General features: G+C 36.7%; 1 protein-coding gene, 1 non-coding gene and 4 pseudogenes across 2 annotated transcripts; 2 read left to right on the top strand and 4 right to left on the bottom strand.

The window, feature by feature from the left end:
- Positions 1–13,074: 13,074 nt before the first annotated feature.
- Positions 13,075–15,333, bottom strand: LOC125124524 (olfactory receptor 2T10-like; annotated as a pseudogene).
- Positions 15,334–24,530: 9,197 nt separating this feature from the next.
- On the bottom strand, positions 24,531–24,637 carry LOC125126654 (U6 spliceosomal RNA). Its single transcript, XR_007134748.1, has one exon. It is a non-coding gene; the product is annotated as a U6 spliceosomal RNA (small nuclear RNA).
- An 8,200-nt stretch (positions 24,638–32,837) lies between these two features.
- Positions 32,838–33,773, bottom strand: LOC125124147 (olfactory receptor 2L2-like; annotated as a pseudogene).
- A 29,834-nt stretch (positions 33,774–63,607) lies between these two features.
- Positions 63,608–64,524, bottom strand: LOC125124523 (olfactory receptor 2T11-like; annotated as a pseudogene).
- Positions 64,525–84,906: 20,382 nt separating this feature from the next.
- Positions 84,907–97,393, top strand: LOC125124522 (olfactory receptor 2T27-like; annotated as a pseudogene).
- A 7,962-nt stretch (positions 97,394–105,355) lies between these two features.
- On the top strand, positions 105,356–106,291 carry LOC125124146 (olfactory receptor 2T27-like). Its single transcript, XM_047774301.1, has one exon. The coding sequence runs from the start codon at positions 105,356–105,358 to the stop codon at positions 106,289–106,291; it is 936 nt and encodes a 311-aa protein (XP_047630257.1).
- The last annotated feature ends 37,888 nt before the right edge of the window (positions 106,292–144,179 follow it).

Genomic DNA, 144,179 nt, shown 5'->3' with positions numbered 1-144,179 from the left:
AAATTTTCAAATAACCTTGTAACAGAGAAATGATTTTGTGCATGTTCTTGGAGGTACTTGTGTATGAACAGAAGGGAGGGGCTGATTATTTTTCTACAATTTATGATTTTTAATTTTCTAATATACCTTGGATACATGCCAAATGATGGAAAAGAAACAGTAAATTCTATGATTCTTAAAAAAAAAGTTTACATGTTTGTTTTTCTGGGTCGCAGTGGATGAGATTGTATTAAGGCCAGTTAGTCTCCAAAAGGCAGGGGAAATACCCATATATCTATTTAGACTCCTGGAAGACTTCTGATTGACTACCCCCTTTAGTTACTCAATGTAATCTAATTGGAAGCCTGGCCTTCAGGCACCCTAGAAAAGTCAAGATATATGTACAGGCTAGCCCTTATCAGTAAGAAACTGGGAGCTGGATATTTTTGCCTATTTACTCTATGCTGAGCCAGAGGGAATAGTCCCTGGTAGTACTTGCTTGCACAAATACAAATCACCTCTTTGTTTTTTGTGGTCCTGGGAGACGTGTGAAAAGTGAGCCCTGTAAACTCCCAGATTTGAAAACCAGGTCATTGTTTGACAGCCACAACGTTCGGGATGCTGGATGTGTGAAAAAGCTTTTTTTTTTTCCCAAGGAGGAATTGGAGAATTTGTTTCATTGTTGGAATGAGCCAGAGGGAGAATACAGAGGAAGTACCCAACGTCTCCATTGGGCTCCCAGGAGTATTCTAGTAAGCATCTAGATACAGGCTGATTAAAACCTGTACCCTCAGGCAGAACCTGGGTAAGTATGTAGAGAAACCCCTTCCAGGAAAAAACTGGGAAATTATAACCAAGTGGGGCCCAGTGGGGTTCCTGGGCACAAAAGCCTTTCTGTCTCCCCCATTTCTTTTTTGGAAAGAGGCCTCATTCAACCTCCTTAATCTTCCCGAGTCCAAAGGGCAGGTTCAAACTATTGCTATTCAGGTAAGGGAGGAGGTGCAGAGACCAGAAAGAAGCAGTCAAGAAATAATAGTGCAGCCTTGGGACAGGGTCCTTGTTTTTCCTCAAGGAATATACATAACAACATCTTTGAGTTTTTATGAACAACTAACCCCCCCCAAAAAATGGAAGATGTTAACTTTTTGATGAAGCATTCTTCATTCCATAAAGAAGGAGGAGAGAGGATAAGATGGCGGAGGAGTAGGGGGACACTCTCGCCCTCTCCCGCAAACACAACAAGAAAAGGACATCTACAGAATAAATGACTTGCACAGAACAGCAGCCAATCGCTGGCAGAGGAACCTAAACTCCAATAACGGCAAGAAGTTCGTGACATCACTGGGCAGAATGGGAGAAAAGAGGAGAGTGAGAGGTGAATCCAAGCAGGATGGGCGCTTCCTAAAGGGAACTGCGGAGGAGAAAGGGATCCCGCACCCTGGAAAGTCACCTACACGGGGGAAAGATCAAACGAACTGGAGGAATCTCCAGATGCAGAGAAGAGTGTAGCAGTAAGTTGGAGTACGGAAAAGATGATCAAGAACCAAACGGACCATCTGAACTACGGGCACAGTCACCAAAAATTGAGACGCCTGGGTGGGGGCTGGGCACCAAGACCTCGCCTCTGAAGGTTAGTCCCCGAGAGAGGGCTGGGGGACGCCTGGGTGGGGGCTGGGCACCAAGACCTCGGCTCCAGAGAACGGGCTGGGGGGGCGGGGCAGAGCGGAAACTGCTTGGGAGGTCTAGAAACCATTTGATGGGGCAGAGACTGCCTGGGAGACTAGAAAACAAAGCTGTCACAGAGGAAGGGAGCAATACTCTAGGGGCGGGGAAGTGGAAAGCCACATCAGAGGGAACCTGGGAGAAGAACCTGGTCTGCGCCCATGCTAGGGAGGGGAGAGAAGAAGGGGTGGGTCCCCATAGAATACCCCCCATGCCACAGCAAGCTTACAGTCCCGCTAGCTAGCTGAAAGCTGTGCTTCCCAGTGCATCCCCTCCCCCCACGAACACCCCCACCACCCCCTACGCTCTTGCCGAACCTGGGGCTGCCTGCCATCCAGGAGGGCTGGCCTCAACAATTGCCTGAAGCCTACCACCGCAGGGGCTGTCCCTGCACAGGCCTGCTTGCCCTTTGGAGGGGCTACACTTCCGCAGAGTAGCACCAAACACCACCAGCCCCCGAGAAAAGGCCTGCAGCCCAGAAAAGCTAGAACAAGCCTAGCCAGGCCGTGAATAGGTCTGCCTAATTCTCGGACGGTTTTTCTGAGTCAGGCTTCCCTGGGGAGGAGCCTCTTCGGTTTCCAATGGCCCTGCTACCCGCCCAAGCCCCTAGGGGGTGCCCCACTCCTATGGAATAGCTGCTCAGCACCACCAGCCCCCTGGAGGACCCCCTGCAGCCCAACAAGCTTGGCCAGACTGTGAAAAGATCTGCCTACATTCTCAGACCATCCTTCTGAGTTGGGCTGCCCTAGGGAAGAGCCTCTTAGGTTCTCAGTGACCCAGATAGCTGCTCCAGCCCCCAGGGGGTGCTGCACTCCTGAAGAACAGCTGCCCAACACTGCCAACCCCCTGCAAGAACCCCACAGCCTAAAAACACCAGAGCAAGCTCTGCCTGACCAAGTGAAATCTGCTACCATCATGGTGTGGACCTCCCAGTCCTGTCTGCCCTCAGGAAGCCCTCTTTTGCTTCAAAGAAACACTGTTAGCCCCATCAACACTCCAGAAAAGCCACACTGCCTCAAAAAAGATTGACCAACAACGCCAGCCCTCAGGAAATATTCCACGGCAGTGACAAGGCAAACACTGCCCGATAACGGAGAGTACAACTCCCTCAGGAGAAAGAAAACAACAAGCAAGATGAAGAAGCTGAGAAACCACCCCCAGTCAAACCAACAGGAGAACTCACCTAAAACAGTCAACAATGAAACAGATCTCTGCAGTCTGACAGACCTGGAGTTCAAAAGAGAAATAGTGAAAATACTGAAGGAATTAAGAGAAGATATGAACAGTAATGCAGATACCCTCAGAAAGGAACTAGAAAATAGAAGGAGGAGCCAAGAAAAACTAGTTCATTTGCAGAGATGCAAACTGAACTAAGGGCAGTAAAAACCAGAATGAATAATGCAGAAGAACGAATCAGTGATATGGAAGATAGAATAATGGAAATCACCCAATCAGGTCAGCAGACAGAAAACCGAATCAAAAAACAGGAAAGCAATATAAGAGACCTATTGGATAATATAGAGTGGGCCAATCTACGCATAATAGGAATTCCAGAAGGAGTAGAAAAAGATAAGGGGATGGAAAATATATTTGAAGAAATTATCACTGGAAACTTCCCAAATCTAAAGGATGCTGGGTTCAAGATACAAGAAGCACAGAGGTCCCCAAACAAACTGAACCCAAATAGACCCACACCAAGACACATCATAAGAAAAATGGCAAAAGTTAGTGATAAAGAGAGGATCCTAAAGGCAGCAAGAGAAAAACAGAATGTTACCTACAAGGGAACCCCCATAAGAATATCAGCTGACTTCTCTACAGAAACACTACAGGCCAGGAGGGAATGGCAAGAGATACTTAAAGTGCTCAAAGGAAAAACTATGCAACCTAGAATACTCTATCCAGCAAGAATATCATTTAAAATAGAAGGGGAAATAAAATTTTTTCCAACAAACAAAAACTTAAAGAATACTGCAACACAAAACCCAGGTTAAAGGAAATATTGAAAGGGCTTCTCTAAACCAAAAAGAAAGGAAGGAAAAGGAAGAAAAAAGAAAAGAAAAAAAAAAGAAGAGGAAGAACTAGGACTGAGGAAACCGCAATCAGAGAGCAGTCACTCAAATAAGCCAGCATACAGATTTAATCATGAACAGGCCTCAAACAAAATAAAATTAAAAAGAAAAAAATAAAAAAGAGTCATCAAAACTACAAAATGTGGGCAGGGGATGTTAGGAAGTAAATAACCCTTTTTGTTTACTTGTATGTTTCTCCTCTTAATTTTAATATAGTAATGAAGTGTTTGAACTTACAGGACCATCAGGCTAAAACACACAATTATGTGAAGGGGTTAGCATACTTAAAAAACAGGGCAACCACAAGCCAAAACCAAATATTGCATTTGCAAAAAATGGAAAAACAATACACTCAAGCAGATAAGCAGATAATAACAGGAGACCATCCAACCAAAAAAAAAAAAAAAAGGAAGAATGGAGAACCATAGAATCAACTGGAACACGAGGCTCAAATGGCAATAAATAATCATCTATCAATTATCACCTTAAATGTCAATGGACTGAATGCCCCAATCGAAAGACACAGAGTGGCTGAGTGGATAAAAAGGCAAAAACCTTCAATCTTCTCCCTACAAGAAACTCAACTTAGGACAAAAGATACACATAGATTGAAAGTGAAAGGGTGGGGGAAAATATTTCACGTCAATAGACATGACAGAAAAGCAGGAGTCCCATCGCTCATATCAGACAAAACAGACTTTAAAACAAAAGACATAAAGAAAGACAAAGAAGGACACCACTTAATGATTAAGGGAATCCATCCAAGGAGGGGATGTTACTACCGTCAACATATATGCCCCAAATACAGGAGCACGCAGATACATACAACAAATATTAACAGACATAAAGGGAGATATTGATGAGAATACAATCATAGTAGGAGACCTTAATACCCCCCTCACATCAATGGACAGATCCTCTAGACAGAAAACCAATAAAGCAACAGAGATCCTAAAGGAAACAATAGAAAAGTTAGACTTCATTGATATCTTCAGGACACTACATCCAAAAAAAGCAGAATACACATTCTTCTCAAATGCTCATGGAACATTCTCAAGAATCGACCACATATTGGGACACAAAGCTAATCTCAATAAATTTAGGAGCATAGAAATTATCTCAAGAATCTTCTCTGACCACAACACCATGAACTTAGAAATCAACCATGGGAAAAGGAAAGAGAAAAAACCTACTGCATGGAGACAAAACAACATGCTACTAAAAAACCAATGGGTCAATGAGGAAATCAAGAAGGAAATTAAAAACTACCTTGAAACAAATGATAATGAAGACACAACCACTCAAAATCTATGGGTTTCTGTGAAAGCAGTGCTCAGAGGGAAATTTATAGCAATACAGGTCTTTCTCAAAAAAGAAGAAAGATCCCAAATGGACAACTTAACCCTCCACCTAAATGAATTAGAAAAAGAAGAACAAAAAAGGCCTAAAGTCAGCAGAAGGAAGGAAATTATAAAGATCAAAGAAGAAATCAATACAATAGAGACTCAAAAAACAATAGAGAAAATGAATAAAACCAAGAGCTGTTTCTTTGAAAAGGTAAACAAAATTGACAAACCCCTGGCCAGACTCACTAAAAAGAGGAGAGAAAGAACCCAAATAACCAAAATTATAAATGAAAAAGGAGAAATCACAACGGATACAGCAGAAATACAAAAAAACATAAGAGAATACTATGAACAACTATATGGCAACAAGTTGGACAATCTGGAAGAAATGGACAATTTTCTAGAATCTTACAGCCTGCCAAAACTGAATCAAGTAGAAACAGACCAACTGAACAGACCCATCCCTAGAAATGAAATTGAAGAGGTCATAAAATCACTCCCTACAAATAAAAGTCCAGGACCAGATGGCTTCACAGGTGAATTTTATCAAACATAGAAAGAGGAATTGGTGCCCATCCTCCTTAAACTCTTTCAAAAGGTTGAAGAAGAAGGAATACTCCCAAAGACATTCTATGATGCCACCATCACCCTCATTCCAAAACCAGACAGAGATACCACCAAAAAAGAAAACTATCGCCCAACATCATTGATGAATATAGATGCAAAAGTTCTCAACAAAATCTTAGCCAACCGAATCCAACAACATACCAAAAAAATTATACACCATGACCAGGTTGGGTTCATCCCAGGTTCACAAGGATGGTTCAACATGCGCAAATCAATCAGCATCATACACCACATTAACAAAAGCAAAGTCAAAAATCATATGATCATCTCAATAGACGCAGAAAAAGCATTTGACAAAGTCCAACATCCATTCATGATCAAGACCCTCGCCAAAGTGGGCATAGAGGGAACATTCCTGAACATGATCAAAGCCATTTATGACAAACCCACAGCACATATAATCCTCAATGGGGAAAAACTGAAAGCCTTCTCACTAAAATCTGGAACAAGACAGGGAGGCCCACTCTCACCACTGCTCTTCAACATAGTTTTGGAAGTCCTAGCCACAGCAATTAGACAAACAAAAGAAATAAAAGGCATCCATATAGGAAGACAAGAGATCAAACTGTCACTGTATGCAGATGACATGATACTATACATAGAAAACCCTAAGGACTCAACCCCAAAACTCCTTGAACTGATTCATAAATTCAGCAAAGTAGCAGGATATAAGATTAACATTCAGAAGTCAGTTGCATTTCTGTATACCAGCAATGAAATATTAGAAAAGAAATACAAAAATACGATACCTTTTCAAATTGCACCTCACAAAATCAAATACCTCGGAATACACCTGACCAAGGAGGTAAAGGACCTATATGCCGAGAACTATAAAACTTTAATCAAAGAAATCAAAGAAGATGTAAAGAAATGGAAAGATATTCCATGTTCCTGGATTGGAAAAATCAATATTGTAAAAATGGCCATACTACCCAAAGCAATCTACAGATTCAATGCAATCCCCATCAAATTATCTGGAACATTTTTCACAGAACTAGAACAAACAATCCAAACATTTATATGGAATCACAAAAGACCCAGAATCACCAAAGCAATCCTGAGAAACAAAAACCAAGCAGGAGGCATCACTCTCCCAGACTTCAAGAAATACTACAAAGCCACAGTCATCCAAACAGTGTGGTACTGGTACCAAAACAGACAGACAGACCAATGGAACAGAATAGAGAATCCGGACATAAACCCTGACACCTAAGGTCAATTAATCTTTGACAAGGGAGGCAAGAACATCAAATGGGACAAAGAAAGTCTATTCAGCAAGCATTGCTGGGAAACCTGGGCAGCTGCATGCAAAGCAATGAGACTAGAACACATCCTCACACCATGCACCAAAATAAACTCAAAATGGCTGAAAGACTTAAATATACAGCAGGACACCATCAAACTCCTAGAAGAGAACAAAGGCAAATCAGTCTCTGGCATCTACATCATGAGTATTTTCTCAGGTCAGTCTCCCAAAGCAATAGAAATGAGAGCAAAAATAAACCCATGGGACCTAATCAAACTGAAAAGCTTTTGCACAGCAAAGGAAACCCAAAAGAAAACAAAAAGACAACTTACAGAATGGGAGAAAATAGTTTCAAATGATGCAACGGACAAGGGCTTAATCTCTAGAATATATAAACAACTTATACAACCCAACAGCAAAAAAGCCAATCAATCAATGGAAAAATGGGCAAAAGACCTGAATAGACATTTCTCCAAAGAAGATATACAGATGGCCAACAAACACATGAAAAGATGCTCAACATCACTGATTATAAGAGAAGTGGAAATCAAAACTACCATGAGATATCACCTCACACCAGTCAGAATGGCCATCATTCATAAATCCACAAATAACAAGTGCTGGAGGGGGTGTGGAGAAAAGGGAACCCTCCTACACTGTTGGTGGGAATGTAAACTGGTACAGCCACTATGGAGAACAGTTTGGACATACCTTAGAAATCTATACATAGAACTCAGAAATCTATACATATGACCCCGCAATCCCACTCTTGGGCATCTATCCAGACAAAACTCTACTTAAAAGAGACACATGCACCCGCATGTTCATTGCAGCACTATTCACAATGGCCAGGACATGGAAACAACCCAAATGTCCATCGACAGATGATTGGATTCGGAAGAGGTGGTATATATACACAATGGAATACTCCTCAGCCATAAAAAAGAATGACATAATGCCATTTGCAGCAACATGGATGGAGCTAGAGAATCTCATCCTGAGTGAAATGAGCCAGAAAGACAAAGACAAATACCATATGATATCACTTATAACTGGAATCTAATATCCAGCACAAATGAACATCTCCTCAGAAAAGAAAATCATGGACTTGGAGAAAAGACTTGTGGCTGCCTGATGGGAGGGGGAGGGAGTGGGAGGGATCGGGAGCTTGGGCTTATCAGACACAACTTAGAATAGATTTACAAGGAGATCCTGCTGAATAGCATTGAGAACTTTGTCTAGATACTCATGTTGCAACAGAAGAAAGGCTGGGGGAAAAAATGTAATTGTAATGTATACATGTAAGGATAACCTGACCCCCTTGCTGTACAGTGGGAAAATAAAAAAAATTATAAAAAAAAAGAAATATGCACATCATAACTTCAAAAATAGATGTTTTTAAGCATAATAAAGGTTACTGATTTTTAACAGATAGCTTGCATAGTTATTCTATGTACAAAAGAGTTTTCTTGTACAAATAACTTCAAGAGTTTTCAGTGTACAAATAAATTTCTTAAGGTTTTAGCATTCAGGAAAAATAAAGTATAATTTCATTGAGAAAAAAAAAAAAAAGAAGGAGGACAACCTGAACCAGTCCTGGGGACAATAAACACCAGCTTTGATAAACGATGTAAGCTTGTAAGCTTGCCGCTACCCTGATCCTTATCTATGGCCCTATTTTCTACTCCCAAACTGTAAAACCACTTCTTATTTTCCCCCAAAGGGAGACAGTCTTTAATGTATTAGCCTTCTGTGGCCTTCTTTGCCTGGCAAATCAATAAAAGCTATTTTTTCTCCTTCACTCAAAACCTTGTATCTACATTTCTATTCAGCTCTGCTGGACAGAGAGCAAGTTTCAGTAACAGTATGGTCTGCTCCTTCTCCACTGAGCACAGGGGTATATCTGTGAGGAGTGCATCCATGCCTACTTAATAATGCTTATTTGTTTCCTAGTCCTGTGGGACTTGTGAATGCAAGCCAAATTGACTCTCAGAGCTAGGTTACTAGGGGATCATGCCTCAGATGGAAGCCTTAAAATTTGGAGTGATAAATGTGTAGTTCAAACTGTTTGCTTCTTAGGGAGAATCCTGGAGTTGGGAATTCCCTCCTGATTGTAAGGCACCATTCCTTGGGTGAGGTTTATGGCAAGAGTGTGTTTCAACCTTTCCTACCTATTTTGATTATGGTATTTTCTCAGTATCAGTTGTATGTCACTCAACTAGTTACTGAATTTTTCTCAGAAATAATTGGATCATATGTAGCTGTATGGAGGAAAAGGAGGGGAGGAGGAAAAGTCAGGAGTTATTTTGGTAACATGATTCCTCAATTCTTTTGAATATATTAACAAAAGTGGAATCACTAGCACATATCGATAAGGATGGAGTAGGATAGTTACACAGGTAGTTGTAGAAGTACCAAAAAGGGGCCACAGCTAGGGAAGCCTAGGGGACTTTGGGAGATCACTGTAAGTTAATAACTGCTCAAGAGGTCCATCAGAATAAGACAGGCTTGCTTGACTGGTGGAGGCATGAGATATGCCTCAGGTCATTTTGTGGGGGATGGGGTGAGGCATGCATTCAGGTTCAGACCAAGGGCAGGAATTTAAGGACCACCCTTGTGTTGATTGAATAAGCACAATGACAGTCCTGTTTTGACCTTATAGGGTCAAATAGTCTCTTACTGGATATAAAGGATGAGGAACTACTTGAAAGAGGAGGAGGTGGTCTTTTCCCACTCCCCTTGGATTATAAAATTCTAGCCCACCTGATCCTCAGGGAAGACCCTCCTTGCCTGACCACTTGCATCTCTCACAAGCATCCTATCTTCATAAATCTATTGCTTGCCTATCACTTGGTCTCTAGCTGAATTCCTTCTGTGTGGATGCACAAAGAATCTGAACTTAGTAAGTCCAGACACTGGGAAAGTGATTCTTATTCAAAAGCTGTGGCTTCAAGTCCCAATCTGGGTTTAGGCTGGGTTCAAGTATTGGCACATGGATTCTGGCTAGGTTCAAGTCATTAGTGCTGTCAATTTCAATACAGTAGTTATGTTTTTAATTTTATTTGAGGAACCACAATACTATTTTAAATAGCAGTTATACCTTTTCAGTCTCATCACAGGTCACAAGCGTTCCAATTTCTCCATATCCTCATCAACACTTGTGATTTTCTGGTTTTCATTTTTGATAGTAAAACATCCTAATCCTAATGCATGTGAAGAGATATTGTGGTTTCATTTCTCTAATGATTAGTGATGCTGAATGGTGGGGTGTTAAAATCTCCTACTGTTATTGTGTTCCCATCAAGGGGAATCTTTTTTCTTTTTTTTTCTTTTTAGGACTACACCCAGGACATATGGAAGTTCCCAGTTAGGGGCCGAATCAGAGCAGCAACTGCCAGCCTACACCACAGCCACAGCAATGTGGGAGCTGAACTATGTCTGTGACTTATACCACAGCTCACAGCAATGCCGGATTCTTGACCCACTGAGCAAGCCTGGGGATCAAGCTCGCATTCTCATGATAATAGTTGTTTTCATTACCACTGAGCCACAATGGGAACTCTAAGGGGAATCTTCTAAATCATGCTTCTAATGAAATACTTATCCCGGTTTTTTATCTTTCTTTAGGAGAGTTTGTAATTATTTTGACCTTGGAGCTCATATTATCTTAGGTACACGTTCCATGCTGTCTGGTAGTTGCCCCTCATGTAGGATGCAAATCAAACTCTATCCATGTCATTCCAGAAGAATATACTAGGAGACATAGTGAAACTGTATGCCAGACCCTAAGTCCTTGTGTTTTGAGGGAAAATTCTTTTCCTTTAGCCTCCTAGTCCTCCCTTAAATCTCAAAAAGCTGACTCAACAGTTAATGATTAGGAAATTTTGTTATAGCCAAAAAAATAAAACTAGTTAAAACAGTCTTCACTAGGTGATGCCCTGCCTTGGTGCACTAACTTATCACTAATGGTTATTTTACTTTCTAGTTAGAGTATTATTGTACCTAGTGTTTTCTTTTGTAATTGGAGCACTCCCTAATACTCCTTCCCTATAAACAATCTTCATTCCAGAGAGAAGGTCAAGGAACGATAACCCCAAAGACAATCATAAACTATTGCTGGACTGACTGACACTGGCCTTGATGACTCTGAAATGATCTATGGAGGGAAAATAATGTAGACACCTTAATTGATAACCCTGTCTTTCAAACTAAATCTATAAGACCCCTTACCAGTCCCTCTTAAAGCAGGGCACAGTTTTGAGGCCTTCTGTGGCTTCCTTTGCCTGGCAAAGCAATAAAGCTGTTCTTTCTACTTCACCCAAAAAAATCTGTCACTTAATTGGTGTCTCTGTACAGAGGCTACTTTTTGGCTACAATAGCTGACCATTCCTGTTTTCTGCCATGTTCAGAAATATTAAAAATAACAAGTGAAGGCAACAAAATTAAATCTGTTGCTAAAAATGCTCAGAAGACATTTTCTTCAAGCATGGCAAATCCACAAAAACAAAGCAATCAACACCCAAACAACAAACTTCTTCGCAATCAAAAAAATTTTGTTTAGGAACTAGAGAAGTAAAGATTTGCTAAAGGTTATACTCATTAGAGAGAAAGGAACATGCCAACTTTGTGCTGCTCTAGCTAAAAGTAAGCCCCATATACCCTGTTCTTCACTGACTTCAGCTAAAATTGTGTGTGTGTGTGTGTTTAATACCACAAATTTGCTGTATCGTGATTGCAGGAACAGATAATGCTGAGAAATTATTGTTCTCTATAGTAATTATAATTTCCGCAGGAAAAAAAATCATGGACTTGGAGAATAGACTTGTGGTTGCCAAGGGGGAAGGTGAGAGAGTGGAAGGGACTGGGAGTTTGGGGTAAATAAATGCAGGATGTTGCCTTTGGGATGGATTAGCAATGGGATCCTGCTGTGTAGCACTGGGAAGTCTGTCTAGTCACTTATGGTGGAACACATAATGTGAGAAAAAAGAATGTATACATGTAGGTGTAACTGGATCACCATGCTGTACATTAGAAAAAATATATATAAATAAATGATAAAAAATTTTTCAAAAATTTGAACAAATTTTGTTAATAAACAGCAACATTATTTATATTTTTGAATAAAATTTTAGACTTATTTTACTTTCTAGAAGAATTTTTTTTGTTTTGTTTCAGCCTTTACTAAAGGCTGATTTTAGTGGTCAGTCATTTCACATTCCCCCTAAAGTGAATATATTACATCTTTATTATCTAAAGCCCTATTTTTCATGCCTAGGAGAAAGACCTTAAAGAGTTCTCTTACTTCCCTACTAAGTATAAGTACATTGCCTGACCTTCAGATGCATGGATCTATATAACAGCACTGCTTGTACTATTCTAAGGGATTTACACATTTTAGCTCATTTAATACTCTCAGCAGGGCTAGGTGGTAGGTACCATTATCTTATTCCATTATTTTATTCTAGTAGTCAGAATTATGTAGTCTTATTTTATGCTGTGTTTGCATTAGATATTGGATATGAACTCAGAAGGCAGAGCATGAAGAAAAATGAACATTTTTCAGAGCCAAGAGAAAGAGAGGATATTTACTCTTTGTTCCTCATAAAATAAAGGCTAACATTGGGTTGAAGTTTTGGGAAATTTTTGCAACCTAAAAGCTGCCTTTGGTAATTCAAGGAAGGTCAGACTATTTTAATGCCCTGACAGTTGGATGTCTATATCAGAATTTCTCCTTCTGAGCCCATCCTGAATTTGTGAGTTTTCTCACTGTTCTGAGGAGTAGCTCATGCCTTATTCTTCCTAGATATATCTAGGCATATTAGTGAATTTGTATCTTGAGCATATATGAGCATAAAGGATTCTCTTTATTTAGAAAAGCAGTGTGTTTCCAGGATTTTGTCCAAACAGCTGACTCTTCTGATGATGCTCTGAGACTATGGATAGGTTATTTTGTTTTATTTTTATTTTCTCACAAGGGGACTTAAACATATGACCTCTAACATTTCTATAATTTATAAGAATTTGTTAAATCTGAAATGCTCCCAAGACAAATTCAAGTATAAATGCTAACATAAGATTATAATCAAGTATAGCAACCTATGTGTCTTTTCATCTTTCTCAGGGGACATCTACTGATGACTATACCCTTCAGAGCTTCTGTAATATCCTTGTTTCTCAGACTATAGATGAGGGGGTTAAGCATAAGAGTATGGATGGCATTAAACATAAAGAGAGACTGATTTAATTTGGGGGTCTTAGAGGACCCAGGCCTCATGTAGACAAATATGGCAGGGCCGAAGTTGAGATTGGCCAACAGAGGTGGGAGGAGCAGGTGACTGGAGTCTTGTTCCTGCTCCCAGGGGAGTTCATGTGGAGGACATCAAGGAAAATGAGGGTGCAGGAGGCCAGAATGAGATCTAGATGGATGAGGACCACCAGAAAACTTGAGCCACCACTGAGTTCACATAGGCTGAAATGTCCTTACAAGTGAGCTTCAAGAGAGCCATGACCTCACACAAAAAGTGGAGGATCTCTCAGGGATGACAAATGGGAAAATGCATGGCATAGGCTGTATGAACCAGGGAAGTTATTGCTCCTTCCATCCAGGACCCAATGACCATCTTTTTGCAGGTGGTATGGCTCATAAAACTGAGTAATGCAGTGGGTTACAGATGGAAACATATCTGTCATAGGACATGAGGATGAGTAGGAGGCACTCAGCAATTCCAAAGGTTAAGCTGAAGAAGATTTGGGTTCCAGAGCCTATCTGTGATATGGTTCTTTCCCATGAGAGGAAATTTGTGACAATTCTGGGGATAGGAGTTGAGATCAAGGCCAAGTCAATGAGGGAGAGGTGGCTGAGCAGAAAGTACATGGGAGAGTGGAGTCAGGAATCTAGCCAGATGAGAATGAGAGCAACATTGCCCATAACAGCCATAAAGTAGACAAGAAGAATAAGGCAGATCTGGATGACAAGGTGGCTGAACTCAGGCCAGAGCACCAGGAGAATAAAATCTGTGTTGATAGTGTTATTATTTCTCTCTATGACTGAACATTATTGTCCAGGAAACAACTGTAAGACCACTGGGGCATCTGATACTGTGTTATTGTACTTCTTTTCTTACTCCCAGGACTCCTTTAAATGTATTCATGCTGAGTTTTCCCCTTGTTGTAGTTTCTTCAGTATTATGCATAACTTCTCAGCAGATACAATTTCCATTAATTACCTCTCATGGATTATGTAATAAATTAGCATTTACACACTATACCTACTGTTACAAACTGTAAAAACTGTTAGTAACCAAATAAGAACACAGGTACATTTAATGTTCTATCAACAAAAAACCAGTAAATTTACTATGTGCATTTCTTGAAGAACTAATTTAATCATAACTTTGAAGTCCTTTGCAGACAAGACCTCTACAGAAGAGTTGTGATTTTACATCTTGAAAAGTCAATATTTTCACTCAGTCTTTTGAGGCTTCATGGAAAGTCAGAAGAGTCTCCTAAAGATGGGAAATAGAGGCTTTGATAACCTGAGTAAAGAAAAGCATTTTCAGAATTGGTGTTGTCTGTGTTCATCTTTTCCATCTCACATTAGGAATTTTCCTATTTGTCTGTGAGTCCTTCTTACTTTTTCCCCAACTCAAGACTCCCCAAGTCAGCTGAACTAGAACAGAACGACTAACTATCACACCAGTATTTGGGAAAAGACCTCAAAAATATGATTTTTTTCCAATTTCACAGAATTCACCCTCTTCTGCATGAAGTTTGAATTTATTATCAAAGTAATTCCTAGTACTAGCTGATGCTACGCAAGGAAAAGAAACAGGTCATGATGGAGGAGATTATTAGAATTCAGGTTGCAAGAAGTGAGGTTTTTAAAAAGGAAGAATATCTTCTGTTTAGCAAAGGTTTTGTTGGACTTATAAACTCTAGAAGTGAAACACTTTTGTGGTCCAGTTAAAAGAATAACCTGCAGAGGATCAGTACCAGAGTTTGAAGCTCCTTCTGCCAAATCACCACTTTTACCTGCCCAATGGCCTTTATCTAACTTTATCATCCTTCTGTGCCTCTCTTCTTTCCTTCATAAAGTTGTATAAAAGCATACCTACAACACAGGGGCAATGTGTAGTTTAAAAGAATTAATATTTATAGGTTTGAGAATGTTACCTGGCCAGTAGTGTCTCACACATATATTAGATACAATTAGAAGTTTCCTTTGCACGAGTGGCAAAATCAGTGTCTTCAGGTACCTTATTCCACACAGAGCTGTGCACATTTGCACAATCAGAGTGATTCTTCTGTTTCTTGCAGGTTCATCTCTATCTGTAAGATGCATTGGACCTAGACGGTATTACAGTAAGTGAAATAAGTTATATAAAGGCAAATACTGTATACTGTATAATTTCACTTACATGTGGGAGCTAAAAAAACAAATGAATAAACATAACAGAAACAGTTTTTGTAGATACAGAGAACAAACAGGTGGTTACCAGAGGGAAGAGTGGTGGAGGGAAGAGAGAAATAGGTGAAGGAGATTAAGAGGTACAAACTTTCAGGTACAAAATAAATGTCACAGGTATGAGATTTACAATGTGGGGAATATAGTCTATAATTATATAATAACTTTTTATCATGACAGATGATAATTAGACTTACCCCTTTCATCATTTTGAAATGTATAGAAATATAGAATCACTAGGCTGTGTACCTGGGACTAACTTGATGTTGTAGGTCAATTGCACATCAAAAACAAAGAAACAAAAAACCAAAATCATAGAAAAAGATTACATTTGTTGTTACCAAAGATGGTGTGTGGGAGCAGGCGGGATTTGATGAAGGTAGTCCTTTGACTAAGTTGTACAAATTTCCATTTATGGGATAAATAATACAAGGGATGTAATGTATAACATGATAAATATAATTAACATTGCTGTACATTATATATGAATGCTATGAGAGTAAATCCTAAGAGTTCTCATTACAAGGAAAAAAAATTTCTATTTCTTTAATTTTGTATCTATATGAAATGGTGCATGTTCACTAAACTTAGTGAGGTAATCATTTAATGATGTATGTAAGTCAAATCATTATTCTGTACACCTTAAGCTTATACAGTGCTGTATGTCAGTTATATTTCAATAAAAGTGGAGGGAAAAAATGTTAAGTATAAGAATGAGTGTGAAGCAGGGGGAAGAGTTGTGAATAAGCCATAGGTTTGAGACATGTTTTTTTTAAAAAAACCAAAACAACAGTGGATGGAGGAATAGCAATTCAGTTTTACTTTAATCAATGAATCACATTACCCACTTTTAAAGTCCCATCTCCCTAAATGCTCCCTCCTTTGTGGTGCTCCAAGCATCCACTGCTCATCCTGTCTTCTTTCATATTCATCAATCTACCACAGTGGATGTTGTAGTCTGCCTTAAGCCGCAGTTATTTGTGGACAAATCTTTCTTTTAACCCAGTAGATTGTTAATATTTTCAGGGGAGTTCCCATTGTGGTATAGTGGAAACGAATCTGACTAGTATCCTTGAAGATGTAGGTTCAATCCCTGGCCTCACTCAGTGGGTTAAATATTCAGTGTTGCCTTAAACTGTGATTTGGTTACAGATAGAGTTTGGATCCTGCATTGCTGTGGCTGTGGTAGAGGCCAGAAGTTCCAGCTCCAACTTGACCCCTAGCCTGAGAACTTCCATATGCCTCAGGTGCAGCATGAAAAAGCAAAAAAAAAATTTTCTTTCAGAAGAGGTGTTCTGCCTTTTCTCTTAAATACCCTGAACTACAACCTAGGCCTGTAATTGAAGTGGTAGGTTATCAATAATTAGTTGATTAAATAAGTTTCATTTTCATATTTCATGCCTTACAGCTTCTGAGAAATTAATAATACAATATTTTATTCTTATAGTTCCATCAAGTCAAGTATTCTAGAGTTGCCTAAAGTTGCCTGTTGAAAACACACCTTCTCCAGACCCATTCAATCATATTTTCCAAGTGGTTCTTATAATATGGCCAGAATAAGAAACCCAGACATTGTAAAATAGTTGTAGTATATAAACAAATAAATGAAACTCATTAAGGTTAGGTAACTTGACCAGGTTGACTTATTATTGTACAGTAATTGCTAGTTACATGGCAAGTCAAGTAAAACTTGAAATGCCATTAGATGTATTTTTTTGGCTTTGTTTTAGAGCTGCAGGTGCAGCACATGGAAGCTCCCAGGCTGGGGGTCGAACCGGAGCTGCACTTGCTGGCCTACATCACAGCCACAGCAACTCTGCATTTGAGCCATGTCTGAAACTTATACCATAGCTCATGGCAACACTGAATATTTAACCCACTGAGTAAGGCCAGGGATTGAACCTGTATCCTCATGGGTACTAGTCAAGTTCATTACCACTGAGACACAGTTGGAACTCCCTAGATGAGTCTTTTGGCCACATCCAGTATTGTAAGTTATTCCCAGAAATTTATTGTAAGTTATTTCCATCTTTTTAAAATTTTATTACACATTACACCTAAGCTTATACATTTTCATAAAACCATGTAGTATTCTATGAATATTTATGGTAAAGTAGGTGAATTCCAGATTTATGTATTAACAAATTTGGAAATTAATACCTCATTTTTCCCATGACTCATTTCCTTGACTTGCTCAGTCCTTCTTTCACCCTGTACATGTCTATTGAGTCCATTGTCTGTGCTGGAAAAACTCTAGTGTAGAATATAAAGATTCAGTAAGACCTCATCTCTGGCCTCAATAAGCTTGAGGGAAACAGATGGACCGTTATTGTAATAAAATATGAGATTGTGTGAAATCAAGATAGTTGTTCAGAAGCTACAAAGAAATAAGAGAAGACTTGGTGAGGATGTGATATTTTAACTACATCTTAAGGAATTATGAGTTGGAATGGATTGGCAATGGGGTCCTGCTACACTGCATGGGGAACTGTCTATATGACTAGGTCACACTGGTGTACAACAGAAATTGAAGAAACATTGTAAATCAACTATACTTTAATAAAAAAATAAAAAAGAATTATGAGTAAAATGTTTTCAATTTAAGAGAAGGCATTCCAGATTTCAGGAACATTAGGTATAATGAAGCAGAGTAACAACAGAGAATAGGGTTATAGGTGGTTTTTGGGTTTAGGACTAAAGACTCTCTGGAGAAAAGTGAGAGAAAGTGAGATGTAATATTTAAAGTAATGTGCCTATTTGTGGAAGGGAAGGGGAGCAATGAACATTGACATGAAAATGCTGGGGAGGAAATACAGTGGAAAGAGAAGAAAGCTAATAGTTTTAATAATGATTTTATGAAACCAACCTTTAGCCAACTTCTGGAACACTGCAGATATATTCAATGTATGTTTCCTGAATGTTGGTTGTTTTTGACTCTAAGTGTGAAGCACAATAATCATGTGCTGTGCTGCTGGTGAGGATCCACAGTGCCCTTTGTGAACATGCTATATGGTAGGTAGCCTATGTAGGTTGTCATAGAGTCATATTAATAATGATTCATACAGGATATGTCATTGCAGAATGTGATTAAGATGGCTGAATAGAAGGACTGGAGCTCAATTTCTCTCCTAAAAACAACAAAATTTACAGTCAAATGCTGAGCAATCTTCAACCAAATGGATTGAAAACTTTCAAAAAGATATCTTACTCCAAGGGACAAAAAGGAGACCACATCAAGAGGTAGGAGGGGCAATTATGTGTTATAAACAACCCCATACATCCCAGGTGGGAAGCCCCCCAGATGGGAAAGTAACTGTATCACAGAGACTCACCTACAGGAATGAGAGTTCTGAGCCCCACATCAAACCCCCATGTGTGAGGATCTGGCACTGGAAGAAAGCCCCTGGGGCATCTGGCATTGAAGGCCAGTGGGGCTTGTGCACAGGAGTTCCACAGGACTGGGGAAGCAGAGACCCCATTCTTGGAAGGTGCACACAGACTTTCCTGTGCTCTGGGTCCCAGGGCAAAGCAGGGTCTCCATGGAAATCTGGGTCAGACCTGCCTGTGGTCCTTGGAGGAACTCCTGGGAAAGAAGGGTGAATGTGGCTTGTTGTGGGGGAAGGACATTGGAAGAAAATCTCTTGGGGATATTCATCAGCATGCATTTCTCTGGAGATGGCCATTTTGGGAAAACCTGGCCCCACCCATCAGCACTGAGACGCCCCAGGCCAAATGATAATCCAAGGGGGATCACAGCCCCACCCATCAGTAAACAGACTGCATAAAGATCGAGGCACACAGACAACTCTAATCTCACCCAAAGACAAAGCCCCACCCACAAGAGGGATAAGAATCAACTCCATCTACCAGTGGGCAGGCATCAGTCACTCCCATCAGGAAGCCTACAGCAAGCCCTGTACCAACCTCAGCCACAAGGGGGGCATACATCAGAAGTAGGAGAGGCTATGATTCTATTAATTCACCACAGCAAAAACCTAAAAAAAATGAAAAGACAGAGAACTATAACTCAGATAAGGGAGAGAGAAAAAAAAAACAACGGAAAAATAGCTAAGTGATCAGGAGATCCTCAGCCTCCAGGAACAAGACTATAGACTGTTGATGCTGAAGATGATGCAAGACATTGGAAATAAACTGGAGGCAAAGATGTATAATTTACAAGAAACACTGAGCAAAGAGGTACAAAATATAAAACTTAAAAAAGAAGAGATGCAAAATACAATAACTGAAATAAAAAATTCATTAGAAGCAGCCAACAGCAAAATACAGGAGGCAGAAGAAAGAACAAGCGAGGTGGAGGACAGCTTAGTGGAAATCATGGATGCAGAACAGAAAAGAAAACAAAGCTTGAAAACAAATGAGAGTCTCAGAGAACACTGGGATAACGTTAAATGCACCAACATCCATATTATAGGGGTGCCAGAAGGAGATGAGAGAGAGAAAGGACAGAAAAAATATTGAAAGAGATAATAGCCAAAAACTTCCCTAACATGGGAAAGGAAGCACTCATTCAAATCCAGGAAGTGCAATGAGTAGTGTATAAAATAAACCCAAGGAGGAATACCCCAAGACACATTTTAGTCAAACTGACCAAAATTAAAGACAAAGAAAAAATATTGAAGGCAGCTAGGGAAAAGAAATAACATACAAGGGAACCCTGATAAGGTTATCGTCAGATTTTCAGCAGAAACTCTGCAAGCCAGAAGGGAGTGACATGACATACTTAATGTCTTGAAAGGAAAAAACCTCCAACCAAGATTACTTTACCCAGTAAGGCTCTCATTCAGATTTGAAGGAGAAATCAAAAGCTTCACAGATAAGCTAAAGCTAAGAGAATTCAGACACACTAAACCAGCTTTACAACAAATACTAAAGGAACCTCTTTAGGCAGAAAAGAAAAGCTGCAGCCAGAAACAAAAATACCGCAAATGACAAGGCTCACCAGTAAAGGTATATATATATATATATATATATATATATATATAATTAAGATATGAAATCATTCATGCACAATTATGCCCCCTTAATCACGAAATTGTGAGAAGATGAGGTTACAAGTGCAGGACACTGGAGATACACTAGCAATTAAGAGGTCAACAACTTAAAACAGTCTCATATATGTATAGACTCATATCAAAACTTCAGAATAACTGCAAACCAAAAATCTACAATTGATACACAAACAAGGAATCTCTGAAGAAGAAATATATCTCATAGTAAATAAGTGCATAATCTACCATGAAGGGGGTCATTTGACATCATTCTTGGAATGCTGAAGTCTTCTTAGAACTGATTCTGATTTCCTCTCCATCAAAGAATTTATGATAATTATAATTAAATAGTGCAAATGTGCAATTAAAAAATAAAAAATAAATGAAAAGCTGGCTCTTTGAAAAGATCAACAAAATTGATAAACCCCTAGCCAGACTTATCAAGCAAAAAAGAGAGAGGACTCAAATCAATAAAATTAGAAATGAAAAAGGAGAAGTAACAATGGATGTCACAGAAATACAAAGGATCATAAGAGACTATTATACACCAATAAAATGGAAAACCTAGAAGAAATGGACAAATTCTTAGAAAAGTACAATCTTCCAAGACTAAACCAAGATGAAATAGAAAAGATGAATGGGCCAGTCACAAGAACTGAAACTGAAACTGTGATTAAAACCTCCAACAAACCAAAGTCCAGGTCCAGATGGCTTCACAGGCGAATTCTATCAAATATTTAGAGAGGAGCTAACACCTCTCCTTCTGAAACTATTTCAAAAAATTGCAGAGGAAGGAATACTCCCAAATTCATTCTATGAAGCCACCATCACCCTGATACCAAAACCAGACAAGGATACCACAAAAAAAGAAAACTACAGGCCAATTTCACTGATGAACATTGATGCAAAAAGCCTCAACAAAATACTAGCAAACCAAATCCAACAATACATTAAATCCAGGGATGCAAGAATTCTTCAATATCTGCAAAACAATCTGTGTGATACACCACATTAACAACCTGAAGAATAGAAACTATATGATGCTCTCAATAGATGCAGAAAAAGCCTTTGACAAAATCCAACACCCATTTCTGATAAAAACCCTTCAGAAAGTGGGAATAGAGGGGATCTACCTCAACATAATAAAGGCCATATATGACAAACCCATAGCTAACATCATTCTCAATGATGAAAAGCTGAGAGAATTCCTGCTGAGATCAGGAACAAGACAAGAATATCCACTCCTGACACTACTCTTCAACATAGTTTTGGAAGTCCTAGCCACAGAAATCAGAGGGAAAAAAGGAATCCAATTAAAACTAAAAGGAAGAAATAAAACTATCACTATTTGCAGATGACATGACACTATACCTAGAGAATCCTAAAGACTCTACCAGAAAACTGTTAGAGCTTCAATGAATTTGGCAAAGTTGCAGAATATAAAATTAATAGACAAAAATTGACTGCATTTCTATATACTATCAATGAAAAATCATAAAGATAAATTAGGGAAGCAATCCCATTTACCATAGCATCCAAAGGAGTAAAATATCTAGGAGTAAACCTACCCAAGGAGACAAAAGACCTGTACTCTGAAAACTCTAAGACACTGATGAAAGAAATCAAAGATGACACAAATAGATGGAAAGACATACCATGCTCTTGGATTGGAAGAGCCAATATTATCAAAATGACTATGCTACCCAAGGCAATCTACAGATACAATGCAATCCCTATCAAATTACCAAGGACTGGAGTTCCCGTCATGGCATAGTGGAAACGAATCTGACTAGAAACTATGAGGTTTTGGGTTCAATCCCTCACCTTGCTCAGTGGGTTAAGATCTGTCATTGCCATGAGCTGTAATGTAGGTCGCAGATGCAGCTTCGATCTGCTGTTTCAGTGGCTCTGGTATAGGCCAGTGGCTACAGCTCTGATTAGACCCCTAGCCTCGGAACCTCCATGTGCCACAGGTATGGCCCTAAAAAGACAAAAAGGCTAAACCACCACCACCAACAACAACAAAAACAAATTACCAAGGACATTTTTCACAGAACTCAAAATAAGTATTTTAAAGTTTGTTTGGAAGCACAAAAGATCCAGAATAGCCAAACACATCCTGAAAAAGAAATATGGAGCTAGAGGAATCAGGCTCCCTGACTTCAGACCATACAACAAAGCAATAGTCATCAAAACCATATGGTACTGGCACAAAGACAGAAACATAGATCAGTGGAACAGGATAGAAAGCCCAGGATTAAACCCATGCACCTATAGCCAACTAATCTATGACAAAGAGGCAAGAATATACAATGGAAAAAGGACAGCTTGTCCAATAAGTGGTGCTGGGAAAACTGCACAGCCACACGTCAAAAAATGAAATTACAATACTCCCTAACACCATACACAAAAATAAACTCAAAATGGATTAAAGACCTAGATATAAGACCAGACACCATAAAACTCTTAGAGGAAAACATAGGCCAAACACTCTCCAACATAAATGACAGCAACATCTTCTCAGATCCACCTCAGAGTAATGACAGTAAAAACAAAAATAAACAAATGGGACTTAATTAAACGAGTTTCTGCACAGCAACAGAAACCCTAAACAAAAGGAAAATACAACCCACAGATAGGGAGAAAACATTTGCAAATGAATTGACTGACAAGGGATTAATCTCCAAAATTTACAAACACCTTGTACAGCTCCATGCCAAAAAAACAAACAACCCCATCAAAAAATGGGCAGAAGATCTAAACAGACAATTCTCCAAAGAAGACATACAGATGGCCAATAAACACCTGAAAAGATGTTCAATGTCACTCATCACTAGATAAATGCCAATCAAAACCACTATAAATTACCACTCTACACCAGCCAGAATGGCCATCATCAAAAAGTCTATGAACAATATATGCTGGAGAGGCTGTGGAGAAAAAGGAACCCTATTACACTTTCAGCGGGATTGTAAATTGGTGCAACCACTGTGGAAAACAGAATGGAGATTCCTCAGAAACCTAAAAATATAACTACCATTTGATCCAGTCATCCCACTCCTGGACATCTATCCAGAGTAAACAATGACTCGAAAAAGCACATGTACTCCAGTGTTCATTGCTGCACTATTTGCAGTAGCCAAGACATGGAAACAACCTAAATGTCCATCAACAGAGGAGTGGATAAAAAAGAAGTGGTACAATATACACAATGGAATATTACTCAGCCCACTAAAAGGAATGAAATACCAGCATTTTTAGCAACATGGATGGACCTAGAAGTCATGCCAAGTGAAGTCAGTCAGACAATGAGACACCAACATCACATGCTATCACTGACATGTAGAATCTGAAAAAAGGACGCAATGAACTTCTTTGCAGAACAGATACTGACTCAGACTTGGAAAAACTTATAGTTTCCAAAGGAGACAGGTTGGGGTGTGGGGGGATGCACTGGGGTTGTGGGATAGAAATCCTATAAATTGGATTTTGATGATCATTGTACAACTATAAATGCAATAAATTCATTGAGTAATAAAAAATGATTCATACAGTATTTGGGTGGAAAATATATAGTTGGTGCCTTCTTTTCAGAACTATTACACTCTGTTCATGTAGGAAAGCTGTGACACATTTACCCTGCACAAACTATAGACTGATCCTGCAGAGGAATCACAGATGACAGAGGAAGGACAAGAACAGTGTTCATTGATGATGGTGTACATAACTATGAACCATGAGAACAGTGCACATTCTTCATCATTTTCCTGACTTAGGCCAAATAATTAAGAGAATTATCAAATTCTATATTTGAATTATTCCTTTTAAGATGGCTTCTCTTGGCCATGTCAGGTGCCCAGCGTTCTCAGGATTTCTGTCATTTTCAAGTATGTTCCCAGTACTTGATTGGCCTCATACATTGGTCTAATATTTAATCTGATGTTTGGGGGTAAGAAGGTTAAATTTTTTTAATTTAATTTTATTGGACTATAGTTAATTTATAATGGTGTATTAGATTCAGGTGTACAGCAAAGTGAATCAGTCATACATATAAATATATCCATTAAAAATATGGAACACTTCATGAATTTGTATGTCATCCATGTACAAGGGCTATGCTAATCCCCTCTGAATGGGTCTAATTTTAGTATATGTGCTGCTGAAAGGAGCACAAATTTAAATTTTTAGCAGAAAAAAAAGCCTTAAGAAAAATAAAGTCTCTCTAATGCTTGAATGCCAAGCATCAGAGTCATAGCAATGGAGAAATGTGGGGGTCCTCTTGGGTTACTAAGTAAAAAGACAAGTAACTAGCCACATACTCCTCCTGTCAATAAGAGTGGTAACAATATGGCACCCTTTTCTTTGCACATTCCTGACACTGCTTTCCTATTTCCCACCAATATTCTTTTATCCACATAACTTTCTGCTCACTTTCATTAGTTTCATCCACACTGTGACATATTTTCTTCTCAACCAAAAATTAACTCTTCTGATAGCTTTACTTCTGTCCTGAGGTGAGGTTATTCTCACTTCTCTTATCTATAGGCCTAGTATAGGTTAAGTCAAACAAGGAGCTTATGGGATTTTTCTGAGATGGCATTCAATTAAGCAATCATTATACCCTTAGAAATACATTCTATCCTTCATAAATGCATAATATGGTGTATGAATATTGGGGACAGAGTGTTTCTGCTGATGCATCTATTTTACTCAGTTCATTTCAAGGAAGACTTGATATTTGGATTTGCCTCTTTCTTTAAGTCAGTGTAAATATTTAAATAATTAATTTATAGTGAGACAAAGACATCTTAGGAGCATTTATTAAAGAAACAGAATCTTTTGTATGGCACTTAAAGTATCTTCGTTACAATGGTTAGATTTACTACTTTGAATGCACGTTGACATCATTCAAAAGTATTTGGTACCATTTATCACCTTAACAATGAGAAGAACATAATATTTATTGATTACTCATCAAATGCTAGCATTTTACATTCATTATTATATAATTGAGTTCTCTCAATAATCCATGAGGTAAGAATTGTTATAAATTAATAATTTCAGGAGCTCCTATTTCAGCTAAGTAGGTTAAGAACCCAATTTAGTTTCCATGAGGATGTGGGTTCCATCCCTGATCTTGCTCGGAGGGTTAAGAATCCAGCATTGCTGCAACCTGTGGCATAGGCCATAGCTCTGATTTGACCCATAGCCTAGGAACTTCCACATGCCACAGTTGTAGCCATAAAAAAAATGTATTCTCATTTTACTGATAAGATTACTGGAGCTAAAAGAAATTGTGTACTTTTCTTGAAAAGGAGCAGGAGCCATAAAGTAACCTTGGCAACCTGATTCTACATCCTGCACTCAACCTATTCAACAATATTTCCTAAAGTTACCTGCTCATTAAAATCAAAGACTTCTGTAAAAATACAGATTTCTGCATCTCAACAAAAACCTCTGGGATAGGACCTGGGTTATTAACCAGGGTCTCAGTTGAGTCTTAAGATGAGTAAAAGTTCTGTAGGGGACAAGAATGCTTTAATGCCATATAATATACACATATTCTCAGAGAATATGTTTACCTCTTCAATCACTGCAATCCGTGTATTGATTCTCTCCTTTGTATTTATGCTTTTTTCCTAGACACTTGTCCCTCTTTTTGAGAATGTCAGATCAAAAATCCAGGTGGAAAGAACACATATCTTTCCTACAACCTGAATTGGAATGAAAAACCAACATGAACCAGCACTTTTTAGCTCAATGAAATGCTATTTTTATAGTGTTACATCTTTGTCTACTGTAGCCTCTCCCCCATCAACCCAGTAGAATGGAGAGTGACTGGATACTCCAGCACACTCCACAACCTTCGTTGGTTGGCTGTCCAGTTATTATCTCCTTGAATGTCACTGTGCTCAGCTTCAGAGCAGTGCTAATAACCCTGAGGCAGAGGTATTATCCATGAGCACAACTCTGTTTCTCCCCCTTACATGAGGGGGATATGCCTGCCTGTCAACACTCCTCACTCTGGATGAGCCAGGGGCAGAAAAAAATCAAATCAAATCAGAGGCCCATCCATGATGGCTTTGGATTTAGCATAACCTTCCAAATATTTTCTGTCAGAAAAGAACTGTCAGAAAATACTTCTAAGAGACTAACTGGCATAATGATTCTTATATAACTATGCTTTCGTAAGTCAACTTTTAAAGAACTGTGTTGGATTATGTGATAATCATTTACTTTGATTTATGCCTTATTATTTATTTATTTTTATTGGATAGAATATTTAAGGAATTCCATTTTTAACATTTTCACATTACAAAATCAGCCAAAAAATGCAACTTGGAGAAAAACTAGAAGAAGTTTATGCAGATCCCACTGCATCAATACATACTTCATTGACTAGAGAAAAATAACAATTATAATGCCTTCCTTTATTGAGGACCAGCTCAGCTCTTCACACATGTTGTTGCATTCAGTCTCACTGACAACCCTCAGAGATAGGTGCTTTTAATAAATCCAACTTAAAGATATCAAAGCCAAAGTGTAGAAAGATGTTAACTCTTTGCCCAAGGTTACAGGATACATAAGTGGTGGGGATGAAACTTTAACTCAAAGGGTCTGGAGCCCATGACTTTAAACACCATCATTTATGTATAACTTTATATCCAGAGTACACTTAACCTTCTCTATTATATAACTTATAAGGAAAAATTGTCCTATAGATGGAAAATTAAAATAATTAAATAAAACCATTTAAAGATGAAATAAAAACCATTAAATGGAAATTCATATGGAACATAAAGATGGGCATTATTAATAACTACCTATATAGTCATGGCTTTGTTGCTACATTCTCAGTGTAATTTGACAATTTTACCTGCTTGGCCCACCAGAGTTAGTACACACTGGATAATTAAAATTATATTTAGTAGTCCATGATTATCATCATTAATGCAAACATACTATTAATGTATGTGATTAGTTTTGTTTTAGAAACAGGACAATTTTAGGCAACTTTTTTTTTGCTATTTTATGCCAGAGTAAATATTAAAGTTGGCTACCACATGAATTGTATCACTGCCATGTAGAAACCAGTTGTCTGCAGTGTTGCTCCCTGGGTGAGAAGTGCTATGTTCTCCTTTTCTGTGTTAGAATTAAAACGAAGAACTAGTTGAGGTAGATAGAGGTTCATTTCATCTTCCAAGATGCTGTTACCCCAAATCTTATCATTAATATGAAGAATGCCTATAAGTTAAGCTGCTGGTCAGAGGCCAGACTAACATTTGCTAATTGAGGAACACAGGCGGGAGTGTCCTAGAAGCATCTTGTCCCTAGACTTTAATTAGCATGATTTTGTACCATCAGGTCTGAAACTTTACAATTTTTCTCCAAAGAAAAATAGCCACCATTCATAATATCACCGTCTTTTCCTCAGGCTCTCACAAATCCATCCAACATTTTTATTTAACTCTGCATCTCCTCTACCCCATTCATGTACTCATCATTGTGGAAAAGGATGGAGAAAGGCTAGACTGGCTTCCTGGAATCTGTGTTTACAATGTATTTAACATAGAGAAAAAAATCCATTATATAAACCAATAAATGGAGAAGGGATAATGCAAATTATGGGAAGAATATACAGTTCAGCAAGGTTTTCCTAGGTCATGTAGCCATTTTAACCCATATTATGTGGTCTTATATATATATATATATACACACACACCCACACCCACATATATACACAGTTATAGTTTTATATATATATACACACATAGATATATATATACACACATACAGTTATCTGAATATATACATACACAGTTATATATACATAGTTATCTGAATAGTTATTACCTTAATGATTGAATTGATGACCCAGGATTCCAAGGTTAAATTTTCATTTAAGCACCTTATGGTGCTTATGGTGCTTATGGTGTTCATAAAGTCTTCACAGATTACAGCCTCATTTCATGATATTTATCACATTCTAGTTAAGTTTCAGGGAAATATACCTTCTCATAAACTGTTGGTGGTAGGGAAAATTGTTATAACCTTTTAAGAAAGTAACCAAAAAACATGTTAGAACACACTTAGCCTTAAAACTATTCCATATAAATGAAAGCACCAAAATATAAAATATATGTTCAATAATTTTTAATATAACTATCACTATCTGTGAAAGCAAAAACCTGAAATAAATTGAACATTGTGACATACATTCATATATTCATACTTCATTTTTTCTTTTTCATCCATACTCGCCACATTCCCCAATGGAATCTAAGTGGCTGCTATGACCTATGCCACAGTTGTAGCAACACCAGATCCTTAATCCTCTGTGCTGGCCTGGGAGTTGAACCCACACCACCACAGAGACAATGCTGAATCATTAATCCACTGCCTAAACTGGGAACTCCCTACATTATGTCTACATCCAAATCTGTTTACTGGGAGAGATATCCATGAGGTATGTGAAGAGAACAAGTTGCAGAATGGCATGTAGAGCAACACAAATGTAAAACTCCATACATGTGTATATAAGTTAGTATATTTTTATTTGATCATGGGGAAGCATTTAGAGTAGGGTGTCAACATCACTTCCTGAAAAAAGAGTGAATAAAGGGAATGAAGAAGGTATGTTTGAGATGTTTCCTTTGTTATAATAAATGGTGCTACAATAAATAGCCTTTGAAATTTTGCAAGTGTAGCTTAAGCATAGGTTTTTCAGAAGTGGAATTGTTGGGTTGAAGAGCACCGTGAATGTAATTTTGTAAATACTTGCAAATTCCTTTGTATAAATATTGTATCATTTTGCATTCCCACCAGCAATATATGAAAGTGCCTATTTCCCACAGCCTCACTAATAACACATATTATTAAACTTTAGGAGTTTCATCAATTTTGTAGGTGAGGTATTATGTTTTTAGTATAGTATTATTTTAATTACTATCATGAGCAGCAGAATGTATATCAATTATAACTCAATAAAGCTGTTAAATTAAAAATTTAAAAATCTGATGAGGCCGGTTTTTTTGGTTTGAGTAGTTGCTCAGATGGTGGCATTAGTCTCAAAGATTAAAGCACACATGGAGAAAAAGAAGTAGATTTAAAAGGAGAAGCTATGCATTTATTTTTTTTTCTTTTTGTTTTAAGGGCTGCAACTGTGGCAAATGAAAGTTCCAAGACTAGGGGTCAAGTGGGAGCCGCATCTGCCAGCCTATGGCAACACCGGATCCATGATGCATCTTCACAGATGCCACAGCTTGCACTGATGCAGGATCTTTAACCCACTGAGCAAGGCTAGGGATTGAACCTGCATCTACACAGAGAAAACATTGGGTCCTTAACCCAATGAGCTACAAGGAGAACTCACAAAAATATCTTAATGAACTTGAGGTGAGATAATCTTTTATATCTAATTGTCCTTGGAATCATAAACATTTGAAAATTAGAGGACTTTGTCTTGGATTACTTCTTGTCTCCTGCCTACCCCAATTCAGTGCCCCTATCCCATTTTTAGTATCTCAGTCTCTTGGCTCCTGAAATGGTAGTTACTCTGCATTTTCTTTCAGAAAACCCTATTTTCCCTACATTCTATCCCCACAATGTTCTTATTTCCATCTGAAAACATAACTTACTCAGTTGCAAAATTTTAATATTGTATTTAATATTGGGGTTGTTTTTAGAAAATAATCTATTTATCAAACAGATTTGAGTTATTCTACAACAAAAGATACACACATGGGACTGTTAAAGAAAGAAAATTAAAATTGTGAAAAAGATAATTGAAAGAAATAAAAGAAGGATGTCTTCATTAGGATAGAAATTCAATTTCTATGAATGGCTATGTACTTTTTTCTTTTTTTCTTTTTTTGACTGCTCCTGCTGCATATGGAAGTTCCCAGTCTAGGGGTTCAATCAGAGCTGCAGCTGCCGACCTACACCACAGCCACAGCAATGCCAGATCTGAGCCACTTCCATAACTCACACTACTGCTCACTGGCAATGCTGGAAGCTTAGCCCACTGAGCAAGGCCAGGGATAGAATGTGCATACTCTTAGATAACTAGTCAAGTTCATTAACACTGAACCATGATGGGAATATCTGTACTTAATTATTTTCATTTCTTTCCCCTTAAAGGATTAAGTCATCCTATGAAAATATTCTCCTCCAGCAAAGTAGGTCACAAGCACATGGTCCAAAATGCTGAGTGCCTTCCCTAATGCTCACCTGGAAAACAACTTACTATAAATTTCACATGGTTAAAGTGTTCATTTCCATGACTTCCATATAAAAAATAGAACTCTTTACTAAAATTTTCAAACTTCACTAACATGCTCTATGTTAGCTTTTTTTAGGGCCGCACTTGCGGCATATGCAGATATCCAGGCTAGGGGTCCAATTGGAGCTGTAGCCACCAGCCAAGCCAGAGCCACAGCAACGCGGGATCCAAGCCATGTCTGCGACCTACACCACATCTCATGGCAACGCCGGAGCCTTAATCCATGAGCGAGGCCAGGGATCAAATCTGCAACCTCGTGGTTACTAGTCGGGTTTACTAACCACTGTGCCATGACGGGGACTCCTGGATTCATATTTTATTTTATTTAATTTTTTTAATTTTTTTTTTCGCTATTTCTTTGGGCCGCTCCCGCGGCATATGAAGGTTCCCAGGCTAGGGGTCCAATCGGAGCTGTAGCCACTGGCCTACACCAGAGCCACAGCAACGCAAGATCCTCATGGTTCCTAGTTGGATTCGTTAACCACTGTGCCACGATGGGAACTCCGTGAACTCATATTTTAAAACAGAAACTCTTCAGCCAGAACTGTATTTCCTCATTGATTATTTCTCCCTTTCTTTTTAGAGTAAAATTCTAAAGCCACAATCTTATTTGTGGGACTTCCTTGGAGTACTGGAGTATCATGAAGCCACCAATTGGGTAGTGACAACCTCATGTTAGTATTCATTAAGTGACAACTCTCATTTTTGGAGATTATTAAGAGATATTTTCATTATTCAGGAAAATGATATATTGATACAGCCTCAAGGGAAGTTCCCAGGGTCCTTCCTTGAATCAGATTTCCTAAAACTAAGCCATTCCTCTAAATTTCTGGAGAGATTATGTTTAATATTGTCACCATGATTTAAATTTGACACAAAGATATTTAAGTTTTCCAAAACTCAGCTTTTATATCTCCACAATAAAATGCCATATTAATGGCTTCTGAGAAATTTAAGGGGGGATTAGGATATCAGGGCTGTTTTTTGAGTATTTCTTATTTACTGAAAAGCTAATTTCTTTTTCTGTTATTTCACAGTCATTAATAAATGCATTATTAGTTCCTGATGTTATTTATATCTATGTGTGATATAATCAATTTTTAACATATATAAACATTTTACAAACACCTATAATGCATCTTGCTTAAAGTTTTATTCCAGACATGAACTTTGTCTCTTTTATATTGTTTTTACTACTGATTTACTCAGTTCTATGTGTGCAAAATTTAAAATTATGGAGTATTACAAACACAGAGAAAAACTTTATTCTCTGTCATTTTTGAAAATAAAGGTGTTTGCCAGCTACTTAACACATCCTACAGTTACACTGCAAGGAAATCAAGAAACTTTGAGATGGTAAATTATTTTTCAAGGACAGTCTAGAAAACCTAGCTAGTTCAATAAATAGATCACTGGTCCCCATTCTTTGGTACATGTGAGAACACTTAGAAGTTTTGTCGGTCAGATTCCTGAGCCTGACTTAAACATTCTAATCCAGCTGGGCTGATGGACACACAGATTTAGTTTATGGGTACTATTAATGGAGGGAGCAAGTGATTTTAAAGCAGATATGAGAACTAGTCATTGGAAGTTCTGACATAGACTGGAGACTTAGCATTTAAGAGGATATAGCATTCCTGTTAGGTAGAACAAAATAACACTGGCAAATTTACTTGATCCCTAACAATCTATCTTCATTCTTGTTACTTTAACCAGTGATTGCTTCTGAGGCACCACATGTATACTTGGTAATTTTCTGCATTCTGTGGGTGGTTCTTTCATGGAACCAACATGAAACTTGACAAATATTATGGTTCACATGACTATAAGTAGGAATAATGTAAAGGATTGATGGGCATATTCCCTTGTCCTTCGTTAGCATATTGTCTGTGACAATTGGACAGAAACCTCAAGATGGGGAAAGGAAATGAGCTCAACATTATTTTTCTGCAGATAAAGGGGGATAGAACAACTCAATTAAAATTGATTGATTTTTCCAGGGTCCTGCAGAGATTATTTTTTAAGTGATAAAATGCCCTTTGCTGGTGCATGTCTGGATTATGTGCAGCTGATAGTGAAATTTCTGCCTTCTATCTGGAGGACTGACACTTCCCTACCAACTTTTTCAGGGCACTTAGAACTTCTTTGTTTCTTAGACTGTAGGCAAGAGGATTTAAGAGGGGGGTAAGGACAGTTCCAAACAGAAAGAGACCCTGATTCAATCTTGGAGTTTTGGCAGAGCCAGGTCTCATGTAGATGCACATACCTGGACCAAAATAGAGACTCACTACACAGAGATGGGAGGAGCAAGTGGCCAGAGCTTTGTTCCTGACTTCTGGAGAGTTCATTTGGAGAAGAGCAAGCAAGATGAGAACATAGGAGGACAAGATGAGAGATAAGGGCAGCAACAAAACAAGGATGCTGGTCACCACCACAGCCTTCTCATAGGCTAAGATGTCCTCACAGACAATCCCAAGAACAGCCATGACTTCACAGAAGAAGTGAGGGATCTCTCTGGGGCTGCAGATGTGAAAATGCAAGGTGAAAGCAGTGTGAGCAAAGGAAGTAAATGCACCTCCAGCCTAAGATATGACAATCATCTGCAAGCAAACCCTAGGACTGACGATGACAGGGTACCGCAGGGGATTACAGACAGCCACATAGCGATCAAAGCACATGAGAGTTATAAGGATACATTCTGCAATGGTCACAGTCAGGGAGAAAAATATTTGAGTCCCACAAGCCAGGAATGAGATGCTCCACCATCCAGAGAAGAAGTTGGCCACCATTTTTGGGACAATGCTGGAAGTCAATGTCAAATCCATTAAAGATAGCTGGCTGAGGAAGAAGTACATGGGGGTATGGAGCCGGGAATCCAACCAAATGAGGAGGATCAGAAGAGTGTTGCCAGTGAAGGCAGCCATGTATATCAGGAGAGTAATGTACACTATAGCTGTGATGTATCTAAATTCAGGGAAGAAGCCCAGGAGGATGAAATTTGTGGTTTCTGTGTCATTCTTTTCCATATGGTTCTCTGTGGTGACAACAGAAAGAGAAGAGATTTGCAAAATCATCATAGTAGTGAAGCAGTTTCTTAAAGTTTGTTTAAAAATAATTTATAGCAATAATGACAAAAAATTCATCTATGATCACTTGCACCAATTCTTAACATTTTTATATCCATTTTCCTTGCTGTAATGTGTTTGAGAAACTAGAATGTGCATATTATAATTCATTCCATTAACTTTACTTTTTGAGAGGCATTTTTGTATATTAAAACCAACTTTTTAAAATTATAGTTTTTTAACAATTATAAAATTTAACATTGGGTTGATAATTCACAATCTACATTTGAATGTTGCCCAGTTTTTCACTATTTTGGAAAGCAATGCTATTTCTATTTTTATCTTTTCAGTAATTTCCTTAGCAAAATTTTTGAGGAAAAATTATATTTTTTCCCAGGTCAGATATAATAGATTTCTTTTGGTAATGGAAAACTTTACTAATTTAATTTTGAAGGATTTTTATAAGTTTTAGAATACTTCTGCCTTACCCAAATCTTCTGGTTTGGGGATTATAATTTAATGAGAAATTGATCATTAGGACTGTGCTTTTTGTTATGTACATTTATTCTTACTTAAGTTTTAATCTAGTTGTCCCTATTTTCTTTTCAGGGAAAAAAAACTTTGTATTTACATGGTCTATAGTAAGTTCACATCAAGTATCAAAAAGTGATAGGTTTTTTTTTCTACACGAATTTGGTGTCCTGCTCTTGCAAAATTCATATTATCTTAACCATTTACAGTAGTTATGTGCATAATAGGCACAGGAGAATATTTTAGGGCCCTTTTCCTATAGGCTTATCAACATTTCCTTCTAAAGCATTTTTAGCTGTATGTAATCCTTCTCCCTGATACCTGCATAGTGCTTTAAATATCTGTACAAACTATTGCAGAGTTTACAAGAGGATATGCACCCATCTCCTATGATACTCATAAGAATTCATTACAAAAACCTGACCACAACTGTATCAGGATGTGCAAATGCAAGCAAACTGTACTCAGGAAAATAGTTTTCAAAATTCTAAAAAAGAGCAAATTGACTCTAGAAGTATCCAAAAAACTCAAAGTTATTTAAATAATGTTAAGGCAAGATTAATAATATAATGTTTACAAAGAGATGTTTATAAGCTTTTGAACAGATTAAAGAAAAAATTACATGTATTAGTTACAAACTTGATAAAGTTTATCACTAAAGCATGATTTAAAAACCATCCTAACAAACTTCTTGTAGACTCAAACACTCCAAAACCCTATTCTATTATCCTTTTGACACTCTGTGACATTCTTTTGAATGGTATTGAAAATACTATTTCTAAATTATTTGTCTGTTCCTCTCTTCATATGTGTGTATGTCAACATTAACAGCAAGTTTCCTTTGCTTTTTATATGAATATCTAAAAGTCTTTTGACCCTCTCTACCCAGTAACCCCTCCTCAGAAAGAGTGAGCTCAAATGCTAGATCATTGTTCACTTTCTAAATTGTGAAATTTCAACTTATTGCTTCCATCAAGAACCTTGATTAGATTTGTTTATCAAAAATAGTGATGTTATTAGTGCAAGAATTATGATAACAAAAATATCTAAGTCTGCTCTATTGCTCAGATTACTAAAATCCTTCACTTCTCATGAAGAACCAGCATATTTCTGTGGGTTGGCATGGCCAAAAATAGTCATCTATATTTATACATCTAACTTCTATTTGTTAATTCTCTGTTGATCATCTTCAAACCAAGAGATTGCAAATAGTTAGGGCCTGCCTCATGTTAGTGCTTGATTGACTTGAAGAGTTAGCCTGATTTTAGATGTGGAGATAGTTTAAGATTAAAACACACACACACACACACACACACACACACACAAAATGACAAAATTGGTTAGTGTGTATCTTATTCTCTCCTGCCTTAAACTGAGTCTGGATGAAGGCACAGAGTTTTATGTGTCAAATCTAGAGTTATCAGATGGTGAGCAACCCAGATTTAGAATGGCCAGATATTTGAAAATTCTCTCACTTTGCAAACAAGAAACCAGGGCTCCATGATTTAAGTGCTATGTTACGCAATCTCCCATTTCTAGCTGAATTGTTCCTTCCCAACTTGGCTAGGTTCAATTATTACAAATTCTCACTCCAAATTCTATTCATCACAGCCTGAGTTTAAAAATAAATTTCATCGATTGTGGTTATATGTGTTAACATATATCTCACCCTTTGAAACATGAAATTTATGATGGAACAGGCTGTTTGCTGAGCCCAATTTTTCTCTATAGATCAAACATGTTGTCTTCAGTGAAAATAGGTTAAATTCATAATCAACTCAGGGCTGGAATCCAGGCCTTGGGACTCTGGATTTATTTTGTGAGTAGGGCAAACTAGATGCTTTTAGCACAAAAAACATTTTTCTGCCTAAAGAAATTATTTTGTTTTGCCTTATGATCCTTTTTTTATAATCCTTTTTTGAATTCAAAGCACTTTCCAGCATTTTATCTAGTTGGAATATAAAGGAGGAGGCTTAGCATTGTTATATCCATCTGAGAGATGATATCCAAAAAGTGCATACAACTTTGCTGGGCACATAGTAAATAACACTTTCCTACACCTGGACAAATTGTCTGTTTACCAAGACTGAGCCTTACAAATGCAATTAATAAATTAGAATAAACATTAGGAATGGGCTTTCCAATCTGGAAAATTTGAGTTACTTCTCTATAAAAATGCTTACCTTGAAATTTGTGTTCAGTTAAATTTTCTTAGAAAGTATAAAATAGTCAAAATTCTTTCTGCCCATTGACTCTGATTATCTGTTAAAAAGAGAAAGTAAGCAAATAGACAAATAAAAAGTAAACAAATAGACAGATAAGTGAGTAGATCTTGATAACCTGTCTCTCTTTAGCCCATCAGGTTGTGAGCAGGGCTAGAATCTCCCTAATTCCCCAATGTCCTGAGATTCAGTGTAGAGTACCTAGTCAGCATAAGCATCACTGCTTCTTGACTCAGCCCCACCAGCTTCTCATTAAGGGCTAAGGGGCCCAGGTGTAGTGTCCTAGAGGAATCCTCTCCCAGGATATAATTAGAGTTTTTCAAAACTATATATTAGGTACATACTCTGAATATTTTTGTTTTCTTTGCTGATACCAATTTTGTTTCCCAGGACATCCAACTTATAATTTTCTTTGACTTTTAATTATTTTCTCATGCAACCATTAGCAAGTTATTGATTTTTCCTAACGTTTCTTCTTTCCTCCTTCTCTTCCTTCCTATTCCAAGTACCACCACGCTAGACCTATTTCACCTGTCTAGAATTATCAACTTTGTCCTATTTCCTTGGCTAAATTCTCCCTTTTCTTCAAGGTCAGATTTAATTCTTGCCTTCTCCAATAAAGGAAATATTCCTTTATTTCCACGGTAAACATCAACTTTTTTTTCCTTAAGTATAACAACTCTTTCTCTCAGCTAATCATAGCTACATTATTAATAGTGTAATAGCTACACTATTAATTATTTTTTAATCACTATTTTATTTTTTTATTTTTATTTTTTTATTTTCCCACTGTACAGCAAGGGGATCAAGTTATCCTTACATGTATACATTACAATTACATTCTTTTCCCCACCCTTTTTTATGTTGCAACATGAGTATCTAGACAAAGTTCTCAATGCTATTCAGCAGGATCTCCTTGTAAATCTATTCTAAGTTGTTAACCACTATTTTAAATTAACAATAGAATTTTTTTTAGGGCCACATGTGTGGCATATGGAATTTCCCAGGCTAGAGGTCTAATCAGAGCTGTAGCTGCCAGTCTATGCCACAGCTCCAGTGATGTGGGATCCAAGCCATGTCTTCGACCTACACCATAGCTCATGGCAACACTAGATCTTTAATCCCCTGAGTGGGGCCAGGGATCGAACCCATATCCTCATGGATACTAGTTTGGTTCCCACTGAGCCACAGTGGGAATTCCAACAATAGAATTTTAAGCTATGGGAGCCTAGGGTTTTGCCTCAGTCCTCCCTTTTCCCCCAGTTTTTGGTAGATTGACTTATTTTTAGTAGGCACCAACTTAACACTACTAGTTAAACTAAATTTAATTACAATCAATAAATGCTGTATTATATGCTGGTATTCAAAATGGAAAAAAAATTCACCAAATTCTTGTGAGATGGGGAAAACTGGTTTATGAAAAAAGTGATTGTAGGAAATGAGTACCACAATAAAATTATTCAGGCATTACAATAGCAGCATTTGGAAGGAAGGATTAAATTGCCTAAATGGAAAATTGGTGGATGATCAAAGAATTGTTTCATGGGACTCATATCTGAAACTTAAAGAATGAATAGGAATGAATTAAAAGAGGAATGAGGAAAAATTTTTAAATATTTTTTCTTCTGTATGGCATGGTGACCCAGTTACATATACATGTATACATTCTTTTTCCTCACATTACGTGTTCCATCATAAGTGACTAGACACAGTTCCCAGTGCTACACAGCAGGATCCCATTGCTAATCCATCCCGAAGGCTACATTCTGCATCTATTTACCCCAAGCTCCCATTCCCTCTCAATCCCTCCCCTTCCCCCTTGGCAACCTCAAGTCTATTCTCCAAGTCCATGATTTTCTTTTCTTTGGAACGGTTCTGTTGTGCCGTACATTAGATTCCAGATATAAGTGATAACGTGGTATTTTTCTTCCGTTTTCTGACTAACTTCACTCAGGATGAGAGTCTCTAGTTTCATCTATGTTGCTGCTGTTTTTTTTTATGGCCGAATAGTATTCCATTTTGTATATATACCACATCTTCCTGATCCAATCATCTATCAGTGGACATTTGGGTTGATTCCATGTCTTGGCTATTGTGAATAGTGCTGCAATGAGCATGCGGGGGCATGTGTCTTTCTTAAGGAAAGTTTTTTTCTGGATATATGCCTAAGAGTGGGATTGCTGGATCATATGGTAATTCTATGTATATTTTTCTAAGATACCTCCATACTGATCTCCATAGGGGTTGTACCAGCTTACATTCCCACCAACAGTGCAGGAGGGTTCCCTTTTCTCCACATCCCCTCCAGCATTTGTTATTTGTGGACTTGTTAATGATGGCCATTCTGACTGGTGTGAGGTGGTATTGGAATGAGGAAAATTTAAGCATGGGAAGATGTATCTGAGGTCAAGACAGTTGGCTAACATGTCTTTTATGGAAAAAGTCGTCAATTTTTTTCAGGACATGGAGGCTTTGGGGATGGACTGGGAATGATGTTGGAATGTAGAAGGAGGCTTAAAATGTACACCCAGCTTAGGGGATGTGAATGTGATCTCATCACTAAAGTATTGTATATCCAACACCTCCCAGGGAAGAAGCATCTAAAATTAGCAGGTATTATGAATTAAAGGAAAGGTATTAGAATAAGCAGCATATTTAAGTGGTTTCATTATTGAAGTAAGACTCAGCGAGGGACTTGAAGTATTAAGGTAAATGTGGAAACATATTATGTTTGGAGAGGGTTTATTGTTTTTCCATACCCTATATCCTCTTCCACCAGTCACCATTGTTGCTTCTGATAATGGTTTTGTATGAACTCCAATCAAGTACTTTTGGCCACCAGATCCCATCAAGTGTCTCTTTTGGGATGTTTTCCTCCTAAATATGAATCTAAATATGGATCCCTAATTCAAAAGAAAATTGAACTGGTTCTTTAAAATAGATGTTTTACAAGACTAATGATATTTTAAAATAAGCTTTTAATTTTTGTAAAATTCTGCATTGAAAGGGAAGTTGCAAAGATAGTACAGAAAATTGCCATAAATGCCTCACCTCATTTTCCCCATTGTTAACATCTTATATTGCTATGAAATATAAGATATGGACTATATCTTGTATAGCTACGGAATATAGTGGGTTTTTTTTTAGAATAGCTGTACATTAACTAAATTATCTACTTCATTCAGATTTTGCTCATTTTTTTCCCCTAATGTCCTTTTCCTACTAAGGATCCCTTTCAGGAGATCACATTTTATTTACCTAGCATGTCACCTTAGACTGCTCTAGGCTACGAGAGTTTTTCAGAATGTTTTTAATGGCCTTGACGATTTGGAGGAGTGCCAAATCAGGGACTTTGTAGGATATCCCTTGATTTGTGTTTGTCAGATGTTTTTCCCATGATTAGACTTAGGTTATAGGTTTTGGGAAAGAAGATTGCAGAGATAAAATGCCCTTATTATCATATTATGTTAGGGGTACATGACATCTGCATGACTTATCACTGATGATGGTAATCATGATTTCCCTACTGTAAAGTTACTTTTTGGTCCTTCTCTATTCCCTAGTCTTTGAGAGCAAGTCTATTCAAGGCAGGAGAGAGGTTAGTTAAATTCCACTTAAATTTTTTAGTTAAAATATTTAACTAAATACTTTACATTGTAAATAACATTTATAATGTTCTGTCAATTTCTGCTATACAGCAAAGTGACCCAGTCATTCATGTATACACACACACACACACACACACACACACATATACACACACTCTTTTCTCATATTATCTTCCATCATGTTCTACCAAAAGTGATTGGATATTGAACCCCATTTTTATCTACTCAACCAGTCTATGTCTTTTTAAAAATTGAAATATAGTTGATGCACAATGCTCCGCTAGTTTTAGGGGTACAATAAAGTGATTCATATATATATATACACATCTACACACACACACACACACACACACACTTCAGATTCTTTTCCTTTATAGGTTATTACAAAATATTAAGTTCTCTGTGCTATATAGTAGGTTCTTGTTAATTATCTGTATTTTATGTGGTAATGTGAGTATGTTAATTCTAATCTACTTTATCCCTCTTCCCTTTCCCTTTGGTAACCATAAGTTTGTTTTATATGTCAGTGGCTCTATTTCTGGTTTGTGAATAAGTTAATTTGTATCATTTAAAAAATTCCATGTATCGGAGTGCCTGTAGTGATGCAGTGGAAATGAATCTGACTAGGGATCATGAGCTTGCAGGTTTGATCCTTGGCCTTGCTCAGTGGATTAAGGATCTGGCATTGCCATGAGCTGTGGTGATGTTCACAAACACGGCTTGCATCTGGCATTGCTGTGGCTCTGGCATAGGCTGGCAGCATCAGCTCCAATTAGACCCCTAGCCTGGGAACCTCCATTTGCTACAAGTGCACCTTCAAAAGACAAAAAAGATGAAAAAAAATTCCATGTATAACTGGTATCATATGATATTTGCCTTTCTTTCTTTGACTTAGTTCACCTAGTATAATAATCTCTAGGTGTTACAAATGGCATTATTTCATTTTTTGTGATGAATATTCCATTGTATAACACATCTTCTTTATCCATTCCTCTTCTCATAGACATTTAGATTGCTTTTGTGTCTTGGCTATTGTAAGAGTGCTGAAATGAGCATTGTATTGCATGTGTATCTTGAATTAAGGTTTTCTGCAGATATATGACCAGTAGTGGGATTACAAGATCATATAGCAACTCTATTTTTAGTTTACTGAAGAACCTCTGAGCTGTCCTCCATAGTGGTTTTACCAGTTTACATCCCCACCAACAGTGGAGGAGGGTTCCTATTATCCCACACCCTCTCCAGCATTTTATCTTTCACTAGTTGTGAGGTGATATCTTGTTGCAGTTTTGATTTACATTTCTCTAGTAACTAGCAAGGTTGAACATCTTTTCATGTGCCTTTAGGTCATCTGTATGCCTTCTCTGGATAAATGTCTATTTAGTTACGCCTCCCCCTTTTTGGTTTGGGCTTTTTTAAAATATATATTGAACTGCATGAGCTGTTTGTGTTATTTTGGAAATTAATCTCTTATTGTTCACCTCATTTGCAAATATTTTTTCCTATTTCATAGGTGGTGGTCTTTTTGTTTTGTTTATGGTTTCCTTTGCTATACCAAAAGCTTTTAAGTTTAATTAGTTCCTTTTTTTGCTTTATTTATATTACTCTAGGGGACATATCCAAAAGGCTTTTAGAGTTTGTATGGAAACACAAATGCTCCAAAAAGCCAAAGAAATTGAGAAATAAATGGAGCTGAAGCAACCACGTTCCCTGACTTTAGACTATACTACATGGCTACAGTAATCAAAACAGTGTGGTACTCGCACAAAAAACGGAAATGTAGATCAATGGAGCAGGATAGAATGTTCAGAAATAAACCCGAGTAGCTAAGGTCAATTAATCTATGAAAGGAGTCAAGAATATACAAGGGAAAAAGGACAATATCTTCAATAAGTGGTGTTTGGAAAGCTAGATGGCTACAAGTAAAAAAAAGAACAACATGAAACTAGAACCTTCTCTTATACCACACACAAAAATAAACTCAAAATGGATTGAAGATCTAAAAGTAAGAGTGGATACAATGGAATCCCTCAAGGAAAATATAATCAGAACACTTTTTGACATAAATCGCAACATCTTTTTGGATTCCTTGCTCTATAAATTTTTCTTGGGGCATTTAGTATGTTTACATTTATGATAATTATTGATATGTATGTTCTTGTTGCAATTTTGGTACTTGTTAATTTTTGAGGTTTTTTCCCTCTTTCCTTCTTTTTTCTCTTTTGACTTGATAACCATCTTTATTGTTATGTATGGATTTCTTTTACTTTGTGTGTTTGTGTGTATAACTATTGTATGTTTTTACTGTGTGGGTATCATGAAGATATTTTATAGTAGCTATACAATATTGATGGCCACACAATTGGTTTAAGTTGCTGATATTGTAATTTAAAGTGTATTTTAAAAATTTTTAATATTATTATTATTATTATTTTGCTTTTTAGGGCCACAAGTGTGGCATATGGAAGTTCCAAGGCTAGGGGTAGAACTGAAGTTACAGCTTCCAGCCTATATCACAGCCACAGCAATGCCAGATATGAGCTATGTCTGCAAACTACACCACAGCTCATGGCAATGCCAGATCCTTAACCCACTGAGCAAGGCCAAAGATAGAACCCTCAACCTCATGGCTGCTATTTAGGTTTGTAACTGCTAAGCCACAAAGGGAACTCCCTAAAATATATTTTTAAAACTCTGCATTTGCACTCTCCTCCCCTCACAATTAACTGTTTTTGATATTATATTTTATATCTAATTGTTTTGTGTATCACTTCTTTTTAAAAAATGTTTAATTTTATATAGTTGGTTAACAATGGTATAGTTGGTTAACAATGTTGTATAAGCTCAGGTTTATAGCAAAATGAGTCAATTATACATATACATATATGTATATATATACATATATCTATTCTTTTTTCCCATATAGATTATTACAGGATATTGAGTAGACCTCCCTGTGCTATAGAGTAGGCCCTTGTTACTTATCTATTTATATATATTAATGTGAATGTATTAACCCCATTCTCCCAATTTATCCCTCCCTCCAAAGAAACTTTTGGTAACTCTAAGTTTGATCTTGAAATTTGGGAGTTTTTTCTGTTTTACAAATAAGTTCTTTTGGGGGGGTCCCATCGTGGCACAGCAGAAGCGAGTCTAACTAGGAACCATGAGATTATAGGTTCAATCCCTGGCCTCATTCAGTGGGTTGCTGTGAGTTGTGGTGTAGGTTGCAGATGTGGCTTGGATCTGGTGTTGCTGGCTATGGCATAGGCCAGCAGCTACAGCTCTGACTAGATCCCTAGCCTGGAATATTCCATATGCTAGGGGTACAGCCCTAAAAGGACAAAAGACAAAATAAACAACCAACCAAACAAACAAAAAATAAGTTCTTTTGTATCATTTTTAATTGGATTCCACATATGGTGATGTCATATAATATTTTCTTTCTGTGTCTGACTCCACTTACTGTGATAATCACTAGGTTCATCTACGTCCCTACAGATGGCATTCTTCTTATGGCTGAGTAATAGTCCATTGTACATATTTATCTCATGCTTTTTTATTTTTTCTTATTTTACTGAGAAATAATTGATGTACATTTCTGTATAAATTTAAAACCTATCACTTGATGGTTTGATTTGTATATTATAAAATCATTATTGTAATAGGTTCAGCTAACATCCATCATCTCATATAAATACACTATAAAGGAAGAAGAAAATAAATTTTCTTCTCATGATGAGAACTCTTTAGATTTACTCCCTTAACAATATTCTTATATAGTATACAGAACTTTTAGCTGTATCATGTTTTATATTATATCCCTTGTACTTATAACTGGAAATTTGTACTTTTTTTTTTTGCCTTTTCTTGAGCCACTCCCAGGGCACATGGAGGTTCCCAGGCTAGGGGTCTAATCGGAGCTGTAGCCACCAGCCTACACCAGAGCCACAGCAAAGCAGGATCCGAGCAGCGTCTGCAACCCACACCACAACTCACGGCAACACCGGATCCTTAACCCACTTAGCAAGGCCAGGGAACAAACCCGCAACCTCATGGTTCCTAGTTGGATTCGTTAACCACTGCACCATGACGGGAACCCCAGAAATTTGTACATTTTGATCACCTTCTTCCAGTTCCCCTTCCCCTCCTCCCAATAATGTGTCCAATCTCTTTTTCTATGAGTTTGAGGTTTTGTTTTTATTTTTATTTTTTTAGCTTCTAAATATAAGTGAGATCATATAGTATTTGGCTTTCTGACTTATTTCAATGAAAATAATGTCTTCATGGTCCATCTGTGTTATTTCAAGTGGTAGGATTTCATAATTTTTAGGGATAATATTAAATATTTATACCATGATTTCTATATCCATTCATCCATCAATGGGCACAGATTATTTACTTTCTTTTATTTTTTTGTCTGTTGTCTTTTTAGGGCCACACCTGCAGCATGTGGAGGTTCCCAGGCTAAGGGTCTAATCTGAGCTGTAGCTGCTGGCTTATGCCACAGCCACAGCAATGCCAGATCCTTAACCCACTGAGAAAGGCCAGGGATCAAACCCACAACCTCATGGTTCCTAGTCAGATTTGTTTCTGCTGTGCCATGACAGGAACTCCAACACAGATTATTTCCATGTCTTGGTTTTATAAATGTTGCTAGTATGAACATGAGAGGCAGATATCTTTTCAAGTTAATGTTTTTGTTTCCTTTGGAGGTAGCCCCAGAATTGAAAATGAAGGATCATTTGGCAGTCTCTTTTTCATTTTTTGAGGAACCCCTAAACTGTTTTCCATAGTGGCTGAACCAATTTACATTCCCACCAATAGTGCATAGACTTCCCTTTCCTGCACATTCACTCCAGCATTTCCTATCTCTTGCCTTTCTGGTGATGGTGGTTCTAATAAAAGAAGTGAGACAATATCTCATTGCTGCCATATATTCTTTATCTATTCTTCTGTTGATGGACATTTAGGTTGTTTCCATGTCTTGGCTATTGTATAGTGCTACAATGAACACTGGGGTGCATTTATCTTTTTGAATTATGGTTTTGTCCGGGTGTATGCCAAGGAGTGGGATTTCTGAGTCATATGGTAATTCTATATTTAGTTTTTTAAGGAACCTCTATGCTGTTCTCTGTAGTGGTTGCACCAATTTACATTCCCATCAGTAGTGTAGGATGGTTCCCTTTTCTTCACATCTTCTCCAGCATTTATTGTCTGTAGATTTTTTGATGATGGTCATTCTGATTTGTTCAAGGTGGTACCTCATTGTAGTTATGATTTGCCTTTTTTCTAAAAATTAGTGATGTTGAGAAGCTTTTCATGGGTTTTTTGGCCATCTGTATGTCTTCTTTGGGGAAATATCTGTTTAGGACTTCTGATCATTTTTTTTATTGGTATTTTTTAAAATATATAACTGCATGTGATGTTTGTATATTTTGGAGATTTATCCCTTGTCAGTTTCTTCATTTAAAAAATATTTTCTCAGAGTTTCAATCATGGCTCAGTGGTTAATGAACCTGATTAGCAGCCATGAGGATGTAGATTTGCTCCCTGGCCTTTCTCAGTGGGTTAAGGATCTTGCACTGCCATGAGCTGTGGGGTAGATCACAGATGTGGCTTGTATCCTGTGTTGCTGTGGCTCTGGTGTAGTCTGGTGGCTGCAGCTCTGATTAAACTCCTAGCCTGGGACCCTCCAGGTGCAACACTAAAGACAAAAAAAAAAGATATTTATCTATTTCTGTGTCTTTTCATTTTTGTTCTTGTTTCCTTCGCTATGCAGAAAATTTTAAGTTTAATTAAGAATTAAGTCCTATTTTTAATTTTTATTAACTCTAGAAGGAGGATCAAACAAGATATCGCTGTGATTTAGGTCAGGGTGTTCTGCCTATATTTTTCTCTAGGAGTTTAATATTATCTGGCCTTACATTTAGGTCTTTAATCCATTTTGAGTTTATTTTGTGCACAGTATAATAGAATGTTCCAATTTCATTGTTTTACATGTATCTGCCCAGTTTTGCCAGCATTACTTATTGAAATGACCATCTTTTCCCAGTGTATACAGTGTATATTCTTGCCTCCTTCTTCATAGATTAGTTGACCATAGGTGAATGGGTTTATCTATGGTCTTTCTCTCCTGTTTCACTGATCTATATTTATGTTTCTATGCCAGTACCATAATGCTTTGATGAATGTAGCTTTGTAGTATAATCTGAGGTCAGGAAGGCTAATTCCTCAATCTGTTTTTCTTTTTATATATTGCTTTGGATATTCAGAGTAATTTTTTTTTACATACAAATTTGAAAAAAATTCTGTTCTAGTTCTGTGATTGGTAGCCTGATTGGGATTGCACTGAATATGTAGACTGCCTTGGGTAATATAATCATTATGACAGCATTGATTCATCCAATCCAAGGCATGGTATATCATTCCATTTATTTGTGTCTTTTTTAAATTTCTTTCATCAGCATCTTTTTTTGTTGTTTTTGTCTTCTGTCTTTTTAGGGCCACACCCATGGCATATGGAGGTTCTCAGGCTAGGGGTTAAATCAGAACTGTGGATGCTGGCCACAGCCACAGCCACAGCCACAGCCACACAGGATCTGAGCTGCATCTGTGACCTACACCACAGCTCATGGCAACACCAGATCCTTAACCCAGTGAGCAAGGCCAGGGATGAAACCCATATCTTCATGGATGCTAGCTGGGTTTGTTAACCACTGAACCACAAAGGGCATTTCCCAGCATCTTTTTTTTTTTTTGAGTCTTTTTTTTAGGGCTTCACCCAAGGTATATGGAGGTTCCCATGCTAGGGTCATATTGGAGCTGTGACCACTGGCGTACACCACAGCCACAACAATGCCAGAGCTGAGCCACATCTGTGACCTACACTACAGCTCATGGCAACGCTGGATCCTTAACCTACTGAGTGAGGCCAGGGATCAAATCTGTGTCCTCATGGATACTAGTCAGATTTGTTTCTGCTGAGCCATGATGGGAACTCCTCATCAGCATCTTATAGTTTTCAGAGTACAGGTCTTTTGCTTCTTCATGCAGGTTTATTCTGAACCATTTTATTTATGTTTTTGATGTGGTGGTAATTGGGATTGTTTCCCTAATTTCTCCTTCTCTTTGTTCATTGTTAGTATATACAAATTCAGTTGATTTCTGTGTTTTAATTTTGTATTCTACAACTTTACCAAATTCTTTGATGAGCTTTAACAGTTTTGGTAGCGTCTTTAGGAATTTTTATATATAGTAGTATTATGTCATCGGCAAAGAATGATAGATTTACTTCTTCCTTTCCAATTTGTATTCCTTTTTTTTCTTTTTCTTCTCTAATTTCCCTGTCTAGGACTTCTGAAACTATATTGAATTACAGTGGTGAGAGTGGATAGTCTAGAGCTTAGCCAAAATTCTTTTGGTTTTTCTCCATTGAGAATGATGTTGGCTAATAATGTTTTCTCCATTGTTGGATGATGTAATAAAACCTGTCATATATAGATTTTATTACATTGAGGTAGATTCCCTCTATGCCCACTTTGTGGATTGTTTTTTACCAGAAATGAGTGTTACAGTTTGTCAAAAGCTTTTTCTTTATCTATTGAGATAATCATACGGTTTTTATACTTCACTTTGTTGCTGTGGTGTATCACATTGACTGATTTGCAGATATTGAAGAACCCTGTATCCCTGGGGTAAATCCCACCTGACCATGGTTTATGATCCTTTAAATATATTGTATTTGTTTTGCTAATATTTTGTTGAGGATTTTTGCATCTATGTTCATCATTGATAATGGTCTGTAATTTTCTCTTTTTTTGTGGTATCTTTGGTTTTAGTATCGTGTGATTGTGGCCTGAGAAAACGAGCTTTGGGGTCTTCCATTGCCTGAACTTTTTGGAAGAGTTCCAATAGAATTGGTGTTAATTTCTCTAAATTTTTTATAGAATTCACCTGTGAAGCCATCTGATTTTGGATTTATTGTTGAAATTTTTTAAATCACATTTTCAATTGAAGTACTTTGATTGATCCATTCATATTTTCTGATTTTTTCCTGGTTCAGTCTTGGAATGTTGTACCTTTCTAAGAATTTGTGCATTTCTTCTGGGTTGTCCATTTTATTGTCGTATAGATGCTTGTAGTCATCTCTTGTGGTCTTTTGTATTTCTGTGATACTCGTTGTAACTTATACTTTTTCATTTCTAATCATATTGATTTGAGGGCTTCCCCCCTTTTTTTTAACTTGGTGGATCGGCTAAACATTTATCAATTTTGTTGATCTTTTGGAAGAACCAACTTTTGGTTTCATTGATATTCTCTATTATTTTCTTTGCCTCTAATTTATTTCTGATCCAATATTTATGATTTCTTTCTTCTCCTAACTTTGGGTTTTGTTTGCTGTTATTTCTCTGGTTGCTTAACATGTAAGGCTAGCTGTTTATATGAGATTTTTCTTATTTTCTGAGATAAGTCTGTAATGCTATCAAATTCCCTCTTAGAGTGTTTTTGGCATGTTCCATAGATTTTGAATTGTCATGCTTTCATTGTCACTTGTCTCTAGGTATTTTTGATCCTTTCTTTCATTCTCTCAATTTTCCATTGGTTATTTAATAGGTATTGTTCAGCCTCTAAGTGTTTGTGTTCTTTATGTTTTGTTTTTTATTTCTGTTATTTTCTAGTCTCACAATGTTGTGTTTGGAAAAGATGCTAGATATAATTTCATTTTTCTTAAATTTTCTAAGGCTTGATTTGTGGCCCAAGGTGTGATCTATCCTGGAAAATGTTCCATGTGCACTTGAGAAGAATGTATATTTTGCTGCTTTTAGATGGAATATTCTATAAATTAAATTAAGCCTATCTGGTATTAAATATAAGTTAAGTCTATCTAAGGCCTGTGTTTTCTGTCTGGATGATATTTCCATTGAGGTAGGTGGGGTGTTAAAGTACTCCATCACTTTTGTGTTACAGTTGATTTCTCCTTTTATGGATGTTAGCAGTTGCCTTATATATTGATATGCTCCTATTTTGAGTGGATATATATTTACAATTGTTATATCTTCTTCTTGGATTGATCCTTTGATCACTATGTAGCATCTTTTTTGTCTCTTGTGACCATATTTATTTAATGTATATTTTGGCACATATGAGTATTGTTATTCCATCTTTATTTTGATTTACATTTGTATGTAATACTTTCTTCCATCCCTTTACTTTCAGTCTGTATTTGTCTCTAGACCTGAAGTGGGTTTCTTGTAGGCAAAATATATATGGGTCTTGGTTTTATATTTATCAGCTCTATGTCCTTTGGAAGACTAAATACATTTAAATTGAATGTAATTATAGAGATGTATATACTTATTGTTTTCTTAATTGTTTGGTGTTTGTTATTTTAGGTCTTTTTTCTTCCTTTTTTTTTCCTCTTCTCTTGTGGTGTGATGATTATCTTTTAAATTTTTTTTGTTAAAATATAGTTGATTTATAATGTTCCTCCAATTTCTGCTATACAGAGAAGTGACCCAGCCATATATCCATATATAAACACATCCTTTTTTAAAAAATACTGCCTTCTATCATTTTCTAACCCAGAAGACAGTATAAAGTTCCCTCTGCTGTACAGGACCCCATTACTTATCCAGTCTAAAGGTAATAGTTTAATAGTTTGCATTTACCAACCCAAAACACCTCGTCCATTACCTTTTTCCCCTTCCCCCAGGCAAACACATATCTGCCCTTCATGTCCATGATCTCTTTCTGTTTTGTAAATAGGAAAATTTGTGCCACATTTAGATTACACATATAAGTGATATCATATGGTATTTATCTTTATCTTTTTGACATACTTCACTTACTATGAGAATTTCTAGGTCCATCCATGTTGCTGAAAATGGAATTATTTTTTATGGCTGAGTAGTATTTCATTGTATATATGTATTACATCTTTTTAATCCATTCATCTGTCTATGGACATTTGGGTTATTTCTATGTCTTCACTATTGTGAATAGTGCTGCAATGAACATAGGGGCGCATGTATTTTTTCAATGAAGGTTTTGTCCAGATATATGCCCAAGAGTGGATTTGCTGGATCATATGATAGTTCTATATTTAGTTTTTATATTTCTTTTTTATATTTTTAATGATTTTTATTTTTTCCATTATTGTTGGTTTACAGTGTTCTGTCAATTTTCTACTATACAGCAAAGTGACCCAGTCACACACACGCACACATATATAAAATATATATATATATATACATTTTTTCTCACATTATCTACTGTATTGATCCATCAAAAGTAATTAGATATAGTTATCAGTGCTATACAGCAGAATCTCATTGCTTATCCATTCCAAAAGCAATAGTTGGCACCTACTGGACCCCAGATGCCCAGTCCATCCCACTCTATCCCCTTGGCAACCACAAGTCTGTTCTTCAAGTCCATGAGTTTGTTTTCTGTGGAGAGGTTCATTTGTGTTTTATATTAGATTCCAGATATAAGTGATATCATATGGTATTTGTTTTTCTCATTCTGACTTCACTTAGTATGAGAGTCTCTAGTTCCATCCATGTTGCTACACATGGCATTATTTTGTTCTTTGTTATAGCAGAGTAGTATTCCTTTATGTATATATCTTAATCCATTCATCTGTTGATGGACATTTGGGTTTTTTCCATATCTTGGCTATTGTAAATAGAGTTTCAATGAATATACAGGTGCATGTGTCTATTTCAAGGAAAGTTTTTTCTGGATGTATGCCCAAGAGAGGGATTGCTAAGTCACATGTTAGATCTATATTTTGTTTTCTGAGGTACCTCCATACTGTTTTCTATAGTGGTTATACCAATTCACATTCCCACCAACAATGTACATCCTCACCAGCATTTGTTATTTGTGGACTTATTAATGTGGACTACCGTTCTGATAGGTGTGAGGTGGTACCTCATGGTAGTTTTGATTTTCATTTCTCTAATAATCAGTGATGTTGGGCATTTTTTCATGTGCTTGTTGGCCATCTGTATATCTTCTTAGGAGAAATGTCTATTTAGGTCTTTTGCCCATTTTTCCATTGTGTTGTTGGCTTTTTGCTGTTGGGTTGTATAAGTTGTCTGTATATTTTAGAGATGAAACCCTTGACAGTTGCATCATTAGAAACTATTTTATCCCATTCCATAGTTTGTCTTTTTTTTTCTTAAGGTTTCTTCTGCTGTGCAAAATCTTGTCATTTTGATTAGGTCCCATTGGTTTATTTTTGCTTTTAATTCTGTTGTCTTGGGAGACTGACCTGAGAAAACATGTGTAAGGTTGATGTCAGAGAATGATTTGCCTATGTTCCCTTCCAGGAGTTTGATGGTGTTTTATCTTACATTTAAGTCTTTCAGCCATTTTGAGTTTATTTTTGTGCATGGTGTGAGGGTGTGTTCTAGTTTCATGGATTTACATGCAACTGTCCAGATTTCCCAGCAATTCTTGTTGAAAAGGCTGTCTTTTTCCCATTTTATATTCTTGCCTCCTTTGTCGAAGATCAATTGACCATAGGTGTCTGGGTTTATTTCTGCATTCTCTATTCTGTTCCATTGGTCTATTTGTCCATTTGGTACCAGTACCACACTGTTTTGATGACTGTGGCTTTGTAATATTGCCTGAAGTCTGGAAGAGTTATGCCTCCTGCTGGGTTTTTGTTTCACAGTATTGCTTGAGCAATACTGGATGTTTTGTGGTTTCGTAAAAATTTTTGGATTGTTTGTTGTAGTTCTGTGAAAAATGTCCTGGGTAATTTGGTAGGGATTGCATTGAATCTGTAGATTCCTTAGGGTAGTATGGCCATTTTTGTGATATTATTCTTTTCCAACCCAGAAGGATGGAGTACCTTTCATTTCTTCAAATCCTCTTTAATTTCCTTGATGAATGCTTTATAGTTCTCAGCATGTAAGTCTTTCGCCTCCTTGGTCTGGTGTATTCCCAGGTATTTGATTTTGTGGGGTGTGATTTTAAAAGGTATTGTATTTTTATCTTCCTTTTCTAATATTTCATTGTTAGTATACAGAAATGCGACTGATTTGAATGTTTATCATGTATCCTGGTACTTTGCTGAATTTGTTGTTCAGTTTGGGTAGTTTTTGTGTGGAGTCTTAGGGTTTTCTATATATAGTATCATGTTATCTGCATAATGTGACAATTTTACCTTTTCTCTTCCACTTTGAATACATTTTATTTCATTTATTTTTCTTATTTCTGTGGCTAGGACTTCCAATGTTATTTTGAATAAAAGCAAATGAGAGTGGGCATTCCTGTCTTGTTCCAGATTTTAGCAGTAAGGATTTCAACTTTTCTCCATTGAATATTATATTTGCTGTGTGTTTGTCATAAATGGCTTTTTATTATGTTAAGGTATATTCCCTCTATATCCACTTCAGTAAGAGTTTTTATCTTGAATGGATGTGGATTTGTCAAATGCTTTTTATGCATCTATTGAAATAATCATGTGGTTTTTGACTTTTCTTTTGTTTTTGTAGTATATGACATTGATTGATTTGCATATGTTGAACCATCCTTATGAACCTGGAATGAATCCCACTTGGTCATGGTGAATGATCTTTTCTCTACGTTGTTGGATTTTTTTGGCTAAAATTGTGTTAAGAAGTTTTGTGTCTGTACTCATGAAAGGTCAATTGGCCTATAATTTTCTTTTTTGGTAGTATATGTCTGGTTTTGGTATTAGGGTGATGGTGGCATCATAAAATGTCTTTGGCAGTGTTCCTTCTTCAACCTTTTGGAAAAGTTTAAGGAGGATGGGTATAAGTTCTTCTCTCTGTTTTTGGTAGAGTTTGCCTTTGAAGCCATCTGATCCTGGACTTTTGTTTATAGGGATTGCTTTTATGACATATTCAATTTCATTTCTAGTGATTGGTGTTTTCAGTTGATCTGTTTCTTCTTGACTCTGTTTTGGTGGGCTGTATGTCTCTAGAAATTTGTCCATTTCTTCTGGGTTATCAAATTTTTTGGCATATAGTTGTTCATAGTATTCTCTAGTTTTTTTTCTTTTGTATTTCTGCAGCATCCATTGAGATTTCTCCTTTTTATTTCTTATTTTGTTTATTTGTGTTTTTTCTCTCCTCTTCCTGGTGAGCATGGCCAGAGGTTGGTCCATTATTTTTACCTTTTCAAAGAATAATATCTTGGTTTCCTTGATTTTTTTCCCTATTGTTTTCTTAATCTCTACTTTATTGATTTCCTCTCTGATTTTTATGATTTCCTTTCTTCTGCTGTCTTTAGGTTTTGTTTGTTCTTCTTTTTCTTTTTTTTCAAATATTTGTTCTTCTTTTTCTAATTCATTTAGCTTGTGGGTTAAGCTGTCAATTTGAGATCTTTTTTGAGGAAGGCCTGTATCATGATGAATTTCCCTCTAAGCACTGTTTTTGCCGCATCCCATGGATTTTGTGTGGTTGTGTCTTCATTATCATTAGTCTCAAAGTATTTTTTTTTCTTTTGTCTTTTTGTTGTTGTTGTTGTTGTTGTTGCTATTTCTTGGGCCGCTCCCGCGGCATATGGAGGCTCCCAGGCTAGGGGTTGAATCGGAGCTGTAGCCACCAGCCTACGCCAGAGCCACAGCAACGCGGGATCCAAGCCGTGTCTGCAACCTACACCACAGCTCACGGCAACGCTGGATCATTAACCCACTGAGCAAGGGCAGGGACCGAACCCGCAACCTCATGGTTCCTAGTCGGATTCGTTAACCACTGCGCCACGACGGGAACTCCTCAAAGTATTTTTTTAATTTCCTTCTTGTTTTCCTCATTGATCCATTTGTTTCTTAGTAGAATGTTGTTTAGTTTCCATGGAGCCAGCTTTTTCTTATTTCTTTTCCTGTGGTTGATTTATACTTTCCTGCCATCATGATCAGAGAAGATACTTGAAATAATTTGTATACTCTTAAATTTGAGGTTGGTTTTGTGCCCCAGTATGTGGTCAATCCTTGAGAATGTTCCATGTGCACTCTAGAAGAATGTGTATTCTGATTTTTTTGGATATAATGTCCTGAAAATGTCGATTAAGGCTAAATTTTCTATTGTGCCACTTATGATCTCTGTGGCCTTACTGATTTTCTTTCTAGAGGATCTATCCATTGATGTGAGTGGGGTGTTAATTTCTTCTACTGTTATTGTATTCCCACCAATTTCTCCTTTTATGCCTATTAGTATTTGTCATATGTATCTTGGCAGTCCTATAAGGGGCATATATATTTATGATTGTAATATCCTCTTCTTGAATGAACACTTTCATGATTAAATGGTGTCATTCTTTGTCTGTCTTTATAGTTTTCATTTTAAATTCTATTTTGTCTGATTTGAGTATTAACTCCTGCTTTCCTCTCTTTTCAAAAGGGATATAGTGAAAATACTGTAGGAATTAATGGTGAATATGAAGGAATTAAGAGTGGATATTAACAGTAATGCAGATTACTTTAGAAAGGAACTAGAAAATATAAGGAGGAGCCAAGAAAAATTAGAAATTAGAAAACAAAACAAAACAAAATAAACAAAAAAAATTAAAAAAAGAAATTAGAAATGTTTCTGCCACTCTGTGTCTTTTGATTGGGCATTCAATCTATTGACATTTATGGTAAATGTTTATAAATATCTATTTACTGCATCTTAATTTTTAGATTTTCTTACTTTCCTTGACCACATCCTATGGTTTTGAATTCCTTTTTTAACATCTTCATGTTTACATTTTTGCTGTTACTTATGTTTACTGTCACTTTTACAGTAGGTTTTTTTCCCAACTTTTAGGTCTGTATAACTGCCTTGCTTAAGTGAGTGCTTTCCAATTGTGATTTCTTCCATCCTATTTCATTTTACTTCTTTTTTACCTAAGAAGCTCTTTCACTATTTCTTTTAGAATGGGTTTAGTATTTCTGTGCTCTTTTAGCTTTTGTTTCTTGGACAAATTCTTTATTTCTTATTTTATTTTATTTTATTTTATTTTATTTTAATTTTATTTTTTGCCTTTTCTAAGGCTGCTCCCAAGGCATATGGAGATTCCCAGGCCAGGGATCTAATCGGAGCTGTAGCTGCTGGCCTACACCAGAGCCACAACAACTCAGGATCTGAGCTGTGTCTGTGACCTACACCACAGCTCATGGCAACGCCAGATCCTTAACCCACTGAGCAAGGCCAGGGATTGAACTCTCAACCTTATGGTTCCTAGTTGGATTCGTTAACCACTGAGCCACGACGGGAACTCCTCTTCTTCTATTTTAAAATGATATTCTTGCTGGGTAGAGTATTCAAGGCTTCAAATTTTTCTCTTTTAGAACTTTGAATATATCTTGCCACTCTCTTCTGGCCTGTGGTGTTTCTGTATAGAAATCAGATGATAGCCTTATGGGACTTCCCTTTAATTAACACTTTGATTTTCTCTTGCTGCCTTTAGAATCCTCTCTTAATCTTTAACTTTTGCCACTGTATTATAATATGTCTTGATGTGGACTTGTTTTGATTCAACTTGTTTGGGTCTCTCTGTGCTTCCTATATCTTGATATGTTTCCTTGAGATTTTTAAAGTTTTCATCCACAATTTCTTCAGATATGTTTTTAATCCACTTTTCTTTTTCTTCTTCTTCTGGAATTCGTATTATGTGTAGATTGGCCTGCTTTATTTTATCCCATAGGTCTCTTATATTGCTTTTATGTTTTTTCACTTGGTTTTCTGTCTGCTGTCCTGATTGGGTGATTTCCATTATTCCATCTTCCAAGTCACTAATTCGTTCCTCTGAATTATTCATTATGGTCTTTATTGCCTTTAGCTCAGTTTGTATCTCTTCAAATGAACTTTCTAGTTTTTCTTGGCTCCTCCTTATGTTTTCTAGTTCCTTTTTGAGGGAATCTGCATTACCAGTCATATCTTCTCTTAATTCTTTCTGTATTTTCACTATCTGACTTTTGAACTCAAAGTCTGTCAGACTGCAGAGGTCTGTTTCTTTATTGATTGCTTTAGGTGAATTCTCATGTTTCTTTAACTTGGAGCTTCTTTGTCTTGCTCATGTTTTTATTTTTCTGTGAATTTGTGGAAACCAAACTGTAGTTTGGCACAGTCCAGGGTAGGCTGGAGTTGGTTTCCTGTGGGCAGACAGGGGTGCCCTGAACCCACGGACCAGTAGGTGGCTTCCTGCAGGCAGGCATATGTGCATGGAGTGCAGTGGTCCAGTGAGTGGCTTCCCATTGTCAGGGTGTTGGTCCACAGCAGATGGCAAGTGGCTTTCAGCTGTGATGGGGGGTTGCACTGGGAATGCTCCCCTCCCTTTGAGCCAGCAGGCAAGTGCACATGCTGGGGGCACAAGGAGTTTCTATGGTGGCCTGCCCCTCCTCTTCTGCCCTTCGTAAAAATGGTGCCATGTCTCTCCTGTGGGTTCAGACCTTCTCCAGGGTTCTCTCTGCTGTGGCTTTAAATTCCCCAGCTGTTAACATACCAACCCCCCTGCCAGCAGTGCACTGCTCCCAAGTCCCTTAGGCTGTCTCCACACCACCAATACCACCCCACTCCCAGGGACTGACCTCTGGAGCCTAAGTGTCAGTGCCCAGACCCCACCCGAGTGTCTCAGGCTGTGGTGTCTGTGCCAGTGGTTAAGATGATCTGAATGTCTCTCACTCTGCTTTTAGGTTCTCATACCTGCTGCTGCCTGTTTCTCAGCATCTTGGAGATCCCTCCAACTCTGCTGATCTTTCTATCAGTTAGGTGGCTTCCCAGGGTGTGGATTCCCTTTCTCCTTCACAGCTTCCTCTCGGGAATGCTTGTCCTGTCCTGATTCCTTTTCTCTCTCTCTTTTTTTTTCTGTTGTTCTACCCAGTTATGTCAAGAGTTTCTTGCTCTTTTTGGAGGTTTAAGTTCTTCTGACAGCATTCAGTTGATGTTCTGTGTGAGTCTTTTACATGTAGATGTGGTTTTTTGATGTGTTTGTGGTAGATGGGGTGAGCACGTCCTCTTACTCTTCCTCCATCTTGCTTGCTTCCAGAAATTCCTTTAACAATTATTTTAAATCTGATTTATTAGCACTGAATTCTCTTATCTTTTGGTGCCTGAAAATCTTTTGATTTGTCCATCAAATATGAATGAGATCCTTGTTGGGTTAACATTGAATCAGAACTACACTGTGATCTAAGCTGAAGCTATACCAATGCTAGACCCTTTAACCCACTGCACTGGTCAAGAGATTAAATGCATTTCTTTGCAGTGAACAGAGTCACTGCATTCAGATTATTAACTACTTTGCCAGAGCAGGAGGACTGAGACTTCTCATTCTTGTAGAGAACTTCTTTCTTTTTCGTCTTTTTGCCTTTTCTAGGGCCACTCCTGTGGCATATGGAGGTTCCCAGGCTAGGGGTTTAATTGGAGTTGTAGCTGCTGGCCTCCACCACAGCCACAGCAATGCTGGATCCAAGCCTTGTCTGTGACCTACACTATAGCTCACAGAAATGCCAGATCCCTAACCCACTAAGCAAGACCAGGGATTGAACCCACAACCTCATGGTTCCTAGTCAATTTTGTTAACCACTGAGCCATGACAGGAACTCCTCATTCTTGTATGGAACTTCTACAGTTTACATTATATTCCTCTTTTTGAGTATAGATCCTATAAATATAGATCCTGACTATACTGCATCTCTGTCCCTCCTACTAATATCATTGTGGCTCCTTCTTTATATCCTTAATTGTTGAATATATTTTCTGCTACTCTTTAGGTCATTCACATCAATACCTCCTCTGTAAATAGATTAATTTTTGTATGCTCATATAGCAAAGAAAAACTACCAAATTTCATTTCATTTATAAAAATGGAGGAAAAGATTACTGTTGTATCCATTGTGACTTCTTTTTCATTTCTGATTTTGTTTATTTCAGTTTTTTTCCATCCTCCTCTTGGTGAGTAAGACAGATATTTGTCAATTTTTTTCTACCTTTTCAAAGAATGAGCTCTTGGTTTTATTGATTTTTTCTATTTTTTTTAATCTCTAGTTTATTGATTTCTGCTTTAATCTTTATGGTTTCCTTCCTTCTGCTGATGTTAGGTTTTATTTGTTCTTCTTTTTCTAATTCATTTATGTGGTGGGTTAATTTGTCAATTTGAGATTCAATGGAGAAAAGCTGACAGCCTTCCCAGTAAAATCTGGAACAAGACAAGGATGGTCACTCTCACCACTGTTACTGAACATAGTATTGGAAGTCCTATCCACAGCAATCAGACAAACAAAAGAAATAAAAGGCTTCCAAATAGGAATAGAAGAGATAAAACCCTAAGGACTCAACCCCAAAACGGCGTGAACTGATCAAGTTCATCAAAATAGCAGGATATAAGATTAACCTTCGGACATCAGTCGCATTTCTGTATATTAACAATGAAATATTAGAAAAGGAATACAAAAATACAATACAAAAATACAATACCTTTTAAAACTGCACCCCAAAAAACCAAATACCTGGGAATGTACCTGACCAAGGAGGTGAAATTCTTATATGCTGAGAAATATAAAACATTAATCAAGGAAATTAAAGAAGATGTAAAGAAATAGAAATATATTCCATGTTCCTGGGTTGCAAAAATTAATATTGTAAAAATGGCCATCCTACCCAAAGCAATCTACAGATTCAGTGCAATCCCCATCAAATTACCTGGAACATTTTTCACAGAACTAGAACAAACAATCCAAAAATTTACATGGAACCACAAAAGACCCAGAATTACCAAAGCAATGCTGAGGAAAAAAACCAAGCAGGAGGCATAACTCTCCCAGACTTCAAGCAGTATTACAAAGCCACAGTCATTAAGACAGTGTGGTAGTGGTACCAAAACAGACATACAGACCAATGGAACAGAATAGAGAACACAGAAATAAACCCAGACACCTATGGTCAATTGATCTTTGACGGAGGAGGCAAGAATATAAAATGGGGAAAAGACAGTCTTTGCAGCAAGTATTGCTGGGAAACCTGGACAGCTGCATGCAAATCAATGAAACTGGAACACACCCTCATACCATGCACAAAATAAACTCAACATGGTTGACTTAAATACAAGACAAGACACCATGAAACTCCTGGAAGAGAACATAGGCAAAACATTCTCTTTTTTTTTCCTTATGTCTTTTTGCCATTTCTTGGGCCACTCCCATGGCATATGGAGGTTCCCAGGCTAGGGGTCGAATAAGAGCCATAGCTGCTGGCCTCCGCCAGAACCACAGCAACCCAGGATCCAAGCCAAATCTGCAATCTACACCACAGCTCACGGCAATGCCAGATCCTTAACCCACTGAGCAAGGTCAGCGATTGAACCTGCAACTTCATGGTTCCTAGTCAGATTCATTAACCACTAAGCCATTATGGGAACTCCCGGCAAAACATTCTCTGACATCAACCTTACACATGTTTTCTCAGGTCAGTCTCCCAAAGCAACATAAATAAAATCAAAAATAAACAAATGGGACCTAATCAAAATGACAAGCTTTTGCACAGCAAAGGAAACCAAAAAGATAACTTACAGAATGGGAGAGAATAGTTTCAAATGATGCAACTGACAAGGGCCTAATCTCTAAAATATACAAGCAACTTATACAACTCAACAGCAGAAAAGCCAGCAACCCAATGAAAAAATGGGCAAAAGACCTGAATAGACTGTTCTCTAGAGAAGATATACAGATGGCCCATAAGCACACAAAACAATGCTCAACATCCCTGGTTATTAGAGAAATTCAAATCAAAATTTCCATGAGATACCACCTCACACCATTCATAATGGCCATCATTAACAAGTCAACAAATCACAATGCCAGAGAGGGTGTGGAGAAAAGGGAATCCTCCTTCACTGTTGGTGGGAATGTAAACTGGTACAACCACTATGGAGACCATTGTGAAAATGCCTTAGAATTCTATACATAGAACTCCCATATGACTTAGCATTCCCACTCTTGGGCATATATCCAGACAAATCTTTCCTAAAAAATACACATGCACCCATATGTTCACTGCAGCACTATTTACAATAGCCAAGACATGGAAATAACCCAAATGTCCATTGATAGATGTTTGGATCAGGATGATGTTGTATGTATACACAATGGAATACTACTCAGCCATAAGAAAGAACAAAATAATGTCATTTGCAGCAACATGGATGGACTAGAGACTCTCATCCTGAGTGGAAGTAAGTCATAAAGAGAAAGACAAATACCATATGATATCACATATCTGGAATTGGAAAGAGAAAGACAAATACCATATGATATCCATATCACTAATCTGGAATATGAATCTTTCAACAGAAAAGAAAATCATGGATGTGGAGAATAGATGTATGGTTGACAAGTGGGAGATGGATGGAGTGGGTGGTTTGGGAGCTTGTGGTTAATAGATGCAGATCTTGCCTTTGGAATGGATTAGCAATGAGATACTGCTCTTTAGCCCTGGGAACTAGGTCTAGTCATCTATGATGGAACATGGTAGTGTGAGAAAAACTAATGTATACATGTATGTGTTACTGGGTCACCACGCTGTACAGTAGAAAAAAAAATAAATGGTTAAAAAAATAAAAATAAATAAAAAGGAAATAAAATAAAGAAACCTAGAAGTTCAGATTTCTAACTGAACTGAAATGAAAACCTGAACTGAAAGTTCAAGTAATTTACTTTCTTAAATTCAAAAACCCTATACTTATTTTTCCTGAAAATTCTTTGATTTCTCTGAACACTTTTCCTAATTGGTTGGTTTTTTAAAAAAATAGATCTTCAACCTTGTCAATATCCTTAATGACACTGAAGCAGAATTTAGTGCATACACTTTATTATGCTTTTGAGTGCTGCTTGGGTTCTGAAAACAGTGTGGCCCAGTGAGCAATGAGTCATGCTTGCACTGTGCATAACACTCTAGCCCTGGAGGCATGGGTTATTCTGAGTAGATAGAGCAGAAAGTGGAGAAACCATCATTAACTTGCAGGACAAAGAAGCCATGGGTCTACCTCAATCTTAAATGTAGAATTAGAGATTTAAACCTCTGGGAATAAGTGTAGAGGAAAAGGTAGGGAAGAAGAGTCTACCTTACTGAATACCAAGAATAATGTTCGTAGAGCATATTATATTTGAATCAGGAAGTTAATAAAAAGAGAAAAATTTAACAACTGCTACTGGCTAGGTATTGACATGTAACTTCCTGAAGTCCCTGACAGGTTCTGATAATTCCAGTTCTTTATATAAGGAAACAGAGGCATAAGTATGTTGTACAGTGCTCCATGTCTGGTAAGATAAGATTGAACCCAAAATTGTTTGGCTCCAAGCTCTGTGTTGACACTGTGAATAAATGATTAGGGCAGAGGGGAAGGCCATTCTAGGCAAGAAATTGGACTTTCTCAATAGCAGAATTACTGTGAAGAGGAAAAAAAAGAGATAATTCTATGAAGTATGAGTATATGAAAGGAAAGGAAGAAAATAGGTTAAGTCTGGATTTAAGTTAGATTATTTACCATGATAAAGAGTTTGAATATAGGACAGGAATTATCATTATTCTTTACAAATATGGAAAAAGAAGGAATATTTTCATAGAAAACCCACTTCTGGCAACTGCATCAATTGTTTATGGAGTGGGAAAAGACTGAGACATTGAGGCCAGTAAGGAAAATACTGAAATAATAAAGGGAGAGATGATGAAATTCTGAACAAAGATAATGGAATTGGAGATAGAGAAGACTGGGATTAAATCAGTGATTTTCCAAATTTGGGGGGCATGTGAATCCCATGGGATCTTGGTAACTGCAGAATTTGATTATTTGATTCAGTATGTCTTAAGAAAGATTTTGCCACCAAAATACCGAACTGGACCTTTTAGACCGTTTCATTTTGATAAGTACTGGTTTAGTGGCGTGTTTAAAGTTGTGGCAGGGGAAATGCCTTTGCATATACATTTCTGTTCTTGATATCATGTAATGCCTTTACTAGGGTACTGAATATTAAACATTTTTGACATACAAGAATTGATTTATAGCTCAGAGACTGCAATGATTTGGTCTTTCTCTACCAAAAGATCTTTTGTATAGTCCATCCATTCATCATTAAAGAGACTGATATTTTTATACCATCAAATACCCTCAGTCATTAATCTGATTTGGCAGATTACACTTCTCTTTTGTTCAATTATTAACTTTCATAACCTTAAGGTTTCAAATGTTACTTTGCTTATCCACTCGATATATCAAGGAGTTTCATCCATGTATTCTCAAGATATTTCTTACTTTCAATTAGTTCTTGTTTCTAGACTTGAGTTAAACAGACACCTTTTAAATCATTAGGCCAATGCCAATTCTTATTTAAATTGAATTTCCTTTTCTTTTTTAAATTGATTTTATGGCTCTCTAAATATTGTAGTATTGAGATTCATCATATTATTATAATTTTATTTATTTAAACAAGTTAATGACATTCAAATTAACTATTTGATCAAGCTAATATAGAAAACATTATATCTACCTGCTAATACTCAGTTGCCTTGTAATTATGATCAAAATATGCAATCTTTTGTTTTGTTTTGTTTTTTGTCTTTTTTGCCATTTCTTGGGCCGCTCCCATGGCATACTGAGGTTCCTAGGCTAGGGGTTGAATCGGAGCTGTAGCCGCAGGCCTACACCAGAGCCACAGCAATGTGGGATCCGAGCCATGTCGGCAACCTACACCACAGCTCACAGCAATGCCGGATCCTTAATCCACTGAGCAAGGCCAAGGATTGAACCTGCAACCTCATGGTTCCTAGTCAGATTTGTTAACCATGACGGGAACTCCCAAAATATGTTATCTTGACTATCTTTATTCTACTCTTTTTTCTCTTGCAACGTTGCAATTCAACTCTTGAAAACTTTAAAGCTTTTGGAAATGCAAAGTGTGTACTGCATCAGGAATAGTTTGTATATGACCAGTTTTAGATCAAGGACTCAGGCATCTCTGTATTTATGTCAAGGTGTGTTCCTTTCAGGAGTTGAATTAGACTTATATGATTCTCAGAGGTAAAAGTGTTATCTTCGATCCAATAGTCCAGCAATTTTCTGTGGAGTTTTGTCATCAATTTCCCACCACCATCATACCTGTGGAAATTCATAGATTAAGGATAGAAACTCAATATTTTAAGGATGTTTCAAAGGAGAGAAGTACAGGTGATGCCAATTAAAAATAGAGAAACTTAGAATTATGGAGCCTGAGAAATTCCACCATGATTCTAAAGCAATTCTAAAGTGGAGATCAAAAATAACTAAAATGGTATGTTACAGAGGAGACCGCTATTAAACATTTTTAGTGAATGAATAACTCTAAAATTAGGACCTCTTGACTTATGAGCCATTTATCAAGCTGAATTAAAGTTAGTGGTTACAGATAGACATATTGTCTTTTAAATTGACATCAGTATCATCAGTACAGCACCTTCTTTAGGGCCTCCACCACTTCTTTGTTCCTAAGACTATAAATCAGAGGATTTAGCAAAGGTGTGAGAACAGGACCAAGTACAAAGAGCATCTGATCCATCTTGGGATTATGATAGGAACTAGGCCTCATGTAGACCACCACAGCAGGACAATAATGCATACTACAGTCAAGTGGAAAGAGCAAGTGGCTAGGGCTTTGTCCCTTCCCTCTGGGGATTTCATGTGGAAGATGGCAAAGAAGAAGAGAGCCTAAGAGTACATGATGAGAGACAAGGGAATGAGAAGCACCACAATGCTTGTCACTACCATAGCCTTCTCATAGGCAGAGATGTACTCATAGGCCAATTTTATGATGACCATGATTTCACAGAGGAAATGGGAAATCTATCTGGAACCACAAATGGGGAAATGCATGGCATAGGTTGTGTGTGTGAGCAGTAAAAGGGTGCCCCCAGCCCTGAAGATGGCAGCCATCTCTAGGCAGACCTTCTGGCCCATGATTAGGATGTATCTTAGAGGGTTGCAGATGGCCATATGCCAGTCATAGGACATGAGGGTGATGAGGATCCACTCAGCAATTCCTAGAGTCAGGAAGAAGAATATCTGAGTCCCACAGGCCACCTGTGAAATATTTTTCCTCCCTGAGAAGGAGCCATTTGCCATATTGGGTACAGTGCTAGAGATTAACATCAAGTCCATGAGAGCCAGTTGGCTGAGAAGGAAGTACATGGGTGTGTGGAGGTGAGAATTCACCCAGAGCAGGAGAATGAAGACAAAGTTCAAAATCAGAGCCACAGTATAAATAATAAGCATAGTACCAATAAAAATGCTGATGTATTTCATATACAGGAAAAGGCCTAGGAGGATGAAATCAGCTTATGAGGTTTCATTTCTTTTATCCATGCCTATGTTTTGTTGTGAATAATAAATAATAGATAAAAAAGGAAATGAGATACATTGCTACAAACAATGAATTTAATCCTTCAAACTCCTTCCTCTCTCATCTTGGATTCATTGGTCAAAGCAAAGATGTTGAAGAAGGCATTTGCAGTTTTCATAGGCTTTAGCCTGATTTTTGTCTACCTTCACTCCTGTTCTTAGAAGAGAATCACTAGCCACAGAAGTCATTGCTTATTGGTATGGCCAAGTGTTCTAAGTCCTGAGGGGCCGGTGACACAAATAAGATACATTCTCTTGCAACATTCCCCCCCAAGTTTTGATCTCTATGTTCAAATAGAACTTATTTTAACTTAGTACCTCAGATGATAATGATGTTTCTAATCAGAAAGATTGTGTTTGGAAACAAGTTTATTTCAGTCAAGGTTCCAGGAGTCTGTTGTTCTGCATTATATTCCTATTTCACAACGGAAAAAGAACTTGTTTAACTCATACATGGCCTTTCTTACTGGTTATTTCTATTAAAAATTTATCCTATTTATGTCATGCTGTTTTCTACCAAATTAATTCATAATATTCTACTCAATAAAACTTGAAATAATTTATCCAAAATAATTATTGTTTCTTTACATTCAAATTCTGTGGTTTAAACCTATCCATGTTTTAGCTTATGAATTTCACTAAGCACACACATATGTAAAACTGTGGGCACTAACATCTTTGGATGTGTAAGATGTATTTCAAACTAACATATTTTAAAAATAACTCTAGATTTCTTCATCTCAAGCTTTCTTTCTTCTAGTCTCTTTATTTTAGTCAAAGTCAGGACCATCCATCCATTGCATAAGACCAGTTCTTAGGGGTTACCTTTGACTCTTCCCCCACCCCATTTCCCCTCTCTCCATCTAGCCTATTCATGTGTCCTATTGATGTACATTGAAACATATCATCTTAATGTGTAAAAATTTCTGTCATTGTCACCCTATATCCAGCCACTGATCCACTGGACTGGCTCTATTCCAAAAATGGAATCTGTTTATTCTTTCTTTATTTATTTTTTATATTTTATTATATTTTCCCACTGTACAGCAAGGGGATCAAGTTATCCTTACATTTGTTTATTTTTAATGGAAATATGGACTTTTAGTGATCTTGGGATCATCTGGTCTGCCTTTATTGTTTTATGTACGAAGAAAGCAAGGCTAATAGAGACCCAGAGACTTGTATAAGTCACCCAAAATGGTGGTCTAGAAGACATGGTATCCAGCACACAGCTCTTAATGATTTTCTAATTCCCTTTCCACATAGTCATTTTAGTTATTCAAACATATGTATCCATGATGATGAAAACTTCTAAATTGATAGGCAGTGGCAGTCTCATGAAGATAGGATATAAATGAAAGGGTACACAGGACTGAATATGACAAATATACTGATCACCCAGTATATAGATTATATAACTATACACTCTATATTACTGTTTCATAGTGTTTGTAATGTCGGAATTTACGTACTTTTAAATAATTTATTTAGAAAGTTTTGTCCATGGCACATTTCCAAAATCATTCTTTGTGTACATTAAAAAAAATTCAAATTCATTTTGTATAGGGGAGAATAAGAAAAAAAGATTATGTAAATTTACATATTATTTACTATTTCAGGATATGCTCTGTATTGACATGCTAAGCATTTTCATAATTATTCAATATTACCCTTCATTAAATGAGAATAGCAGAGCAGTAGATGGGCAAAGGGCCTCTACAGAGTCAAAGCATTTGAGCACATCACCTGGAAAGAGATAGATATCTAGTAATAATGGTACAGGTTCCTACTCTCACTAAAGCCCTTCTTTGACTTAGGACAATTTCATTTTTGTGATTGTGACTACAGACCATTACTTCCCACCTCAGAAAACATTGAACATGAAGAACAGTCAAAGCCCTGAATATGCTGTTTAATTTTAAGGCATAGGGAATATATCCTTTAATGGTTGCCTTATTGGCTGGTACATAAACATTTGACTTTCACAACATTGTAAAATAGGTACAGTTTATCATGCTATCCTCCTCCAACAATAGCGTCTCTTTGTTTGGCGCCTGGTGGACTCTGACATTACGGCACCATTCTCCTTATGACACTTTGCTTGTCATGGGTACGGCTTTCTAAACACCTTTCCCCAACCTCGGCAGAATTAGATCTGCCCATTGATCTGAGCCATAAATGTGCTACTTCTGCTGTGATAAGAGCTGACTCTTAGGCAAAGAATTTTGGGCAGACCATGACATCTCCCCAATCACAGCACAATCACCTTCTTAACCCTCTGAATCTCTCATTCTGTAATGTTTATTTGCTCCTTTAATCTTTGTTCCATTATCTACTTGCTCACTTCCTTTCCATCAGCAGCAAAGTCTCCCCCACACACTGATATTTACTTTTCTCTTACTCACTCCTCTACACTTGTGTTCCCTGATGCTATCTCAGATTATCACCAGCCATGTCTGCTGTCTTTAAGCTTACAGAAGAAGGCTTTCTTTGATGTTTGCTTTCCTTTCTGTTCTCATGTTCTTTCTTTCTGCCTTGCCTTATTTCATAATGCAAAAAAAAAAAAAAACTTCATTTTACTTATCCCCTGGTGTCTTAAAATAAGAGAATAGGATATAGGAAAAGTCAAATAATTAGTTTAGCTCCTTTTACTTTAGATGCAATGGTCTCTCTTTTGTAGACATGGAATCTTAAGAGAGGAATCTACATTTTCCCTCTCTTAAATAATTTAGCATGTTTGATTTTGTTGAGTGATCTACATATCACTGCTTTGGACAAATAAATGAAAACAGATTAATTGCTAGCCAACTCATTGGTATGACTATGAAGCAAAATAATTTATTATCCTTTATGTCTGATTCCAGTATAGGTATCAAGACAATCCACTGGGATCTCCTTCTGATCATTTCTTATTTCCTTTACAAAATTAGGTTTATGACTGGAATACACAAAAACTCTTATGGTGTACTATAAATATCTTTACACTGAAGGCTTTGCTTTGAAGAAAATATTTCCTCATTTCTCTTCTCACTTACCTCTGTCCTTTGAGTCCTTTCTATTATCTGATCTTTTCTGGATCAAGTTCATTTTGCAAATCTGGATAATTAAGGTAAGCAGGAATAAAAATTTCATAGCTGGTGCTCTAGAAAATATGTGATTGGTGTTGTTTTTCTCAGGTACCTCTTTCTGTCTTTAAAGTATGACATTCATTTTGTCCCAGGGAAAAATATATATCATTTAATTTTTTTTAACTTTTAATAACCTGAAGGAAGAGAATCACTAAGTAGTCGCTCAGTGAAAAAATATTTGTTCCAATCCAAATTTGCTTAAATATGTCAACTGATGTACTGGAAGGCAGGGGGTTCTTATTTGACATAAATATTTCTGAATCTTACCCCCAAACAACTGTGTGATATTTTCTGGACATGGGGCCATAATAGAAGTACTTTGAATAAACACAAAATGCTTATACAATAGATTATTTTTTGACTCACATACATTTTTTTTCTCTTCTGTTTACCTCTACTATCTCAGCTCTAGAACAAATGTTATATTTTATAAGAGAGTTATAAATGAGAGGCTGTTACTTTTTAAAATACTGCTTGTGTAGCTTTCCATTTACCAAGGGTTTTCATGTATAAGTTCATGTCATTCTCATGGCAGCCCTGTGAAGAATGTGGTAGGACAGGGGTGTTCAAATTTTAAATACACAGAAAAGCAGATACAACAATGGTGATGTATCTAAGCCTAATGCTGCTACTGAATTGCAATAAATACAACATATTAGTGTATTGTTTATAGATTATTAGATTTCTTAGATAAACTCCACTGTCTTTTCTTTTAAATTTGGAGCCAAAAGCCATAATCTTACTTCAAATTGTCCTTGATGGCTTTTGGGGGAAGGCATCTCAGATTGTGATAATTCTCAATTCTATATTTATATCTTATTTCCCCCTACATCCCCGCATACTTAACTATATTTACTGCTAGTTTTAATTTTTTTTAAATCATAGACAATGTCCTGGAATTGTCGGGGCTTTTACCCTTTGTCCCATCATCCCAAGTGTTCTAGCTTCTCAGCATTAGTAATGAAGTGATAAAGCCTATGTTCATTGCTGTCAGTACCTATAAAGCAGAGATGAAGGCACATTAAAGCTGAGATCCAAACAGACATGTAGTCAGGTTTTCCTGCTACCAAATGGAGAATGCTTTTGCCTGATGGTGAGAAAATCACTCCATCATGTTCCAAGAGTAGATAGGAGAGATAACTGGTAGCTTCTCAAATTCAGGTCTACCAATTTCCTTTCATATTCTCTTGTGACCATTTCTTTTATATGACCCATGAGGCTTTCTCTTTGTAGGTAATTTTGCCTATAATTATTTAAGGAGGATTTTTGCCCAGTGGGAATTATTTCTAATAATTATAGTTAATTGTTATATCTTGAAAAGTGAATACATTATATCTCTCTAGGATGGGTTCAATGTTATAAGTAAAGGGTCCCAAGTGTTTGGTGAGTGAGGTAAAATTTAGATTATTTTTTCATTGTTGAGCAAATGTGGACTTACATCAGTTTTCTGGAGGAAATATTCCCCTAGGCTTTAATTAACAAGTCCTTAGTGAATTAGAATTCAATGCTTATAAAACATTAGCCATTCTTAGAAATACTTTCTTTCCTCAGACTCCTTTGAATTACATTTCTTAGGTTTTATGGGTCTTGAATTTTTGCACAATTCAGAATTCATTTTATTCTCATTTACATTATTCAATATACCTTTGATGGGCTTATTTGATAAGTTAATTCTACCAATTAGAGAAAGGACAGCAATGGCTTTGAAAACTTAGCCATAATATAAAATAATTAAATTTATTCTGTAGAATACCAATGCACAAAATATATGTGTAACCCAACAGTAAACCTATTAAATGTGAGATATTTCAAGGGTCTGATGACAGTCAACTCAACAAAAACACTGAGAAGTGTATTCTAATATCATGAATCATAATGTTCTAATTCACACAATAACTTTTCCATGCTAGATTTCTCTTTCTTTTACTTTCAAATAAGTATATTAATAACTCAAAATAAGCAAATATTCAAAGGTTACTTTGATAGATTAATATATGAGATTGGTAGTGGAACATGTTGGAGCAAAAAGACCAACTAAAGAGATTCTTAAGAAAATATATTCTCATAAGTGAAACATATAAATGTTTTTTCATTTACCTTGGGATAATATTATAAGAAACAATTCAAAGAGGCATGATATTCAGATTTAGAAAATTGAATTAATGCTGAGTATGTATCAAGTCTTATCTTTACTCGAGCAAGAGAGGGCCCTGTTCTATGATCCATAAAAGGGCTTCACTTATCATAGTAATTAAGATAAAAATGTTGTTTTTCTAGTCTCATGAGGAAGTTGTTGAAAATTTGATAATGGATTGAACAAAATAAATTCATGGATAGGACTTAGAATGGCATATGGAAGTTCCCAGGCTAGGAGTTGAATTGGAGCTGCAGCTGCTGGCCTATTACCACAGCCACAGCAACTTGGGATCTGAGCCACTTCTGCAACTGACACCACAGCTCATGACAATGCCATATCCATAACCCACTGAGCAAGGACAGGGATTGAACCTGCATCCTCATGGATACTAGTCAGGTTCGTTACCACTGAGCCACAATGGGAACTCCTAATTTTTGTATTAAACAGATTGGACATTAAATAAATGTACTTCAATGCAATCTCCAGATTGATATGGGTCACACCCCTGATTATAGGAAACATATTCTGTTCTCTGCCTACAGCAATATGGTGCTGTAAAAGTAAGAGATTTGTTTATGGTGAATATTTCTTAAGTCATATGAGAACTAGAAGTTCCCATACAAATACTCCCAAATAATTTAATTTTTGTATAAGCAAATCATTAGTTCCGTAACTCATTTATTAAAGCAAAATTCGTTATGATCTACTCTGTGTCAAGCCTTGTGATACAGAATTGATATAAAGTAATAAGTGGTTAAAAACATTAACATATAAGAATATTAAATGAATCTAGACTAGGAATAAGAAGAGGAATATTCATAATTATAATAAAATATGATATTCTAGTGATAGAGCCAGGGACTCACAGCATTTGCTATGAAAGTTGAAAAAATATTCAGCAATATTATCTAAGTTATAATTAAGGTAAGATGTAATATAGGTAAAGTTTCCATGGAAAGATCCCAAGGAGTCTTTGCTGAGTGTTAAGGGATGGGAACATATTCTAGGTGAAATAGAGGAAGGTTAAAGACACGAGGACCCTAGAGAATATCAAGTCAGGTGTTATTTTGGTGTGTCTACCCTCACTAGAAATCCTATTAGTGAATGAATATGGTAGGCCTTCAATCAATGGAGAACTTATCAAACTTCAGGCTTCACACTTGTATCGTTCAAAATCCTAGCAGGAAAAAATGGCACACTGGAGTTAAAATAATTCCAGGGGAAGATGATATAGGAAAAAATTATAAATATGGAAAAGTGAGTGCAGGCTATAGTTAAACTACTACAATGGATGGTGTAGTATATCAAGGTCCAAAAGAAAAAAGATAAGAAAGAGCTCCTGAAATCAGAAAATGAGAGTCTGTTGAAATAATCTCTCAAAAGGAGCATTGGTCTCTGGGGAGATGAAAGTTGAAGTGGAGAAGTTTTGTATGAAATTGAAGCTAAGTTGTTATCAGCTGTAAATATACTATTATAGCAAAATAAGTTTTAGGTAAGTTTTAGGTAAACTATAAAGTAATCACAAAAGAAAGTCTCTAGTAAGTACCCCAAAAATTACAAAAAATAAAAAATGGTGTGGTTGGAAAAGGCGCTTGATACGATTTTGATTTTCTTAAATTTACCAAGCCTATATTTGTGACCCAGAATGTGATCGATCTTAGAGAATGTTTTTGTACAATTGAGAATAATGTGTATTCTGCTGCTTTCAGATGGATTGTTCTATAAATATCAATTAAGGCAATCTGTTTTAATGCATCTGTTAAGGCCTTGTTTCCTTTTGATTTTATGTAGATTATCTGTGCTTTGCTGTAACTGGGGGTGTTAAAGTCCTCCAATATTATGATATTCTTGTTGATTTCTCTTTTTATGGCTTTAGCATTTGCCTTATATATTGAGGTTCTCCTATGTTGGGTGCATAAAATCTTGGATTGATCCTTTGGTCATTATGTAACATCTTTCTAGGGGTTGAATCAGAGCACAGCTGCTGGCCTACACAACAGCCACAGCAATATCATATATGAGCTATGTCTGCAACACACACCACAGCTCACAGCAATGCCAGACCTTTAACCCACTGAGAAAAGCCAGAGATCAAACACATATCCCCATGGATATTAGTCAGGTTCAAAACCTACTGAGCCACAAAGAGAACTCCTACTCCAGCTTTCTTTTGATTTCTATTTGCACAGAATATATAGAGATTAACATACTAAGTGAACTAAGTCAGAGAAAAAGAAACATCATATGGCATCACTTACACATGAAATCTAAAAAAAAAAGGATAAAAATAAACATCTTTTCAGAACAGAGACAGGCTCACAGATTTTAAAAATAAACTTATAGTTAACAAAGGGGACAGGTAGGGGGAAAGGAGGCACTGGGGTTTGGGATTGCCATATGCACACTGTGGTATATAAAATGATTTGCCATGAGCGACCTGCAATATAGTATAGGGCATTATCAATATTCTCTGATGATCTATATTGGAAAAGAATATAAAAAAGAATGGATATGTGTACATGCATAACTGAATCACTTTGTTATAAACCAACTATACCTCACTAAAACTTTAAAAGAAATAAAATTTAAAAATTAATTACAAAAAATAAATAGGTCACAAAGGAAAACAGAAAGAGAGATAAGAAGGAACTACAAAACTGTCGGAAAAGATTAATGAAATGTTAAAAGTTCTTGCCTATCAGTAATGACTTTAAATACAAATAAATTAAAATTGCCCCCAAAAAGACATAGAGTGGGGAATTCCCTTTGAGGCTCAGTGGTTAATGAACCTGACTAGGATCCATGAGGATGTGGGTTTGATCCCTGACCTTGCTCAGTGGGTTAAGGATGTGGTATTGCCTTGAGTTGTGGTGTAGTTTGCAAATGTTACTTGATCCCATGTTGCTGTAGCTGTGATGTAGGCCAGTGGCTGTAGCTCCAATTTGACCCATGGCCTGGGAACTTCCACATGCCCAGGAGCCCAGTAGGAGGCCTGACTATTTGTGACTCCAGAGGCAGGTCTGTATATTAACATATACACACTACTATATATAAAAATAGATAAGTAACAAGTACCTAATATAACACAGGGGAAATCAATATTCTAATAATGTATATGGGAAAAGAATCTGAAAAAAATGGATATATGTATATGTAAAACTGATTCACTTTGCTGTACTGAAACTAACACAACATTGTAAGTAACTATAATAAAATCTTTGAAAAGTTAAAAAAGTAAAGATAATAAAAGGATATTTCTTATACATCGATGTGAAAAAAAAAAGACCAGAGGCAACAAATATGTAGATGATGTGAAGAAAATTCACACCAGAGACAAGAAAATTACAAATGAGAAATCTCACTGGTAAAGGCAAAGATAATATAAAAATAGGAAATCACCATTTCAAAAATATATCAGTACTAGCAATCATGAGAAGAGGAGAGGACAAATGAAGAACACTGAAAATGCATTTGAAATTAAGAGACCAGCAACCAGAATGAATTCTGTACACACATAGATGGTTATATTGAAATCTATGGGAACCACAGGAAAAAAAACTATAATAGAATCCACTCAAAAAAGAATATGAAATCAAGACACAATACTAAATATAGAGAAGAAAACAAAAGAGGAAGGGAAGAAAAAATACCCAAATTAACAATCCCCCCAAAATAAGACAGGATTAAGATGGCAGAATAGAAGGACTGGAGCTCAACTTCTCTCATAAAAACAAAACCAAAAAAAATACAACCAAATGCTGAACAAACTTCAACCAAATGGACTGGAAACTTTCAAAAAGATATCCTAATACAGAAAACAAAGAGGAGGCCACATCAAGAGGTAGGAGGGGTGATTATGCGAAATAAGCAACCCCATACCTCCCAGATGGGAAGCCCACAGACTAGAGAGTATCACAGAGACTCATCTACAGGAGTGAGATTTCTGAGCCCCATGTCAAATGCCCATGCCAGGAGATCTGGCATTGAAGGAAATAGCCCCCAGAGCATCTGGCATTGAAGGCCATTGGGGCGTGTGTCCAGAAGCTCCATGGGACTGAGAGAAACAAGACCTCATTCTTGAAAGGTGCTCACAGATTTTTCATGTGCACTTGGTCTCAGAGCAAAGCAAAGTCTCCATAGGAATTTGGGTCAGACCTTATTGCAGTTCTTGGAGGATCTACAGGGAAAACAGGGGGTGACTGTGGCTCATGTGGGGGAAGAACTTTGGAGGCAAACTCTCAGGAATAATCATCAATGTGTATTTCTCTGGAGGTGGCCATTTTGAGACAATCTGGCCCCACCCATGAGTTATGAGAAGCCCCAGGCCAAACAATAATTCAGGTGGGATCGCAGCCCCACCCATCAGTAAACAGACTGCCTAAACACCCCCAGGCACACAGCCACCTCTGATCTCACCCAGAGACAAAGTCCCACTCACCAGAGGGATAGGAATCAGCTCCACCTACCTGTGGGCGGGCACCAGTCCCTCCCATAAGAAAGCCTACAGCAAGCCCCTGTACCAACTTCAGTCACGAGGGAGGCAGATACCAGAAGTAAGAGAGGCTACAAGACTACTGTCTGCAAAAAGGACACCACACCAAAAACCTATAAAAATGAAAAGACAGAGAACTATAACTCAGATAATGGAGAAAGGAAAAACCTCACAAAAACAACTAAGTGATCTAGAGATTATCAGCCTCCAGGAAAAAGACAATAGACCGTTGATACTGAAAATGATGCAAGAAATAGAGATAATAGCCAAAAACTTTCCTAACATGGGAAAGGAACCACTCACTCAAATCCAGGAACCATGAGTACCATATAAAATAAACCCAAGGAGGAACACCCTGAGCACATATGAATCAAACTGACCAAAATTAAAGACAAAGAAAAAATATTGAAAAGAGTTAGAGAAAAGAAACAAATAACATACACGGGAACCCTGATAAGCTTATTGGAAGATTTTTCAGCAGAAACTCTGCAGGCCATAAGGGAGTGGCATGATATACTTAATGTGATGGAAGGAAAAAACCTCCAACTAAGATTATTTTACCCAGCAAGGATCTCATTCAGATTTGAAGGAGAAATCAAAAGCTTTACAGATAAGCAAAAGCTAAGAGAATTCAGTAACAGTACACCAGCTTTAAAACAAATACTAAAGGAACTTCTTCAGGCAGAAAAGAAAAGGCCACAACCAGAAACAAAAATACCTCAAATGAAAAGGCTCACCAGTAAAGACATATATACAGTAAATATATGAAATCATCCATACACAATTATGCTACCATAATCAGAAATCATGAGAAGAGGAGGGTACATATGCATGACACTGGAGTTGCACTTATATATGTGTGTGTGTGTGTGTGTGTGTGTGTGTGTGTGTATTCCTATATCAAAACTTCAGGGTAACTGCAATTGAAAAATCTACAATTGATACAAAAACAAACAAGAAAAAATCTACTCAAATACAATGCTAAAGATAGTCATCAAACCACAAGAGGAGAGAACAAGAGAAGAAGGGAAGAAAAAAGAGCAACAGAAACAAATCCAAAGCAGTTAATAAAATGGCAATAAGAACATACATATCAATAATTACCTTAAATATTAATGAATAAACACCCAAACCAAAAGACATAAACTGGCTGAATGGATACAGAAACAAGACCCATACATATGCTATCTTCAAGAGACCCACTTCACTTCTAGGGACACACGCAAATTAAAAGTGAGGAGAGGGAAGAAAATATTCCATGCAAATGGGAATGAAAATAAAGCTGGAGTAGCAATACTCATATCAGAAAAAATAGACTTTAAAATGAAGAATATTTTAAGGGACAAGGAAGGTCGCTACATAAAAATCAAAGGATCAATCCAAGAATTTTAAACATTTACACACCCGTCATAGGTTCATCAGAAAATATAAAGCAATTGCTAACATCCTTAAAAGGAGAAATTGACAATAACACAATAATATTGGGGGACTTTAACACCCCACTTACAGCAATGGACAGATCATCCAGACAGAAAGTCAATAAGGAAACACAGGCCCTGAATAAAGCATTAAACCAGATGGTCTTAATAGATATTTATAGGACATTCCATCCAAAAGAAACAGAATACACATGCTTCTAAAGTACACATGGAACATTCTCTAAGATAGATCACATCCTGGGCTACAAATCAAGCCTTGATAACTTGAAGAAAATTGAAATCATATCAAGCATCTTTTCTGACCACAATGCTATATGACTGGAAATCAACAAAAAGAAGAAACCTTCAAAAAACAAAAACACTTGGAGACCACACAACATGCTACTAAACAACCAATGGATCAGTGAAGAAATCAGAGAGGAAATTAGTAAATACCTAAAAGTGGAGTACCTGTTGTGGTTCTGTGGTTAATGAACCAGACTAGCATCCATGAGAATGTGGGTTTGATCCTTGGCCTAGCCTGGTGGGTTAAGGATCTGGCATTCCCATGAGCTGTGATGTAGGTCACAAAGGAAGCTTGGATCCTGCATTGCTGTGGCTATGGCATAGGCCAGTGGCTACAGCTCCAATTGGACCCCCAGCCTGTGAACCTCCATATGCCACAGGTATTGTCCTAAAGAAAAGAAAGAGAAAAAGACAAAAAAAAAACCTAGAAGCAAATGACAATAATGATATGACACACCAAAACCTATGGGATGAAGCAAAAGCAGTTCTAAGAAGGAAACTTATAGCAATAGAAGCCTACCTCAGGAAACAAAAAAACAAAAAGCTCAGATGAGCAACTTCAATTTATATCTAAAGCAGCTTGAGAGAGAACAGACAAGACCTAAAGTTCACAGAAGTGAAAAAAATCATGAAGATTCGAGCAGAAATCAATGAAATAGTAACAAAGAAAACCGTAGAAAAGTTCAATGAAAGTAAAAGCTGGTTCTTTGAAAAGATCAACAAAATTGATAAACCCTTAGTCATACTTCTTAAGGAAAAAAAGAGAGAGGACTCAAATCAATAAAATTAGAAAAAAAATGGAGAAGTAACAATGTACATCACAGTAATATAAAGGATCATAAGAGACTACTATATTCAACTATAAGCCAAAAAAATGGAAAACTTAGAAGAAACGGACAAATCTTAGAATAGTGCAATCTTCCAAGACTAAACCAAGATGAAAGAGAAAATATGAATGGATCAATCAAAAGTACTGAAATTGAAACTGTGATTTAAAAATTTCCAACAAACAAAAGACCAGGACCAGATGGCTTCACAGGCAAGTTCTATCAAACATTTAGAGAAGAGCTAACACCTATCCTTCTGAAACTATTCCAAAAAAATTGCAGAGAAAGGAACACTCCCAAACTCATTCTGTGAGGCCACCATCACCCTGATACCAAACCAAAGATACCACAAAAAAGAAAACTACAGGCCAATTTCACTGATGAACATAGATGCAAAAATCTTCAACAAAATAATAGCAAACCAAATCCAACAATATATTAAAAGGATTGTACAACATGATCAAGATGGATTTATCCCAGGGATGCAAGGATTCATCAATATCCAGAAATCAATCAGTGTGATACACCACATTAACAAACTGAAGAATAGTAACCATATGATCCTCTCAATAGATGCAGAAAAAGCCTTTGACAAAATCCAACACCCATTTCTGATAAAAACCCTTCAGAAAGTGGGCATAACAGGAATCTACCTCAACATAATAAAGGCCATATATGACAAACCCACAGCTAACATCAGTCTCAATGGTGAAAAGTTGAAAGAATTCCTGCTGAGATCATGAACAAGACAAGGATGTCCACTCTCGACATCATAATTTTGAAGTCCTAGCCACAGCAATCAGAGAAGTAAAAGAAATAAAAGGAATCCAAATTGGAAAGGAAGAAGTAAAACTATCACTATTTGAAGGTGGCATGATACTATACCTAGACAATCCTAAAGACTCTACCAGAAAACAGTTAGTGCTCATCAATGAATTTGGCAAAGTTGTAGGATACACAGAAATTGACTGCATTTCTATATACTATCTATAAAATATCAGAAAGAGAAATTAGGGAAGCAATCCCATTTACTGTTGCATCAAAAAGAATAAAATACTTAGGAATAAACCTATCTAAGGAGACAAAAGACCTGCACTTTGAAAACTATACAGATGGAAAGACATACCATGCTCTTGGATTGGAAGAGTCAATATTATCAAAATGACTATATTACTCAAGGGAATCTAGAGATTCAACCAAATTCCTATCAAAATACCAAGGACATTTTTCAAAGAACTACAACATAATATATTAAAGTTTGTTTGGAAGCACAAAAGACCCAGAATCCTGACATCCTGAAAAAAAAATGGATCTGGAGGAATCAGGCTCCCGGACTTCAGACTATACTACAAAGCTACAATCATCAAGACCATATGGTTCTGGCCCAACGACAGAAATACAGATCAGTGGAACAGGATAGAAAGCCCAGAATTAAACCCACACACCTACAGCCAACTAATCTATGGCAAAGGAGGCAAGAATATACAATGGAGAAAAGAAAGCCCCTTCAATAATTGGTGCTGGGAAAACGGGACAGCGACATGTAAAAGAATGAAATCAGAACACTTCCAAACACCATACACAAAAATAAACTCAAAATGGATTAAAGACCTAGATATAAGATCAGATACTGTGAAACTCTTAGAGGAAAACACAGGCCAAACTTTTTCTGACATAAACGACAGCAGCATCTTCTCAGATGGACCACTTAGAGTAATGACAATAAAAACAGAAATAAACAAATTGGACTTAATTACACTTAAAAGTTTCTGCACAGCAAAGAAAAACCGAAACAAAGGGAAAGACAACCCACAGAGTGGGAGAAAATATTTGCAAATGAATCATCTGACAAAGGATTAATCTCCAAAATTTATAACCACCTTCTACAGCTCAATACCAAAAACACAAACAACCCCACAAAAAAATGGGCAGAGGATCTAAACAAACAGAATTGTCTGTTTTGGTCTTCCAATGAAGACCAAAAAACACATGAAAATTGTTCAATATCACAAATCGTTTTAGAAATGCAAATCAAAACCACTATGAGGAACCACCTTACACCAGACAGAATGGCCATCATCAAATAGTCTACAAACAATATATGCTGGAGAGGGTGTGGAGAAAAAGGAACCCTATTACACTGTTGGTGGGAATGTAAATTGGTGCAACCACTGTGGAAAATAGTATAGAGATTCCTCAGAAAACTAAACATAGAACTACCATTTGATCCAGCAATCCCACTCCTGGCTATCTATCCAGAGAAAATGATGACTCGAAAAGACACATGTACCCCGATGTTCATTGCAGCACTCTATACAATAGCCAAGACATGGAAACAACCTAAATGTCCACTGACAGAGGATGGATCAAGAAGGTGTGGTTCATACACACAATGGAATATTACTCAGCCATTAAAAGGAAAGAAATAACAATATTTGCAGCAACATGGATGTAACCACAGAAATTATCATGCTAAGTGAAGTCAGTCAGTTAATGAGACGCCAACATCAAATGCTATCACTGACATGTGGAATCTGAAAAAAGAACAGAATGAACTTCTTTGCAGAACGGATACTGACTCACAGACTGACAAACTGATGGTTTCCAAATGAGATAGGTTGGGATGTGTGGGGATGCACTGAGGTTTTGGGATGGAAATATTATAAAATTTGGTTGTGATGATTGTTGTACAACTCTGAATGTAATAAAATTCATTCAGTAATTTAAAAAATCCCGAAATTTAAGAAAATGGCAATGAATACATTCTTACCCATAATTACATTGGATATAATAGATTAAATGCTCTAACTAAAAGACACATACTGGCTGAATGTATACAAAGACAAGATCTATATATATACTGTCTACAAGAGACACACTTCAGATATTAGGACACATACAGACTTAAATTGAGGGTATGGAAGAAGGTATTGAGTGCAATTGGAAACCATAGAAAAGTGGTAGCAATATTCTTATCAGACAAAATAGAATTTAAAATAAAGAAGGTAATAAGATGTAAACAAGGAGTCTTCATATAGATCAAAGGATCAATACAAGAAGAGATAAAAATTGTAAACATAGATGCACCCCCTAGGAGCGCCAAAATATATAAGGCAACTGTTAACAGCCATAAAAGGAGAAATCAAGAGCAACACAATAATTGTGGGGTATTTTAACACCCCACTTAAATCAATGGATGGATCATGCAGAAAGAAAATCAACATGGAACCCTAGGCCTGAAGTAACATCCTGGACCAGAGAGACTGAACTGATATTTATAGAATGATCTATCCCAAAGCAGCAGAATATACATTCTTCAAAGTGCACATGGAACATTCTCAAGATAGATCACATCTTGGGCCACAGATTAAGCCTTGGTAATTTTTTTAAATGATGTTATTTCAAGCATTTTCTCTCTTTTTGCTTTTCTTTTTTAATGGCCACATCCTTTGTATATGGAGATTCCCAGATCCAGAGTTGAATTGACCTACAGCTGCTGGCCTATACCTCATCAATGCCAGATCCAAGGCGTGTCTGTGACCTACACTATAGATCACAGCAATGCAAGATCCTTAACCCACTGAGTGAGACCAGGAATCAAACCTGCACCCTCATGGATATTAGTCAGATTCATTTCTGCTGAGCCATGACGGGATCTCCTCAAGCATTTTCTCTAACCACAATGCTGTGAGGCTAGAAATCAATGACCAAAAAAACCAAACACCAAAACAAAACCGCAAACAACAACAACAACAACAAAACCTCTCCTGGAAGCTAAACAATATGCTATTAAACAATCAACGGATCTGTGAAGAAATCAAAGGGGAAATTTGAAAGATACTTAAAGACAAATAACAATGAATATATGACAATGTAGAACCTATGAGACACAGCAAAAGCAGTGTGAAAGGGAAGTTTATAGCAATACAATCCTATCTCAGGAAAGAAGACAAAGCTCAAATAAGCAACCTAATCTTACACCTAAACATCTAGAGAAGAAAGAAGAGACAAAGGCCAACATCAGTAAAAGGAAAGAAATCATAAAGATTAGGGAAGAAATTCATGACACAGAGACAAAGAAAACAATAGAGAAGATCAATGACACCAAATTTATTTCTTTGAAAAGAACAACGATATTGATAAATATTTAGCCAGACTCACCAAGAAAAAAGGGAGAGGGTTCAAATCAATAAAATTAGAAATGATAAAGGAAAAATACCATATGATATCACACATATCTGGTATCTAATATACAGTACAAGTAAATCTTTCCACAGAAAAGAAAATCATGGACTTGGAGAATAGACTTGTGGTTGTGTGGGGGAATGGGGAGGGAGTGGGAGGGATTGGGAGCTTTGGGTTAACAGATGCAAACTATTGCTTTTGGAATGGATTAACAATGAGATCCTGCTGTGTATCACTGAGAACTATGTCTAGATACTTACAATGGAGCACTACAATGGTAGAAAAAATTTATGTATACATGTATGTGTAACTGGGTTCCCATGCTGTACGGTGGGAAAAAAATAGTGTGTTGGGGGAAATAACAATAAAAAATAAGTTAAAAAATAAGAAATGATACAGGAGATATTACAACTGATGCCAAAATAAATAAATAAATAAAAAGGATCATAAGTGACTATTAATAACAACTGTATGCCAATAAAATGAAAAACAGAAGACAGATAGTTACAAAGGTACACCCTACCAAGACTAAACCAGGAAGAAATACAAAATATGAATAGACACAAGTACTGAAATTGAAAATGTCATTTAATAACTTCTATAAACAAAAGTCCAGGACCTGATGGCTTCACAGGTGAATTCCATCAAACATTTATAGAAGAATTAACACTTACTCTTCTGAAACTCTTCCAAAAAAGAAGGAATATTCCCAAACTCATTCTATGAGGCCACCATTACCCTGATACCAAAACCAGACAAAGATACCACAGAAAAGTAAATTATAGGCCAATATCATTGATGAACATAGATGCAAAAAATCCCAATGTAATACTAGCAAGCTAAATCCAACTATATATTAAAAGGATCACACATCATGACCAAGTGCAATTTTTCCAAGGGATGCAAGGATTCTTCAATAATTGCAAATGAAACAGTGTGATAAACCACATGAAAAACTGAAAATTAAAAGCAATATGATTATCTCAATAGATGCAGAAAAAGCTTTTGACAAAATTCAATACGCATTTTTGATTAAAATTCACTGGATGGTAGGCACAGAGTGGATCTACCTCAACATAATAAATGCCATATATGACAAACCCACAGCTAACATCATTCTCAATGGTAAAAAAACAAAAGCATTTCCACTAAGATCAATAATAAGACAATGATGTCCACTTTCACCACTGTTGTTCAACATAGATTTGGAAGTCCTAGCCACAGAAATCAGAGAATAAAAATAAATAAATGGAATTCAAATTGGAAAAGAAATAAAACCATCACTGTTTCAGATGACATAATACTATTAGAGTATCCTAAAGACAATCCTAGAAAATTGTTAGAGCTCATCAAGAATTTGGTAAAGTTGCAAGATAAAAAATTAATACACAGAAATTCACAACATTTCTATATACTAACAATGAAAGAGAGACCATCCCATTTACCACCACATCAAAATAATAAAATACTTAGGAATATATCTGCATAAACAGACATAATATCTGTACTCTGAAACTGTAAGATGTTGATGAAAGAAATCAAATGAAACAAACAGAAACATATAGCATGCCCTTGGATTGGATGAATAAATACTGTCAAAATGGCTATATTATCCAAGGCAATATACAGATTTAATGCAATATCTATTAAATTACCAAAGACGTTTTTCACAGAACTAGGAAAAATATTTTAAAATTTGAATGGAAACACAGAAGAACATGAATGGCCAAAGCAATGTTAAAAAAATGCAGCTGGAGGAATCAGGATCCCTGACTTCAGACTCAACTACAAAGCTACAGTCTTCAAAACATTAAGGTACTGGCATAAAAAGAGAAATATAAATCAACAGAACAAGATAGAAATCCAGAAATAAACCCAAACACCTATGGTCAACTAATCTGTGACAAAGGAGGCAAGAACATACAGTGGAGGATAGATAGTCTCTTCAATATATGATGCTGGGCAAACTGGACAGCTACATGTAAAAGAATGAAATTGGAATGTTCTCCTAACACCATAAACAAAAATAAATACAAAATTGATTAAATACCTAAAGGTAAGTCCAAATACTTAGGTGGGATAAAACTCCTAGAGGAAAACATAGACAGAATGCTCTTTGAAATACATCACAGCAACATCTTGTTTGATCCACCTCCTAGAACACTGACAATTAAGACTTAATAACCAAAGTTCCATTGTGGTGTGGCAGAAACAGATCCGACTAGGAACCATCAGGTTGTGGGTTTGATCCCTGGCCTCGTTCAGTGGGTTAAGGATCTGGCATTGCTGTGATCTGTGGTGTAGTTCTCAGACATGGCTTGGATCTTGCGTTGCTGTGGCTGTGGTGTAGGCCGGCAGCTATAGTTCCAATTTGACCCTAGCCTGGGAACCTCCATATGCCATACACCATGGGTTCTGCCCCAAAAAGCAAAAAAAAAAAAAAAGACGTAATAAACCAATGGGACATTATAAACCTCAAAACTTTTGCATAGCAAAGGAAACCATTCAAAAAATGAAAATACAACACACTGAATGGGAGAAAATATTTGCAAATGATGAAATTGACAAGGCCAAAATCTGCAAAATATACAAACAATGCATACAACTCAACAACAAAAATATTCCATCCAAAATGGTCAAAAGGGAGTTCTAATTGTGGTTCAGCAGTAACTAGTATCCACGAGGACATGAATTCAATTACCTGGCCCTGCTCAGTAGGTTAAGGATCCAACATTGCCATGAGCTATGGTGTACTACATAGACATGGCTCAGATATGGCACCCAGTCACTGCAAGGCAGAGGAATGCTTCATGAAGCATGGATCCCTGGAGAATGGGTAGGAAGTATCCAGAAGAAAAATGGAAAGAGTAGAGAAAAGTGTCCCTAGAAAAGGGACAAAGTTAGATAGTAAGAGAGAATTTGTCTGAGAAAGAATCAGCTTGAGAAGATAGCTATAACTATCATGAGGCAAAACCCAATTTGTTCCTATGCTTAATGAAGGCAAAATAATCAGAACTGTCTGATTCCACTATGCCTTTCTATTATGTATAACAGAAATACGTTTAGTTCACATCAACCAGAAACTTCATAAGTAGGACAAATGCCTTCAGATGAGTAAAATCAGTTATGTCTACCATTGCAGCTACAGTAAACTAAAATGATTGTATATTGACAAAGTTACAACAATCAATGAGAAGACAGAGAGCTAAATATTTACACCTTATATTATAGTATAATATCCACGATCAATGTCTGGATCCATTCCATTGCTAAACATAAACTGTTACACTCAAAACGGCTGGGCAGAGGGTAAGAAAATGTGTAAAGCTATGAACTCATGGACTATCAAAAATGGAGGGCTATAGTTTTTTTCTCATGTTCAATTGTTTAGCAACTATAGTAATTTCGGTTTAAGCCCTTTGTGTACTAGCAACATAAGTATTATCAGTAGACCAGAAACTGATTTATTTGATACTGATATCAAATATCTAAATGTGGGATTTAGCTTGGCCACATATTATTTGAAATTGCATTTATCTGGAAAACAACAGGTAAAACAAGAAAATCTCCAGAATTTTTTTTCCTGTTTTAACAATATGACCTCATGTTAGCAGATGAAAAGAAGCTATGATTATATTTTCACAGATAACTGTTGGGTCCTGGATTGCAGGTGTGCTAAATTCCCCATCTGTGAGAAAAGGGAAATCAATCACTTTTTCTGAGATGCCAGCTGTCTTATTCTCTCTTATGAGGACAGCTCAAGCTATCTAGTGGTGATGGTGATCAGCACTGTATTTATTATTCTTCCACCACTCTCATTATAGCTTACTACCTTAGCATTTTCCTCACCATTATGAGAGTAAAATCTCTGAAGGGGAGGAACAAAGCCATAGTCACATGTTCTTCTCACCTGATTGTGGTGAGTCTCTACCTGGATCCAGGCATAGTGGTGTATATGACACCTGACTCCCTCCACACCCCAGCATTGGGTCACGGTCTCTCCATGTCCTATACAATTCTCACCCCCATGCTGAACACCTTTATATAGCCTGAGGAACAAAGAGGTGGTGGGTGTACTGAGGAAAGTACTGAGTGGCAGTTGGATTGTGAAATAAAATTAAAGCTCTGGAGGTTTTGGAAAAAATGGCTATTTATGCAGCTTAATGTGGTCTTGAACACAGCAGGGCATCTCAGCATTATTGGTTATGTTTGCAACATCTTCATCTTAAATCAAAAATAAGCCTTTCTTCACTGTGTTCTTTATGGCTCTTGTTAAGTAAGTTTCATATTAAACACAAAGAAAGAAAGAAATGATGAACAGCCAGATCAGCATTTATAATTATATTTACAATATCTGAAAACTAAACTAGACTTTTCCTCACCACCAGCTCAAGCCCAGTGAATGTTCCAGCCCTGATCAATCCATATCAAGTTGTGCCACTGGATCTGAATGGCCACTGGGGAAAACATTCAACCATGCTCTGGGTGTAAGTGAAGCTGCAGATGCTCCTACAGTCAAAGTGTTGTACTTCTGTATGCACATGGACCCCACTTACTTTAACATACCCGTCCATTGGAGCAAATGCCCCAATATGGGGAGAGTCAAAAACATACATAAAGAGAACAGAACCAGCTTAAGCCCTAACCCCAGGGTTTCTGCTCCAGCAATTTAGGATTAGACCCTCCCTCCCCTGACAGAGCATCTCCTTTACTTTCTTTGTTATGTGTGCACTTTCCCATTTGATTGTGTGATTTGATGATGGCCCCTGAGCAGAGAGATGTCCTGCTTCACATGCTTCACTGACTCTAACCTCTCCCATATCCAGTCACACCCATTACCAAGGTGATAGGTACAAGCATGCCCAAAGACATGATTAGGTCTGCATCAAAATCAACCCTCCCACCAAAGGCATTGAGTACACAGAGCCTGTATAAGGATGCTCACATAGGAACACTCTTTTGAGACCACAATAGGGAACAGTTTCACCTAGCTTCATAGAGCCAATGAAAAGTAAAGCAAAAAGAAAAGGCAGAGGAACTACTCGCATATGGAAAAGAAAAAGCAAACCCATAAAAAATAATAAAAAAAAGAGAAGGGAATAGGATGGAAAGAATTTGGGGTTAATAGATGCAAACTACTGCCTTTAGAATGGATAAGCAATGAGATCTGTATAGCACTTGGAACTACATCTAGCCACTTATGGAGCATGATATTGTGAGAAAAAAGAATGTATATATGTATGTGTGACTAGGTCGCCTTGCTGTACAGTAGAAAATTGACAGAACACTGTAAACCCGCTGTAATAGAAAAAATAAAAAATAATTAAAAATTCCAATAAAAAATAAATACCAAATGTTTTCAAAACACTGGTAATAAAAATGTCAAGTTGGTATATTTTACCATAGAATCCTATCTCAGCAATAAAGGAATTAATTACAGACATATTCAAAAACAAAGACAAATCTAAAAATAACAATGCTAATTGAAAAAATCAAACAAAAAGAGTACATATTTTATTATTCCATTTATTTAAATTTTTTTGAAAAAGAAAATAATTTTTAATTACAGAATTGAATTAGTATTTGCTGAACAGGTAGACAGAAAGCAGAGGGAGGAAGTGATGATGATGGAAGAGGATGGAACTTTTGGGAGTGGTTTATATGTTCATATTCTTTTTTAAAATTGTTTTATTACAGTTGATTTACAATGTTATGTCAATTTCTGCTGTACAGTAAAGTGATCCAATCATACATATTAATATACATTCTTTTTTCATAATATCCTCCATCATGTTCCATCACAAGTAATTAGAAATAGTTCCCTATGCTATACAGCAGGATCTCATTTCTTATCCATCCCAAATACAACAGTTTGAATATACTAACCACAAAATCCCTGTCCATCCCACTCCCTCCCCCTCCACCCTGGCAACCACAAATATGTCCTCCATGCCCATGAATTTTTTTTTTCTGTAGATAAGTTAATTTATGCCATGTTTTATTTCCTGATATAAACAATATCATAAAGTATTTGTCTTTCTCTTCCTTACTGAATTCACTTAGTATGATAATCTCTAGTTCCCTCCATGTTGCTGCAAATGGCATTATTTTATTCTTTCTTACAGCTGAGTAGTATTCCATAGTGTATATGTACCACATCTTAATCCATTCATCTGTCATTGAACAATTAGGTTGTTTTCATGTCTTGGATATTGTGAATAGGGCTTCAATGAACATAGGGGTGCATGTATCTTTTTTGAATGAAAGTTTTGTCTGGATATATGCCCAGGAGTGGTATTGCTGAATCATATGGTAGTTCTATATTTAGTTTTCTGTGGTACTTCCATATTGTTCTCCGTAGTGGTTGTACCGAATGTAAATTGTAGGAGGGTTCCCTTTTCTTCACACGCTCTCCAGCATTTGTTATTTATAAACTTATTAATGATGGCCATTGTGGAGTGATGTGAGGTGGTACCGCATTTTGGTTTTGAATTGCATTTCTCAGATAATTAGAAATTGGAGCATTTTTCCGGTGCTTGTTGGCCATCAATATGCCTTCTTTGGAGAAATGTCTATTTAGGACTTTGGCCCATTTTTTCAATTGATTGGTTGGTTTTGTTGCTGATGAGTTGTATGAGACATTTGTGTATTTTGGAGATTAAGCCCTTATTAGTTGTGTCATTTGAACTGTTTCCTCCCATTCTATAGGTTGTCTTTTTTTTAATGGTTTCCTTTTCTGTGCAAAATCTTATAAGTTTGATTAGGTCCCATTCTTTTACTTTTGATTTTATTTCTATTTCTTTGGAAGATTGACCTAAAACAACATTTGTACAGTGGAAGTTGGAAAATGTTTTGCCTGTATTTTCTTCTAGGAGTTTTATGGTGTCTTGTCTTATGTTCAGTCTTTAAGCCATTTTGAGTTCCTCAGGATTTCTTTGGCAATTCTGGGTCATTTATGGTTCCATATAAATTTTTGGACTGTTTGTTCTAGTTGTGTGAAAAATGTCATGTAACAAAAAAGAATGCATACATGTAATGTGTACCTGGGTCACCATTCTGTACAGTAGAAAATTGACAGAACACTGTAAACCAGCTATGATGAAAAAAATCATAAAAAAAATCATGAGTGATTTGATAAGCATCACATTGACTCTGTAGATTTCTTGTGTAATATGGACATTTAAAAAATATTAATTCTTCCAATCTAGGGGCATGGATATCTTTCCATTTTTTTGAATCCTCTTTAATTTCCTTGATTAATGTTTTACCGTTCTAAGTATATAAGTTTTCACCTCCTTGGTCAGATTTATTCCTAGGTATTTAGTTTTGGGGGTATGATTTTAAAATGTTTTGTACTTTTATATTACTTTTCTAATATGGCATTATTAGTATACAGAAATGCAACCAATTTCTGAATTATAATCTTATATCCTGCTACTTTGCTGAATTCATTGATCAGTTTGAGTACTTTTTGTGTGGAGACTTAGGGTTTTCTAGACATAGTATCATATCTGTGTAAAGTGACAATTTTACCTCTTTTCTTCCAATTTGAATATATTTTATATATTTGGTTCGTCTGGTTGCTGTGGCTAGGAGTTCCAATGCTGTTTTGAATAAATGTGGTGAGTGTGGGGATCTTTGTCTTGTTGCAGATTTTAGTGGGAAATTTTTCATCTTTTCTCTATTGAGTATTTTATTGGCTGTGGGTTTGTCATAAATGGCTTTTATTATGTTATGTTCCCTCTTTACCCACTTTGGTAAGAGTTTTCTTAAAATCACGAATGGATGTTGGATTTTGCCAAATGATTTTTCTGCATCTATTGAGGTGATCATGTGGTTTTTGGCCTTTCTTTTGTTAATGTGCTGTATGATGTTGATTGATTTGCATATGTTGAACAACCCTTGTGAACATGGGATGAATCCCACTTGGTTATGGTGTATCAATTTTTTATATGTTGTTGGATTTGGTTGGCTAAAATTTGGTTGAGAATTTTTGTGTCTATATTCATAATGGATATTGTTCTATAATTTTCCTTTTTGGTAGTGTCTTTGTTTGGTTTTGGTATTAGGGTGATGGTGGCTTCATAGACTGTCTCTGGGATTTTTCTTGATTCTCCAACCTTTTGCAAAATTTAAGAAGGATGAATATAAATTCTTCTTTGTATGTTTGGTAGAATTCACCTGTGAAACTATCTGGTCCAGGACTTTTGTTTGTAGGGAGTATTTTAATTATATATTCAGTTTAATTTTCAGGGATCAGTGTGTTCAATTGATCTATTTCTTTTTGATTCAGTTTTGGAAGACTGTATGTCTCTAGAAATTGGCCAATTTCTTCTAGGTTGTCAAATTTGTTGGCATATAACTGCTCATAGTATTTTTTTCTCTCTCTCTCTCTTTTGTATTTCTGAAGTATTAAGATTTCACCTTTAATTTCTTTTTTTGTTTATATGTGTTCTTTCTCTCCTCTTCCTGTTGAATCTGGCCAGAGGTTTTTCAATTTTTTTCCCCTTTCTAATAACCAGTTCTTGTTTTTAAAATTTTTTTGTACTTTTTTGACTTGCTATTTCATTGGTTTCCTCTCTGATCTTTATGATTTTCTTCCTTCTGCTGACTTTAGATTTCATTTGTTCTTCTTATTCTTTTAAGTGGTCAGTTAAATTGCCAATTGGAGATTTTTTTTTTCTTTCTTTTTTTTTTTTTTTTTTGAGGAAGGCCTGTATCACTATGAATTTCCCACTAAGCACTGCTTTTGTGGAATTCCATAGATTTTTTAATGGTTGTATTTTCATTGTCATTTTTCTCATGTTATTTTTTAATTTATCTTTTGATTTCCTCATTGACCGATTGGTGTTTTTTTAGTAAATGTTGTTTTGCCAGTTTTTTTTTCCTCATTTCTTTCCCTGTGGTTGATTTCTAGTTTCATGCTACCATTGTCAGAGAGGATACTTGAAATAATTTCTATACTCTTAAATTTTTTGAGGCTAGTTTTTTGCCCCAGTATGTGGTTTATTGTTGAGAATATTCCAATGGCCTTTGAAAAGAATGTATATTCTGACTTTTTTTGTATGTAGTGTCTTGAAAATGTCAATGAAGTCTAACTTTTCTATTAGGTCATTTAGTATATCTGTTGACTTATTGATGTTCTGTTTAGAGGATCTGTCCATTGATATGAGTTGGGTATTAAATCTTCTAATATTGTTGTATTATGATTAATTTCTCCTTTTATATCTGTTGGTATTTGTTGTAATTATTTGGGTGCTCCTATATTAGGGGCATTTATATTTATGAATGTAATATCCTCATATCAAATGGATACTTTTATCATTAAATAGTGTCATTTTTGTCTTACTTTATGGCCTTCATTTGAAAACCTATTTTGCCTGAGTACTGCAACTCCTGCATTCCTGTCTTTCTATTCACATGAAATATCTCTTTCCATCCTCTCACTTTCAATTTATATGTGTCCTTTGCCTAAGGCGAGTCTCTTGCAGGCAATATATTGTAGGGTCCATTTTTGTAACCCAGTCTGCCACTCTATATCTTTTGATTGGAGGATTCAGTCCATTGACTTAAATTTAAGGTAACTTTGATAAATATGTTTTTACTGCCTTTTTTGAACCTTGTTTTCTAGGTGATTCTATGTTCCTTTTTTGTTTTTTTCATTTTTGGTTGGATGATTTCCCTTTATTTTATGCTTATATCTCTTCTTTTTAGTTTTTGTGAATGTGTTGTTTCAATTTGATATGTGGTTGCCATGTTTTTCAAGTATGTTATCCCCTTCCTATAGTCATCAATACCATATGGTATTGGCACAATAGACAGATATATAGATCAGTGGAACAGGATAGAAAGCCCAGAATTAAAGCCACACACCTACAGCCAACTAATCTATGGCAAAGGAGGCAAGAATATACAATAGAGAAAGGACAGCTTGTTCAATAAGTGGTGCTGGGAAAACTGGACAGCCACATGGAAAAGAATGAAATTAAACTCAAAATGGATTAAAGACCTAGATATAAGACCAGACACTATAAAACTCTTAGAGGAAAACATAGACCAAACACTCTCTGACATAAAGGACAGCAACTTCTTCTCAGATCCACTTCCAATAAAAACAAAAATAAAAAAATGGGACCTAATCAAACTTAAAAGTTTCTGCATAGCAAAGGAAACCCTAAATAAAATGAAAAGATAACCCACAGAGTGTGAGAAAATATTTGCAAGTTAATCAACTGACAAGGGATTAATCTCCAAAATTTATAAACACCTTCTGTAGCGCCATACCAAAAATACAAACCACCCCATAAAAAATGGGCAGAAGATCTAAACAGACAATTCCCCAAAGAAGACATACAGATGGCCAAAAAACACACGAAAAGATGTTCAACATCACTCATTATTAGAGAAATGCCAATCAAAACCACTATGAGGTACCACCTTACACTAGCCAGAATGGCAGCATCAAAAAAGTCTACAACAATAAGTCCTGGAGAGGGTGTGGAGAAAAAGGAACACTAGTACACTGTTGGTGGGATTGCAAATTGGCGCAACCACTGTGGAAAACAGTGTGGAGATTCTTCAGAAAACTAAACATAGAACTACCATTTGATCCAGGAATCACACTCCTGGGCATCTATCCAGAGAAAACCATGACTCGCAAAGACACATGTACTCTGATGTTCATTGCAGAACTCTTCTCAATAGCCAAGACATATAAACAATCTAAACATCCATCGACAGAGGAGTGGATCAAGAAGGTGTGGTACATATACACAATGGAATATTACTCAGCCATTAAAAGTAATGAAATACCAGCATTTTTAGAAACATGGATGGACCTAGAAATTATCACACTATGTGAAGTCAGCCATACAATAAGACACCAACATCAAATGCTTTCACTGACATGTGGAATCTGAAAAAAGGACAGACGGAACTTCTTTGTGGAACAGATGCTGACTCATAGACATTGAAAACTTATGGTCTCTGGAGGAGACAGTTTGGGGGATGGGGAGATGTGCTTGGGTTGCGGGATGGAAATCCTGTGAAACTGGATTGTTATGATCGTTATATAACTACAGATATGATAAATTCATTGAGTAATAAAGAAAATTTAAAAATAATTAAATCTCTAAAAGATGATCATTTATTTTGTCTGTTTTTGTAGCAGAGCAACAAATGAGTTATGTGAGATCTTGCCAGCACAAACAAACTTTGGGCCACACTCCTGATGTTCTCATTACCTGTTCAATGTTCTGGACATACAGATGAAACATAACAGACTAGGGACTCAGTGTATGTCATATTCTTGAAAACTTGGACAAATCTCTGAATCTTTCAACATCGGTTTCCTTGTCTGAAAAGTAGAGATAATAATGTTATTTTTCTTTATAGAGTTGTGGTTTATTCATTCTTCAGTCATTTGGTAGCACATTATATGCTCCAGGAGTAATAATAAGTATCAAGATAAATGAAACATGGTAGCAGCACTCAAGGAACTCATGGTCTAGTGGTGGAGACAGATACATAAATAGAAATTAAATTTTTAAAAGGTGAGGAGTTCCCATCGTGGCGCAGTGGTTAACGAATCCGACTAGGAACCATGAGGTTGCGGGTTCGGTCCCTGCCCTTGCTCAGTGGGTTAACGATCCGGCGTTGCCCTGAGCTGTGGTGTAGGTTGCAGACGCGGCTCGGATCCCGTGTTGTTGTGGCTCTGGCATAGGCCGGTGGCTACAGCTCCGATTCGACCCCTAGCCTGGGAACCTCCATATGCCGTGGGAGCAGCCCAAAGAAATAGCAAAAAAAGACAAAAAAAAATAAATAAATTTTTAAAAGGTGAGAATAATAATATATCACAAAGGACTGCTTAAATGGTGTTAATTTCTTTATAAATATTATGTAACTAATGATTCCTTACATTATCAGACACAATCACTCCTTTTTTCAACCATCTATCAAGGCCCCTTATCAACATTTCTGCAGCCTCTCCAATATTTTCCTGTCTCACTTCAGTGTTGGGTCCATTGGCACCATTCTTTCTGCTCTGCCAACAAGACTATTGATATCTATGCTATTTCTAACCAATCTGTAGCACACTTCACCTTTTCAGCACCTCAATTTCTTATCCTCTTGTTTGCAGCACTCAGGTGTTCCTACTCATTGCATGCCCTTGTGAAATCAATTAATAAGAAGGAAAACATCCCTGAGCTCTGGGGTATTTGAGATTCAGTAGATCCTGGCTATAAAGCTGCCAAGGGTCCTGCTTTGAAACTTGACTCTGCTCCTTGATAGCTGTATGGAAAAGTTTTACTTTAGCAAAAATGGAAATAGTATTAATATTATGATCTTTTTATTCTTTATTTTAAAATTATTAAAGTATATTTGATTTACAATGTTGTGTTAATTTCTGCCACACACCAAATTGATTCAGATATACATATATAGTTTCAGTATATATATTCTTTTAAAAATATTCTTTTCCATTATGGTTTACCATAGGGTACTGAATATAGCTCCCTGTTCTATACAGTAGAAGCTTGTTGTTTATCTGAAGCTATTTCTTGTATGAATATTTGTGGCATATTTAGTAGGTTCTACTTAAATTTGATAAGTGATTTTTTTTTTGCTTTTTTGGACCATGCCCATGGCACATAGAAGTTCCCAGGTTAGGGTCAAATTGGAGCTTTAGATGCTGGCCTACACCACAGCCCCAGCAATGCCAGATCTGAACCTCATCTGCGACCACCACAACTCATGGCAATACCGGATCCTTAGCCCACTGAATGAGGCCAGGAATTGAACCCACATCCTCATGGATCCTAGTCAGGTTCATAACTATCTGAGCCATAACAGGAACTCTCAGAGAAAAATCTTAGATTCCTGAAAACTAATTTGCTATAATATATATTAAAATAAACACATTTCTCACAAACTGCACTTTGATTATGACAAAGACACATAAGGACAGATGGTTAAAATTAAAAAAAAGTTTATTGATTCAAATAAATTATTACTGGTGAGTGATTAGAAAGACCCAGGTCCTTAGAGGTCTTTGATGTGGTTCACAGAGTTTTCATAATACTAATCTCTACAGTAAGTGCTGATAATCTCAAAAGAATACAATTGGACATTTTAGTTGACTTTTTTCTCTTCTTTCTCCTTTACTTTCTCTATTATTTTTTCCTCCTCCTCTTCCTCTTGTTTTATTTCTTTTACATTCATTTGTATCTCATCCTTTTCTTCTCCCAATCCTTATTCAACTCTTTTTTTCATGAATTATTTTAACTCTAGATTTGGATAATCTTCAACAGTAGGCAGATATAACACTTGACCATTGAATTTGTCAAAGTAATCTTTCATTTTGATGTGTTTGCAAAAGTGAATAATAGCAGGGATATAATGTCCACATTCCAACACTTTTTAGTACACTCATTCATTTTATGATCCATTCTATAAAATTGTACTGAGGGAGCACTATTTAGGGGATAATTAAATACATATATCAAAGTTACTTCTCTATTACAAGTGTTCCAATTCAAAGGAAATGACATTTAAAAGAGAGGTAAATCTGTTATGTATCTTGGTAGAACAGAGTAATATGTGCTGGCAAAATTTGGATGAAGAAGAGATCACTTTTTGATCTGGTAGGGGATGAAGAGAGTTCTGAGAAAACTTTGGAAAGGGGCTGACATGTGATCACTAATAAAATGATGGGAAGTGTTTGATACAGATTGTACCAGAGGGAGCTTGGTCTAAATAAAAGGAAAATTATACAAGTAAATTCATGGAAATGGAAAGACAGACATGACTTATCATAAAACTATGGTTAAAATTATTATGAGGAAAGACATTAATTGAAATATAAAAACAATTAACCAGGTAAATTAGTGAGTAATTTGTTAAATATTTAAACACTACTATAAGTGGTATTGAGCTTGACTCACTAATTTATAAAAAGAATTTCAAAATTTGCCCTGGAGAGTGACTTAATGAGATCCATGCTTTAAGATGATTTTAATTTTAAGGGGAAAGAGACCAGAGAGTCAGGAGAAGGGACACTGAAAACTTAGAATTGAATGAAATAATAGATTTGTAAAGATGGAGGCTGAGAAATACTGATAGTTTAATATGGCTGGGCTAAGTAACTAATTAAATATATAAGGTAACAATCAAAGTTTGTCTCAAGATTATAAGCCTGAATGTTTGTGTTAAAGGCAAGATGAAGGCAGGAATAATCAGTTAGTAAGAGATGGGAGTTGAGTTCAATTTTGGTCTGATGCATTGGAAGAGTTGTCAGGGCATGTGGTGAAGGTGTTTAAGAATCTGTTAGAAATACAGAAATGAGCTTAGAAGAGACAGGTTAATATGTTGTCCTGAGAGTTTGAACCCACGGAATCAGGACCATTTTATTAATTCATGCCTCCATACAGTGTCCTATACTTAGGAGTATCCCATGTATGATTTAATGCTCTGATATTGCTATCTTGAAATTTTTAATAGTTTTGAATAAAGGGCACCACATTTTAATTTTGCTGTGTATAACATGTATTTGGTCCTGCAGGGAATGTAAAAGATTGACAAAGGAAATGATATAGACAGAAGAGAGGATCTCCTTGAGATACTTGGGGAAATGACCACATTGATAAGTCAAAAACAAAGGGGACCCGAATATGGAGCCTCATTTTCTCAGGAAATTTCAAATAATGGGTTTTTAAGTCTATAACCATTTAGATATGAAGAAGTTTTTAAATAATGGAGTAAAATGATCAGCATTTAGTATTTATAAAACAATAAGTTTAAGACTTTGTATCTTTTTCACTAGATTACAGGGTTATCATAAAATGATATAATAAAAGATACAAATGAATATCCATATGGAAGAAATGTGTAGGGCATGGTATATTAGGTGAGGCATGGAGGTTCCATGCCCTGAGTGCACCACTCTCCCCATTTCTCCACATGTTCACCAACCTATAAGCTCCCCAAGATGTTTTAAATACCATTTTATTTTGCTACGATATAGAAAGAATGGATGGGGAAAAAAGCTAGTCTAAAATAAAGGCTCAAAATTGCCCATAGGATTTAACAGATGGCTTATGTTTTTCTCTCATCACACATCAGCTGCCACAGAAGAGGCTGAGCTACGGCAAAGAGAAATAACATATCTACTACACATTTCATCCTCTTGGGCCTCTTCCCTGAGTTCCAATATGCCAGCCTCCTAGTCTACCTCATCCTTCTGATCTACCTCATTGCCCTCACAGGGAACTCCATTCTTATTTCCCTGATCTGGGTGGATGTCTACATCCATACCCCCATGTATTTCTTACTCAGCCAGCTCTCCCTTATCTACGTGTTCTACATCTCCAGCTCAGTTCCTAACATGGTCATCAACCATTATTATTATTATTATTGTTTGTCTTTTCTAGGGCTGCTTCCTGTGGCATATGGAGGTTCCCAGGCCAGGGGTCGAATCAGAGCCGTAGCTTCTGGCCTACGCCAGAGCCACAGCAATGCAGGATCCGAGCCACCTGCAACCTACACCACAGCTCACGGCAATGCCAGATCCTTAATCCACTGAGCAAGGGCAGGGATCGAACTCACAACCTCATGGTTCCTTGTCGGATTCGTTAACCACTGTGCCACGACGGGAACTCCTCATCAACCATTCTTTAGGGAAGCATAGAATCTCTTCCACTGGCTGTGGAGTCCAAATGTTCTTCTGCCTGAATCTAGGTGGTGCTGAGTGTATCCTTCTAACCCTTAGGTCTTATGACTGACTTGTAGCTGTTTGTAATCCCCTACTCTACACAATCATCATGAATTCTAAGGTTTACTGGCTGATGGCAGTGGCATAATGGACTGGGGGTGCTCTAAATTCACTCATTCAAACCACCTACACCATGAGTTTCCCTGTCTGTGGTCTGAAAGAGATAAATCACTTCTTCTGTGAGATGCCAGCCATTCTGAAGCTATCCTATGAAGACACTTCAGATTATGAGATGGTAGTTTTTGCATTTATTCTCATCCCCTTTAGCCTCATAATGGCCTCCTACATTCAAATCTTCCTCAACGTTCTCAAAATGCACTCTCCTGTGGCAAGGAACAAAGCACTTGCAACATGCTCTTCTCACCTGACTGTGGTGAGTCTCTACCTGGGGCCAGGTATAGTAGTGTACATGGCACCTGTTTCCTTCCACACCCCAGCATTGGATCAAAGTATTTCCGTGTTCTACACTATACTTACTCCCATGCTGTACCCCCTTATATATAGCCTGAGGAACAAAGAGGTGGTTGGTGTTCTGAGAAAGGTCCTGAGGAAAAAGCTCATATCAAAGTAGTTTAAAAAATATAACTGCCATAAATCTAGTTTCAATGTGGAAATCAAAGTTCCTAGCTTGCATCTTTCTTCATCTACACATAATTTCTGTCCAGGAACATAGATTATTTTAGGAATGAGTCATTGAATCTCTAGTCACCTTATTGTGTTTAAAACAAAATAATTGAGTTTAGTAAAGAATTTATTTCATAGAAGCCTTTGGAGAGAAGGGCTTTTGTAGTAAATAGATGGAAGTGTATACACTCTTTTTCCTAATCCACTCATAAAAGTGACTCTTTTTTATCATCATATAGTCAGAGAAAGCTATGACTGCTTATTGTAATTTTGGACAGAGTATGCTTGTTCTGAGAATAAAACAAAGGAGTGGGCATACATTTCCTCCAGGAAGAACTGTTTTCTCCATGTTAATGATTTTTTTTATTGAGTCAAAGACACATTTATTTCTGACAACTGTTAAGTAATAATTATATATTGATTTTATTTCATATTTTTGCTCAACTGAATTTTTTTGATTTATTAGCATCCAATCCACATCTTGTTAGTCCTCTAATCTCATCTCCTATTATTCCTCTCTCCTTTGCTCCACTTCAGCTACAGCGAACACAAAACTAATTAAACATATAACACCAACCTACTGCTTCCTTCCTTGTTTCCTTAGGCTAGAATGCTCTTCCCATCACTTACTCTTATGCTATGTATTTATTCAAAAGATCACCATTTTAAAAATTTTAGTCCTGGTACATATACACAATGGAATGTTACTCATCCATTAAAAGGAATGAAATACCAGCATTTTTAGAAACATGGATGGACCTAGAAATTATCATGCTAAGTGAAGTCAGTCAGACAATGAGACACCAACATCAAATGCTTTCACTGACATGTGGAATCTGAAAAAAGGACACAATGAACTTTGCAGAACAGATGCTGACTCACAGACATTGAAAAACTTATGGTCTCTGGAGGAGACAGTTTGGGGGATGGGGAGATGTGCTTGGGCTGTGGGATGGAAATCCTGTGAAATAAGATTGTTATGATCATTACAAAATAAATAAATAAATGCAGTATGACATTAAAAAAAATTTAGGGAGTTCCCGTCGTGGCGCAGTGGTTAACGAATCCGACTAGGAACCATGAGGTTGTGGGTTCGGTCCCTGCCCTTGCTCAGTGGGTTAACGATCCGGCGTTGCCCTGAGCTGTGGTGTAGGTTGCAGACGCGGCTCAGATCCTGCGTTGCTGTGGCTCTGGCGTAGGCCAGTGGCTACAGCTCCGATTCAACCCCTAGCCTGGGAACCTCCATATGCCGCGGGAGCGGCCCAAGAAATAGCAACAACAACAACAACAACAATAACAACAACAACAACAATAAAAAAGACAAAAAAAATTTAGTCCTTTTCCATTATTTTACATCTCTCTTTCCCATCAATTTTTCCTTCTTGCTAATTATTACCATCTAATACAGCATTGTTTTTTTATTAATCATGTATATCACCACAAAGTAAGCCCCATCAGGGCACGGATTTTTCTTTTTTGTTCACTTCTGCATCCCCAAAAGAATCTTATACATAGAACATAGTAAGCACTGTATAAATATCTATTAAATGAATTAAGGAGTACCTAGATTCATCAGCTTCCAGATATACTAGAATTTGACTTTAAAAGGGTGATTTTTTTCCTTCAGTGTATATTTATGAGTGTCCCAGGCAGTAAGAAATCATGTGACAGTTTCCAAACTAACAAGAAGCAAAGAGTATTCTTGCTGGGTAGACTGCTTCCACTACCCTCCTCACATTGATAGAGCATGGAATAATGGAGGTATAAATTGGCCAAAACATAATAGGAATCCTCAGGCATAGGATAAATGTAGCCAATATATTTTTGAAAAAAGAAGTTTCAAGGAGACAGGACACATGGTGTCCTGTGTCATTGATTAGGAGAGGATATTTGGCTTCTTTCAATTTTGTTTGTCTGTTTTAAATTTATTTCCCCAATAGATTATTTTTTTTCCTACTGTACAGCATGGTGACCCAGTTACACATACATGTATACATTATTTTCTCTCACATTATCATGCTCCATCATAAGTGAATACACATAGTTCCCAGTGCTACACAGCAGGATCTCATTGCTAATACATTCCAAAGACAATATTAACCCCAATCACCCCACCCATCCCATTCCCTCCCCCTCCCCCTTGGCAACCACAAGTCTATTCTCCAAGTCCATGATTTTCTTTAAATGAGCACAAAAACCGATACTGATAAATTCTTTTTTTTTGTCTTTTTTTGTCTTTTTGCCATTTCTTGGGCCACTCCCGTGGTATATGGAGGCTCCCAGGCTAGGGGTTGAATCGGAGCCATAGCCGCCGGCCTACGCCAGAGCCACAGCAACACGGGATCCGAGCCGCATCTGCAACCTACACCACACCTCATGGCAACGCTGGATCGTTAACCCACTGAGCGAGGGCAGGGACCGAACCCACAACCTCATGGTTCCTAGTCGGATTCGTTAACCACTGCGCCACGACGGGAACTCCTGATAAATTCTTTATCAGCTCTTGGCTGGTTTGCGCCAATTGCTATTGGATTATCATTTGATCTCTTAAACTGGTTACTATATGGAGTAGGTAGGCTTTCTAGGCTAGTTATTGAAGTTTGTAACAGTTCTATTTTGACATGTAGTCTGGCTATTAATCCTTTTGTATATTCATCTCTCACGTGTAGCAACAACTGGTGAGTTATAACATTACCCTATTAACTATTAACAATTAACATGTGCTTCTCCATACTTCCCACGTAGTAATTGAACAGTTTTTGACCTTCCTTATTGATAGGGATTAAAAAGAACACTTTTGTGCTATATATTAGATTCCACATATAAGTGATATCATATGGTATTTGTTTCTTTTTCTGACTTTCTTCACTCAGTATGAGTCTCTAGTTCCATCCATGTTGCCGCAAATGGCATTATTTTGTTAATTTTTATGGCTGAGTAGTATTCCACTGTGTACATACACCACATCTTTTTTTTTTTGAGATGTTAGAATATCTTTTTTATTTTATTTTTTTATTACTCAATGAATTTATTACATTTATAGTTGTACAATGATCATCACAATCCAATTTTATAGGATTTCTATCACACAACCCCAGTGCATCCCCCTACCCCCCAACCTGTCTCCTTTGGAAACCATAAGTTTTTCAAAAAGTCTGTGAGTCAGTATCTGTTCTGCAAAAAAGTTCATTGTGTCCTTTTTTCAGATTCCACATGTCAGTGAAAGCATTTGATGTTGGTGTCTCATTGTCTGACTGACTTCACTTAGCATGATAATTTCTAGGTCCATCCATGTTGCTAAAAATGCCAGTATTTCCTTCCTTTTAATGGCTGTGTAATAGTCCATCATGTATATGTACCACATCTTCCTCTTTTTAAAATTTATTTTTTATTGTTATTTCCCCCAATACACTTTTTTCTTACTGTACAGCATGGGGACCCAGTTACACATACATGTATATGTAATTTTTTCTCTCATTGTTGTGCTGTGTTGTAAGTATCTAGATATAGTTTTCAGTGCTACACAGCAGGATCTCATTGTAAATCCATTTCATGAGCAATAGTTTGCCACCATTGACCCCAAGTTCCTAATTCCTCCCACTCCCTCCCCCTCTCCCTGTCTATTCTCCAAGTCCATGGTTTTCTTTTCTGTGGAAAGGTCCATTTGTGCTGTATATTAGATACCAGATATGAGTGATATCTTTCTACTGTACAGCATGGTAGCCCAGTTACACATATATGTATACATTCTTTTTCTACACATTATCATGCTCTGTCCTGGTACACAGCAGGAAATTAGGAAGATGTGATCACTGAGAACTATGTCTAGTCACTTATGGTTGGAGCATGATAATATGATAAAAAAGAATATATGCATATGTGTGTAACTGGGTCACCATGCTGTACAATAGAAAAAAAAATAATGTATTGGGGTAATAAAAAAAGAACACTTTTGCAAGATTAATGCTACATACAAATACTAGCTTGTTATTTCATCCATAAAAAGATATCACACTCAGAATGAGAGTGTTCCAGGAAATACCGCTAGCCTACTTATCCTTTTATCTTTGAAAGAATAAAATTAAATATAATATTCTATCATGTTTCATATCCATAAAACTATTATTTAAAACTTGTAAAGTATAAAATAGCAAAGACCAGAAATAGATCAAATTTTGGGGGGGGCAGGTATTTAGTATTTTAGGCTTTGCGGATCATATGGTCTCTGAGGGGGACAGACAGGGATTTGGGGGTTTGTAGATACAGACTTTTACACTTAGAATGGATGAGTGATGGGGGTTATGGTGTACAGCACAGGACACTGTCTGGTCTCTTGTGTTAGAACATTATGGAAAATGAAAAAAAAGGAACATATGTGTATGGGTGGCTGGGTCACTTTGCCTACAGCAGAAATTGAAAGAATCTTGTAAATCAACTATGCTTTAATAATTAAAAAGAAAAGAAAATATACCAGTATGAAGAAACTAACTGACTCTGGATAGATGTATACTTAGATTTATAAGGTATTATTTTCTATCCAAATCCACTCCCAGCTATATACTCAAGAAAAAGGAAAATATGTCCACCAAAAGACTTGCAGAAAATGTTAATAGCTTTAATGAAAACAGCTGAAGATTAGAAATGATCAAAATGACCATCCACAAGTATATTACATTTATACTATGGGATACTACTCAGTAATAAAAAGGAACAAAGTATTGATACATACAAATGACTGAATCCAAAAAAAAATGTTGAAAACCAAAAGCCAGACATCAGACACTATATTATTCCTATAAAGTTGAAGTGTTAGAAATCAGAAGAGTGGTTGCTTATGAGGGATGATGATTAACCAGGACACAAGGCAATGATTGTCAGATGAGGGGAATGTTCTATATATTAATTGCAGTGCTAGTTATATAACTATATCTAATTATAAAATGAATCTAATTACAAACTAAAAAACTAATCAACTCTGCAGGTATAGAACCAGCTATAGCTGTAAATTAATAAAAAATGATGTTTTCTAATAAAACCTAGCTATGGACACTGAAATTTGAATTTCACATAATTTTCTTAGCTCATAGGCCATACAAACATAGCCAGCAGGCCATATTTGCTGGTAGTTTTTTGACTGCAAATGTAGATGATATAAAAATGAATCAGTGTTATCTTTGTTCAAAAAGCTGCATTATGACATGAAAGTATAAGCATGTACACAGGGAAGTAATACAATATAACAAGGCAGAAATCTTGCTCGAAAATCCAATGAGCAGCTTATGGTATGTCTGTTCACACAGCATATACAAATCAAACATTTATTAATTTATACATTTATATACAAATAGTTGATTTTCCAAAAATTTGCTTTGTTATTGCATTTTCATTAATAAAAAATAAAATGAAAAATTATTTCCAACTCTTTTGAGAATTGTGTGTGTGATGAAGGAGCTGAAAATATTTAGAACCAAGGTTACTTCTTTTAAGGTACATCACTATTTCTTATTTTTTTCTTTTTCTTTCTTTTTTTGTCTTTTTAGGGCTTCACCTGGGACATATGGAAGTTCCTAGGTTAGGGATCAAATTAATGCTGAAGCTGCCTGCCATAGCCACAGCCACAATAAAGTGGGATCTGAATCATGTCTGCAACCCTCACCACAACACACAGCAATGCCAGATCCTTTACACTACTGAAGCCAGGGATGGAACTGTCATCCTTATGGGTTTGTTCCTCTGAGCCATGATGAGAATGCCTCTCTGACTTTTTTTCTGCAATAAAATTGCCTGATTTTTTAAAATTTACTTTGACAATTCTCTGTTGATTTTTAAGGAATTGACTGAATAGATTTATTTTAAAACAACTGGGTTTTCATGATTATTTTACAAATGGTTTTTGGCATACAAAATATTCAGTCATGGTCCATCAGACTGCTTTTAGATAAAGGGAGCATTTGTTCTCCTGAGCTATCTCTTGGTCTAAAAGTATACAAAGGAAACCTTCCCTCAGAACCAGGTAATGACTAACCAAGAGATTATATCATGTTGACTCACTGAGGAACATTACAAAGGACTTCAAAAATTTTTAATTCAAATGTATTATATAAAGCACAACCCAGTGAGACAGAATTACCATGCCTATATTTACAAACAACATAATTAAAACTCAGAAATTTGAGTGGTTTGAATGAAACTTACAGTAAAAAAGTTGGAGAGATGAGCTTAATTTAGATCTATCTGACCTCAAATTTAATTATGTCAGTATGTTAAAAATAAAGCTATATTTATTTAAAATAAAGCTATATTTATGAGGAAGATGCTATAAAATTCTTTATAAGACATATTTGCAGAATAGAATCATACACAAATTAAGTAAAATTTTTGATGGGGAGTTAAATGTGAAGATATTGCATATTTACCATCTTTCTATTTTTTGAAGTCTAGTATAGGGTAGATTGCATGTCCCTGATGGAACTTTGTCATTCACACTGTGGCTTATTATCTGAAAACATTTGCAAAAATATCTACATCTTTTCCACAGTAAGTATTTAATTTTTACCAATTAATTTCTAAATTTCACTTTGGTTGGCTATCAAAGTTAATTAAAGTCTGGGGATTGTGTTCCCCTAGGTCATTCACTACAGAAGTCTCCAGACCCTCAATGGCAAATTACTAAGCAACCTATCAAGTTAGATCTTAGCTGATATACCAACCAGATTACTATAAATAATATTATAGAATTATAGCCACTGGGCTCATTTCTAAAATATATGACTCTCCATCAACATTGAGCCAATAGCACTTATTTTCTATGCAAAAAAAATACCTAATGCTGCATAGTGAGAAGGTGTGCCTGATCACAGAAAGTCTGGGAGTTATCAGCAATTTCATGAGGTAGAGGTAACTGTATATAAATAGAATTTAAGGTAGATACCATACTTGGAAAAATAAAGAATCTTGAACATTTCCTGGTAATGGAAATTCTGTGGAGAATCAGTATGGTTATTGCTAAATCTCACAAATGTCAGACTTTGGTGATTGTCATCATAGAAGGAAAATAAAAATCTGAAAGCCTTAGATCTGTATTCTGTTGGCCTCCCAGGATTCAGGTCTAGGGGAGTGTTATTAGAATTATCTTTCTATTAGACTATCTTCACAAATCATATAAATAATGTGTCTGATCAGACCCAGAATAATATGGAGTAAGTGCCAATTATGATATTAAGTAAAATATTTAAGAATGAAAATTACTATATTTTTAGACTCAAAGCTGATATATCCAAGAATGTGCCTAAACTCAGTAAACAAGATAATCTCTTGAATTTATCCTGCTGTTTTAGAAAAGCTGTTTAGTGATTGAATTATGATTTTATTTCTGTCTGCCTTTTATGTAATAAATTATGCTAACAATAGGGCATGCTGTTTTCCTAAAATGTCTGTACATAATATAAGTATGTATACATACATTTTGAGGTTCATATCTGCAGAAATTATATCCATCATTGTTACATGATTCTCTAAATAAAAATAGAATAAAGAAAAAGAAAGAAAAGGAAGGAAGAAAAAAGAGAAGAAGGAAGGGAGAAATAAGAAAAAGGAAGAAAGGAAAGAAAGAAGGAAGGATGGGAAGAAGGGGAAAGGGAATGCGAGATGATCTCAATACAGGCTAAGAGGCACTTAAGCTGATCATTTTTTTAAAACTATAAATACAGTTTAAATAACACACACTGAGATAATTGTTCAGCAGTATGTATCAAAGTACCTCTGATGAGTTGATAACAAATATTATGAGAGTCCAAATTTGGAGTAAAATATATAAAATTTTAGAACTACATTTCAATATGATGCTGAACATCAACTGTTCTAATCCATTTGATTTTTTTTCCAGCCTTGTTACATTTCTTTTAGAAGCATGGGGGGTGGAAATGAGTCAGCAACAACTGATTTCATCCTTGCAGGACTCTTTCCTGAGTTTCAGCATTCCATTGTGCTCAACTCCATAATCATCTTGATCTACATCCTAGCTTTTTTGGGGAACATACTTCTGATTGTCCTGATTTGGGGTGACTCTAGACTCCATACACCCATGTACATTCTCCTCAGTCAACTCTCCCTCATTGACTTGACATTAACGTCTACCATTGTCCCAAAGATGGCCTCTAACTTTTTCACAGGGAAAAAGACCATATCATGGATTGGCTGTGGAACACAGAGTTTCTTTTTCCTGATGCTGGGAATGTCAGAGTGTCTCATCTTGACTCTCATGGCTTATGACCGCTATGTGGCTGTCTGCAACCCACTGCATTATCCCATCATCATGAACCCCAAGTTTTGTCTGCATATGATTGCTGTATGTTGGATTGGAGGCTCCATAGGTTCATTTATCCATACTGTCTACCCTATGCACTTTCCCATCTGTGGGTCAAGGGAAATCCATCACTTTTTTTGTGAGGTTCCAGTCCTCATTAAGCTTTCCTGTGAAGACACATCTGTGTATCAGTCAGTGGTGGTGGTTACAAGCATTGTGCTTCTTGTTTTGCCATTCAGTCTCATCATAGCTTCCTATACACTCATCTTCCTTGCTGTCCTCCGTATGAACTCTGTTAAGGGCAGAAAAAAAGCCCTGGCCACCTGTTCTTCCCATCTAACTGTGGTGAGTCTCTTTTTTGGCCCAAATATATTCATCTACATGACTTTCACTTCCTCCCATAGTCCAGAGCAGGACCAGGCTCTCTCTGTTTTCAGCAACATCCTCACCCCTTTAATGAACCCCCTTATCTATAGCCTGAGGAACAAGGAGGTGGTGGCAGCACTTGTGAAGCTGAAGGGGAGATGTGGGGTGTCTTAGCAGATGAACAATACTTTTCAGGCATTAAAAGAACATGCTTGTGACCATGGGCAAAACTACAGGTCAAAGTTTAAATACAAAGATGGTCTTTTGCAGTTTCAGGACACCAAGGTGATTATGATTCTATATAAATTAAACTTTTCACATATGATTTTCCAGGCCTCCAGTAGAGGTTCCTTTACTTCCTACTGAGGCGTCATAACTTACGAAAAAAATTAAGAAAATTATTTTATATTTTTAATTAAATTTAGCCTGAAATCTCTGTGTTTAATTAGAAATTTACCATAAATAAAATTGAAATTCTTGTCTGGATCCAATGAACTCAGCTTCCCTGTGTCACCTTGGTATTAAAAGTAGCAAGATGAAGAATTCTCTTGTCTCAGTGGGTTAAGGGTCTGGTGTTGTCACTGCAGTAGCTTAGATCATTGCTGTGGCATAGATTTGATCCCTAGCCAGGGAACTTCCATATGTGGCAAGAGTGGCCAAAAAAAAGTACGGAAATAAGATGAAATTCATAAATAAAAATTGTTTCAATGAATGAGGGTTATATGAATTCTGAAGTCTAATGTTAAAATAAACTCATATCTTTTGTGATGCAAAATAAGATCATACTGGGTAAATAAGTCAAAGGCCTATGATTTCACTTAAATGTGGGATCTAGTGAAAATTGTAGAAAATAACTTATTTATAAGACAGAAACAAGTCACAGATATCAAAAGCAACCTTAAGTTTAACATAGAGGAAACTGGTGGGGAGTGAGGAATAGGATGGAATTGGGAGGATGGGATTATATACACATTACTGTATAAAATAGATGATTAACAAGAACCTTCTCTACAGTTCAGGGATATCTACTCAATAATTTGTAATAACCTACATGGGAAAAAGAATGGAGCTATATACATTATACACACACACATATACATATCTCCTATATAGTTATATAACCTATAATATTTAACCTATAACACTATAGGTTATAACACTTTATATGTGTGTTTGTGTGTGTGTGTGTGTGTTATATATAACGTATATATAGAGAGAGGAAACAGTTATATGTAACCTATATAGAGAGAGGCTATATCAGTTATATAGTTATATATAGGTTATATATCCATATAAACATACATATGTGTGTATCCATTATATGTAACCTATATAGAGAGAGGAAACAGTTATATGTAACCTATATAGAGAGAGGTTATATCAGTTATATAGTTATGTATAGGTTATATATCCATATAAACACACATATGTGTGTGTTATATGTGTATGTATAAACTATATGTATGTATATGTATAAACATACACGTGTGTATGTGTTATATGTAATCTATATAGAGAGAGGTTATATCAGTTATATAGTTATATATAGGTTATATATCCATTCTTTTTTTCCCATAGAGGCTATTACAGACTAAACTATATGTATGTATATATAAACAACGCACAGCAATGTCACTTTGCTGTACATCTGAAACTAATACAACATTGTAAGTCAACTACTCCAATAAAACTTAAAACAAAAATGATGTTAAGGAAATGGGCATGTTAAACTATCAAATGAGGTAAACATGAATAAATATATATTAGATATTATAGGCTCACAATCTACTGTGCAAATATATTATTGTGTTTGACTCCCGTAATTAGTTATTATAATTACTGCAACTAAACATATACAAATATCATACTCTAACTTAAATGGTAAGAATAAGACAGATATCACTAGTATTCTCAACAACTGGATTTTGGTGGATTCAGTCAGGAATCTGAATGATACTCTTCTTCCATCTATTATCTCCCACCGCATTTTCCTCTTGGCCCTGGATGAAATCTCAGGAAGTCTCCACAGTAAAATTTTTCCTCAGAGAGTGAAAATTCCTTGTTCATTTTAAGCTACAAGAATAGTCTCATTTTAACTACTGTAGTAAACTGTCTTGCCTCTTACTTTTTAAACAATGGTTCTTTCCTTATGATTTTTTAAAAATTTATTTTATTATTTAAGCATAGATAATTTTTATATGTGTTAGTTTCAGATGTACAACAGAGTGATTCAACTTACATATACATGTATATTATTTTCAGGTTCTTTTCCATTATAGGTTATTACAAAATATTGATTATAATTCTACAACACATACAGTAGGTTCTTGTTGGTTATCAGCTGTATATATATGTTAGTATGTATATGTTAATTCCAGACTCTTAATTACCCTTCTCTTTGGTAACCATAATTTTGTTTTCTGTAAGTGTGGCTCTATTTCTGTTTTGTATTCATTTGATTCATTAGCATCATTTTTATTTAACATATTAGTAATATATGATACTTGTCTTTCTATGTCTGTCTTACTTCTCTTAGTATGAAAATCCCTAGGTCCATTCATGTTGCTGCAATTGGCATTATTCTGTTCTTTTTATAGCTGAGTAATATTCCATTGTATATTAATCCCACATCTTTATCCATTCCTGTGTTGGTGGACATTTAGTTTGCTCCCATGTCTTGGCTGTTGTAAATAGTACTGCTATGAACATTGGGGTGCATGGATCTTTTCAAATTACAGCTTTTCTGGATATATGCCCAAAAGTGGGATTTCTGGATCATATGGTAGTTCTATATTTAGTTTTTAGGAACCTCCATACTTTTCTCCATAGTGACCATGTACCAATTTACATTCTCATCAATAGTGCAGGAGGGTTTCTTTTCTTCCACAGTGTCTCGAGCATTTATGGTTTGTAGACTTCAATGATGGCCATTTTGACCAATGCGATGTGAAAATTCATTTTAGTTTTGATTTGCATTGCTCAAAATGCAAATTTTGATTTATATTCCCCTGTGCCTTTTGGCTATTTGTATGTTTGGAGAAATGAATTTTCTATTGAGATCTTCTGCCTATTCTTTTCATTGGGTTGTTTATTTGATATTGAGCTATATGAACTGTGTGTATATTTTGGAGATTAATCCCTTGTTGGTAGCATCATTTGCAAATACTTTTCTCATTCTATGAATTGCCTTTTGGTTTTGTTTATGATTTCCTTTGCTGTGCAAAATCTTTTAAGATTAATTAGATACCATTTCTTTATTTTTGTTTTTATTTCCATTATTCTAGGAGACAGATCAAAAAGATATTGCAGCAATTTATGTAAAAGAGTGTTCTGTATGTTTTCCTCTAAGAGTTCAATACTATCTGGCTTTAGGTTTAGTTCTTTAATCCATTTTGGGTTCATTTTTGTGTATAATGTTAGAGAATATTTTAATTTCATTCCTTTAGATGTGGTTGTCCAGTTTTCCCACTACCACTTTTTTCTTTTGCTTATTTTTAGGGCCACACCCATGGCATATAGAGGTTCCCAGGCTAGGGGTCTAATTGGAGCTACAGCTGTTAGCCTACACCACAGCCACAGCAATGCTGGATCCGAGCTGTGTCTGTGACCTACACCAGAGCTCCCAGCAAAGTCATATCCTTAACCCACTGAGCAAGGCCAGGGATCGAACCTGCAACCTCCTGGTTCCTAGTAGAATTCATTTCCACTGTGCCATGATGGAACTCCCCACCACCACTTATTGAAGAGACTGTTTCTCCATTGTATAGCCTTGCCTTCTTTTTCATAGATTAATTAATCATTGGTGTATGGGTTTATTTCTGGGATTTCTATCCTGGTGCATTGATCTACATTTCTGTTTTTCTACCAGTAGAGTACTGTTTTGGTTAATGCAGCTTTGCACTATAGTCTGAAGCTAATGAGCCTGATTCTTCCAGCTATATTTTTCTTTCTCTAGGTTGTTTTGGCTATTTGGGATCCTTTGTGTTTCCACACAAATTTAATTTTTTTGTCCTTGTTTTGTGAAAAATGCCATTGGTAATTTGATATGGATTGCTTGAATCTGTAAGTTGTCTTGGCTAGTATAGACATTTTGACATTATTGAGTCTTCCAACCCAAGAACACAGTGTATCTTCCATCTGTTTGTGTCATCTATGATTTCTTTCATCGATGTCTTATAGTTTGCTGAGTACAGATCTTTTGCCTCTTTAGGTATGTTTGTTGCTAGGATTTTATTCTTTTTGATGTAAGGGTAAATGGGATTGTTTTCTTAATTTCACTTTCTGAACTTTTATTTTTACCGTATAGAAATTCAAGAGATTTCTGTTTATTAATTTTATATCCTGCAATCCTACCAAATTGATTGATAATTTAGGGTTTTTTTATAGTAGCATCTTTAGGATTTTCTGCATATAGTAACATGTCATCTATAAACAATGACAATTTTACTTCTGTTTTCCAACTTGGATTTCTTTTATTTCTTTTCTTCTCTGACCACCATGGCTAGGGATTCCAAAATTATGTTAAGTAAAAATGGCAAGAGTGAACATTCTTGTCTTGTTCCTGATCTTAGCAGAAATGCTTTCAGCTTTTTACAGTTGAGAAAAATGTTAGCTGTGGGTTTGTCATTTATGGCCTCTATTATGCAGAGACGGAGTTCCACTATGCACACTGTCTGGGAGTTTTTATTTTAAAAAATTGAGTGTTGAGGACTTCCCATGTGGCTAAGAGGGTTAAGGTTCTGACATTGTAAGCTGTGGCTCAAGTTACTGCTGTGATCTTCATTCAATTCATGACCCAGGGATTTCCACGTGCTGTGGAAGTGGCAAAAATAAAGGGTGTTGAAATTTGTCAGAAGCTTTTTCTGCTCTATTGGGATGAGCATCTGGTTTTTATTCTTCGCTTTGTTAATCTGGTGTATTATATAGATTTATTTATGGATATTGAAGAAATCTTGCATTTCTGGAATAAATCCCACTTGATCATGGTGTATGATCCCTTTTAAAGTACAGTTGGATTGGGTTTGCTAGTATGTTGTTGAGAATTTTTCTGTCTATGTTCATCAATGATATTGACCTGTAATGTTTTTGTGTGGTATCTTTTTCTAGTTTTGGTTTTCGAGTGATTGTGTCCTCATAAAATGAGTTTGGCAATTTTTTGGAACACTTTCAGAAGGATAGATGTTAGCTCTACTCTAAATGTTTGATAGAATTCACCTGTGAAGCCACCTGGCCCTCTACTTTTGTTTGGAGTTAAAAGTCTTTAATTTTAAAAAGTTTTATTGAAATATACTTGATTTACAACGTTGTGATAATTTCTTTTTTTACACTTCACTTATCTGTTTTTCTGGGGTTTTGTCTTATTCCTTAATCTGGCTCATATTTCTCCGCTGTTTCATTTTGCCCAGCTTTCTGTGTGGTCTCCTTTTTGCAGGTACAGAGTTGTAACCTTTCTTGCTTCTTGTTTCTGATGCCTTGTGAGTGAAATTTATACAGTGGCTTGTAGCAGGCTTCCTGGTGGGATGGACTGGTGCCAGCCCACTGGTAGTTAGAGCTGAGTCTTGTCCCTCTGGTGGGTGGGAATTTGTCTCAGGATTTGATTAGAGGCAGCTGTGTGCTTGGTAGGACTTTAGGCAGCCTGTTTGCTGATAGATGGGGCTGTGTTCCAACTTGTGTGTTGTTTGGCCTGGAGTTTCTCAGCCCTGATGTGTGGGGCCAAATTTTTCCAAAATGGCAGACACCAGGGAGCTCATACCAATTATTATTCTCTGGAACCTCCACCTCCAATGTCTTCCCCCACAGTGAGCCACAGATGACCCTCATTTTCCCAGGAACTCCTACAAGATCCACTGGTAGGTCTTACCTAGATTCTTATGAAGTTCCTGGTGCCCAGTGAACATGAAAACCTGTGTGTGCCCTCCAAGAGTATAGTCTCTGTTTCCTCCAGTCCTGTGGAGCTCTTGCATATAAGTCCCACTGGCCTTTGATGCCAAATGCTAGACTCAAAGGCTAGGGAACATGACAAGGGGTTCAGAACTCTCACTTCTGTGGAAGGGCCTCTGCAATATAGTTATTTTCCAGTCTGTAAGTCACTGACACAGTGTGTATAGGATTGCTTTTATTGTGAATGTATCCCTCCTGCCGTCTTGATGTGGCTTCTTCTTTGTCTTTTGGTGTAGGATATCTTTTTTTGGTGGTGATGGCAGCTTCCAGTCTATTTTATTTATGGTTGTTAGGCAATTAGTTGTAATTTTTGTGTTTTTATGAAAGGAGGTGTTTTTATGAGAGGAGGTCCTTCTCTGATGTCTTGTCTCTCCATATTATTCATACTTTCTATATAAACCTGGCTCAATCTTGGGATATTGTACCTAAGAACTTGTCCATTTCTTCCAGTTTGTCCATTTTATTGGCATATAGTTACACAAATAGTGGCATACAATCCTTCATATTTCTGTGGAATCTGTTGCAACTTCTTTTTCATTTCTGATTTTAATGATTTCATCCCACTCCTTTTTTTTATGAGTTTGGCTAAAGATTTATCAATTTTGCTATTTTTAAATAACAAGATTTTAATTTCAGTGATATTTTCTATTGTTTTCCTCATCTCTATCTAATTTTTTCTGCTCTGATCTTTATGTTTTCCTTTCTTCTACACTCTTTGGGTTTTGCTTGTTCTTATTTCTCTAGCTTAATTAGTTGTAAGTTTAGGTCATTTATTTGATATTTTTCTTGTTTCCTGAGGTCATATTTTTCTTTATAGACTTCTATCTTTGAACTCCTTTTGCTATAACTCATAGATTTTTGATCAACAGGTTTTTCTTTTTTCTAGGTTTTTTTTTAAATTTCCTCTTTAATTTCTTCACTGATCCACTGGTTGTTGAGTAGCATATTGTTTAACTTCCACATGTGTTTTCTGCAGTTTTTTTTTCTTGTAGTTGGTTTTAATTTTCAGAATACTGTGGTATGAAAAGATGTTTGATATTACTTCAGTTTTCTTAAATTTACCAAGGCTTGCTTTGTAGCCTAGTCTGGGATCTATCTTGTAGAATGTTCCATGTGCACTGAAAAAATGGTATTTGGCTGCTTTGGATAGAATGTTCTATAAATATCAACTAAATCCATTAGATCTAATGTGTTATTTAAGGCATGTTATTCCTCATTTATTTTCCATCTGAATGACCTTTCCATTGATGTAAGTGGTGTTAAAGTCCCACACCATTTTTGTGTTACTGTTGATTTCTCCTTTTATGGCTGTTAACAGTTGCCTTATATATTTAGTTTCTCCTATATTGGGTACAAAGATATTTACATTTGTTATATCTTCTTGGATTGATCCTTTGATCATCATGCAATGTCCTTCTTTAACTCTTATACCTGTCTTTATTTTAAAGTCTATTTTGTCTTCTACATGTATTGCTAATCTAGCTCTTTTGATTTCTGTTTGCATGGAGTATCTTCTTCCATTTCCTCACTTTCAGTCTACCCATGACCCTGGATCTGGATCTTTACATCAAATATACTGGCCTTGTTTTATGTCCATTCGGCATATCTGTGTCTTTTTTTGAACATTTAATCCATTTTCATTTATTATAATTATCAATATGTATATTTTTATTGCCATATTCTTAATTGTTTTGGATTTGATTTTATTGGTCTTTTTTCTTCACTTCCTCTTTTCTTCTGGTGATTTGATGATGTTTAGTCCAATTGTGTTTGGACTGCTTTTTCTTTATTTTGTTTATAGCTATTATAGATTTATGGTGTCTGGTTACCATGAGCTTTTGATATAGCGTTTTATTTGTATACATAACTGTTTTAAGTTGCTGATCTCTTAATTTCAAATCTATTTCAGATATCCTGTATTTATAATCTCTTCCTCTCATGGTTGCTGGTTTAGATATCATATTTGTGTTTCAGTGGTTTCCTATCATTGCTGCATGTTTACCTTTACCAGTGAAACTTTCCATTTCATAATTTTATTTTTTCTAGGTGTGGCCTTTTCTTTTCCACACAGAGAAGTTCTTTTAGTAGTTTGGTAGTACTGAATTCTCTTTGCTTAAGCATCATTAGAGCTTTTGATTTTTCCCTCAGATCTGAATGAGAGCTTTTCTGGGTGGAATATTTTGGGTTGTAGGTTTTTCCCTTTCATCACTTTAAATATACGGTACCACTCTCTTCTGGTTAGTAGAGTTTATGCTGAAAAATCAGATAATAACCTTATGTCTGTCCCCTTTTATGGTATTTGTTGCTTTTTTGTTGATTTTAATATTGTATTTTTATCTTTAATTTTTTGTCAGCTTGATTAGTGTGTGTCTCACCATGTTCCTTCTTTGGCTGACCCTGTATGGGATTCATTGTAATTCCTGGACATGGGAGACTGTTTCATTTTCCCATGTTAGGGAAATGTTAAGCTCTTATCTCTTCAAATATCTTCTCAGGCCCTTTCTCTGTCTTCTTCTTCTTCTTGGACCTATAATGCTACTGTTGTTGCTTTTACTTTGTCTCAGAAGTCTTTTAAAATGTTCTCATTTTTTCATTCTTTTTTATTTATTGATTTCCATGGAAGTGATTTTCACCACTTTGACTTCCAGCCCACTTCTCTGTTCTTCTGTCTCTTTTATTCTGCGATTGATTCCTTCTAGTGTATTATCCATTTCAGTTATTTGTTCTTTAGCTCTGGTTGTTTCTTTATATTTTCTAACTGTTTTTAAAAACTTCTTTTAATTTCTTTCTCTGGGCTTTCATATTTTTCATGAGTTCTTGAATTACCTTTACAATATGCTGAACACTTCTTTGGGGCTATTTCCTATCTCCATGTCACTTAGTTGTTCTTCTGGGTTTTTTTATATATACATATATATTTTTTGTCTTCTTCTTTTTTTTTTGTCTTTTGTCTTTTTTGTTGTTGTTGTTGTTGCTATTTCTTGGGCCGCTCCCACGGCATATGGAGGTTCCCAGGCTAAGGGTTGAATCGGAGCTGTAGCCACCGGCCTACGCCAGAGCCACAGCAACACAGGATCCGAGCCACGTCTGCAACCTACACCACAGCTCATGGCAACGCTGGATCGTTAACCCACTGAGAAAGGGCAGGGACCAAACCCGCAACCTCATGGTTCCTAGTTGGATTCGTTAACCACTGCGCCACGACGGGAACTCCTATTTTTTGTCTTCTTATGACTGCACTGGTGGCATATGGAGATTCCTAGGCTGGGGGTTGAATTGGAGCTCAAGCTGCCAGCCTAAACCACAGCCACAGCAATGCTAGATCTGAGCCACATCTGTGACCTTCACCACAGTTCATGGAAAAGCTTGATCCTTAACCACTGAGCAAGGCCAAGGATTGAACCTGTGTCCTTATGGTTATTAGATTCATTTCCACTGAGCTGCAATGGGAACTCTGGGGGTTTTATCTTCTTCATTCATCTGGAAAATATTCCTCTGCCATCCTATTCTGTCTAAAATTCTGTTTGTATTTTTTTCCCATGTGGAAAATTAGTTATGTTTCTTGACCTTGGAGAAGTGGCCTTCTACAGGGGATGTCTTATGTGTGACAGTACACCCTTTTCTTGTAACCTTAGGGACAGAGATTTGTTAGTCCCAATGTAGGTTGTGACCTGCATTTTCAGATTCAGTTCTGCAAGCCACTGGATAGTAGTTTTCTTATTTGTGGTGTCTGCACTTTTGCGGGTGAGGCTGGTATAGAGGATTTTGCAGGTGTCTTAGTGGGAGGGGCCATTGCCTGTTCACTGGTATTGGTTCTCTGGTGGGCAAAGCCATGTCAAGGGGTCTGTCCAGAGGTGGCCGTTGATTTAGGAAAGCTTTAGATAGCTTTTCTGATGCTGTGTGGAGGATTTGTTCTCAACCCATTGGTTGTTTGGTCTGAGGTGTCCCAGCATTGGTGCCTATAGGCCATTGGGTAGCCTAAGTCTTGGTGCTAATTACCCAAGCAAAATGTCTGCCTCTATCAAGAGTTCAGATAGATGAATGATTTCTGATATTTGTGCCACCAGCTTTTATGACCCCAGAGAGATCCACTGCCCCATCTTTCTAGAAGCCCTCTATGTCTCGCATTTTAGATAGATGATAGATAGATAGATAGATAGATAGATAGATAGATAGATAGATGGATAGATAGATAGATAGATGGATAGATAGATAGATAGATAGACAGACATATTGATTCACATGAAGCTCACTTCCCTCAAGATAAGATGAAGTTTTAAAACAGTGAGATTCATGATAAACATAAAGAAAACACCTTTATTTTCCTTTTTCTGGCATATCTGTGTCAGCAGGTTGGGTTCTTTTGTCCTGATTAGGCTTGATCCCAGATGACAATTTCCTTCATATAAGGGACTGCTGCTGGACCTGTTTGACTTGGTGAGTCTGACAGAACCTCAGTTTTAATAGACTCTTCCAGAAACAATGTAACTTGGTGCTCCATAGTCATGTGTCCCATCTCTACTAGGTCTCAGTAACATGTCAGGAATTTTCTTTATTTTGTTTTTAAAAATTTTAAATTCACATGTAATTGCCATATAGCATAATGCAAGTTCCAAGTATACAGATGATTATTTAATATACATACATATTATGAAATGATCTCTACCATGTATCTAGTTAACACTCATTAAACACATATCAGAAATTTTTCATTATGATAACTTTTAAGATTTAGTCTCCTAGCAACTTTCAAGTATATGTTACAGTATAATTAACTATTTTTCATTATGCTGTATATTACATCACTATGAATTTTTTTGATAACTGTAAGTTTATACCTCTTGACCACCTTCACACATTCTGCCCAACACCAGACTCCTGCCTCTGGTAATGACTATCTGTTTTCTGTATTAGTTTTCTTTTTTTCTTCTTTAGACCTCACATAAATGTGAGCTCATACTGTCCTTCTGTCCTTGTATTTCTCAGTCTTGTTTCACATACCATAATGCCATCATTGTCCACCTATGTTGTTACAAATGGCAAGGTTTTCTTTTTATCACTGAATAATATATATTATTTTCTTCTTTTTGTCATTGAATATATATATTTGAACAAATATATACATATATATATTATTTATTTGAGCAAACACCTAGGTTGTTTCCAAATCCTGGCTATCGTACAGAATGATATATATTATAAATACATATATATTATATATACAATAATATATATATATTCTGTATACATATTATTCTTATATATATTATTTTCTTTTTATCATTTAATATATATATTTTATATATAAATATATAAGTTTATATTGTTATATAAATGTATAACACTATATGTGTATATATCACTTAGGTGGTTTCTAGGTCTTGGCAATGGTACAAAATACTGCAGTGAAAGTTAAGGTGCAGATATATTTTGAGCAATTCCCCAAAATGGAAGTGGAAGCCATATGGTAGTTCTACTTTTAATTTTTTGAGGAAACTCCATACTGTTTTCCATAGTGAATACATTAATTTACATCCCCACCAACAGTCTACACTAATCCTTATCCACACTTGCCCCATATCCTAATACCTGTTATTTCTTTTTTTCTAAATTTTATTTTTCTTTATTAGAGTATAGTTGATTTACAGTGTTGTGTCAATTTTTTCCGTACAGCACAGTGTGTATATATATATATATATATTCTTTTTCTCATTCTGTTTTCCATAATGTTCAGTTATTCTAACAGTTGGGAGTTGATGTCTTGTGGTTTTGGTTTGCATTTTTTGGTTGATGATTGTGAGGTTGAGCATGTTTTTATGCACCTATTTGCTATCTGTATGTATTTCTTGGAAAATATCTATTCAGGTCCTCTGTCCATTTTAAATAGAGTTGTCTGTGTTTTTGCTATTGAGTTATATGAGTTTTTAAAATAAAATATTTGAGATATTAACTGTTTACCAAATACGTGATTTTCAAATTATTTCTTTCATGTAGTAGATTGCCTTTGCGTTTTGTTAGTGTTTTCTTTGTTGTGCAGAAAGTTTTTAAAATTTTAAGTAGTCTCACTTGTTTATTTTTGCTTTTGTTGCCTTTGCCTTTGGTGTGTTACTGCCTGTGTTTTCTTCTAGGATTGTTATGTTTTCTCATTTTGATGTTCAATCTTTAATCTATTTTGAGTTAATTTTGGTGTATTATGTAAGATATTTGTCCAGCTTCTTTATTCCTTTGCTTGTGGCTGCACAGTGTTCCCAACACCAGTCATTGAAAACACTGTCCTTTCCCTATTTCGTATCTGTGGCTGCAATTTAGTATATTCATTGACCATATACGTGTGGGTTTATTTCCTAGATCTCTATTTCATTCCATTTATCCATGTCTCTGTTTTTATACAGTAGTATACTGTTGATTTGGCTTACCTTTTTAATGCTGTTTGAAATTAGGGAGTGTCATGCCTCCAGCTGTGTTCCTTCTCAAGGGTGCTTTGGTTATTTGGGGTGTTTTGTAGTAACACACAAATTTTAGGATAGTTAATTTTATTTCTGGAAATGAGTTGACCATAAATGCATGTGTTTCTATTCTCTTCCATTGATCTATGTGTTGTTTTGTGCCAGTACCATCCTCTTTTGACTACTGTAGCTTATAGTATAGTCTCAAGTCATGGAATGCATATTCCAGCTCTATTACTTTTTCTCAAGATTGTTTTGGCTATTTTGATTCTTTTGTGTTTCCATTTAAATTTTAAAATTATTTGTTCGATTTTTGTGAGAAATAGTCTTGATATTTTGATAGGAGCTGCATCAAATCTGAAAAAAGCATTGGGTAGTATGGTCATTTTAACAATATTCATTTTTACAATTCAAGAACATGGTGTATATTTCCGTCTTTTTTTTGTCTTAAATTTCTTTCATCTGTCTCTTTTAGTTTTCCAAATATAGGTATTTTGCCTCCTTAGGTAGGATTTTTACTAGATATTGTATTATTTTTGGTGTGATGGAAAATGGGATTGCTTCTTTACTTTTTATTCTAATAACTTATTGATAATATAGATATGAACTGATTTACTGATATTAATTTTGTATCCTGCAACTTTACCAAATTCAGTCTTGAGCTCTAGGAGTTTTCTGATTATATTTTTTAGTGCTTTATTTGTATAGCATCATGTTATCTGCAAACAGTGACAGTTTTACTTCTTCTTTCCAATTTGGATTGCTTTTATTTCTTTTTGTTCTCTAATTGCTGTGGCTAGGACTTCCAAAACTATAGTGAATGAAAGGGCCAAGAGTGTGCATCCTTGATTTTTCCTGATCTTAGAGGAAATAACTTTCAATTGTTCATCTTACTTGGAACTATTTGAGATTTTGTGATCAGAATGTGTTTTATTTGTCTGTGTAAAATAAAAGTCATGTTTTATATCAAGACAAGAAAAATTTAAGCATAAAAATTTGTCTTTGACCTTTGTCTTCCTCTCTCCCCCCACTGTATATTAAGTATCTGCATTATCCATCAGCCAAAACTCTTCTATCATCAGAAATACCAGCTCAATCATAACGAGTAACATTCTCCTATCATCAGCAAAACAACCACTTAAAAGATTAACATCCCTTCTTGATCTCATAAGGGATTACATGACCCACTAGATCTGTATTATGCAAAATATTCTCAGAGCGTTTTGAGATGTTCTTCCAAGTTTATAAACCTCAGATTTGGCTTAAATAAAATTTCCATTTCTTTCTTAGATTGTTGTTGACAGACATGTACTTGGCATAGTCAAGGCAGGATATCAGAGGCACTTGCCAGAGGACACCTGGAGTCTACCTGAAACTGGTGCATTGTATAAGTAAGGGTTCATTGAACTCCATTGATTCTTCTTACTCCTCAGGTATTTTGGTGAGTTCTTGGATCTCATTGTTTGTGTGATGATCCTAAAAAGCCAATTTTCACTTAATATTTGGCATCTTGGAGTTTCTGTTGTGGCTCAGCATGTTACCAACCTGACTACTATCCATGAGGATACGGGTTCGATCCCTGGCCTTGCTCATTGAGTTAAGAATGCAGTGCTGCCATGAGCTATGGTGCAGGTCACAGGCACATTTTGGATCCTGTGTTCCTGTGGCTATGGTGTAGGCTAGAAGATGCAGCTCTGATTTGTGCCCTAGCTTGAGAATTCCTATGTGCCATGTGTGCAGCCCTAAAAAGAAAAAAAAAGATTTGGCATCTTAAGGGGCGCCAGTGCATTTCCTAGGCAGGTCCTAGAGAGTCTGAGCAAGAGGCCCTGGCAAACATAGGTGGCTGGTTTATGTTGAATTTGAAAAAAAAAAAAGAGTTTATATACTCTTTGAAAAAATCTTCAGTAGTGAAATGAGAGACATAGTTATTCAGCACCAAAAAATAAAGGGACATTTGCTTTTTCTGGCCATATGGTTTTCTCAGGTAACTGAGGATCTTGTTAAAGTACCTGTGGATCAATTCTCACAATGTGCAGTGGTCCAACAGGGGAATCCCCTGTGACCATGAAGAAGTACTGTTCATATGGGGGAAGGGCATGAAGGAGGCTGATCACCTAGCACCCAGAGCACCCATGATGGCTTTAGGCTGTCATTGGGTGAAATCAAACCACATAAAAGAAGTCAAGCTGACCCAAGAGTAACACTTTGGGGAGCTAGGCTCAGAAGCAGCGCATGTGTAATCTACCACACTGTCCTCAGAAAGTTGTTTAGATCATACCTCACATCTGGATTAGGGTACAAATTAATACTGGGAAACTCTGCCTCAAAGGTCAAATAGCTGCCATTCAGACAGCTATTTATTGGAATGCCAGATGGATTTATGTATGCTTGCAAGTACTTAATTGGGAACAAAAGGAAATCAGGCTCTTAAATGACAAATTTGGGGTCCTTTTGACACTCTAAAGCAATTTTGAGCATTCAGTTAAAAACAGCAGGGTCTGTGCCATCAGGGTCTACTGGAAAAAAGAGTTTTCTACAATTATATTAGCAGGAAAAATATTTGTAGGGATAGTTCCATAGATCTTTTAAATTGGAGAAACTTTAAACTTTCAGAGAGCTCTCATCTTAAACTATTTCAACTCTTTTAATTGGTATGCAGAAACCCCCAAAGCTTTCAGAAATTCCAAAACAGCTCCATTAAAAGATTTTTTGTAGAATGCTAATGAAAGTAGTGATATAAAATATACCTAACATTTTAACTATTGCCCCATCTCTATTTTTTTGAGTACTCATTCTAGTAATCTTAATTGCCTTTCAATTATAAGGCAATATTAAATTGTTACCTTTAGAAATTAGATCACTTGGGGCTGTAGGCTATAGGCAAGACTCCAGGTCAAAAGCTGGAACTGAGGGCCATAGTTAGAGAATATTTTAAACCTGGGGAGGATTATTGAAATTATTTGTAAGTAATACCAAAATGAGAGGCCATAAGTATAATTATAGCTGGTATTTGGAGCCTTATAGGAATTTGGGAATGGGGGATCTTCTCACCCAAGATAAATGAAGGAAAGTAAACCATTCTAACATAGTTGAATGGGTGTATCAGTCTTTTGATATCATTGAGGTGGCCGCTCAATTCTTTGAGGAAAAAATAACTTCCTTGTTTTACAAATACAGACTCTACAGAACCAGAGGTATGGCTCCAGAAATAATCAAAAACTCACCAATCCTTTAAACACTTCCCAAACCTCCCCTATTTATCTTAAGAGGCTTTTAAGTATTAAGAAAAACTTTTTGACCTTAAGGGATAAAAGTCATCTTAGGAAGAAATTACCCTTCTCATGCCTTATGGGATACAAATGTTCTATCTGGTCTTCTCAAGCAACCTTACCTCTGCCATTTTTTAAGATGAAAATTTCATGAAAGGGGTAGGTAATTTGGAACTTGTCAAGGACAAAGAGAAATAGAAGTATCTTTTGCAAAAATATTAGTAAAAAGGGTTTGGCCATCTGACAGGTGACCTCACTTTGTCTTATCTGTCAGAAACATAATTTTCATCCAATCTCTTTGGTAACCGATGGGTTTTATATTGTTGTACCTGATTCATGCCTGAAATGTTGGGATGGAAAATATGAAATCTGCATTTGTGTGTTTGCACATATCTATATATTTGTTGTAGTTGTGTGGCATTGCCAAAATTAATTTATGAAGTAGTTCTAAATGGATGAAAGGAAATTAAGCACTTACATAAATACCAAGAAGTATAAAAGAATCTGGCCAGAATTAATTTTGGGTTTATGTGATCTGGAAAATATTCAGTATTGAATTAATATCTGATATTAAAATTAGCTTAAGTTTGTTGGTTTGATTAATGTAGACATGTCTTTAGAGTCATAAACATTAAGTATAACACTTTTATTTCGCCTAAGTTTTCTTGAAAAGAAAATAGGACGTTATTACATCTGTTGTAAATATGTCAGAATATAAAACAACTTTATGATGTAACTTTAAGTAAATACGAATGGGATGAATTTTAGATAAACTCTAGGAATAATTATGTTTTGGGAATATCTATCTAAAATAGTCTGCAGAATTTTGTAACTTGAAACTAAACTAAGTTAAATGAAGATAATTCATTGAGTATCTGGGCCATTTCAAATAGAATAAAATATTGGGGCAACAATTGCTGAGGAGGTCTAAGTTTACCTACCTTTGCCTTCTTAGGAGAGGAAGATTAAGCATAAGTTTGTCAATCAGGAAATTTTTCAGTATAATAGTTTATAACTACTTGCTTCTTGATTTTCATTAGACAATAGGGATTTAAAGCTAATAGTGATAACAGAAATATTTCAATATGCAAAGCAAAATGGTGTGTTTGGCAAAAAAAGGTATGGGGGGAAACACTTTTGTTAAAACAGGGGAAAAATGTGGTTTTAATCCTAGAGCTGGTTATTTATGAACAGAAAAGAAAGTGGACAGATTAGTATGGATATAGAAAGTTGCAGGAATTTTGTGGATGAGGAACACAGTTTTGTGCATGGTCAGAATTGGCTATAAAAGATTGAATTTAATTAAGAAAATGAAATTTACTTTTTATTTCATATTTCTTCCTTTTAAAAACTTTTATTGGAATATAGTTGACTTACAAAGTTATGTTAATTTTAGGCATACAGCAAAGTATGCTGATTTAGGCTTTGTTCTTATTTTTCTCATTATTTTAGGTGGTGGGTTGTGTTGTCAATTTGAGATTTTTCTTCTTTTGTGAGGAAGACCTGTATCGCTATGAACTTCCTTCTAAACAAGGCTTTTGTGGCATCCAATAGATTTTGAATGGTTGTGTTTTCATTATCATTTGTCTAAAGGTAATTTTTTTAATTGTTTTATTTTTTATTTTTATTTTTTATTTTTTTGCTTTTTAGGTCCTCACCCATGGCATATGGAGGTTTCCAGTCTAGGTGTTAAATCAGATCTGGAGCTGCTGGCCTATGCCACAGCCAGAGCAACACATGATCAGAGACTCATCTGTAACCTATATCACAGCTCATGGCAATGCCAGATCCTTAACCCACTGAGCAAGGCCTGGGATTGAACCTGTGTCCTCATGGATGCTAGTCACATTCGTTAACTGCTGAGCCATGATGGGAACTCCTTGAGCTAATTTTTAATTTCCATTTTGGTTTCCTCATTGACCCAATGGTTTTTTCGTAACATGTTGTTTAGTCTCTATGGAGTCAGTTTTATCTCATTTCTTTTCCTGTGATTGATTTCTTTTTTCTTTTTTTTTTGGGGGGGGGTGTATTAGTGATATAATTTCATTAGGTAATTTTAATTTCCCAAAGATCAGAAATAACTTATTCAAATTTTTTTTATTTTCCCACTGTATAGTAAGGGGATCAAGTTATCCTTACATGTATACATTACAATTACATTTTTTCCCCACCCTTTGTTCTGTTGCAACATGAGTATCTAGACAAAGTTCTCAATGCTACTCAGCAGGATCTCCTTGTAAATCTATTCTAAATTGTGTCTGATAACCCCAAGCTCCCAATCCCTCCCACTCCCTCCCCCTCCCATCAGGCAGCCACAAGTCTTTTCTCCAAGTCCATGATTCTCTTTTCTGAGGAGATGTTCATTTGTGCTGGATATTATACTCCAGTTATGAGTGATATCATATGGTATTTGTCTTTGTCTTTCTGGCTCATTTCACTCAGGATGAGATTCTCTAGTTCCATCCATGTTGCTGCAAATGGCATTATGTCATTCTTTTTTATGGCTGAGGAGTATTCCATTGTGTATATATACCACCTCTTCCAAATCCAATCCTCTGCTGATGGACATTTGGGTTGTTTCCATGTCTTGGCTATTGTGAATAGTGCTGCATTGAACATGCGGGTGCATGTGTCTCTTTTAAGGAGAGTTTTGTCCGGGTATATGCCCAAGAGTGGGATTGTGGGGTCATATGGAAGTTCTATGGATAGATTTCTAAGGTATGTCCAAACTGTTCTCCATAGTGGCTGTACCAGTTTACATTCCTACCAACAGTGCAGGAGGGTTCCTTTTTCTCCACACCCCCTGCAGCACTTGTTATTTTTGGATTTATTAATGGTGGCCATTCTGACTGGTGTGAGGTGATAACTCATGGTAGTTTGGATTTGTATTTCTCTTATAATCAGCGATGTTGAGCATTTTTTCATGTGTTTGTTGGCCATCTGTTTATCTTCTTTGGAGAAATGTCTATTCAGGTCTTTTGCCCATTTTTCCATTGATTGATTGGCTTTTTTGCTGCTGGGTTGTATAAGTTGTTTGTATATTCTAGAGATTAAGCCCTTGTATGTTGCATCATTTGAAACTATTTTCTCCCATTCTGTAAGTTGTCTTTTTGTTTTCTTTTTGGTTTCCTCTGCTGTGCAAAAGCTTTTCCGTTTGATGAGGTTCCATGGGTTTATTTTTGCTCTAATTTCTATTGCTTTGGGAGACTGACCTGAGAAAATATTCATGATGTTGATGTCAGAGAGTGTTTTGCCTATGTTTTCTTCTAGGAGTTTGATGGTGTCCTGTCGTATATTGAAGTCTTTCAGCCATTTGGAGTTTATTTTTGTGCATGGTGTGAGGATGTGTTCTAGTTTCATTGCTTTGCATGCAGCTGTCCAGGTTTCCCAGCAATGCTTGCTGAATAGACTTTCTTTTTCCCATTTGATGTTCTTGCCTCCCTTGTCAAAGATGAATTGACCATAGGTGTCAGGGTTTATTTTTGGGTTCTCTATTCTGTTCCATTGGTCGGTCTGTCTGTCTGTTTTGATACCAGTACCTCCTGTAGTTGATTTCTACTTTCATGCCATTGTGGTCAGAGAAGATACTTGAAATAATTTCTATAGTATTAAATTTGTTGAGATTAGCTTTGTGCTCCAGTATTTGGTCAATCCTTTGGAATGTTCCATGTGCACTTGAAAAGAATGTATATTCTGATTTTTTTGTTTGTAATGTCCTGAAAATATCAAGTAACTCTAACTTTTATATTGTGTCACTTAGGATCTCTGTTGCTTTACTGATTTTCTGTCTAGAGGATCTGTCCATTGATGTGAGTCTGGTGTTAAATTCTCCTACTATTCTTATATTCCCATAAATTTCTCCTTTTATGTCTGTTAATATTTGTTGTACGTATCTGGGTGCTCCTATATTAAGGGCATATATATTGATGATTGTAATATCCTGTTCTTGAATGGATCCTTTTATCATTAAATAGTGTCCTTCTTTGTCTTTCTTTATGGGCTTCATCTTAAAGTCTATTTTGTCTGATAGGATTATTGCAACCCTTGCTTTTCTTTCCTTTCCATTAACATGAAATATCTTTTTCCATCCCTTCACTTTCAATTTATATATGTGTCTTTGCCCCAAAGTGAATCTCTTGTAGGCAGAACATTGTAGGCTCTTGTTTTTTTATGCAATCTGCCACTCTATGCCTTTTGATTAGAGCATTCAATCCATTGTCATTTAAGGTAATTATTGGTAAATATGCACTTACTGCCATTTAAAACTTGTTTTTCTATTGATTCTAAGTTTCTCATTTGTTCCTTTCTCTTTTTTTAATTTGTTTGGATGATTTCCTTTTATTTCATGCTTGTATTCTCTTCTTTTTAGTTTTTGTGAATGTAGTGTTTGGTTTTGATTTGTGGCTGCTCTTTTTTTAAAGTATGTTAACCCCTTCCATTATCTGCTTGCTTTAGACTAATATTCATATAGTCTCAAACATATTCTTGAAAAGAGTCAAGATTTATTTACTTTTCTTCCTCATATTTTATGATTTTAAAATCCATTTTAACATCTTTATGTTTATTCTTTTGCTGTTCTTTTTTTTATCATCACTTTTACAATAGTTTTTTTTTTTTTTTGGCTTTTAGATCTCTCTACTGGCTTAAGTGATTTCTTTCCAATTGTGATTTCCTCCATCCTATTTCTTCTCACTTCTTTTTTATTTAGAAGATCCTTACAGTATTTCTTTTAGAGTGGGTTTAAGTATTGCTGTACTCTTTTTAGTTTTGTTGTTGTTGGAGAAAATCTTTATTTCTTCTTCTATTTTAAATGATAATCTTGCTGGGTAGAGTATTCTAGGCTGCGATTTTTTTCCCTTTTACAATTTTGAACACATGTTGCCAGTCTCTTCTGGCCTGTTATGTTTCTGTAGAGAGATCAGCTGATAGACTTATGGGGGTTCCCTTAAAATTAACTCTTTTTTTTTTCTTGCTGCCTTTAGAATCTTCTCTTTATCTTTAACTTTTGCCATTTTTATCACAATATATTTTGGTGTGGGCCTGTTTGGGTTCAGCATGTTTGGGTCCCTCTGTGCTTCCTGTGTCTTGATATCTTTTTCCTTTAGATTTGGAAAGTTTTCGGACATAATTTATTCAAATATATTTTCAGTCCCCTCTTTTTTTTCCCTCTCCTCCTCGAATCCCTATCATGCATAGATTGGCCCACTTTGCATTATTCCATAGATCCCTTATATTTATTTCATGTTATTTCAATTGTTTTTTCTGTCTGCTGTCCTTATTGGCAGATTTCCATTATTCTATCCTCCAAGTACCAGTTTGTTCCTCTGCATTATTTCTTCTGCTCTTCAGTGCCTTTAACTCAGCTTGTGTCTCTGCAAATAAATTGTGTAATTTTTCTTGGCTTCTTCTTATATTTTCTAGTTCCTTTCTATGTTAATCATCATTACTCTTTATATCCACTCTTAATTCCTTTATATATCACTCTTAATTCCTTCAGTATTTTTACTATATCCTTTTAGAACTCTGTGTCTGTTAGAATGCAGGCGTCTGTTTCATTGTTTTCTCCTCCAGGTGAATTGTCCTGTTCTTTTAACTGGGAATGGTCTCTGAGCTTCTTCATTTTGCTTATATTTTTCTTTTTCTGTGAGTTTAGAGGAAAAAAAAACTGCTGTAGTCTTGTAGAGCTATTTATATGTATGAGCACCCTGGGGCATTTTGTGAGAGCTTACTTTTTATTTGCTGTGCCTGCTTTCAGGGAGATGGAGGAAAGGGGCAGGGCTAGTAGCTAGTGCTCGTTCCTGGCCCCTTTATGGTGGCAAGGACCCATGAGAAGGTTACACAGGCTGCTCTTGTGGCTAGATAGGTGGCTAGGTGCCCCTAGTTGCAGGGTCCTGGGAAGTGACAGCTATCAGGAAGGTGTAGGTAGCACCCAGAGCATTTGGCAGTAGCAGCATGGCGTGTGCCTTCCCAGGCGAGTGAGAGCAACAATGTGGTAATTGGTTGCAGTGCCCTCTTCTTTACCAATCTCTGAAGTGATGGGGGCTGCAGGAGGTGCCAGTTCCCAGACCCCTAATTGTGGCAGGCTGTGTCCACCTCCAGTGTCTGATATGACTGCTATGGTTTGTCCGCTCTGCCTGTAGATCACACAGGAGGTGCCACATCAGGCTTAGTCCCCTGCTGCCCTTAGCCCACACAAGAGGTGCCTGGATAACTTTAGCCTCCACAAGAGGTTCCCTGTCACCCATAGCCCATGCAAGGGGCATCTAGCCACCTAGCCTACACCAGAGGCACCCAGCCCTCTGAGAGTCTTCTCCTGTACAGGGAAAGATATTCCTATAGTGGTCCACCTCTCCTCCTCTTGCCCTGCTCAGCAATGGCTCCTTGATTCTCCTTTGAGTCCAAAATTCCTCCCAGGTTTCCTCAGCTGTGACCCTCAGCTCCCCAGCCTGTAGCACACTACTCCCTTGCCCCTCAGTCTGTCTCCACACGGCCAACCTTAATCCTCTCCCTGGAACTGACTTCTAGAACCTGAGTCTCAGTTCCCGGCCTCTGGACAAGCATCTCATTTTTTGGTGTCTGGTGGTAGTGGTATAGATGATCTGTGTGGCCTCACTCTGCTTTTCCCTCCTCAGTCCAGCTGCTGTAATTTTCTCCATGAGTTTGATGACCCTCTGTCCTGGCTGATCTCCCAGTCAGTTTGGTGTCTTCCCAGAGTGTGGGTTCCTTTCCTCTTTAACAGCTCTCTCTCTCTCTCTCTCTCTCTCTCTCTCTCTCTCTCTCTCTCTCTCTCTCTCTCTCTCTCAGGAGTTCTAGTTCTGTCCTGATTCTTTCCTCTCTCTCTCTCTCTTTTTTTTCCCCCTTTTGTTCTATCCAGTTATGTGGAGGGTCTCTTGCACTTTCTGGAGAGTTAAAGTCTTCTGAGAGCATTTAGTAGATGTTCTGTGAGAATTGTTCTACGTGTAGATTTCTTTTTTTATGTGTTTGTGGTAGAAGGTGAGTGCCACATCTTACTCCTCTACCATCTTTGTTCCTCCCCTCAATTTTATATATAGTAGTGTGTATATATTAATCCCAACCCCATTATTTCTCCCTCTCCCCATAAAAAAGCATGACATAATACTATTTGCTGCAACATGGATGTACATAGAAATTATCATACTTGTAAAGTAAGTCAGACAGAGAAAGACAAATATCATATGAGGTTACTAATATGTGCAACCTAATAGAAATGATACAATAGAACTTAAAAAATAGAAAGAGCCAAATATTTCAAAAGAAAATTAAGTTTAAATATTAAAGTGGTTAAAAAAAACTGAACCGAATTTTCTTTCTAAGAAGACAAAATTGTCTTAAAATAATGAATTGATTTTGGCAATAGATTGTGAGTTTCTTTGCGTTTAAGTGACCTGTATTTGCCAGTGAGGTCTTTTATTATCACTGGTTAAGAGAATAGGTATTTTTTTCACAGGAACCTGTGATTCTATTTGACCAATAATCTTCCCAAATATCAAATTCTAAATAAAGTTAATTTGACCTCTAGCTAACTTTGATATTTTCCAAAGGGCTCCTCGAACACATCACATTGTTGCCTCTCCATCTCAAAGAGAGGAAGACTAAACTAATTAGGTTTATTTGGTATGTTAAATTATGTGGGAAGCATTGTCAATTAAGCGATGATAAAACTTTTCAGATTGTATCATATGGGTAACATAATTAATACACACATTCTAGAAATTATATGGCACTCCTAAAATTCTGATATATCCAGATAAGTATCAGTCATAATTTTACTAATTTTCTTAAATTATTGTAAGTCACAGTAGTAACTGTGTTTCTTTTCAGTTACATTTAATGAGGTCTTTAATATTTACTTTTGTATTAAAATATTGATTTATAGTTCTGTGTCCATTTCTGCTGTACAGCATGGTGACATTATGTATTTATATATATATATATATATACACACATTCACATAGTGTGTGTGTGTATATGTGTATATATATATATATATATACACATTGTGTATATATAATTGTGATATTATATGTATATATATAATACAATCATTATTACATTATTTTCCTTCCATCATGTTCTGTCCCAAGAGATTAGATATAGCTCCCTCTGCTATACACTAGGATGTCATTGCTTATCCAGTACCTTGACTTTTTAAACCAAAGTCTTGTCATTTATAGACAATGATTCTTGTACTCTCATATTTTGCAAAAGAGCTTCATCTTCAAGAAGATTCATAGGAAGGACTCAACACGTGCAGATCATACTGCTGAACTATATGAGAAATTAAAAAGAAAAAATTGTAATGGGATTGGCCCATGGCTTCAAAAAGGTAACAAATGTATTTGTTACTGTTTGAACTGGTGAATATGGTTATATTTATAGTTTTCATCTGAAATATTACTGGTTTTTAATCTGTGTTTTCTAAATATAAGGAAACCTTTAAATAACACTTGTAAGTAAAATTGAAACATTTATCTCTTCTTTCTACCTTATCCCTCCAGAATTTGAAAACTCGTATGTTCCCAGCAGTTTTCTTAGGACACCTCCTAACAGGAGGAGAAATCTCAAGGTATTTTGGGGACCTTGAAAAGAGGAATTCCCCCAATGTATAGATAATCAAAATCTATTACATGTCCTTTGTCTTTTCTGTCCTTTTAAAGTTCAATCAGCGATTAACAATAAAAAAATAAAAAAAGAAAAGAAAAAGAAAAACAGCCAATTTCAAAGAGCCTATATGGTCAAGTAACCAGATATTTAGTAGAAATAGTAATTTTAGAGAGAAAAGTGTTGCTTCAGTGAATATTAAATTCTATTTTTTAATGGCCACACTGATGGTATACAGATGTTGCCAGGTTGCAGCTATAGCAATGCCAGATACTTTTTTTTTTGTCTTTTTGCCATTTCTTGGGCTGCTCCCGCAGCATATGGAGGTTCCCAGGCTAGGGGTCTAATCGGAGCTCTAGCTGCCAGCCTACACCAGAGCCACAGCAATGTGGGATCCGAGCCACATCTGCAACCTACAACACAGCTCATGGCAATGCCGGATCCTTAACCCACTGAGCAAGGCCAGGAATCGAACCTGGAACCTCATCATTCCTAGTCGGATTTGTTAACCACTGAGCCACGACAGGAAATCCAGCAATGCCAAATCCTTTAATGCACAAGGCCAAAGATTTAACTTGAACTTCTGCAGCAACCCAATCTGCTACAGTTGGATTCTTAACCCATTGTGCCACAGAGGGAATTCCTTAAATTCCAGTATGATAATTGATGTTTGTATTTCCTGGCTAAGACATCTCAGATAGCTCTTTATAAAATTTAGTTATTGAAAAGACAATGTAAGTTTGTTTCTAAAGTTTACTACAGTAATATGACTTTCAATGAAGAATGGACTTGTCATGACCAGCAACCAGGATTTTATTCATAGTGGCAAAGACGTCAGATCAAGGACTGTCAGCCGCATTGGAACACACCATATCAGGCCTCTCCTGAATGAACTGAAGCTCCTATTTACTTGACTTTGACTAAGATCAGAGCTACCAGACTATAATGAGAATACAATATCTCAAGTAGACAGCTACCCCAAGATGCCAGACCAGGCCTGTATACAGATTATTTTGACAATAGCCCACACTTTTACTTGTAAGCCAAATATATTTCCTGGGCTTGATCATATATAAGTTTGAAAAACAAATCCTTGAGTTCCTGTCGTGGTGCAGCAGAAACAAATCCGACTAGAAACCATGAGGTAGTGGGTTCAATTCCTGAATTCACTCAGTGGGTTGGGGATCCGGCGTTGCCGTGAGCTGTGGTGTAGGTTGCAGGTATGGCTAAGATCTGGCATTGCTATGGCTGTGGTGTAGGCTGGCAGCTGCAGCTCCAACTGGACCCCTGGCCTGGGAACTTCCATATGCCATGGGTGTGGCCCTGAAAAGACAAAAAAAATCAATCCAATTTTTGGGTTTCTGGCCAATTACTTATGTCCAGTACACTCAGGTTGCCTTGGTGTATTTAACCTCTTCAAAGCCCTAATTGAATGGTTATTAGAAATTTTATTTTAAAGGAAAGAACTCTAGAATCATGTAAGATAATGTTACCACTAATATCACTAACTGAGACTCATTTTACCTGCCTAGTTAATGATGTCTATTCTGACCATGAATCATCCTTTATATTAGGTGTTGAATACTGGCTAGCTTTTAACAGGACACATTTACGGAACAAGTGGATTTATGGAACATTATTATGACCTGTGCTCTTCCTAGGTTGTTTGATAAGATGCACAATTGGTTTCCCTTGGGCTCATATCACTAATAGGTAGCAGTGGAAATACCCTCTGCCAGTATATCAATCTGCCTGTAATGTGGGCATGCTGGTTTCTATCATATTTCTAATTGTAAGACCATTTGGCAATTATATTTGCTAACTCACCTTATGATCCATGAAGTTCAGATTTCTGCTCTGGACAATCATCCTCCCAGTTTAGGGAAAATACTAGGAAAAATGTTTTTATTCAAGTAATTTTGGCCTAAATCTTCGCTAAGGACATTCTTGCTCCTACTGCCAATTTTAATTATAATTTGTGGAATATATAAAGTGATAGTTTCTTACCTTTCATTCTGTGTGTCATCTGCTTTAACTAGGAAAATGATCTTTAAATTACTTGAAGTTATAGATCCTTATACTTCTCTGTAAAATAATGGGCATATGGCAATGCATGTGCAGGGATATTGGCTTAAGTCTCTTACTGGAAACTTAAAATAGGTCATCAGTCCTTGCTGAACATTCCATTGGCACAACTCCCCAAAAGAGAAAACTAGACTATTAGGATCAAGCATTGTGGTACATGATGGACACTAGGGTAAGAAAGCAGCCACCCATCTGTGAGGGATCAAATATTTGATCACCTAATTCTTTCTATCAAAAGTGTAATGATCAAAAGGGGGATATTGTAAAATACAATTCATGTTTTATGGCAAGACAAGAAAAAATTAAACATAAAAATTCTCTGCCCTTTGGCCTCCTCTCTCTACCACTGCATTGTAAATCTGCACTAGAATGCTTCGACCAAACCTATGCCAACAGCAGGAATACCTACTCAACCTTAGAGAGCAACATTCTCCTAGCATCAACTCCTTAAAAGATAACATTCCTTTTTAATCTCATAAGGGGTCACATGACCCACCAAAATGGTGCTTAGATATGGATTATGTAAAATGTTAGTAATAAATTATTTGATGTATAGCCCTCTATCAAAAAAATTTATACAAACCTTGTCTTGAGTTCTAATGGGTTAAACAGTTCTCAGAGCTTTATGAGAAGCTCTTCCTTGGTTATAATCCTCAAATTTGGCTTATATAAAAATTTCTAATTATTTTTTAGGTTGACTGAGTAATTTTTCATTAACACCAAGTTATGAAAATTTTCTGTCATTATTTCTTCTGCCACTTCCTCTCTCTTCTAATTCTGAAAGCCCTAAAAGGCAAAAGTTCATCCATTTGATGTTGTTCCATAAGTTCCTTCAGCTCTTTTCATCCTTTTTTTGTTTCGTATACTCTGGGTATGCTCCACTACTTGATTTTCAAATTCGCTGATCCTTTCTGTTCATCTAGGCTTCTGTTTAATCTCTCTATTGTGCTTTTCAATTCTATTATTATGTTTGTCTACTCTGTGACTTCTTTTTGATAATTTTTCATACTTTCTCTTTTTTGAAATTCTTGCTTTATACATGAATTGTTCTGCTGAGCTCAGGAAGACTCTCTTTGACCATTATTTTGAACTCTTTATCACTTAAATCCCAAATCTCCATTTTATTAAGTTTTCCTGAGGTTTTATTTTGTTCTTTTGTTTGATACACATTACTCCGTTTCTCTAATTTATCTGACTCTCTGTGTTGATTTATATGCATTAGATGAAACAGCATCTATTACAGACTTGAAATAGTTGCTTAATGTATGAGTTAAAAGTTATCACTTAACCTTTCTTTCATTCTTGATTTTTTTCTCAAAACCTTTTTAATTGCCCAAGAAGATTGCTCTATACTTTGTGGCTCCCAGTAGTTGAGGGTGTGCCAAGACCTGTCAGTGTCCCAAAGATGAGGATTGAAGATGGTACCTGGATTCATCCTGAATGGAATCCGGGTCCTCAGGTGGCAATTTTTAAAGTAAGCAAATGTACCTCTTTCAGCGAACCACTGGAAGATGGAATTTTCTTTCTGCTTACTCTTCACTGAGCCATGGTGTGATAGTTAAGAACCATTTTTTCTTTTTTTAGGTTTATATTTTTTTTGTAATAAATAAGTAGTTACTATTATTTTCATTGATACAGAATCATTTTGTAATCTTCAGCCAGATACTAATAGATGTTTTACTATAGTAAACTAAGAAGGAAAACAAAAAGGAAACTATTCATAATTGTTTTCCATTAATCTGTCTTATCACAATTGGAGGATCTGAAAACACAACAGAACCAGCCCATCCTACAAGCCAAGGCTGGAGAAACAGGTTTGTTTTTTTTTTCCATCTAGATGGTAGAGAACGGTTAACTACTGAGACTGTGCTTTCTTTATCTGAACAAATATTTATATAGAAAAAGATGATGATTCTTAGCTTTTAATAATTCAAAAACACTTCTAAAAACAGATCAACAGGGTGAGTGGTGAGAACCAAGCCCCTGGCATGTAGCAGGGCAGGGCACTGGGTTAAGAGACCACTAGTTTTTCCCAAGTCTTGGATATCTGTGGTCCAGCAGAAGGGCAGGAGCTCCACCCACACCTGGTCTAGAACATCAGAAATCAATAGTTGGGGGACAAGAGTAAGCCATTTGGGGGAGCTTGTTCTTCTGCATGAACACTGGTTGTGGCCCCATCTGTCTACTAACATAGGGACCCAACCCCATTCATCAGCCTGTTAGTACAAGTACTAAGACATCTCAGGCCAAGAAACTAATAGGGAAGGGACACTGCCTCACACACTAGCAGAAGTTTGTCTTAAGACTTCCTGAGACCAAAGCCACCCATGGACCTAGCACTGTCCACCAGACAGTGTACATACTGGACCCAGGACCCAGCTGTACATACCAAATATATAGGCACCTGGCCCCTGGATTCTGATTATCCTGCCTCAGAGATCATGGAACCCAACCCCACCAACCTACTGGAAAACATTAAGTCCAGGAACAAATTATCCTTAGCTCCTCCAACCAGTGAGTTGACTCTAGATCTGGGACTAGCCTCCCCTACCAGTGGCCTGACACAACAAATCTGAGACCCCCTGGGCTCTAGAGCCCAGAGACCTACAGATACAGTGTTACCAACCAGCAAGCCAACATTAACCCTGGAAATATATAGGCCTTAGCACCATGATCAGATGACCTTCCTCTCCCCTGGGACCAGCCTTACACACCAGTAGACAAGTGCCAGCCCTAGGATACCCTTGGCCCTGGACACACCTTCCAAGGATAGATACCAACCCAAAGACCACCACAGCCAGGCAGCCTTCTGTTGCAGGACACAGCTGATCTACCAACAGTGTGACCTCATCTCTGAGTTACCTTGGGCACCTCAACCTGCTGACCCAGAATCTAGTCCCACCAACCAATGAATCAACACAAGCTGTGTTACACTATGGATCCTGCAGCCAACTGTATCAGGAACTAGGACCCACCACCAGCAGACCAACACAGCTCCAGGACCCCAGGTCCCTACAGCCAGAGACCCCAAGACTTAGCTCTAGCCACTATAAGGCAAGCACTAGTCCCAGGACCCAGTTTCACCTACCATTGAGCAGGCATCAGCCAGAGAATCCACTGAGCCCTGACTCCAAAAATAAGGAGGCAGGCATAAGCCCAAGGAACACCAAATCCCCAGATCTCTCTTGTCGGATGCAGCCAATATACCAGCAAGACAATACTAAATTCAAATTCTTCAGGCAACTTTCCTGGGATCTAGCGCCACTAACCAGGGGGTAAACACAAGCTTTGGGACCACATCAAACCATGTCAGGAGTAAACCAAATCAACATCAGACTTAACAATAGACCTGGGCATCCTGACCCTGCAACTACCCGTGCCAGAATAAAGTTGTGCCCACCAGTGAGCCAGCACTAGACCCAGTGCCTTGCTGTGTTCCAAAGTCAACTACCTCATAACCTAGACTCACCAACCAGAGGCTGGTAGTCACCACCCAAGACAGGGCTTGGAAACCAGCAGGACTGGGGGTCAGTCACAGTGGCCAGACTACCTACAGTGATCAGCCACAACAGAAGTACTCAGGCAACCCACATATAGGGTAAAACTAGAGCATAGAGGTTTGGTGACCAGCAGGGAGTGTGCTGCTGGGACGTAAAGGACATCATCTACTTGGCCACTTCTCCAAGGTAAGAAGACATAACTAACTGCCCAGATACAGAGAATTTAAAAAGAGCAAATTAGGGAAGTTAGGTGACAGAAGAATATGTTCAAAATGGAGGATCAAGACAAAACACAAAAAAAAACTAATGAAGATGAGATAGGTAAGGTATCCAAGAAGAGTTCAAACTAATGATTTTAAAGATGGTCAAAGAACTCAGAAGAAAATGAGTGAACAGAGTGAGAAGTAAGAAGTTTTGAATAAAGTGTTAAAAATATAAAGAACAAAACAAAGACAAAGAATACAATAGCTAAAATGAAAAACACTAGAAGGAGTCAACAGTAGATTAAATGATACAATATAATGTATCTGCAAGCTGGAAGATGAAGTAGTGAAAATCAGTGAAACTGAACAGAAAAAAAAGAATAAATAGAAATAAGGACACTTGCAAAAACAGACATAAATCAGTGGAACAGATAGAGAGCCCAGAAATAAATGCATACACCTATGATCAATTAATCTACAACAAGGAAGACAAGAATGTACAATTTGGATTCTCTAGGTGGTCCTGGCAAAATAGACATGCAAAATAATTACATTAGAACATTTTCACACACTATACAGAAAAATAAACTCAAAATGGATTAAAAACCTACATGTAACACTCAAAATCATAAAAGCCTGAGAAGAGAAAAAAGGCAGAACATTCTTTGGCATGAATCTTAGCAACATATTTTTGGATCTGTCTCATACTGCAAAATAAATAAAAGCAAAAATAAACAAATGGGGCCTAATTAAAATTAAAAGATTTAAAACATCATTTAACCATTGGAAAAAAAATGAAAACACAACCTACTTAATAGGTGAAAATGTTTGCAAATGATATGATCTACAATAGGCCAATGGACAATGCATGTAAATAGCACATATGAAACACCTGGATAGACATGCTTCCAAAGAAGACATCCAGATGGTTAACAGGCATATGTAATTACTCAACATAACTAATTATGAATGAAATGCAAATTGGAATGACAATGAGATATCACCTCACACCTGTCAGAATGGTTATCATCAAAACTCTGCAAATAACAACTGTTGGCAAGGATGTGGAGAAAAGAGAACCCTATTACACAGGTGGTGGGAATGTAAATTGTTGTGGCCACTGTGGAATCAAGTATGGAAGTTCCCCCCCAAAAAAAATTAAGTACCATATGATCTGCTCTTGGATACATATCCAAAGAAAACATAAACACTAATTTGAAATGATGCATGCCCCTAATGTTCATAGCAGCATTATTTACATTAGCTAATATATAGAAGCAACCTATATGTCTATCAATAGAGGAATAGATAAAGATGATTAGGAGTGTTTCTGTGTATGCAACTGTACATGCCTATAAACTATGGGACCTGGAAGAGGACCATTGAATGGGCTCATGGACATACTGGGCCCCGCAAAGTTGTATTTTAACCAGGACTCCATTTATCTAGGTACTTGTTCCCCCCACCTATGTACCTCTACTCCGAAGGTATGACTTGGTAATGTTTTGGGTCTTGGTATTAATGTCATCTCAAACCTTGAACACACTATTTCTCAAAATGTCTGGGTATTTCGTTTTATAGAGTCTAGTCCCCTTAGTAAAGGGGTGTAGGACCATTAAGGAAAGGCATATTTCATTACAATCTACTTGTCATAGTGTTGCAGGATTCTCAATACTAGAGTCTGAATACTTATTTTGTCATTGTATTCTGGATGTAAAAGTTGTTTAAGATCTGGAAACATAGTGAGGGTCATGCCTTTTGTCCAGGGCAATGACTCTGGTCTCCACTTCTTCCATGTACATTTTTGAGCTTATATAATATTAAGTAGCATCCATGTTGGCTTCCTGTCTACATTGCCCCAAAGATTGCATGCTCTGTTAACCTCCAAAACTACCTATGGTAGTCCCATTGGTGCTGCTTTTGACCTCATTGGCTGTTAAGGTAGAGACAGGCTCCTTTCTTATATAGTTAAATTCCACAACTTGATCTCTGCTACCTCTGGCATTTGTCATCCTTACAGACATTATATATACTAGCTGTGTGTCTATCTCTCTTGAGCAGCAGGTCACCTCTGAATTTCCTAGTTATGCTGAAGCCTCTATCAGTAATGCATTGCTAATGAATATAGGAAATGATGTGTCCTTTGGGCCCTTCCACCAGACAGTCATTCAGTGTAATTCTCATCTTACATATTTACAACCGAACTTCTCTTAACATCTTTAATCCTTTTTCTAATAGCTTCCAGGAAAAATCAAGTTGTTTCCACTTCACTGAGAATTGGCCATACCTCTTCCCAGGTTTCAAAGACTCACTTAGAAGTGAATTTGACCAAGATTTCTTGCATGGGTACTGTATCTCATATCTTTTAGAAATTAATCAGCCCTTTGTTCTGCTTATTAGAATTCTCTCTAATCCACTCTTATATCCAGAACCTATTTATAAGCCCGGGGATAATCCTCTGGCTTCTGGAACACACAAGCTAATTCTTGCAACATGTTTTCTTCCTTATTAAGCCAGTGTGCTTCTAGTTGTGCTATGCTAGGATTCATTCCTAGTATGTGGCTCAGCAGCAAGGAAAAAAAACATAGTGCATGATTTCAGGAGGTTTTCTATTGCCTTGTAGGCAAGAGATTTCTCCCCAGGGAATATGTGCTGGCTCTTACTAGGAAAGGGTGGACTACATCTGCAAGTTCTGAGAGTCTGAAAGGACCTACAGAGTTAAGATAATTGGAGTTAAAATAATCTTGGGTCTTTTCCCAGTGAAGTCCTTACTTTAGAATAACAGAACTACCTCGGCTGATCATTAAACATTTCTAGAACTCTATGACTTTAAATGTCATGTCATCAGTCTTCTATTTATTCTAATCTCTTCTTGCTTATAGAAACAGAGGACTTTGTAAACCATCAGAGATATGGCTCTCACCTTTACCCATCAACTGTTTATCAGCAATATTCATCCTCTCGTTATTTCTTCACAGAACATCAACCCAACTTGGCAGTAACCAACTAATTTTGCCGTCTCTCTTTGATTTCCTCATATAATTCAAATGTCTGAATTATTGCATCAAAATGATGTTTTCCTTCTGCTAGGACATTTTCCCAGGTTATCACCAGTAAAATTCATTAGCAGTTCTGCCATTACTTGGTGCCAGGATCCATCTGTGCCCCACATGCCAATCAGCATGGCATGCTCTTCACCTACCCAGCCAGCTCCAGACTCACAAAGCTTACCACATTTTTTTGGGGGGGGGGATTTTTCTATTAATATCACTTGTTTCAATTCAGGTTCTTGGAAAAGAAGACATCAAGAGGATATTAGCAGTAGAAGATATTTACTAGGGGAAATTCATGTAAGGAAAATGAAGGAGGGGTCCAAAAGTGTCAGGGAAAGCCATCCATCTATGATGTATCTCTGACACCAGTGAATGAGAAAAAGAAGAAAGGTAGAGTCTCACGCCAAAGTCCTAGGAAAGACTAGGCAGTTGAGAATCCTTGGAACAAGTTCACATGTCAGAGTGGGTCTTATTTCTCAAGGATAAAGGCCTGAGAACAGGTCTGTGTTAGAATTGGCTGTACTCCCTCATTGTATTAGAGCAGCCCATGGGAAATATGGTCTCCTCTAAATGTGACGATGGATACAGAGTTGGGGCAATGTGTTCCCACAGCCCCAGGTCAAGGTCTTGCATCTTCACAGGTATCAGAATTTCGTCTTATGAGTCCAGCTTAGAAATGGCCACAGGGAATATACATGGGACATGGAAGGTAGAATTAAAGCATTTGTCTTTACTCTCTCTAGTCTTCTGCCAGATGGGGTGATATTGGTGGGTTCCCAGATGTACATGCTGTTCTCTACCTGACCCATGCCCAGATCATCTTGACTGGTGACTTTTCCTCTAGAAGTGGCCCTAGGTTCCCTTCCAAGTGCTTGATGGTGACCAACAGAAGTTGTATCAATTTTTTAACATCCAAAGCACTGCATAAATAGGTTTATGTTTTCTTGTGTGACATGTTCACCACACATTAGCCAATAAATGTGTTCCAAGCCATCTTCACCACAGGACCATGACAAATGGAGTTAACACAATCTTGAAAATTACCAGCTACTATGGAAGAGAACTGATGGGCTTTGTATCAGTAATCTAAGTTCAATGTAACCATGAGAAAAGCAGGGCCTAGCAATTCCAGATATAGATATTCTAACTGTGCATCATCTTTATTTTGCTCACACACATTTTTCCTCTCATCTTGGATTCTATTTGTGTCCTAATCTTAATACATTCTACTACAGTTAGAACTTTCCCATTTGAGGTGGAATATATCTGCTGAAAATTCTGAACTAACGTCTTCATGATGTATGATCAAAGGTGAAAAGGAAAGAACCACCATTCTTAGTCAGTTGAAATAATTCCAGGGAAACTGATAGGCTCACTCTCTATATTGGATGACAAATATTGAATCACACAGATTTGGAAAGGGAATATCCTCCAAAGAAGAGGGCTCTGGGAAAGCATATGGGTCAGAGGAATAATGAGTTCCTACACACAAAAAATAAATGAACAGTGAATAGTCATCCCTAACACAAATTGCTGTTCATTGAAATTAGTGGTCTAAGCTACATATTTTGTTTAACATAATAGTGTATGCATTATTCTATGTGCCTAAATAATATTTATTTAATATATCAAACTAGGTGATTTTTAAATTTCTTTTAAATTTGACTCCTATAAACACTGCTGAAATTAAAATTATCTACTGAAATGATATATCTTTGGATCTTAATTCACAAGGTAATTAAGATTATTACTGTTTTGTGAAGAAATTTTTACATGCCTAGGTCTAATGTAAATACCAAGAAAAACACAATGTAAGAGAAAACATTACATCTGCACCCCAAAACTTTGTCATTCATTATTAAAAGCCTTATTAGAAGTAGGGAAAATCCCAGTAATCTCAGAATTCCCAGTAATAAAAGTAGAACTTAAATGTTGAGGCAGATAACATAAAGATCATAAATATTGTGTTCTCCAATACTCTAAAGTTTCTCTGATGTCCTGGGGATATTTTCAGGGCTTTTCCTCTTTTCAGCTTCCTCCTAGGGGTACAGGTCCCATCTCATTTCTTTTATCTTCTCTTTCTTTCTTCTTTCTTTTGTCCTCAAATTTTTTTGTGTGAATAGTTCCATGTGTAGATGCATTCTCAATGTATATATGGGAGAAGGTGAGCCTCATGTCCTACTACTCTGCCATCTTCCTCCAGCCCCGGTTTTATTCTGTATGGAGTCTATTGTACATCCTTAAGGGAGTAATTCCTTTCCCATATTAGGGAAGTTTTGGGCTATTTTGTCTTAAAATATTTTCTTCAGCCTTTTCTCTCTCCTCCTTCTTGAGCCTCCATAATGTGAAGGCTGGTATGTTTAAAGCTTTCTTTGTGTTCTCTTAGACTGTCCTTGTTTCTTTTCATTCTTTTTTCTATATTCTGTTCCATGTCAGTGATTTCCACCAGTCTGTCTTCCACCTCACTTATTCATTCTTCTGTCCCCTGTATTCTGCTATTTGTTCTTTCTAATACAACTTTCATTTCTATTACTGTGTTATTCATTCCTGATTTTTTATTCTTTAAATCTTCTAATCTTTCTTAAATATTTATTGTAATTTATTGGCCTTTGCCTTCAGGTTTTTTCTGAGATCTTGGATCATCCTTACTATCATTACCCAAGTCTTTTTCATGTATGCTGCTAATCTCCAGTTCACTTAGCTGTTTGTCCTGTTCCTTCATCTGGCTCATATTTCTCTGTTGTTTCATTTTGTCTAGTTTTCTGTGTGGTCTTCTTTTTGCAGGCTACAAGATTGTAGCCTTTTTTGCTTCTAGTGCCTGCCCCTTGTGGGTGAAGTTTAATACAGGGCCTTGTGGACAGCTTCCTGATAGGAGAGACTAGTGCCTGCCCACTAATAGCTGGAGCTGAATCTTGTCCCTCTGGTGGGTGAGGTTTTGTCTCTTGGTGTGATTAGAAATGGCAGTGTACCTTGGAGGACTTTAGGCAGCCTGTTTGCTGATGGATGGGGCTGTGTTCTCACCTTGTTTGTTGTTTGGCCTGCAGCTTCTCAGTCTAGATTTTTGCAAAATGGCGGCCTCCAGGAGAGCTCATGCAGATTATTTTTCCCTAGGATCACTGCCTCCAACCTTCTGTCCCCATAGTGAGACATAGCCAACCTCTGATTTTTCTGGAGACCCTCAAGACCCATGGGTAAGTCTGACCCATATTCTTATGGAGCATCTGCTTTGCCCTTGGTACCCAGTGCACATGAAAGCCTGTGTGTACCATCCAAAAGTCTATGTTTCCCACAGTCTTATGGCACTCCTGCACTTAAGCCCTGCCTAATTTCAATGCCAAAATACTCCTCCTCCCATTGCCAGACTCCCAGTCTGGGAACATGACAGGTGGTTTGGCACTCTCATTTTTGTGGGGGAGGCACTGTTACATATTTTCCATTGTGTGGAAGCCTACATAGTGGGTATGGGTGTTCTTATAAGGTTAAAGTTCCCTTCCTATCATCTCAATGTGGCTGCTTCTTTGTCTTTTGAAGTAGGATGTCTTTTTTTGGTAGATTCCAGGCCATTTTGTTGATGGTTATTCATCAGTTAGTTGTGATTTTGGTTTTTTTGTGAGATGATATTAGTTTGAGTTCTTCTACTCCGCCATCTTTCTCTCTTCATATACATTTTCAATCTCATTTCTTTGTCTTCTCCTTCTAGGATCCCGATTATGCACATACTGGCCTTCTTAATGTTATCCAATATGTCTTCTATGTTGTCTTCTTTTTCTTTGTTTTTCTGTCTCCTTGTTCTGATTAGGTTATTTCCATTATTCTATCTCCCATATCACTTACTTATCTCTCTGAATTATTGTTTGCTATTTATTGCCTTAAGATTGGTCTTCATCTTGACAATTGAGTTTTCTAATTTTGATCAGTTGTTCATTATACTTCCTGGTTCCATGTTATACTGTTATACATTTCTATTGACATCCTTTCTTAATTTCCTCAGCATTTTTATTATTTCCTTTTGGACTTGGTTTCTGATAGGCTAGAGAGATTTGTTTTATTATTTGTTCTTTCAGAGTGTTTCTCTTGCTCTTGCAATTAGGAGTGATTCCTCTGCTTTTTCATTTTACATATTTTCCTCTGACTCTATGAATTTAGAGGAAACAGTTAATTACTGTGGCCTTGAAGGGCTATTTTTATGTGCTAATGTCCTGTGTAGTCCTTGTGTGTCCATTGAGTCCATTTCATTTCTCAGGATGTGCTGGCCCCTACTTATTTCCTTGATAGTGGTTGTGATTGGTGTTTCACTGACCAGAACCTGAACTGGATGTTATACAGACACTTCTCTCCGCTCTGTGGTTATCACATCCTTGCCAGGGACAATATCCCCAGCTTTTGGAGTATGAGCCACCAGATCCAGTTCTAAGCCATGGTGGGAGGAAGGTGGGACTAGAGTGCTCCAGTTGAGAAAGGAGTCACTTCATATTGTTTCCCAGAAGTTATCACTGGGATATAAGTTCTGCAAAATCACTTGTAACTGTATGTGTGCTCACAAAGCACACTGTTGTTGGCACTGCCCTTGGCTTTGGGTGAGGATACTGGTAATGGGCTCAGATTTCAGCCCCACCTCTGTGTGTGGGCAATCCCCTGGCACTTGTGTGTTCCCAGAGATAACAGCAGTGGAACACACTGAGAATGAAACTTCTATGACAAGACCTTGAACTTCCCTTCTTATGCGTGTTAACAAAGGGCCTCCTATGGTTGATCCAGGGTCCTTCCTGCTCATACCCCCCTACAAGCTTTGGGGCAGTCTCTGCACATCCAAACTGAGTTCTCTCCCTGGATCTGTCTGCTGAAGCTCGAGCTGGAAGTACAATTATGTGGCAAGGGCCCTCTGTGCTGGTCTCTGTCTATTCTGCTTGCTGCAAGTCAGCTGCTGAATTCTCCTCTGAGCCC

The sequence above is a fragment of the Phacochoerus africanus genome, chromosome 4 (genome assembly GCF_016906955.1).
Source record: "Phacochoerus africanus isolate WHEZ1 chromosome 4, ROS_Pafr_v1, whole genome shotgun sequence".
In the NCBI taxonomy this organism is placed as follows: domain Eukaryota; kingdom Metazoa; phylum Chordata; class Mammalia; order Artiodactyla; family Suidae; genus Phacochoerus; species Phacochoerus africanus.
Note: the sequence above shows the minus strand (reverse complement) of the source record. Positions and strands in the feature narration are given on the sequence as shown.

Bases quoted from the DNA above. Each gene is read 5' to 3' on its own strand.
- LOC125124146 (XM_047774301.1), top strand. From the start codon at position 105,356: ATGGGGGGTGGAAATGAGTCAGCAACAACTGATTTCATCCTTGCAGGA.